At 45.4% G+C, this 143,724-nt stretch overlaps 1 protein-coding gene across 2 annotated transcripts; it reads left to right on the top strand.

The window, feature by feature from the left end:
• Positions 1–21,154: 21,154 nt before the first annotated feature.
• LOC121432517 (nucleolar protein 10) lies at positions 21,155–105,908 on the top strand. 2 transcript variants are annotated; one of them, XM_041630509.1, is made up of 21 exons: positions 21,155–21,299; positions 23,325–23,370; positions 24,936–25,034; positions 29,029–29,106; positions 30,649–30,686; positions 31,402–31,538; positions 32,502–32,567; positions 34,095–34,155; positions 36,391–36,476; positions 41,630–41,708; positions 42,942–43,091; positions 47,165–47,231; positions 51,295–51,347; positions 77,021–77,147; positions 80,210–80,289; positions 80,472–80,570; positions 82,151–82,240; positions 90,223–90,399; positions 90,938–91,185; positions 101,142–101,244; positions 105,169–105,908. In XM_041630509.1, the coding sequence occupies exons 1-21, from the start codon at positions 21,234–21,236 to the stop codon at positions 105,286–105,288; spliced, it is 2,070 nt and encodes a 689-aa protein (XP_041486443.1). In that variant the 5' UTR covers positions 21,155–21,233; the 3' UTR covers positions 105,289–105,908. The 2 variants fall into 2 exon arrangements, with proteins under 2 accessions (XP_041486443.1, XP_041486444.1); XM_041630510.1 differs by lacking the exons at positions 21,155–21,299; positions 23,325–23,370 and adding an exon at positions 23,703–23,804.
• Positions 105,909–143,724: the final 37,816 nt, after the last annotated feature.

Raw genomic sequence — 143,724 nt, forward strand, 5'->3', positions numbered from 1 at the left:
TGTCTTGGAACTCACAGAGACCCGCCTGCTTCTGCCTCACGAGGGCTGGGATTAAAGGCGTGTGCCACCATTGTCTGGCTAGTACTTGTATTTTTAAATTATTATTTTATGTTAATTGGTGTTTTGGCTGCATGTATGTCTGTGTAAGGGTGTCGTATCCCCTGGAACTGGAGTTACAGACAGGTTGAGCCACTATGTAGGTGCTGGGAATTGAACCTGGGTCCTATGAGAGAGCAGCCAGTGCTCTCAACTGCTGAGCCCCTCTCTCCAGCGCCTAGTACTTCTTTTTAAAAAGACTTTACTTATGTATATATGTACATGTCTGGGCATGGGTATATATGCATGAATGGAGATACCTGTGAAGGCCAAAAGAGGGCATCAGATGCCCCTGAAGCTGCAATATCACGTGGTTGCAAGCAAACCAACATGGGTGCTGGAAACTGAACTCAGGGCATCTGCAAGAGCAGGGCATGCTTAGTTTGTTTGCTTTGAGACAGGGTCTCTCCATAGAGCCCCAGCTGTACTTTAAGTCAATATGTAGACCAAGCCGACCTCGAACTCAGAGATCTGCCTGCTTCTTGTTTCCCAAGCGCTGGGATCAAAAACGTGTGTGCTACCACACCCCCACCTTTCCACCTTGGATCAGTATGCGATCTTTTTTTTTAAAGCTTTTTTTATATTTATTTATTTTTATGTATACAACATTCTGTCTGTGTGTATGCCTGCAGGCCAGAAGCGGGCACCACATGGTTGTGAGCCACCATGTGGTTGCTGGGAATTGAACTCAGGACCTTTGGAAAAACTGTCAATGCTCTTAACCTCTGAGCCATCTCTCCAGCTCCACTATGTGATCTTAAGCATTGTGCCATCTCTCCAGACCCTGATCTTTATTCTAACTATCAGCTTGATTGGATTTGGACGCCTAGGACACTAGTAAAGCACACTACTAGGTGTTAAATATTCTTCCTGGCCAACAAATCCCTCCGCCAATGCAAATAATACCAATCAGACCAAATTAGAAAATGCCCAGGTTTAATGGCAACATTCCTGAGTGCCCCCCACTGTCCAGCCCCCCGGGAAAACACACAAAGGGGAACAGAAAACGAAAAGATCACGGAAAACTAAGAGACCACATGTTCATTCTCTGGGATAGGGAGGCGGTTTAAATAGCCTGTGGGAGTGGTCTTGACTTTCCCTGGGGAGGGGGTCACCATTTGGTGGGCTTTCTTGGAGGTGGAGTTTGGACTGAGGTAACTCCCAGGGGAGGGAGCTTAGAATGGAGTTTTCCACCCAACATTTCAAAAATGAATGCCAGGAGGCTGGGGTGAAGCCCCCAACTAAACATTCCAGACTCTTTGTATAAAGGGGTGTTAGGGAGCTGAGGTGAAGCCCCCAAGTAAACATTCCAGACTCTTTGTATAAAGGGGTGTTAGGGAGCTGAGGTGATGCTTTTAACTGAACACTAGGTATCTATGGTGAAATGTCTAAAGACAAGTAGACCTAATGAATGGATTAATTTTGCATGGATTCACAATTCAATGGCACTGTTGGGATAAAAGTAGGAAGTGGGGCCTAGTTAGAGGATGTAGGTCCCTGCTTGGTGCTCCCTTGGGGGATATAATCCTGCTCAGGCCCCTTCCTGTCTTTCCCCTTTCTCTTAGCTGGCTGCCATGGTGTGAGCAGTTCTGTTGCTAAGCCTTCCCCATCATGATGAACTGAAGCGTCTGAAACTGTTGACCAAAGGAAAAAACAAAAACACAGAAACAGACCCCTCCTCCCTCCACATTGTTCCCAGTACTCCAGTGGCAGCCATGCAAACATAAGAAAATCAGTAGCCAGAGTCAGACGGTCGCTGTGACTAAACCTACCCATGTGGAACCGTTTGAAGTGGGGACTTGGAAATGGAGAAGTCCTGAAATACTGTAAGCATCTACATGGCTGGTATCTCAGAAGACGGACACACAGACATAAAGGGAGCTCATGAAGGTCCATATGGAAACGGTTGCTGCATTAGGAGCAGCCCAGAGCCCACTCCTGTTACATTCTAACAAAGATTTTAGCATCTGTGTCTGCAGGCTTTGTGGGGCTGAACTTTAAAGTACAGCTGCTGGGGATGTATCTCAGCCCAGCACACTGGAAACTTGGGGTTCAGTGTCTAGCACTGTATAAAACAAGGGTGTGGTGTGGTGCATGGCTATAACCTCAGCACTCAGAAGGTGGAAAACAGGGCGGTCATTAGTTGAAGGTCATCTTTGCCTATAGAGTGAGTTTGAGACTTCCGGAAGCCAGAAGAGGGCGGCGAATCACCTAGAGCTGGAGTTACAGGCAGCTGTGAGCTACTGGACATGGGTGGGTGCTTACTAAAATCTCTCTCCAGTCCAAGAACAGAAAGGTCTTTAAAACTGCAGTATGAAGCTGGCAGGATGGCTCACTGGGTGAAGGCGCTGGCTGCCAAGCCTAAAAACCTGAGCAATTCTCAGGACCCACATGATGGAAGGAGAGAACTTATTGTCACATGATGTCCTCTGAGCTCCACACATGCACAGTGAGACATTCTCACCCATACACACACACGCACATACACGCACACACACATACACACACACACATATACACACACATACACACACATGCGCGCGCACACACACATACATACACACACATACAGACACACAAACTAAATAAATATTTTTAAAAACTAGCAGTTTGACTAAAAAAAGGATGAAGTTATAGACAAGGAGGCATGGTTGTGAAAGAAACTAGGGCCTTTAAAAAAGAAATCAGTGAATTTGCATTGAGACAAAAGGAAAAACACTTTGAGGGTACCTTAAGAATTGCCACTTTAGACCCCACCTACTGCAGGTTCATGGGTATGAAACAGAAGATTCTGAGCTGGGAGATTTGGGGGTGCTGCTCACACTGAGCTGCCTTTGGGAGCTTTTCCAAGGGTTAGCCACTCAGGGCTCAGAGGAAACTCTAGTGAGGTCCACTGGAATTCTGGCAGACAATTCTATCGTCCATATAATGCTTGTTTTGCGAACATGCAAATTCATGAGTTATGAGGTCACGGAGACTTCTACCTCTATTTCAAAGGAAGGCCTGAAGGCCAGGAAGCCTGTGACATTCAGGATCCTAAGAGCAGTTCCCAAGAGGACATGTGGATGTGAAGCCTAAGCTGAAATGGAGACTTGGAAATGCTGGGAATGCCAGGGACACAGGACAACTGGCCAATAAAACCACAGGAAATGAGTTGATCCTACTCGAAGGGAAGGGCAAGACCACACGGCTGGAATCAGAAGTCACATCACGACAGCATGTGGCCTAGTAGGGCGAGACATGGAGCTATAGGAGTTAGCATTTGTTTTTCAAGTTTTGATCTTTTTTAATCAAAGCATTTCTTCCTTTGTCCCTATTCTTCTTGTTTGGGATGGGAACATTTACATTGCCCTATTGTATGTTGGGAGATTGTAAATTTTGGGTTTTGTTTTTTGTTTTTTTGTACAGGAGTTTATAGTCAATGTTGCCTTGAGTCTCAGAAGAGACATTGGACTTCATTTAGTTGGTTTTGTTGCTGCTTGTTTTTCTATTTTATTTATAAGTTTGTAGGAATGTGGGCATTAGTGTACCATGTACGTGGAGGTGAGAGGACATCAAACTCTGGTTGTCAGGCTGGGTGGTGAGTGTATCATGTGTATGGAGGTCAGAGGCTCTCCTCTCTACCACGTGGGTTCTGGGGAACCAAACTCTGGTTGCCAGGCTGTGTGGCAAGTGCCTTTCTTGGCTGAGGCAGCCCCAGACTTAAGCTTTTGAGTAATGTCAGACCTGTAAAGATTATGGGAATTCTTGGAGATGAACTGAAAATAGAGTTTGCCTTATGAGGCAGATATACAGCCTTGAGAGTGATCACAGTGGAATGCTATAAAAAGTCATGTTTGGATGGCAGGCTGACCAAAGGACGGTGATGGTTGATCTTATTGCCAACCTGAGAACCTTGAAGGGCACCCAGGAAATCAGTGAAACTGCCATGCTGTAGGTTTCTCTGCTCCATCTCTGAAACCATGAATCCAAACAAGTCCTCCCTGATTAAGTTGTCTCTGTTCGGTACATCAGTCACAGAATGCAGAGGTAACCAGTATGCTGTGCCCCGACATTTGCCCAGGGACTAAAGAAAATGAAGTGAGCAGTTCACACTCAGCGATGAATGAAGGTGAGCAATTCACACTCAGAGATGAATGAAGATGAGCAGTTCACACTCAGCGATGAATGAAAGTGAGCAGTTCACACTCAGAGATGAATGAAGGTGAGCAGTTCACACTCAGCGATGAATGAAGGTGAGCTCTTAGCACACGCTACCTTGAGGAGCTCCATCCCTCCCAGCTCCTTTGCCTTCTCTTTTTTCTCATTTGCGTCTTCCTTTCTTTCCTCTCTTCTTTTGGGGATCCTGAGTCGGCCCTGGTGTACACATAATGCATGCCTGTCATTCACCAATCAGGCCATTCACTCAGAAGGTTAACTAGACCCTGGAGGACCATAGTGAAGACAAGAGGTCCCTGGCTTCAAGGTCTGAGTTCTGAGGTAGAGGAAGCCATACTCTGTCTCAAAGGCATCAATCAACAAAAAAAAAAAATTTATAAAGAAAGAAAACCAAAGTGAGTGAAGTTAAGGACCATTTTTGTGGGCAATGGTAAGCCAGGTCGGAGCTGCTGGAGCATTCCTGTTACAGCTAAATATCACCTCTCTATATTCTCAGCAAGTAGAGCTAAGAAATTACCTATTTTCTTACCAAGGTTTATGCTAGGGTTAAGTCCACTAAACCTCTCAGGGTTTAGAAGGATCGCTATAGTAGGCAAAACTGACTAAGGATATCTCACATAAGTTCACATTAGCTCACATAAGTCTTTTTATTACGTCTCATTTATTCTTCCTGTACTCTCTCCAGTGCTTTCTTGACGTTTCCCCTTCGCTGTTGCTCGCTGTGCATGCTATGCTCCCCATCCCACACGGTTCCAGTTTATATACCCACACACAGGTAACAAGCATGCATTTCACAGAATCACAGAAACCGGGTGGACCTGGCAAGGAGGCACACTGCCTCTCAGAGGGGGTGTGGCTGTGAAGCTCCCCAATAGATATCAGGAGGATTAGTTAAGAAGCAATACAAAATTCTAAGAAGTTTTCTTGCACTGATGACATTTTTTAAGTGTTACTAGTTAAGCTATAAGTTTGTGATTAATAATTGTAAGAAAAAAAAGCAGGAGTGCTGTTGCACTTTCTGCACACTTCCGATCCCTTTCCCGTAGCTGGGAACACAGCCTTGGTAACCATAATAACTCAGTTGGGAAAGAAGGAAAGAAAGAAGGTGCTTGATTTGCATTAGCGTCTAGCTGGCTGACTTAAAAGGAATCTCTTTGGAGACTTTGCTTCCAGCTCTAGCAGGGTGTCTGCCAGCACCCAGTTGAGAAGGAATTTCTTTTTCTGGGGCTGGTTTAGTGACTCAAGCCTTTGTCCTGTATCTCTAGGGGTAAAGGCATAAAGAGTTAATTTCCTGGACTATGCTCTATGTTAAGTGAAACCAAGGTTAAAGGTAAATTCAGAATATTTAATAGCTTGTTAGGTTAGAGCAAAAGGCCAGTAGATTACACCTTCCTGAGTCTGCTGCTAGAGAATTCAGGGCCAGCCAGACATACTGTCTCTCTGCTCAGTGCTTCCTGCTTAGGGCTCCTTTCTTGTCAATGAGTCCTGTCAATAAAGATAATTGCAGAAGACTGGCTTTATGTAGATTTGACTATGAGAACAAAGGTTTGGGTAAGTGAATGCTTTCATACCAGGGCTCCACGGTGTGCGAAAAGGTATGCAGTTGACTTACAGGAAACGTCAAGTTTACAGAATGATTTATACACTGCTAGGGTATTCGGGAATGAATCCCACTACGGAAGGGAGAAATGCCATGATTTCACAAGATTTCTACAGAACTGACAGTGTTCCCGAAGCTCTGCAAGTCGGGTTCTCCACAGGGAGTACACATTCCTGTGGGTTTGTCTCCTAGATCGTCAGCTGTACACTTACTGTACAGTACTTGTGGGCTCGCAAGATTTCTATCCTGTTCCCCACTCTCCAACCCACAGCTTTGTCTTTCTTTTCTCTTCTCTGGGTGCTGTGCGTGCATGATGCATGTATGTAGTACCTGTGAGTGTTACATATTCATGCAGAAAGCGGAACAGGACATTGGCCGTCTTTCTCTGCCATTCTCCAGATTGTGGCCTTGATATGGTCTCTTACTGAACCAAAAGGTCACTGTGTCGGTGAGACTGGCTGGCCAGGGAGTTCTTGAGATCTGCCTATTTCCATTCCCCCAGGGTTACCAGCCTTGCTTGGTTTCCCACATGGGTGCTGGGGATTCAAGTTCAAGTCCTCATGTGTGCAGAGTTAAGCACCCTTACCCACTGTTGGCCTCCCTCTTCACCTTGAGGCCACCACAGGATCACTAACCATCCCAGACCAAGTAGGACCCAAGTTCACCCTTCCTTTGTAGGGCTTCCCAAGCATGTTACCCTAATTTGCTTTGTTTCATGGCTTGGCAAATAGGCAGTCTTGGGAAAATACGCCCATCTGCTTGTCTTACACTGCTATCAGGACAGCTGCCTGTGGCTTGGGGACCATAACTCTGTATTCACTCATCTCCTTTAAGGTTTGATTTGGAATTATGTCCAGTCTTTGATATAGCTCATAAATAAGTTACACAGAATTTCTCCTTACTTATTCTCACCCTCCCATACTCACCTCCACTCTTCATGTAAACTATGCCTCTTCTCCATCTCCACCTGTTTGGTTGGAAGCGTCACCTAGGCCCTGACATTCATTTTGGAATGTTTGAGTGGAAAGTTCCATTTCAAGCCCCCTCCCCTGGGAGCTGCTTTAGTCTAAACTCCACCTCAGAGAAAGCCCACCAAATGGTGACCCCTCCCCAGAGAGGGTCAAGACCACTCCCACAGGCTATTTAAATTGCCCCCCCCCCCCCCGAAAACAAATACATGGTCTCTCTGGTTCTCCTTCCCCTCTGTGTTTTCCCAGAGGTTTTCCCGGGAGTGCTGGCATCCCTTAAACCTGGGCTTTTTCTAATTCGGTTTGATTTGGTCTGATGGATTACTGCATCAGTGGAGAGACTTATATCTGGAGGTTGCACCAAGATGGTCTGTTTTTCCCACTGGCCCAGGGCTACATGTTGGAAAACGCTCTTCTGGCCCATGCTCTCCACCAGGCTAAGATTTGGCTTTGTCTGGGTGAGTTCTCCTTTTTCAAGTACATGCCCCTAGGCCCCTGGGCCCATTCATTTGTCAGGCAGTCTGTTGAAGCCCTGTCCGTGCCAGATTCCCAACCTGCTGGCAGTCCTCTCCACCGTCATGGGGTTCAGGTGGACAGAGATGTCCTTCCACAAAATTCTCACACCCCTCTACACACTGTGGTAGGCTTTGAGACCTGAGACTTGGCATAGACTTGTAAAAATGGGCACTTGCAATCAAGGCCTGATCTCCAAATGCCTTTGGGTTGCCTTTTATAAAAATCCTTTTAAATTGGGACTATCTAATACCTTAACATAAAACAAACAAGGCCCCATATGCCCATGGTTTCTGGATGCTGTGCTCCCACTCCCACTTCCCTTCCATGCTCCCCCTCCTCACTCTAGCTGTTTATTGTTTGTCTCCATTTCTGGCATTAATCTGGTCATACTGGGACGCTCTACAATAAATCCATTTTGGACCTACCAAGGAGACATTCCACCTCCAAAATTCTTTAACTTACTAAAATATTCCTTTTAATCTTCTTACATTTATTAGCATTGGTAAACTATAACTAAATGGGTAAAATACATGTCTAAATTTAACATATATGTCAACTTTATTTTTTTTTGTTTGTTTGGTTTTTTTTTTTTTTTTTTTTTTTTTTTTGGTTTTTCGAGACAGGGTTTCTCTGTGGTTTTGGAGCCTGTCCTGGAACTAGCTCTTGTAGACCAGGCTGGTCTCGAACTCACAGAGATCCGCCTGCCTCTGCCTCCCGAGTGCTGGGATTAAAGGCGTGCGCCACCACCGCCCGGCATATGTCAACTTTAAATATAACTAACAGGTAATGGTACCCAATTCTCAAGTGCCTCTACAGATCTGAGAGTATAGCATTTAACCAAAGAGCTTCTAACACAGAGGCCTGCCAGCTCCTGCAGCATCCTATAGCTCCTCCAAGAAGATACATGGCTATAAAAGACCTTCCACTTGGAGGCTTGTCTTTGGTTATAGTAAAGTCATTCACATAGCAAAAAGTGGCCTTCCACCTCATCAGCTTCCTGGACACTACACTGGGGGGGTCAATCGTCTCATCCTACCAAGACAGGTAGACTAAATCCTTCCCCCCAAAGGAAAATCTTTGGGTTTCTTGGACTCAGCTGCTAATGGCAAGCACTGCTTGTAAGGCTGGTGTTCTCCAAAGACTATAGAGAGACTTGGGATGGCCTGTGTAGCTAAAAATGCTGTCTCATTTCTGCTCATTTATCCCTCTTAGATCGAATGGCATTTGATGACTTAAGGTATTGGTAAATCATTACTTCATTTGTTAACTTTCCTGCTAAAAATACAGCCAGGTGTTCCTCTTTCACAGGCTTCAAAGTCCAGAATTAACAGGTTTCAAATGTATTTTAAAAGATCCAGAGTTCCCAATTACCTTTAACTATCTTCTAAAATATTCCTGCTACAGTTGTTTTACAGATAGATACCTGCAGGTTCCTGAAAAGTTCTATTGCTTTATCAAGAAATCTGGTCTGGGCGGGGCGATGGTGGCGCATGCCTTTAACCCCAGCACTCGGGAGGCAGAGGCAGGCAGATCTCTGTGAGTTTGAGACCAGCCTGGTCTACAGAGCGAGTTCCGGGACAGGCTCCAAAGCTACAGAGAAACCCTGTCTCGAAAAACCAAAAAAAAAAAAAAAAAAAAAAAAGAAATCTGGTCTGGTAAAAACTAAGACTCCAGAGTCTATTTTAACCTCACCCATTTTCAAGCACATTTTACTGGTCACTCCTGCTGTCTGGGCCAAGACCAACTTATAAAGGGCCCTTCAGACAATGCCAACACCGGCACTAGCTCCTGGAACTTCATCATTGGTACCAACTCTCCTGGCTCAAAAGGATACTAACCAAATAAAATCTGGTTTTAAAGGGCATATCTGCTCTCATGTTTCACTTATTCACCCGTGCCTCACCTGTAGAACCAGGGCATTTTTCTGTCCCATTCTTTCTGACAATTAATGATCTTTTCCATGGCTAGCCCCATTCATAGGACCAATAATAACAATATTTTTTTCTCCTACCAACCTTCTTTCTCATCTTCCTCAAGGAACAGATGCCTGAGGTCTCCAGGATGACAGTAAACCAGATGTCTCTCCAGCCACACCTCTCGCTGAGTGTGAGCCCACCAACTCCCAACTCTCCTCTCCCATGTCACCCCATGCCTGCAGGAAGTAGCCAGACTTGAGCCTGAACCCCCTTTATCCAAGGAGTCTGGAATGTTTGGTTGGAAGCATTACCTCAGTCCCTAACATCCTTTTCCAAAAAAGTCTGGAATGTTTGGTTGGAAGTGTCATCCCAGCCCCTGACATTCATTTTGGAATGTTTGAGTGAAAAGTTCCATTTTAAGCCCCCTCTCCCTGGGAGTTGCTTCAGTCCAAACTCCACCTCAGAGAAAGCCCACCAAATGGTGACCCCTCCCCGAGAGGGTCAAGACCACTCCCACAGGCTATTTAAACTGCCCCCAGAGAATGAACACGTGATCTCTCTGGTTCTCCTTCCCCCTCTCAGAGGTCCTCCTGGGAATGCTGGCATCCATTAAACCTGGACTTCTAAATCGATTTGATTTGGTCTGATTTGAATTATTGTGTTGGCGGAAAGGCTTATCAGGCTGAAAAAACTTTACACCGGCTGATGAGAAGCCAAGGATAATGGCACTGGGTTTTGATCCTACTGCATGTACTGGCTTTGTGGGAGCCTAGCCTGTTTGGATGCTCACCTTCCTAGACCTGGACGGAGTGGGGAGGATCTTGGACTTCCCACAGGGCAGGGAACCCTGACTGCTCTTCGGACTGAAGAGGGAGGAGGAAAGGAGTGGGGGGAGGGAGAGGGAAATTGGAGGCGGGGAGGAGGCAGAAAGAAAAACTTTACACCACCCTCATTAGAGAACTTTGTTGATTAAATCTTTGAGAAAAACTAAGTCACAGTAGACCTTCCCCAGCCTATTTCACTGTGATCACAAACTGAATTGTTAGAGTATAATAATAAAACTCTTACAATAGGTATATAAATACAAATAAATATCTATGACTCTGAATTAAGACATGGTTTCAATATAACCACAAAATTCACAAAAGGAAAGAAAAAGAACTTCATTCAGAAATTTTTGTTGGGGACTGAAGACAAGGCTTAGTGACTGTATAAACATGAGAACTTGAGCTCCAATCTCCAGTACCCATTAGAAAACCAGGTGTGGCTGCACATCTGTAACCCCAGTGCTGGGGTGTTCAGGGCTTGCTAATAGCTCCAGCTTCAGTGAGAGACCCCACCTTAAGTAAACAAGGTAGTCAGGGAGTGCAGTGGGAACTATGGGGCCACTGATCTCTGTCTTACCTAGTTAGGTCACTACCATCCATGACACAAACCTGGTAAGTGGTATGTGCTTGCTTAATGGATAAATTCTTGTCCCTATTTTGCTGAACTTTGTAATATTTAATAATTTAATAAATATATAATGAATCACTTAACAAATAAGTATTACTCATTGCCCTAATGATATATCCTTGATTTACTAATGGCTGATTGTGCTGGCTGGTTTTATGTCAACTTGACACAAGATAGAATTATTTGAAAGGAGGGAACCTCAATTGAGAAAATGCCTTTGTAAGATCTGCCCTTTGTAAGGGCATTTTTCTCAATTAGTGACCAATGGGAAAGGACCCAGCCCATTGTGGGTGATGCCATCCCTGGGCTGGTGGTCCTGGATTCTATAAGAAAGCAGGCTGAGCAAGACATGGGGAGCAAGTCAGTAAGCAGCACCCCTCCATGGCCTCTGCATCAGCTCCTGCCTCCAGGTTCCTGTCCTGCTTGAGTTCTTGTCCTTACTTCCTTCAAGGAGTGGAAGTTAAGCCAAATAAACCCTTTCCTCCCCAACTTGCTTTTGGTCATGGCGTTTCATCACAGCAACAGAAACCCTGAGACATTGACAAACATTGCTGAAAGAAAGATTCTGGAAACACACTTCAATTAATAACCACAGAGGTCAAGAATGTCAGATTCTCCAAATACTTAACCCTGTGGGTCACAACACTGTGTGGCTATCATTTCTAGAGAGCAGCTGGACATCATGAAGGTGGCTGAAATAGAGTGAAACCCAGGCAGTTTCCAGTTCCCTCCCTGCAGTCAGCTCTGATGGCCACAGCTCCTCCTAGTCCTGTTTCTGAATTGTACCTGTGCCCTGGTGTGTTGGCACAGTATCCCACATAGGGCAGGCTCTCCAGAAAGTCACAAAACTGTGGGTTGCTCCACCTGGCCTGATAGGAGACATCCACTTGGCCAAGGTCCAATGGGAGGGAATCTATGGACAGAGGCCAAGAACCATGGGTGGGGAGGAAGTGGCAGGTCCTGTCATCCTTGTCCTTCTATTCCACTGATGGGGAGGCCACACCTCCTTACCCCAGCACCTTGGGAGAACAATTTAGGCAGCTCCTTAAGGTGCTGAATATGGCACTTCTTGCAAATGTCTGTGTTCCTATGTGGCATCCGTGTGTGGACCCATTTGTGTGGAGAGCAGAGGTCAATGTCAGGTGCCCTCCTTGATTACCCTGGAGGTAGTCTCTTGAAATCTGGAGCTGGCCAAGGCAGCTAGACTGACTGACTGGCTCTGAGGCCCCAGAACCCTGTCTCTGCCTTCCCAGTGCTGGGATTACAGCCATGGGCTGCAGAGCAAGCACTTTCTGGGCAGAGCCGTCTCCCCAGCTCTCTCAGTATTTCCTTAGACCCTTTCAGAATGGCTGGAATCAGCCGCAATCATCTTCTCTCTGTTCATTCATTTAGCAGAGTGGCCATGGATGGGTGCAGTGCCATGGACCACAACATCTCTGCCTTTAGCACACCATCATTCTTCAAGAGGAGCCTGCTGCAAGAAGGGAACTGTGATAATAGGGAATTTTGGATGGAGATGTTAGAAACAAACCCACATAGGAGGCTGAGGTAGGAGAATTGTGTAGAGTTCAAGACCAGCCAGAGGTACAAAGGAAAATCTTGTTTCAAAAACAAACAAAAATCCCACAAAACAAAGAAAACAAATACCTTGAGGTTTTTTTTTTTTTTTGTGAGATATAGAGAGCTAGAGATATAGCTCGGAGGCAGAATGCTCTTACCTAGCACGCGTGAAGTTCTAGGTTTGATTACAAGTTCAAGGGGATGGATGGATGGAGGGAGGGAGGGCCACAGAACAGCAACAACTGTCTTCTTCTCTGCTGGGTGTGGGTAGGTGGCTGTTGGGAGTACACCAACAGACAAAACAGACTTCTGTGACCTCAATGAGACAGAGCAAGTTCTCCTGAGGAGTAAAAGGTGTTTGCAATCAGGCTGGGCCTGACCTGTGTCTTTATCTGCAAAGGTATGGAGGGCGTTTGGGGATGTTTTGTTCACTAGGCCTGTCTGGTTGCCTGTTTTCCAGTTATCCCTGTCTTTCCCCCACTCTGCTTCCTCACCCTCCTTCTTCCTAGGGTGCAGTACCAAGACCAGGGCTCCATGGACCAACCTCCAAAGTAGACCAACTCCACTCTGTCTTTCACCTGCCTCTGCTTCCTGGTGAGGCCCTTGCCTGAGGCCCAGTAGGGAACTGTAGAGACAGCACATTCTGGCCCCTTCTCACCTCTTAACCAGACTACCAATGATTTCATCCATGCCTGAACAGAAGCCCCTACTCCCCCCCCCCCCCCGTTCCCGCTAGGAAGGGATGAGAGAAAGCCACAACGTGTGTCTAAGAAGACAGGTGTTCAGGGAACTTACACAGAATAGTCACACAGCTGCCTGGTTCACTGGGGGCTGAAGTTAATAAACAATACATGTTTTCTGAATGAAAGATTGGTTAATGAATGAAAGGTTTTCATCCAGTCACTCGCCCTCGCCCTGCTCAGTATAGACTCAACTATCTGACACTGACCTAAGAAGAGGAGGCGGAGTGCTCCCACGGACAACACCTGGCCCCCTGCATCTAAGCTGCCTTCTCCAAGGACCTTTTCCTCCTGTCCTTTCAGCTGCCCACTCCTGTGGTCACACCCTGTGCCTTGTCATCAGCTGAAACTGCCCCACCTCTGAAATCTTGAATTCCAGTATCCCACTCTCTCGTCACAACCTGCTGCTCCTCCCCCCACCTCTGGCTTGCCTGCCTCTGCGCCTCCCCTTACTCTGCACACACACCTCTGCATTCTGTCACCTCCTGCTTGTCCCTTACAGCCAGGCCTGGGCCCTAGCTCACTCGACCACCCTGAGTACATGGATTCCAGGCACCCTTCAGCCACTGTCTCTTCAGCACAGATCCCATGCATCCACTCTTCTGCCAGTAACCCCACCTTGGTCCAGCAAGGGCCTCTTATTTAGTGCTCTCCTCCTGCATCACAGCCAAGCCAGAAAAAGCCACACTGCTGGGCCAACTGGCTCCACTCTTGGCACAGGACCTTTCCCTAGCTGTCCCTTTCCTTCGGCTACTTGGCTATTCATGCATTCAGCAAATACACAGTGCACACTTGCTTTGGGTCAGCACTGAGACTGTGGGAACAGTTATTGGCAACACAGGCCCTGGTCTTGGGACTGACTTCTTGAAGGGAGAGTCGGTGAACAGATGCATGATCAGCATCAAAGAGCAAAATTAAGGGATGCAGGGTTATCAGACACATAAGAAAAATTTAAAAGGAAAGAAGAAGGTTCACAATTTTAGAGAGGTTTAGTTTATTTAGTGCAGAAGGCAGGGTGGCATGCCTGGGTGGTAGTGGTAGTCTGGGGTGAGGAGGTCTTAATTTTTTTTTTTACAATTATTTTTATTTATTCTTTCATGAGTCTGGGGTTTTGCCTGCATTGATGTCTGTGAAGCACGTGCATGCGCAGTGCCTGAGAAGACCAGAAGAGGGTGAAGGGTCCCCTGGAACTGGAGTCACAGATGGTTGTGGGCCATCATGTGGATGCTGGAAACCAAAAGTTGGGTCCTTTGCAAGATCAACAAGTGCTCTTAATCACGGAGCCATCTCTCCAGCCTCCAAGGTTTCTTGAGTTGTTGAGGACCAGGAACTTCAAAGAGCTGATGAGAACCAGGAGAAGGTCCCACTCAGAGGCAAGTGCAACTCTTGAACCCCAGGCTGTAGAGGCCTACACCCGCCAGTCAGTCCATACCCATTAAAGGCTTCAACCAATGTCACAAACCATGAGCCTGTCAGGGGAGAACATATCTGATTTGAACATAACTATTTCTGGAACTCCTGATTTTCTAGCCTCTCATCTGCTAAGTACTGGGATTAAAGGCATGAATCATCATGCCAGGCTGAGACCCTGGGTTTGATCTTATCATGGCAACAGCAGACCTCCTGCCATTGTGTGTTGTTTCGTTAACTGGCTTGTTCTTTTTTTTATGTGTATGAGTGCTCTGCCTACATGCATACATGCAAACTGCATGCCTGGTGCCCAAGGAGGCCAAAAGAAGATTCTGGAAACCCTGGAACTGGATTTAAGAACAATTGGAAGCCTCTATGTGGGTGCTGGGAACCTAATCTGGGTCCTCTGCAAGAGCAGCAAGTGCTCTTAACCACTAAAGCCTTCTCTCTGGCCCTGTTTTGTTTGAGAGAGGGTCTCAGGTAAGCTGGGCTGGCCTTTAAAATGTTTTATGACAGATGATTTTGAATTCTTAATCTTCTTGACAGTTTCCTAAATGCTGATAATACAGACATGAATTATTATGTCAGGCCAAAGCCCTGAACTTGAACCCTAGCAATGCAATAAGCAAACAACAGAACAGTGACTTCCTGTATTCAAAAATATTTAATGTAATGATTACTGAGTGTAAGTATATGTGATGTGTGCATGTACTGTGTGCATGTAAGGTAGGGCATGCATGCCACTGTATGTGTATGTATGTGCATGTACTGTGTGCATGTAAGGTGGGGCATGCATGCCACTGTATGTGTATGTATGGGCATGTACTGTGTGCATGTAAGGTGGGGCATGCATGCCACTGTATGTGTATGTATGTGCATGTACTGTGTGCATGTAAGGTGGGGCATGCCTGCCACTGTATGTGTATGTTAGAGACACATTTTGGACTCAGTTCTCTTTCTGCTTTTATGTCAGTTCTAGGGATTGAACTCAGGTTGTCAGTCTTGACAGCAAGTACCTTTACTCACTGAGCCCTCTCACTGACCCATTTTTTTTTTATTTTAGCCAATCAGATATTTACGTACAAGTTATTGTGGGTTTTCTTCTTACTTTTCCAATGATTACTCATGTAGAAGACATTTGCCTGTTTTTATTGGCCATAAATATATTGATGTTACTTTATTAGGTTATTTTATATTTATTGAGTACCAAAAGTTCTGTTTGTTTTGATTTTATAAGTTCTATTTTTTTCTTTACAATCCTGGAGACTGAGCCCAAGATCTTATATACTAGACAAGTATTCTGCCACCAATAACATCTATTTAAATTTTTTTTCAATATTGAGGCAGTATCTCCCAAGGTTACCTAGAATGGCCTTGAACTTGAGATATATATCAGATTGGCCTCAAACTTGCAATTCTCCTGTTCCAGTCTCCTAAGTAGTTAGGGTTACAGGTCTGTGTCATCAAAGCCGGCTTTTCTATTTTTTTCATTTAAATTTTATTTATTTATTTACAGTCCCCAACAGGGTTTCTCTCTGTATACTTGACTATCCTGGAACTCACTTGGTAGACTAGGCTGGCCTTGAACTCAGAGATCTGTCTGCCTCTGCCTCCTAAGTGCTGAGATTAAATCATCACCATGTCCGGTTTAAATTTATTTTTAATTTTTGTACACATGTGTGTCTGTGTGTGGGAAATGTGTGCCTGAGATCAGTTGCCCTTGGAGGCCAGAAGAGGATGTCAGATCCCCTGGAGCTGGGGTTTCAGTTGTGAACTGTCATCTGTAGTTGCTGGGAACAGAAAAACAGCAAGAGCAAGCACTTCTTACCACTGAATCTCTCCAGCCTTCTTCCCTGGTGACCCACGTTAGCCATGGACTCGGTATCTTCCTGCCTTAGCCTTCCAAGGGCTAGGATCACAGGAGTATACTACAATGCCCAGTTAGGGCCTCTTCACAAGGCCTAAATACTAGTCCTTTGTTAGACATGCATTTTGTAAATATTTTCTTCCAGTCATGATACATCTTTTTTTCTCTTTTTATTTGTTATATGTATGGATCTGTGTGAATGTATGTGCATGTGCTTGAACAGGTGGACAGGCCTTTGAGCACACAGTGATCAGAAGACATTGGCGTCCCTGGAGTCAGATCACAGGTGTTTGCCAGATGCCTGGTTTGGTGTGCGGGTACCGGGCTTCATGAGTGTGCCGCCAGTGCTCTTAACTGCAGTGTTGTCTCTCCAGCCCCCAGTCTTGAGACACCTTTATTCATTTTTTTAAACATGCCTTTTAATGATCACTGCTATCATTGCTCTCTACAGCAGCAGTGATGGGAGAAGTGGTAACCCACATGTAGACCCCCGTTACCATCTCTGCCTGACCAGATCATCCAGGAAATGAACTGTGTTCCGTGTCTTTTGTCATGACCTGTTCACTAGGATTAGGCTTAAGTTAAGCATTCACAGCACCATGGTCCATTCACTCAGATCTGACCACCAGCGTTAAATAGTGACAGCGCACCAGGGTTATTCACATTACACTGATAAACTGCCAACCTGTTTACACTTGTTGAATGTTGATTCTGGGAGCAACGAGGCCCTTCCTTGTCTCCACCAAAACTCCCTGTTCTGGGTCAGGCTGGTCGCCTGACTCTGTCAGAGGGAAGAAGAGAAAAACATAAACACCTAAGAGAATTAAAAATATTGCATCAGGTTGGAGAGGGCTCGGTGATTAAGGGCAAAAATTGCTCTTGCAGAGGCCCTGGGATTGATTCCTACCACCCATGTCAGGCAGCTTACAACTGCATGTAGCTCCAGTCCTGCAAGACCCAACACCTAGAGCCTTCATGGGCATTCACATGCACATAGCTACACAGTCACAACCACAGCAAAAAAGAAATATTTTTAAAATATTTAAAAATAAAATACTTTTAAAGAATTTGTATGGCTGGGAACAGCTAGAAGGTAAAGTATTTCCAACAGATGTTCCTGCTGTTTATCTCATCTGCAGTGGGAAAAAGGCCCAGAGCACACCCACAGTGAGTTCAGTGGGAAACTCTAGCTGTCTCAGCCTCCCTTGATTTCTGCTGGGTGTTTGCAAGTGCACACGTGGGGACTCCCCTGATAATGTGAGCTTGTTCTCCCAATTGGGCTGCTCCAGTCTTCTCTGCCAGATGTTCTCAGCGCCCAAGTTGATGATGTTTTCTTGTTTATCTGCTGCTTCTGTCTGTTACTTGCTATTTGTTCTTTTACTTTTGTTTGCTTTATATGTGATAAACTCATTTATTCAAAGCCAAAGTATGGCTAATTACAGGCCATTTTCTGGACTGTGCAGAACAGTCCTGATCCTCTGTGGTCAGGCTCTGCAAGTTTTGAGAGTATGAACTCAATTCCATCATAAAGATGGGGGTTGGGAAAAGCACCATGTACAGCAATGCAGTAGTCAGACTATAGTCCACAAATGAAACTAATTAGCTTGTACTTGTTTTCAGTGAATATCCAACCACCTTTAGTCAAAGGATTGTTTTCAAAAACATGACAAGTCAGGTGGTGGTGACGCATGCCTTTAATCCCAGCACTTGAGAGACAGGCAGATCTCTGTGAGCTCAAGGCTAGCCTGGTCCACAGATATAGTTCCAGGACAGGCTCCAAAGCTACAGAGAAACCCTGTCTCAAAAAACCAACCAACCAAAACAAAAAACAAAAAACTTTTCAGAAAAAGGAGCGGGGAGATAGATTCGTGGGGGATCAGAGACCGATTTGCTTGAGTCAGGTTGCTCCTTCCACCTGGGGATCAAACTTTGGTTGTTAAGTTTAGCAGCGAGCACCTTTACCCTCTGAGCTATTTCCCTGGCTCTTAGTCAGAGGATTCTACATTGAAAAGCTCAAGACTGGGTGGTGGCACATGCTTTTAATCCCAGTATTCAGGAGGCAGAAAGTGGTGGACATCTGTAAGTTCAAGGCCAGCCTGGTCTGAAAGACAGACACTCTGGAACCAGTGATTCATCATAGCATACACATTAATTTTCACAACAGGAGCTGCAGCAGACACTGTTACAAGCCTTATTATTTTCAAAGGAAGAACCAAAGGCAGGGGGTTAACTCTCGTTATTCAGCAGCACATGGTAGAGCCAGCGGTGAAGTGCAAGCGTTCTAGCTCAGAAGTCTGTGCTCTTAGCCTCAGAAGGAGACATGTAACACAGCCTCCTGTCTGAGTTCACTGCTACCTGGGGACTGAGCGCCTTGTTAGACAAGATGCCGCAAGCACTGGCACAGTCATGCTCTGAATGCAGCTACTGCCTCAGCAGAAGACCAAGGAGTGAAGTAGAGCAGACTTGGTGAGTGTGCAGAGACTTTGCCCACACTCAAGCAAAGCTGTGTTCTCCTGTGTATAGCTGCTGATTCTCGGATGTGCTGTTCTTGTTGGAGAGACAGTGGATGTGTCTGAAGTAGAAAATCATCTTCATGGAGGTGTGTGGTATTAACAACAAAGGCTTGACGTGTATACAACATTGAAGGACTCTGGGTTAGGATGACTTTTTTCTCTTCCTTTTATGTGCGTGTGTCGGGGATCACACCCATAGCTTTGAGCTTGCAGGTAAGCACTCTACCACTGAACTAAATTCCCAGCAAGGAGTGCTATGTCCTGTTTGTCTCTTCCCTCAAGTTCTTGTGCTGAAATTATACCTCTCAAGATGATGGCATTAGGGGTAGGGGTCCTGAAGTGTTTCCAGCAGGCTTTCTGCAGTGCGACAAAACTCCTAGGAAAGCATCTTGAAAAGCGCACAGGTTTACACTGGTTCATCTCTCCAGTGGTGTCAGTCCACAGCTGGCAGCTCCATGGGCTTCAGGACGGTGGTGAGGCTAACCACCATGATACCAGGAATATGTAGAGGGAGGATGTGTGCCTCAAGGTGTCAGGAAGAGACAGAAAAACAGAGAAAAAGAAAGTAGAGAAAGATGAAGAGGCAGAAGCGAGAGCCCCCAAAAGTATGCCCCCAGTGACCAACTTCTCCCAAGCAGGCCCTATCTTAAAATTGAAAAAATAATCTTATAAAAATCTTTGAATTTATTTTGTGTGGGTGAACATCGTGTCTGGAGGCCAGAAAACAACTTGTAGGAATCATCTCTTTCCTTCACCACATGGGTCCTGGGGGTCAATCTTAGGTTCACCTGGCTTGGTGCAAGGGCCCCAACTCTTAAGAGCCTATCCAGCCATCTATTGATCGAGGTGGAACAGTGATGATTCAGTCACCTCTCAATTCGCCATCAGCTGGGAATCAGAGGATTCAAAACATGAACATTTTAGGGAGTGTGATAGTTCATATTCAAACATAGTGGGGGCTGACAGAGTTGAAGGTGTTCTTATAAAGTAGCTTTGGGGAAGCTCCCTGTCCCGTTTACCATGTGCCTTACTCAGGAGGTGAAGGAAGTCAGCTCCCTCCAGAGCCTGAGGGTATCTTGGTCTTGGACTTACTTCCCTTCCAAATCGTGAGAAATTTCTGTTGTTTATAAGCTACCCAGCCTGAGGGGTTTTGTTACAGCAGCCGGAGTGACCAACTGTTTCATTTGGTCACCAAGTATTTACTGAAAGGGTCCTGTAACCAACACTGGCTCAAGCAAGGGCCATTCCCAGGATAAATCAAGATTTTTAGGTTATTTTAAAATGACAGTTTTTGGAGTTGGAGAAATGCTCAGAAGTTAAGAGCATCTACTGCTCTCCCAGAGGACCCAACTTTTGGTTCCCAGCACTCTCACAACCACCTGTAACTTCAGCTCCATGGGACCCAATACCTTTGGGTAGGCACCTGTACTCTTGTGCACACATACATACACACACAATTTAAAATAAATGTGTTTCATTAACTTCAAAGGGACCACCGTCTCACAGAAACTATGGGGTCTGAAGAAAACAGCCAAGTTTAAAAAGGAAACATCGCATTACTTTTGGTCTCAATATTCTCGACCTTGGGGGGGGGGGTGTTTTAAATAACTGTGTATTTTTCTCGTAAAAATGGGCCGTCAGGGGGGAAAAAAAACCACCCAAAATCTGTTGTTAACAGTATTTATATACAACACAGGAAAGTCCTGCGGCAGATCCGCTTTGCCCAGAAAGAAAAAGCAGACGAGACTGTATAAGCCCTCTCAAAGCCAATGGGCCTAAAGACAAAGATGAAAGCAATCCACCCTTCGCCGATGTGGACCTGAGGGACCTCGGGGAGCAGCAAAGGTTCTCAGGGGGAGCCAGGAGGATTTTGTGTCGTTTCACAGGGCTTTGGAGAAAGCATTACTTAACCTTTCTCTTTCCCAGATTCCACTTTTCATAACGTAAACATTTAGAGGGAAGAGGACACGGAGGAAGCCTGGAGAGGGTTCTCGCCAGCAGTCAGCCTCTTCGGAATTAAAGCCGTTCCAAGTCCTCAGATCTGGACCACAGAGGCAGCCCGTACTGAAGGAGCAACCTACGAACTCTCTATAAACGGTAAGCGCTGTTATTACTGCCACGTATTTGTCTCATACGTTACCAGGTTCAAGCTTACTTCCTCACCTCACGCTTTCTCTTACAATTTCCCTTTTCATTTTACTTTTTTCAGCTCTCAGAGCCACTGTAAGTTTCTGCAGACCTCTTCCGTTGTGCTTCCGCACCTCAGCCCTCTGCCGGAGTCCGAATGAGCGCGCACTTCCTGCGCCCGGAAGTGCGTCATCACCCCGCGCCAGTTCCCACACGCTGCACCGGTGCGCCTGGGATTCGGATGCTGGAGTACCGAGGGGCCCGTGTTCTGTGACTGCTTGCCGGGTTCCGGGTGCTCCGCGCCGCCATGCAGGTCTCGAGCCTCAACGAGGTGAAGATTTACAGCCTCAGCTGCGGCAAGTCCCTCCCTGAGGTGAGTCTTCATCTCCTCGTCACCGTCGCTGCCCCTCTCATTGCCCTAGTGATATGTCTTTAATTTATCGACGACTGAGTGTGCTGGCTGGTTTTACGTCAGCTTGACACAAGAGTTATCTGAAAGGAGGGAACCTCAGCTGAGAAAATGCCTCCATGAGGTCCAGCTATAGAGTATTTTTTTTTAAAATTAATGAGTAACGGGAGAGGTCCCAGCTCACTGAATGGTGTCATCCCTGGGCTGGTAGTCCCGGATTCTATAAGGAGGCTGAGCAAGCCATGGGAAGCAAGCCAGTAAGCAGTACCCCTCTATAGCCTCTGCATCAGTTCCTACCTCTAGGTTTCTGCCTGTTTGAGTTTCTGTCCTGACTTCCTTCCGTGATGCACCGTGATGTGAACCGTAGCTGAAGGCCATGGTGTTTTATCATACACAGTGACCATAAGACATCACTTTTGTTCTTCTTGTGTTAGGTTCTTGTGAGAGCATGCTGACTGTTTAGAAACCATTCTCACATCCTTTATTTTTTTTATTTTTTTAAATTTTTTTTGGTTTTATTTTTGAGACAGGGTTTCTCTGTAGCTTTGGAGCCTGTCCTGGAACTAGCTCTTGTAGACCAGGCTGGCCTCGAACTCCCAGAGATCCACCTGCTTCTGCCTCCCAAGTGCTGGGATTAAAGGTGTGCACCACCACTGCCCTGCTCTCACATCCTTTAGTAGAAACATCATTGCCTGAAATACAGTCAGAGCAATATCGTCATAGAGTAGCAACTCCCTTACTGCAGAGAGAAGAAAACCTCTGGCCCATCCCCAGACATTTGAAAGTGTCATTCTGGTGTACACAATGTCTCTATTGTATACTTAAGGTCTTGAGAGGGGAGTCTGCATGAGTAGAGAGATTATTCTGCCCTATCTAGTAAGAATAGTACATTGAACTGGGCTGTGGTGGCGCACACCTTTAATCCCAACACTTGGGAGGCAGAGGTAGGTGGATCTCTGTGAGTCTGAGGTCAGCCCGGTCCACAGACTGGTTCCAGGACAGCTAGGGCTGTTGCTCAGAGAAACTCTGTCTTGGAAAACAAAAAGCAAAAACAGCAACAACAACAAAAAAGAATAGTACATTGGCTTTGCCCTTTTAGAAATGATGGATATTTTTTTTTCTCATTTCTTTGGGGCTTTTAACTTTGAATTTATTGACATTTTAAGCTGGACAATTACTTGTTGCTAGTGTTGTCTTATAGGCTGTTTGCCAGCTTCCCTAGCCCATACCCACTAGATACCAGGATTACACCTACCAGATGTGATGGCAGACTGAATCTTCAAGAATTGCCGTAAGCCCTCTGGGGAACAAAATTGCCCCAGTCGAGACCTATCCGCTCAGTGTCACTGTAGTTGACAAGTGTTTCATCATTGCTGTTCATTCAACTGCTGCCTGCAGAGCAGAATCTGTGTTCAGTGAATGTGGAATGTGTCAGTTAAAAAATATCATTTCTTATCCAGGGTTGGCTATTAGGCCAGTTGTATATCTGTTCTTATTCTTTGTAAGAAATAGACTTTAGTTAGCAAAGAGACACATTTATAATCCTAGCATGTGGGAGGCTGAGACAGGAAGAGTGTGAGTTTGTGGGGTTTAGTCTAGGGTAAAAAGCTACATAGTGTGACTATGTGTCAACACAGAGGAGCATACACACACACACACACACACACACACACACGATGGCACTCACTCCTCGTTGAAACTGAAACCCATCATTGAGAGCTTCTGCATTCTCTTAGCTTAGATGGATTAATTTTATTCTTTTTTTTTTTGCTTTGTAAAACAGCTATCCAAAATTTTTTGTTTAGTATATGTAAATGTATTTTTAAAAATCCAGAAGATATACTATCATGCAGTTAAGATTCTAGAATAGCCCCACTTTCCATTTTATTGTTTCCTGTAAGTTTGCGGTTTTTAAAATGAACTTTTATTTTTTTGCGAGCAGAAGACAATCCCGGTGTGTTTTAAAGCGCAGCATCTGTTCTCTCCTAGTGGCTTTCTGACAGGAAGAAGAGAGCGCTGCAGAAGAAAGATGTGGGTAAGTATCCACAGTGCTCCTGCTGTCAGTGTCTCATGTGACAGTGTCTTCAGCTCTGGCTTTCCAGTGTGGGGTGTAGGAAGTGAGCTTTTGTCCTGCTGATGGTGTGGATCTTGGTTTTACCTCCTTTTCAAGCTAACAAGTTAGCCTCTTCTGGCTTCATGGGTGGCATCAAGGCTCCAGGGTCAGAGACAGACTCACGGCATGGCACAGATGGTACGACCTCTGCATGTTTGTCCCAGCTGCCCTTCGAGTCCCTTGGGAGGGCTTCAGCATGGCTTGGATGAGGTGTGCACACTGGGGGTTTGTGTTTCAGGGAGGAACCCTGAGGTGGGAAGCCCATGGCTTTGCTAGCAGGCAGTAAACAGGCCTGCCCTTCAGTGACCTCGTCTGTCAAAATTCTCAGCTGCCAGGAACCCGGAAACATGGCTCAGGTACAAGTGGCCAGACCCTTGCAGGACTGCCGCACTAAGCAAGATGCATAGGAACACACGAGGCCTAAGGAGGACTGTCTTTCCCGACAGTTCCATAATTGCTTTGTGGGCCAGAATCCTTTTTTTTTTTTTAATTAGTATGCACTGTGTTTTGCCAGTGTATATTCTTTATGATGATGTCAGATTTCCTGGAACTGGAGTTACAGGCGGTTGTGAGCCGCCCTGTATGTGCTGAGAATTGAACCAGGTTCTCTGGAAGAACAGCCAGTGCTCTTGACCACTGAGCCATCTCTCCAGCCCCAGAAACTTTATCTGTTAGTTGAATCTCTCAGTTTTGCAATACAAAGACAGTAAACTTTTTTTTTTTAATGAACAAAAGAACTTCACATATAAAATGTCTGAATGTAAACAATGAGATTGAATTGTAACTTAACTGACTTTGATAAATTTATTTCCATTAAAGTTTTTCAGTTCAGGTGCTGTAGATGAGAGGAAACTTATCTTCCTTTTAACTGAGTCTTTTAAAAATTGAGCATGAGGAGCTTTCTGGCTGTGAGATTGAGATCTTTTGGCAAGCTTCTTGGGAAAATAGCTTTTATATAAAGTACCAAAGTCAGGTGGAAAATGAGATTTTTAACTCAGAAGAAATGCTGTTTGGAGCTCACAGATTCGGGTTTTATCTGATCCCCTTCCAGTGTGCTCATGTGTAACAAAATGGCTTCAGAGTATTTATGGGAAGAAACTGTTTTTGGGCCTGCTGTCCATGTGCCACTGGTTCCTGGGGCCTGTGGTGAGGCAGCATATTGTGGTGGGAGCTCATGGTGCAAGGGATGGCTAACTAAACAGGAAGCAAGAGGAGATAGAATAAATGGGTGGCCTATAGTCTCACTGGGCTCCATAGCTCATAAGTTTTACCATCTCCCAATTAAGCCATGAACCTAGGAACCAGACCCTGGTACCCTTGGGCCTTTTGGGGGGCAGTTCAGATCCAAACTGTTAAAGAGGAAGGAGCTAAGAAGAAGCTGGGTGAGCTGTGATGGGGTTGTCTCAGGCCTGGGAACCTTCGAGTTGTATACTCTCTTCTCTCCTGATGCCTGTGCTGAACTAGTTTCTTCCTCCTTCTCTCTGTAGATGTTCGTAGGAGAATTGAACTTATTCAGGATTTTGAAATGCCCACTGTGTGTACCACTATCAAGGTGTCAAAAGATGGACAGTACATCTTAGCGACGGGTAAGCATCTTTGTGGTTATGATTTGCATGTGCTCCATAACAGGAAGTGCTCTAGTAGGAAGGGTCACCCTCCATGTTTACCCCAGTGTTTACTTATAATCACTTCAGATGCACAGAAATGCTCAGGAGAGTTAGACGAGCACATATTTACCTGAGAATTAGATTCTTCCATGAACAGTTTGCTGTGTTTCTCTATCAATACATATAGTTTTTTTTAATGACTTTTCAGAATAGGTCACAAATAGCTTTTAATTTTTAGTTTCTATTTTTTGGTTTTTGGGCTTTCCATGTATCCTAGTCTGGTCTCAGACTCATATCTCCCCTCATTACCTCCACTTTCAGTTGCTGAGAAACAGACATGTGCCTCCACCCCAGGCTTTGCTCCACTCTACTTGAACGGCTTCATACATAGCAAGCCAGTCCCTTTGTGCTGTGTTAATGGCTGTCTCAGCACCCATGCTGTCCACATCGCTAAGCCCGTTTTTTTCCATTTATTATTTTTATTTTTGGTGTATGAGTGTTTTGCCTGTATGTCTTGAAGTGTATTACACATGCCTTGTGCCCTGAAAGCCAGAAGAGGGCTTTGGAACCCAGGAACTGGAGTTACACACAGTTGTGAGCCATTATGTGGGTGCTGGAAACCAAACCCTGGTTCTTTGGAAGAGTAGCCCGTTTCTTAACTGTGAGCTAATCTCTCCAGCCCTTTAGCTTCTGCTTTTATTTCGAGAAACTGGTAAGGAGGGTTAGGAAGATGTGAGCTATTTGGGCACAGGTACTGAGGACTAGAAGGGGCTTAGACCTTGAATTCAGATCCAGAGACACTAAATGGTGGTGTCCAGTGCTCCAGGGTGTAGATTAAGTAAGAGAGAGGTTTTTGTCTTGTTTTCTTTTTTTGACAGGTTCTCACTCTGTAACCCTGGTATCCTAGAACTGGCTGTGTAGACCATGCTGGCCTCAAACTCATGGAGATCCTCTAGTTTGTGCCTCCCAAGTGCTGGGATTAAAGGTGTGCACCACCACACCTGGCAGGGAGGTTTAATGCTAAATTATATTTCCTTTTATGAAATCATTCTCTACTCTGACAAGATTAATTCCTTTTTTACTTAGAATCCTTGGGTTTAGCTCGACAGTGGTGGTGCACACCTTTAATCCTAACACTTGGGAGGCAGAGGCAGGCGGATCTCAGTGAGTTCGAGGCCAGCCTGATCTACAAAGTGAGTTCCAGGACAGCTAGGACTGTTACACAGAGAAACCCTGTCTTTTTTTTTTTTTTTTTTTTTTTAATTATTTATAATGTATACAGTATTCTGTCTGCATGTATACCTGCAGGCCAGAAGAGGGCACCAAATCTCACTGCAGATGGTTGTGAGCCATCATGTGGTTGCTGGGAATTGACCTCAGGACCTCTGGAAGAGCAGACAAAGCTCTTAACCACTGAGCCATCTCTCCAGCCCCAACCCTGTCTTGAAAAACAAACAAAAACAACAACAAAAAGAATCCTTGGATTTTACTTTTTATCTTCAAAAACACCATTTTCATCAAGAATTTGTGAACATTGATAGTGATCTCAGAACCGAAGTTTTGATTTTAATTGCTTTTATTTTAAATAACTATGTACACAGCTAGTGGCTGTCATGGTTGGGTGTCAGCGTGGTTGGGTGCAGAGTCCTTAGCACCTCCTTCTTTGGCCCTTTAGACTCAGGGTGCCACTTGCTGTCTGCTTACTTCAGTAGAGCTAGCACTTTCATCTTTGATTCTGCCACTGTCTCCATCTCTGTCACTGTCCTAGAACTTGTGGCTAAAACAAGTTGGATAAAATTTGTCTTTGGAGATGTTTTAGTCTAGTTGGGGAAATCAACTTCCCCAGGAAGCCAGTCCAGGGGACGTGTGAACTGTGGACCTGTCGCAGAGCTAAGCAGCCTCTTGGTTTCTTTTGGAAACATTCAGTTTAGAATCAGGCCAGATTCAAATCTGCTCCTCTCCTTGCCAGTGCTGGGGATCAATCCCAGTGCACTAGCGACTGAGCAACGTCCAGCTGCAGAGCTATCCTTAGTGTCCTCGTGAGACTTTCCTGGGACACAGGGATGAAAATGGACGCAGAAGTGCTGATTTTATACAACTATGTGCTTTTTGCCACATTTTCTTTCTCTTGAGAGTCAAGATGATACAAATGAACCTTGTAGACAATGCAGAAATATAAAGGAAAAACAAAGCCAAGCACAATAGGAGCAAAGGCCCTGCATATATTAATAGTTTTTCCTAAGGCCCATCACATAAAAGTCATTGTCCAACAGTGGATTCAAAAAAAGTCTGCATGAAATCTCAAGGTCCAAATCAGGAGCAGAAGGAGAGAGAGCACGAGTAAGGAACTCAGGACCGCGAGGGGTGCACCCACACACTGAGACAATGGGGATGTTCTATCGGGAACTCACCAAGGCCAGCTGGCCTGGGTCTGAAAAACCAGCATGGGATAAAACCGAACTCACTGAATATAGCGGACAATGAGGACTACTGAGAACTCAAGAACAATGGCAATGGGTTTTTGATCCTACTGCACGTACTGGCTTTGGGGGGGCCTAGGCAGTTTGGATGCTCACCTTACTAGACCTGGATGGAGGTGGGTGGTCCTTGGACTTCCCACAGGTCAGGGAACCCTGATTGCTCTTCGGGCTGATGAGGGAAGGGGACTTGATCGGGGGAGGGGGAGGGAAATGGGAGGCGGTGGCGGGGAGGAGGCAGAAACCTTTAATAAACAAATAAATAAAGTCTGCATGCTTTTCTGCTCTGGGAGGGCTTATTGTTGCTTTGGGAGGCAGATGTCTTCTCTGGCCTAGAGCTTATGTGCCTTTTGCCTCAGCTTCCTAACTGCTGGGATAATAGGCATGCATCACCATGCTCTGTATATTTCAGTGTTTTCTTTTTTTAATGAAATCTTAGGTTTTATGCATGCTAGAAAAATGATCCCCTCTCCCCCCGTAATATCATGTTTTGCTTTTAAAAATAGATCCTTGTTTTTCCTTATTGCAAGCATGGGGTATTTGTCTGAAATACAAAGAGTATAGAAGGCTGTGACATAAGATGTGAGCGTCCCCAGATTGTGCTTTAGAGGTAGTTGCTGTGTCTGTGCTTCCTTGTCCTTCCTGTGCTGCAGCCTTTAGCTGTACAGAGTTCGGATCATATGCACTGTGTTGTAGCAGTCACCTCTGGGCCTGAGCGCACTTCTTTCTGTAACACATTTTAGGAGCCGCTTAGGCGGCTCAGCAGGTAAAGGTGCTTGCTGCCGAGTGTGACAACCTGAGTTTGATACTGGAACCCATGTGGTAGAAGGAGAGAACCAACTCTCCAGCAGTCTTTGGGAACCTGCTCATCTTTATGTGCTTCCTGTTTTGTGGTGTGGGTTTACCATTGATTATTGATGTATCCACTGATAGATCAATGAGTTCTTTTGCTTTTAGACTCTGGCCATGTGTGACAGAAGTTGGAGTGGACATTTTTCCCATCGCAGGTGTGCTCGTGGCTGGGTTTTTGTAGTTCTCAATTTGTGTAAGCTGACATATAGTTTTAGAGTGGTTCTCCATCACACACACACAGACCTTCCAGGTATTGGAGATTATCAGGGAAGTTGTATCAATTTGTTTATGGCTAATTTTAACTGTTTCACTGATACAAGCATTAAGATATTAAGCATCTTTTTCATCTGTTCTCATGGCAGCTGTTTGATTGTTTCTGTTACTTTTACTTTTGATAGTTTCTGTTACTCTTACTGGATTGTGCGTCTTCTTAGGCATTATACATCATTCTCTGTGACTTGCTTGCTTTCCCTTTGTCATTCACTTTGGGATGCTTGTATGGTGCTGCTGTTAAAGCCCTCCCTTTCTTCGATTTGATGATAACTGTCTTACCTCAGGATAGAAAGGACATGCAGCAGTTTCGTAGGGTGTGACTATGAAGAGTATGTTCTTGGGATTTCTATCAATTTAAATTTTTTTTATAGGAACTTATAAACCTCGGGTTCGGTGTTATGACACCTATCAGTTATCCTTGAAGTTTGAGAGGTGCTTGGATTCAGAAGGTAAGAGGCTAACTTTGAACTCATGGATAGCTTTTTGTATTTGTCAGTCATGCTGCTTTTTAGAATGGGAATGGGTTGTGTAGTGGGTTTTGGTTGCTGTGGATTAAATAGTTAAATATGTTGCTGCACTTACAGGGCCCTTGGCTCTGCATAGGGCTACCCTCAGTAGGTCGGCCAGGTGGGCTGTTGAAGGCTCATCAAGAGTCTGCTTCACCAGGTGGTAGTGGCGCACACCTTTAATCCTAGCACTTGGGAGGCAGAGGCAGGTGGATCTCTGTGAGTTCAAGGCTAGCCTGGTCTACAAGAGCTAGTTCCAGGACAGGCTCCAAAGCTACAGAGAAATCCTGACTCGAAAAACCAAACCAACCAAACAAATAAGTCTACTTCCAGACTCAGTTTATTGTGGCCGTGGGACTGGGTGGTGGGGTCTCCCTTCTCGCTGGATCTCAGCTGGGCTCCATTTCGTTTATAGAGGCTGCCAGCACTCTGCCCCAGCTGAAGACCTCTTTCACATCTTTCTTTTTAGTCTTCATTATTTTATCTCACGTGAATGGGTATTTTACCTGCATACATATCTGTGCACCATGCATGTGCCTGATACCACAGGAAGCCGGAAGAAGGCATCTGATCCTCTTTGACTGGAATTATAGATGGCTGTGAGCTGCATGTGGGTGCTGGGCCTTAGACCTGGCTTCTCTGGGAGAGCAAGTGCTCTTAACCACGAAGCCCTATCCCTGGCCCTGAGAGACCTCTTCTGTTAAGAGATCCATCTGATTAAACAAAACTTTCCATTGTCATACCATATAACATGACCCCTGGGAGCAGTGTCTCAGTAACTGCAAGGCTCCATACCTACTCTCACCAGGGGGACACAGAAAGCACACTAAAATGACACAGTTAACTTATCAGTTAGTCTAATGTTAGGATCAAGGGGAAAGAAGTTAGTGGGATGCAGTGTTGTGTAGAAGTGCCAGCATAGCATTCTAGTCCCCCCTTTGCTTCTGAAGAACGGCAGGAACTCTGTGTGCCATCCATAGCTGTTACTATTTTCCTCTGGAGGTCAACTTTGTTTAGGCAAAAGCTACTGTTGCCTCTTTTTCCTTCTTTTTATTTTGAAACAGGGTTTCTTCCTGCAGCCATAGCTGGTTGGAAACTCCTTATGTAGACCAAGCTGGCCTCAGACTCGCAAAGATCTTCCCCCTCCCGAGGCACGATCCAGCACTTGACTCCCCAGCCTGGGGCCCTTTGTAAAGCAGTGCTCTAAAGGGCGCTCTTCAGTTTCTGTTTGAAAGTCTTAAAAACCATTTAGGACGTCTCAGTAAGGCAGTAGTTAAAATTTTAAGGAGTCATAATTTGTAAATTCTCTTTAATTCTATAAAAAAAATCTAGTGGGACTTTTCTTGTTTTATGTAGAAGTAGAAATAATATTTGTGTACAGTTATTCACCAGGCAAAACCAATTAGAATCCTCACAAGAAGCCTGTGCTTTTACTAGGACACTGGTCGATAATTGTGGTTTCTTTTTTCTATTGCTACTTTTCAGTTGTCACCTTTGAGATTTTATCTGATGACTATTCAAAGGTATTTACTTTTTATTTTTATTTATATGTGTATGTGTGTTTGTGTGGATGTCCACCACATGTGTGCAGTTGTGCTTAGATACCAGAAGAGGGCATCAGATCACCAGGTGGTTGTGAGCTGCTGTGTAGGTGCTGGGATCTGAACTCAGGTCCTCTGCAAGAGCAGCAGGTGCTCATCACTGCTGAGCTGTCTCTCCAGCCCTGGAACTCATTTTTCTAATAAATATTTCTTCTATCTTCCCAGTATTAAGTTAAAAATCACTGTGTAGTAATAGATAATTTATTATTCTATTGATTTTTGGCCAGGTGCATGCATGACGTGTACTATCTTTTAAATCAGCATTGGGGGAGAGAACCTTTGCTTGACTAGTATCATTGGTTCTCAGCATTATAGGACCTCGCCTGTTTTCTAAGGAACTTGTAACAGTTGCCCTTTGCCAGGTGTCTAATGGTCTCTATCTGTAGTTCTGATCATTGATACTGGCCTAGGCTTGTTTGCCAGGTTGCCGTCATCTCTAGTATTGATTAATTTACATTTAAACACCATGCAAACTTTATACACACTTCTGTAGTCTGCTAAATGAAAGTGTGTGCACATAGGTCTGTGTATTTGCATACAGAGAGTAAGGAGGGGGAGAGATGAAAGTTTTTCTTGTTTGGTAGTTTTAGTGATGTTGAAAGTTAAGCAGACTAGACTTTGATTGTTTTCTTTCCAGATCGTCTTCTTGCATAACGACAGATATATCGAGTTTCACTCACAGTCAGGTTTTTATTACAAAACCAGAATTCCCAAGTTCGGCAGAGACTTCTCTTACCACTACCCATCCTGTGACTTGTACTTCGTTGGTGCGAGGTATCGATCAGTGTTTTTTTCCTTTTCACCTCTCACACAGCTAGCTTCACTAGATGATCTGTAGACAAATGTCCTCAATAGAGAAAGTGATGTGTTGTTAGTGTGGAAGGGACTCAATCTTAGAAAAAAGGATTAACAACAAAAATCTAGTAGTTTACCTAGTTGATACATAGTTTTTAGTGGGTGGTATTACTGTAATGTTTTATTTTATTATTTTAATTTATTTACTTATTATGTATTCAGTGTTCTGTCTGCATGCATGCCTGCAGGCCAGAAGAAGGCACCAGATCTCATTACAGATGGTTGTGAGCCTCCATGTAGTTGCTGGGAATTGAACTCAAGACCTCTGGAAAAGAGCAGTCAGTGCTTGTAGCTGTTGAGATCTCTCCAGCCCCATTATAATGTTTTAGCATCTGATATTTGCTCACTAAGATCTTTTTGAAAGACCTGACTTTAAAATATGCATGTGTCGAGTGTTTAAGCTAGAACCCACACAAGTCTCACAGAGTAGCCCTGTTGCTGAGTTTACAAGACGCTGTTGTTTAGTTTTGGTTTTGTTCCTCAAGGTTTTCTTTACCCCCTGAGCTTCTAGTTCCTGCTTTAAGCTTGTTCAGTATTTTGTCATTAATGTCATATATATTTAGGGGGGCTGGGGACATGGCTCAGTGAGTAAAGTTCTTTCTGTGCAAGTGTGGGGACCTGAGTTCAGATCCCCAGTGCTGAGCTATGAGGGAGATCCCCTGGAGTGACAGGTGGTTGTGAACGGTCTGAGGGGGTGCTGGGAACTAAACTCGGGTTCCTGCAAGAGTCTCAGCTCCTCACCTCCAAGACTTAGAATAAGTTTTTTATCAGCTTTTCAGAGTGAAGTGATGGCTTACGGGTGATAGCTTTGCATGTGCTTCTGAAGCTTATGTTTACTCACAGAAATGCTTGTCGCTTACCGGGTCTCTTTGTTACTTGCAGCTCTGAAGTGTATAGATTAAATTTAGAACAAGGGCGTTACCTGAATCCTCTCCAGACAGATGCTGCGTGAGTACCTCAGCCCTACTGCTCTATTTTGCCCAGGAGATGGAGCCAGAGGCTCGTGTTGTCATCAAGTGACCTAGTTGCGGTCCTATTTAGTAGGATATCATTAACTATGCTCTTAATCGGAACTGAAGGTGTTGTTCGGTTTCTTTTTTCCCCTAACACCATCAGTCCATCTTCTGTACTTAGTATACACAAGGCCCTTGGTTCGCCGCTAAGCAGATAAATAAATGAAGGACTCGTTTTTTTTTTTTTTGTTTTTTGTTATTGTGGTTGTTAACAAATAGATTTGCTGAGAATACCAAATGATTCCTTAAAAGTTTAAGTTCTCATACAAAAAGATTTAGAAATTAATCCCAGCACTCAGGAAGCAGAATTGGATGGATCTCTGAGTTCAGGGCCAGCCTGGTCTACATAGCAAGTTTCAGGCCAACCAGAGCTATATAGAGAGACCGTGTCTTAATATAACAACAACAAAGCTTCTGACTGACTTTTAAAAATGCAGGGTATTATTTTTACCTGTAATACTAAGTTTTCTTAAATATAAAAGTTTTTGGTACTTTTCTTTTTTGAAATTAGCTTTCAGTGAATGACATCTGGTTCTGGCAGGGCCAGTTCTATGTTCATGCACTGGGATAGGTGGCCTGCCCAGGGTCTGCAGCTGCCCTGTGATAGGTGGCCTGCCTGGGGTCTGCAGCTGCACTGGGATAGGTGGCCTGCCTGGGGTCTGCAGCTGCACTGGGATAGGTGGCCTGCCCGGGGTCTGCAGCTGCCCTGCGATAGGTGGCCTGCCCAGGGTCCTGCAGCTAGGTAGGCATGGGAGCTGGACTCCTTCCCATCTGTACTTCCAGAACTCGAACTTTGCCTTGTCTCTGTGAGGTATCTGAGAGGAGAACACAGAGTGGTAAAACTTCCAAGCTGGCAAGATGGTTTTGTTCTGCCCGGGCTTAAAATTTTTTTTTATTTTTTTTTGATTTTTCGAGACAGGATTTAAAAAATTTGAACTTCATAATACATTATTGCATAATAAAAAGTTACCTGCTCTTCAGCTGCTTGCCTTCTTGTTCATAACCTCTGTTATTTATTACGTATCCTTTATACGCTGGGCACTGTTGAACATTTTGTTCTTTAATTTAATCCTCACAATAACCCATTGAGGTAGGTCAAAATTCACTTCAGGGAGTAAGAAAATGAGGCTTTGTTTGTACTCCCAGGTCTGGAGATTGCCATAGTGATGGCCTGTGTTCCTAAGAATGCAGCATTGCCTGGGAGGAAATAGAAGGGCCTTTCTTCTCATGGTGGAATAGTATTTCAGAGGGAGAACTTCCCCTGTCTGGCATCCGGCAGGTAGTGTCACCCTGGGTATCAGGGCCTTAGGTGAGCCAAGCCCTTAACTGACCCATGCCTCTATGCATTTCATGTAGCTGAGAGCCTTGGTTGTGTCTGTCTGCAGCATCTGGTGAGCTACAGACCTCTTCCCTAACTAGATGCTCCTAACACTTCTTTCCTATGTTTGCTTTACTGTTTTAGGGAGAACAATGTTTGTGACGTAAATGCAGTGCATGGCTTGTTCGCCACAGGAACAATAGAGGTTAGCACCTGTTGACTTCGTTTTTGTAAATGTGTTTTCACTTGCTTACAGTTCCATTTTTTTTTCTTTAAAACGTTTAACATTTATTTGTGTGTGTGTGTGTGTGTGTGTGTGTGTGTGTGTATTTTGTGTGAACATGTGCACGCTTGCTGTAGTGCTTATGTAGAGATAAGAAGGCAACTTACTGGAGTTGATTTTCTTCTTCCATATGAGTCCTGGGGATTGAACTCGGGTTGTCAGGCTTGTCTGAGCCATTTTGTAAGGCCTACAGTTCTGTTTGTATTCAAAAACCATTTTCTGTGACCTGGAGCAATAGTTCAGTAATTACAAGTGTGTATGACTCTTATAGAGGACCCGAATTTGGTTTCCACTTCCCAGGTAAATCAATTCACAGCTGCCTGTGACCCAAGCTCTGGGGGAGTCTGACTCCATCTTCTGGCCGCTTTTGGCACATGCACCCACAGACTCATGCCTGTACACAGACATACATATACATGCAATTAAAAATAGACACCCGCCTAGCATTGTGAGGCCTAGGTTTGCTCCTTAACAGTGCCTAAATCAGTGAGCCAATCAATTAATCAAGCCTCAGCATTTAATTTCTTTTTTTTTTATTTTTTTTTGTTGTTGATATTTATTTATTTATTTATTATGTATACAATATTCTATCTGTGTGTTTGTCTGCAGGCCAGAAGAGGGCACCAGACCTCATTACAGATGGTTGTGAGCCACCATGTGGTTGCTGGGAATTGAACTCAGGACCTTTGGAAGAGCAGGCAATGCTCTTAACCGCTGAGCCATCTCTCCAGCCCCATTTAATTTCTTAAAAAAAAAATTATACCTTTAGAAATGTTGAAAATAGCCAGGTGGTAGTGGCTTTTGCCTTTGTCACAGCGTTCAGTAGCAGAGGCAAGCGATCTCTCTTGAGTTTGAGGCTGGCCTAGTATACATACTGAGTTCCAGGACAGCCAGGGCTAAAGAAATGTCAAGGGTTAAGAGCACTGATTGTTCTTCCAGAGGACCCGAGTTCAATTCCTACCACCCATATGGCAGCTCATACCTATCTGTGGCTTCAGTTTCAGGGGACCCGACACCCATAGCAAAAAATAAATTAAAAAAAAAAAAAAAGGAAAGAAATGTTGAAAACATAGTTCAGGGTTTGCATTCTATATTCCCACTTTCTTATAAAAATGTTATATTTAAAAAATGTTTCCTTAGCCATTTGAAAATAAGTCATGGATATTTTGACATTTTATGCCTAAATATTTAAAGTACAATTTTCTTTTTCTTTCCCCCACGAGATAGGGTTTCTCTGTAGCTTTGGAGCCTGTCCTGGAACTAGCTCTTGTAGACCAGGCTGGCCTCGAACTCACAAAGATCTACCTGCCTCTTCCTCCTAAGTGCTGGGAATAGAGGCGTGTACCACCACCGCCCAGCTTAAAGTATAATTCTTAGAAATAAGGAGGTTCCAGCACACTCATGTACATATAGGGAAAGCACCAATGCACATGGGGCTGGAGAGATGGCTCAGCAGTTAAGAACATTGCCTGTTCTTTCAAAGGTCCTGAGTTCAATTCCCAGCAACCACATTGTGGCTCACAACCATCTGTAATGAGGTCTGGTGCCCCCTTCTGGTCTGCTGGCATACATGCAGACAGAACATTGTATACATAATAAATAAATAAATATTTAAAAAAAAACCCAATGCACATAAAGTTAAATAAGTTATTAAGTCCTCATCTCAAAATATCAAAAAATAAAATGTATGGAATAATAGAGACTAAAGCAAAGACCTATCCTGAGCCTTAGCTGCTCAGGAGGCTGACACAGGAAGATCACTTGAGCCCAGGAAGTGGAGGCTAACCTGGATAACAGTAAGGTCCTTATTCAAACAGACAAAACCATGAAGACCTTTTTCATAAAACCACAATATCTTTATTATCACTAAGAAGTTTAACATTACTGTGATGATTGATATAAAATACAAATGTCTTTATTGCTCCTTTCCATGGGAACCAATCCAAGGCTCAAGTGTGTAGTTAGGACTTTTCATTGCTCGTTTCCTTAGTAATGAAGCAAATCACCTCGCGGTGAAGTATGACAGTGCCAAGATTATAGACTAAAAGAAGCTTTGATTCTCCGTGAAATTAGTGGTAATAAATCTTTATTTTTGATAAATGTTTGAAATTTTTCTAGTAGCAGCTTTTACTTAAAATTGGTTTTTCCTTTGTTCAGGGTCGAGTGGAATGCTGGGATCCAAGAGTGAGAAAAAGAGTGGGCGTGTTAGACTGCGCGTTAAGTAGCGTCACGGCGGACTCAGAGTGAGTAGTGGAGAACTGCAGTCTGTCAATGAGACTTCTGCTCTAAGTCAGCCTGGCAGCATGACATTAACTGCCAGAGGATGGAGCTCTTTGGGACTTGCCTCTGTAGTTGGTGTCTGTGAGTGCTGGGGCAAGCCAGGGAGATTGCCTCTTTCCAGCACCGCACAGAGTGGCACATTTAGTTGCTGTGGGATTTGTCAAGTCTGTTGTAGGAACTGACATTTCAGTTCTGCAGGACCGGTGGGTTGGGTGGTACTGTCCCTTCAGTTAGCAGCCTGGAAAGTGTGCTTTGAATGCTCTCTGGTGCAGGGAAGCGAGTGTGATGATGTTTTCTTTGTTCTCTTTGGTCTAATTCCTATACTTATAACTTTAGAGAGTGGTACATACTTGGAGAGAGAAGCCTGCAGCCTAAGTAGTGGGTTGCATTAAATAGAGGAAGCATCTTTGGGGGTCCCCCACTTACCAGTGTGGCCGATTTCACAGGGGGCACCACTGTCCCGGTGTTTGATGTGGATGTATGGCAGATCACCCTCAGGCAGATCCTTGCCCTGGGCTTATCTGCTGCAATCAGTTCAGAAATGCTTTTCTATGAGCTCATGGTATTCACCATCCTCTGCTTCCCCAGTACATCCTCGTGTACTTCAGAGAGAATTGGCACACCCTCTGCTGATACCCATGTGGGAGGGTGAAGTGTCTGATGGTCACAGTGCGGTGACACTAAGCACCCTTTAAATTACTGCAAAGTTTTCCCACCTTTAGGGAGGGAACTCATCATTCCTTTGAAAAATTTGTTGATATGGAACATCTTTGGTCTAAAAAAAATTATGAATGATTCAGTTAGTCGATGCAGCTCAGTGGGAGTGTGCAAGGATGTGGAGTGTGTGAGACCGTGAAGTGTGCAGTAAGGCTGCAGGTTCAGTTCTCATTACTGCAGCAACAAACAATCCAGTGGTAAACAAACCAGGAAGGGCAGAACTAGAAAGATATGTCTTTCTATAAGTCTACTCTGTGTTAATAAATAGATTTATTTGTGTGCTTGTTTTAAACTATTACATTTAAAGTGACAGTGGAAGCAGTTAAAGTGGTTATCAGCGTCATTAATCATGACGTGGTGTGGGGAATACTGAGCAGTTTTAAGCCAGGAAGTTCACTCCCACATAGCCTAGACTAATGCAAAACTGCATGTTAAGGTTTGTTGTTGTTGAGGCGTGCATGCACTAGTTCAGGTTCCTGAGGAGGCCAGAAGAGGACTCTGCACCCCCTAGAGCTTAAGTTGCAGTCATTGTGAGCTACCCAGTGGGTGCTGGGAACTGAATTCCAGTCCTTAATAGAGCAGTTTGTGCCCCCTGCCCCCATCCAGCTCTTCAGTTCCCATATTATTTTAACCCATCAGCATAAACAAAAGAACTAGAAAAATTAGTATATTAGAAAGTAAAGTCAGTTATGTTAAAGATATTTCCTCATTCTGAAGGAAGTAGAGAGGTTAATTTTCTCTCACCCATAGGCATTCGCTTGTCTTTGAATTACTGTTGAGTTGTGTGCTGTGTTCACCCTGTCGTGAGCATCACGTTCTGGGTTTGTTTTTTCTTCTTTTGTTTATCCATTTGTTTTGTTTTTGTGAGACATAGTCTTACTCTATCCCTGCCTGACCAAGAACCCTGTAGACAGGCTGGTGTCAAATCACAGAGCTCTCCTGCCTCTGCCTGCCAGTGCTGGGATCCCAGGTGTGTGTCTGATGACCTGAGTTCAGTCCTGGGACCCATGTAGGTGGAAGAGAACGCCACAGGGTTGTCCTGGGACCTCCAGCTATACTCCTGTGTGTATTCACACAACTTTTTTTTTTAATGTAAACTGATCTATAGGGATCACTGATAATATATCTTAAAGCTATTTATTTCAAATAGAAGCGCAGTAAGTCTAGGAGATGTGATTCTAGACAGTAAGGAAAATCATTTAACTTTGCTCTTGAGAAATAGGGGAGTATTTGCTTTTTTGGGTTTTTTTTTTGTTGTTGTTTGTTTGTTTTTTGGTTTTTTAAGACAAGTTTTCTCTGTAGTCCAGGCTATCCTGGAATTCACTCTGTAGACTTGGCTGGCCTTGAACTAGGAGATTTGCCTGTCTCTGCCTCCCCAAGTGCTGGAATTAAAGGCATGGGCTACCATATCTGGCTGAAATATGGAAATACCTTTTAAAAATAAAATTGACCCCAGCGTAGTCAGGGCTGTTACACAGAGAAGCCTTTTCTCAGGAAAAAAATAAATAAAATTGGCTCACATTTTGTACTGAATTCTCTTGTCTTTTAAAGTTAAGGCGTTATTCAGCTGTTGTAGTTGAGTATATTTGCTTAAAGCAGTTATTTTGAAAATAATTATATTTAGCATAGCAAACAAAAGATGCTAAGCCATTTCCGAAACTGAAAGAATAGCAGTGGCCCGCCTGCCATGCAGTAGAGTTTAGCCAACCAGTGCCCCCAGGAACATTGAGGATGTTTAGAGTTGGGTGATTATTTCCAGAACATCTAAAACTTGGATTTCTGGGTTAGCACATACATATTCCCAAGGACTTTCTTACAGAAAATCTAGTGTACATGTGAGCATCTACCAGCCTGTGGATGGGATACTGTCTCCCTGGACTCAGTTTATGCTCCGCCCTAGCAGGTGCTCAGTGCTCTTCTTCCTTCCCCATTTTATTGTATTTATTTATTGATCTGCTTTTCATGGGTGGGGTACAGCCATGCTGCTTCATGTATGTGGAGGTCAGAGGACAACTTTCTGAAGTCTTCTCTCTCTCCACCCGTGGGTCCAGTTGCCAGGCTTGGAAGCAAGTATCCATGGTTGACCCCACTGACCCATCCCTCTAGCTCACTTGTCCATAAGGGCTGTCCTCCCGGGTTTAAGGGAGTCTTCTGGCTAGTACACAGTAGACATACAACACCATACCCAGTTTATTTTTAGAAAGAGCTACTTAATTGCTACCTTGTTGCTTAGTAGATAGTGGTTTTATTTGTTTGGTTACTTTATGTTTGCCAGAGACTTTGGTGAGTTGTTTCCATACAGAAAGGGATGTTTTTGTTGAGTACTTTTATCTGATGTGTTTTGTAGAAGGCTCTCCATCCGTGGCATGTGCAGTGTTCAACTTTTGAGCATTGTGTCTCAGAGGCGTGTTCACTTAGGGAAGGGCACATAAAACACCTGCAGATACTCCTTCCTACAGTTGTCAGGGAGGTTTGTTACATCTTTGTGACCTTTTTGTAGAAAGAACAATGATCTCGTGTGTGTACAGTCATGGGAAAACATCCAGATATGGTATACCAAAATGTTAAAAATGGTTTGGTTTTTTTTCTGCTGATTAAGTTTCAAATGATCTTATTGTATTTTATCATTCTTATAAAGATTTATTCTTAAGTGTGTGTGTGTGTGTGTGTGTGTGTGTGTGTACCTGCATATGAAGACCAGAAGAGGGTGTTGGATCCTCTGAAACTGGAGTTATAGAACCTATTGTCTGGGTTCTGGGAAACTGAACCTTGGTCCTCTAGAAGAACAGCCAGTGTTCTTAACCGCTGAGCCATCTCTCTAACCCCTGTGTTTTATTTTTTATGTTTTTTTGGTTTTTCGAGACAGAGTTTCTCTGTACCTTTGGAGCCTGTCCTGGAACTAGCTTGTGTAGACCAGGATGGCCTCGAACTCACAAAGATCCGCCTGCCTCTGCCTCTGCTGGGATTAAAGGCGTGCGCCACCACTGCCCAGCTTATTTTTTATGATTAGCTTTATGTTTATCCTACAAGCCTTATAGCCTGTCTCCTGTTATTTAATAAACTCTAGAAGGTGAAGAAGCTTTAAACACTGGACAGAGGGGTGGCTATCTTTCTTTTCCATGAGTGATTGATATCTCTCTGCCTGAGGAAGACAGACTCACCTGAAAACCAGGAAGAGCTAATATGACAGTTCCATAAGTTGGTTAGGAAGTAAATGTCCATAAGCCATTGATTTTGTTATTTATTAGCAATGCTCCAGTAGGAGGAGGCAGTAGACCAAAGTTCTCATAACATTAACTGTGCAGCTACTCAAGGATTCACTCACTTGAAGAAAGTGATAAAATTGCACTATAAAATGAATCTTGGTGAAATAGGAAAATACTTCCCTATGAAAAATTATTCTAAAGTTCATTTTGAAGATGATGGAATATTTGTGGACCAGAGGCTTCCTTCTTTACTGCTGTTCAGAGCAGCTCCAGGCTGGGGCTTTAGGTGGCAGGAGAGGATTGATGATGCTGTGGGTGTCAACCTGGGTTGGAATTGTGGCTAGCAACATGTGGCCCATGAGGACTGAAAGCAGAGCTGTTGTGATTTCACTGTGTAGCCCTACATGAGTGCTGGGGTTACAGGCGTGTGTCACCACAGCAAGCTGGTGTCTACGTCTGACCTATTGTCTCTCGTTTTTCCCACCTCGATCTTTTGGTGCTAGTTTTCATTGCTGGTGTGTGAGAATCATGGTCTATAATTGTAGCCATAACCTTTGTTCTAGCTTCAGTACTTTGGAGATCCTAGGATCTTCATTTAGGTATTAACCTTTTATTTTAGATGAATGAAATTGATCTATTTCATGTTTTAAATATTCTTTAATTATGTGTATATGTGTATGTGCCCATGAGTGTAGGTGCCTGAAAAGAGCAAAGGTATCAGATCTGCTGGATCTAAAGTTATATAGGTGGTTGTGACATGGTGCTGGGACTTGTACTTGGGTCCTCTGTAAGAGCAGTACATGTTCTAAACCACTAAGCCATCGCTTGCCTCAGTGAAAGTTGTTTTTACATGAGAAGTAAGCATACCCATGCCCCAAGATAAGTTGTTTCCCTGAGTAAATATGGAATGTTTGGGGGCTGCGGGTTTGGCTCATTCAATGAAGTGCTTGTTTGCTGTACAAGATATGACTTAGTTCAGATCCCAGCATCCTTATAAACCAGTCACAGAAGACTGTAGACTAGGCTGGCCTCGAACTCACAGAGATCCACCTGTCTCTGCTGGAATTAAAGGCATTCCCCCCCCCCCCCGCCCCGAAATGCTTGTCATATTTGAAGTGAAGATAAATGATGAGCCTATTATTTAGTAAAAGATTTGGTCACATAGTCACAGAGAACAAATATTTGCCTTTCAGGATAAACAGCTTGCCCACCATCTCTGCTTTGAAGTTTAATGGCGCCTTGACCATGGCAGTTGGAACCTCCACAGGACAGGTAAATATGTTCAAGGTGGAAATTTCACATGTAAGATAGTATTTTGGATATGTATTAGGAGACACATACTTGGGACAAGAAGTGAGGTTGTTCTCTTTGGCCAGAGTGAAGTGTTCCAGAATGCCAGAGCCTTCTAGTACCTGGGGATTGGTCTAGGTTCTTTGGAACTGGAGTTGAAGTGGAGTAGTCCTCAGGTGTGTGTGTGTGTGTGTGTGTGTGTGTGTGTGTGTGAGAGAGTGTGATTTTTCCAAGCTGTTTGTCTGTGTAACAAGCCCTGATTGTCCTGGAACCTGCTTTGTAGACCAGGCTAGCCTTGAACTCACAGATATTCACCTGCCTCTGCCTCCCCCATGCTGATATTAAAGGCATGCAACACCTGCAAACTTAAGGTATCTTTTTCCCACATAGTACTTAAACATCATCCTACAGTGTCCACAGAACTTGCCTTTGTCTTTCCAGTCTGTTTTACGCCTTTCCTTCGTAGTGAACCCTTGTAAGTTGTCTGACCTCAAAGAGATGGAAACTCTAATAGATTTACTGCCTCTCTTCCAGGGTGATGGGAGACCTGTCACCTGAGATTGTGAAACCCAGCTTTCTGGGCTCCCCTGCCTCTAACGATGGAAGTCAGGAGAATCTCCTGTCTTGGACCTGCCAGCCCTTTCTTACTGAGGAGTGCACTGGCTCCATTCTCTGTCACGTCGCTTGTGGCAGCAGCACCTGCTGTGGCGTAGGCCATCATACAGATTTGCTAATTAACAAGTGATACACTTAGTGTAGATCCGTAATTATTACATCAGTGTGCCTAAAAACTACTGGGATTGATGTCATAAAAATGTGTTCTACAGGCTGACTTTCCTGTTAGGCTTTGAGTGAATTTGTTTGTTGTGTTCATAGGTTATGAAATACAGGACAGTCATTATTTCAAGTTTTATTTATTTATTTATTTATTTTTGAGACTGTCTTCCACAGCCCAGGTTGGCTTCAAACTCCATGCGAAGACAAGGATGACCTTGAGTGCCTGATTCCTTTCCTCTCCCTGTCCTAGGTGCTGAGGTTGCCGGCGCGTGCCACCGTGCCTGGTTTTTGCCGTGCTGGGGAGTGAACTGCAGGCTTCGTGCTTGTTAGGCCAGCGCTCTCTTAGCTGAACCACCTCCCCGGCTCCCAGGTGCCTACTTTCAAATGTGTTGTTTTGGACATCGCTCCTTTGACTAAAATAACTGTTTTCTCTTTGAGGTATTGCTGTATGACCTTCGCTCGGACAAGCCATTGCTGGTCAAGGATCACCAGTATGGACTGCCCATTAAGTCAGTCCATTTCCAGGATTCGTTAGATTTGGTCTTGTCTGCGGACTCCAGAATTGTCAAGATGTGGAACAAGAACTCCGTACGTACTTTTTGTTGAAATTGTCCTCTGTTTTCCTTGCCTCTTCCCAGTGCTTCTTTTGTTTCCTTTGTGTTTGGAAGCTTGTGTGAGTCCTTGAGAAAGGGGTGCTGAGTGGTCATCTGGGAACCAACAGGTCCATCACTGTAGGGCAGGGCACACTGTGTTTGAGTATAGCTGGCATGAGCTTGTCCCCAGTTAAGGAACATCCTGATTGGCCAGCCCTGGCTGGTGTGCTTTTCATTTATTTAAGTACATTTGTGCTGCCGTGTGCGTAAGCCAGCCAGAGGACAATTTGAGGGACTGAACTCAGATCATCAGGCTTGGCCGCAAAAGTCTCCAGCCCCTCAGCCATCCTGCTGCCCCCAGCATACATCTTTGAGGGATGTTAGAGGGAGAAAATTCACTGTGAAGGAGACTTCACCCTGAAGATCCCCGTCTTTATTTAACTGTCGCCTGTGAGGGTGTGTGTGTGCTGCAGCGCATGTGGGGATCACAGGACAGCTGGGTGACAGCAAATACGTGATCTGCTGAGCCATCTCGCCAGCTCACTCACCACCCCAGCAGAATCCTCAGGGCCGACATTGCCTTTCCATGCCAGTGTCACTCCATGACCCAGGTTCACACCACCTCAGACAAGTAGAGTTAGAGATGGAACCTGTACAGTAATTTCATGTCAGTCAGTCTATCTGTCTTTGGTGGTGGTACCGGGACTGAGCCCAGGTTGTGTGTTGCTTGGCAAGCGCAGTACCACTGAGTTACATCCTCAGTGTTCTTTTTACTTTTTATTTCAAGAGAGGGTTTTGGTGAGTGAATAGTGTTTCCTTAATATTTGGATACTGGGCGGTGGTGGTGCCACACCTTTAATTCCAGCATTAGGGAGGCAGAGGCAGGTGGATCTCTGAGTTGAGGCCAGCCTGGTCTACAGAGTGAGTTCCAGGGCAGTCAGGGCTACACAGAGAAACTCTGTCTCAAAAAAAAAAAAAAAAGAAAAAAAGAAAAAAAGAAAGGAAAAGAAAGAAAAAAATTGGTGTTTCCCTTCAACTCCAAGTGTTAAAAAGTAACAACAATTTGCATTGCTGATTTTAATCTACCTTCTTTTTTTTTTAAACTATTTAAAAGTTTTTTTTGTTGTTTTAAGTCTTATTAGCTCAAGATAGCATCAAATTTGCTGTGGGTGACCTTTAACTATTGATCTGCTGCTGAGCCTTCAGAGTACATGATTGTAGGAGCCTCCCACCATGCCTAGGCTTGTTATTTTGTTTTTTAAAACCTAAGTATTAGCGGAGTGTGATGGCTCATGCCTGTCCTCTCAGTGCTTAGGAGGTAAGGTAGGAAAATCAAAGCCAGTCTGGGCTAGAGTGAGACTGTCTTAAAACCTGAGAGGACTGAAGGTAATTCCATTCCATCAATAAAACAAATCAGATACAGCAATTGTTTCCCTGTTGCAGTCTCTCTCTCGTTCTGTTTTTTGAGACAGGGTTTCTCTGTAGCTTTGGAGCCTGTCTTAGAACTTGCTCTGTAGACCAGACTGGCCTCAAACTCACAGAGATTCGCCTGTCTCTGCCTCCCAAGTGCTAGGATTAAATGCATGTGGCACCGCCTCCTGGCTCTTTCTAAAAATTAAAACAATATATTAAAGTTTTATACTTGTGTCTGCATGTATATCTGTGTTTCTGTCATGTTCAGATGCCCCTTTGGAGCAAGAATTACAGGTGTTTGTGAGCTGTCTGACCAGGGTTGTGGTCAGAACTCAGGGCTTTGGAAGAGCGGAAAGTACTCAACTGCTGAGCTCTCTCCAGCCCTTGGTTTTTTTTTTTGTTTTTTTTTTTTTTTTTTGTCTATACACTAATTCTATAGGCTTAAAAGTGTTCATTTAAAAACACTCCTGAGATGGCACTGGGCAGGAGGCCCATGCCCTCCGCATTCACTGCTTAGAGCACCTGCTGTGCTTGGGCAGAGGGCTACAGGCAGCTCAGTCACAGGCCCGTCACCTATCACTCTGGCTTTTGTAGGCATTACTTTACTTTTTTTTTTTTTGTTTGTTTGTTTTTTGTTTTTTAAATTTTGCATTTTGTAGCTAGAGAAATGGCTCAGCTGTTAAAAGCACCAGCTGCTCTTCCGGAGGACCCAGGTTCAGTTCCCAGCACCTACAAGTCAGCTCCCAGCTGTTTATGACTCGAGTCCCAGAGGCTCCAGTGGCCTCTTCTGGACTTCCCAGAAGTCCCACATTCAGGCCAACACACATAAAATGAAACTAAGTTCTCAAGATCTTATTTTAAGTTTTGCATTTTTGACTCCAGAAATGTGGTGACCTTAATTTCTGTATTCTTCTGACTCTGTCTTGGTGTTCACAGCCATTCTTGAGATAATCCATTCCTGTGACTGTAACTTAAGAGAGGAGAACCGGCTTATGGCATTTCTGAATTATTGGAAATATTACCCTGATGCTTTCAGGGGTATTGACTATGTTTTCTGCTTTGTAGACTTTGAGTTTGGAGGGTTCGAGGACTCTTGGGGGACTTGGTATATCTTAGACAAATAATTTTTCTGACAGTCCTAACTAATGAAAAACTTTAACTGGGTGGGGTGTGTTCGCATATAATCTCAATACTTAAGAGGCTGACTGAGTCCAGTTTGAGGCTGAGTTGCAGTATGCAGTGAGACCCTGGACCAAATAATAATAATAATAATGATAATAATAATAATAATATTTAAACTCTTGTTGGTTACATTTAATTGCATAAGTGCATATATTTTTATTTAGATATATTCTCACTATGTAGATAAGGCTTGCCTGGGACTCACTGGGTAGCTCCTACCTCCACTTTCCGAATGCAGAGATTATAGTTGGGAGCCGCCACGGCTGCCTCTTTTGTCTGAAAACTCCCAAGATACTGTAAAGAAGGCATTCCCTTGACCTGGCTCCCATCCCGCCTAAGCTAGTGACCCATTCAGTTTGGATATGTCCTTCCAGACCCCTTACTGCTGCATTCCTGTGCCCCAGGGTCCTGTGACCCATGGATCCCTTTGTCTCTGGTTCTGTGCCCCATGTGTCTGCTGCGCCACACCATCAAGTTCTGTTCTCTTCCTCCTTTCCTTGCCCTCTCCTTCTCGCTTCAGTGCGAGATAGCTGGGCAAGCACTTGGCCACTGTTTTTCATGAACCATGAAATCACCATCCTGCCTGGGCTTCAGCTCCACCTACTTCTGCCCTGGCAGTACCACATCCTGCTGTCGGTCTTCTGGTTATGACTTATGGCTGCAAGAGCTGGCAGAACTTGTCAGCATCCCCACTTGAAGACATCACATTGTAATTATGGCAATCGATTTTTTTTTTTTTTTTGGCATTTTGTTTCTTAAGACTAAACACTTCCTCTTGACTAACAGATTACCCAGCTCTGCATGACCTGCTTTCCTTGTTTATCCTTCTCGTCTTTCTCCACGCCTACCTCTTTCTGGGCCTTTTTTCTTCTATCAGTTTTTAATAGTATAGAAGACTGCCCCCCACCTTTAAAGTAGGATGTGTCAGCCTTCACAGTGTAGTGACTGATACTTTGTATTCACGGGGCTCCCTGTGGTTTTTCATTGCCTTTTGGGCTTTGGTGATGCTGCTGCACACTTGAGTTTCAACTCTGCCTTCTGCTGTGCACCCGCATCTCCAGTACTGGGATTCTTCTGTTCTGTTTGAACAGATCAACTTTCTGCCACAGCTTCATTTCTAAGATGAGAGTATTTGATATGTTGATAAGACAAGTAAGATTAGGGCGGGGGGAGGGGGTTTGAGCACGGTTTCTCTGTGTTATAGCCCAACAGCCCTAGCTGTCCTGGAACTAACTCTTGTAGACCAGGCTGACCTTGAATTCACAGAGATCCGCCTGCCTCTGCCTTCCGAGAGGCGTGTACCACCAGTGCCTGGCTGACAAAAACGATTTTAAAGTATAAATTCTTTCAATTAGGTTATTTCCTTTATGTAGCACTAGGAGGATTGTGGTCTCCATTTTATTTTCTTTATGTGCCATTGCTAAAAAGCTGTCTTTGATGATCTTAGTAATCCAGATTTGCTTACTGTTTTAGGGAAAAATATTTACTTCACTGGAGCCAGAACATGACCTTAATGACGTTTGCCTCTATCCCAACTCAGGTAGGCGCTCACGTTCCTGTGCTGGAGTTTCAAACTGCATTTACTTCATAAAATAACATTTGGCCTGGTCAGAACAGTGCCTGGATTTTTCAGGCACTTGGAAGAAGGAAGAGCAGGAAGCAGTGTGGGTGACTCAGGAAAGGGCACTCTCATGACTCAGTGCTCAGCCCGCCCAGCTATTAGTAGAAACTAGCAACAGACTGCATGCAGGCGGCAGGTGAAGTGCTATTTTGGTGTATTCTTTATGGGATTAGTAATACATGTGGAAATTGAGGTTAGGGATATAGAGGAGGCTGCAGTCACCAGGTAATACAGATGGTTATAGAGTTTTTGAGATATACTGCATCATGTACTGTTCAGCAAATTATATGATAGGTTTCAAAATTCAGCAACATATTCAGGGCAGATCCTGATGGGGATCTGAGAGAATTAGAACCCTCCCCATCTCAAGCCATGTCCCCTAAGGACAGGCACACACAATTCTGCTGACGAGACAGACAACAAAGCCTGAAGTGCCTCATCATGCACATGGAGATGGTCCCGTGCCAGTGTGTTAGAAGGAGTCATGAGCCAGAGCTGCCGAAGGTGGGCAGAGGAGGCTTGCAGGGCATGTGTGGAGGGCAGTCATTGAGTGGGATTAAAGGGGCTCTGTTGTTGAGGTGATTGACTGAGAAGACAACGTCAGAGGAGTAACAGGGAGGGTTGTGGGAAGGCTGAAGTGAACGGACAGTGGGCTGCAGGTGGTGGCAGCACAGGAGTGACCTGAGAACCCGGGCTCCGTCTGTCTCCAGATGGCCCACAGAGATGAAGGTGGGCTAGCTTGGAACTGCAGTACCTAGGAAAGTAGTGTTCTGCGTTGAGGCAGTGAGTATATGTGTGCTTCTGACGTCTAAGTACTAAGCAGTGACATGAGAGGCATAGTGTCTGTACAGGCCAGCACCCCGAACCTCCTGTGCACCATAGCGTAACTGATGTAGCAGGCCCTGCACTAACCACAAGTCAGCACCCGAGCCTTCTGTGATCACCAGGTAGGCAGGTGTGCTAAGAGAATGTTCATAGGTAAATGTAGGTTGATGATTGAAGAAGTGGAAGTAAAGTTGGCCTCCAGACGTAGTTCTAGGATAGCATGGCTACAGAGAATCCTGTCTTCTGGAAAACCAAAGCAGGTTCTGCGCATCAGCCCTCATTCCAGCAGGTCATCCATACGAGGTGATAGCGTTGGTTCTGTGTGTTCGGGAATCTCCTTTGCCATGTGTGGTTTGGATGAAGAATGGCTTTTTCTGTCAGATGACTTACAAGAGGCAGTTAGGTATACAACAGCCAGGCCAGTAATTGTTTCACAAAACCACGGTACAGTTGTGTGCTGGCCTCTGCCCACTGGCATGGGCTCCTCACTGTGCTCAGAGACTGTTCTGCACTGGCTTTACCATACTTGCTATTCCCTTCCCCTCTGAGCTGTGGTCATCATCACTAGGTACTTACTCTTAGTTTAGACAAGCTAAACCCCTTTTAGTATGTTCACATACTCACTTTTGGAGTGATTAGAGCCTAACCATGACACTGTTTAGTAATGTTTTTCTATTTGCAAGGCAGCTTGGAATATTGAGAAATGACTTCGCCTCCCTGGCTCATTTTCTGGCCCGTATCTGGCTACTCAGGCAGCCCTTTGCACAGCTCCCATGCATTGACCAGCCCTTCTGCACAGGTCAGGGCACTGTCAGACAGCACAACTCTGGGACCCAGTGTGTATAGCTTGCTGACGAAGAAAGCATGTAAAGATGATGCATGTCTGAGACCCACCCCAGCCTGTAAATGCATGATTAGAGGTGCAGAGCCATTGGTAGAAAGAGATAGTGGGCTTTGGACTTGAGAAAGACCTGCCTCAGGCTTTGCTATGCCCATCACGCCCCTCAGCTTTCTTACCTGCCATACAAAGCTGCAGGAAACCTCCTGGACTGTGGAAAATGCCAGGTTGCTCTGCATCTCCCTCAGCATCCTCCAACAGAACATGACATGGCAAACAGCCATGGGGTGTTTGCACATGTAATCTCACAGTGAACTTACTGCTCCCTGTGTCAGTGAGAAGCTGATGGGGCAGATGTGTTCCTGCTGCTCTTCTTCCCAGATTGTCTGCCCTAAACCGTTCAGAGTGGGACTAAAGCTATGTGTTTCAGTGCAGAGCTTTTCAAATGTGGTTGACCAGCTGGCTAGTCAGGCTGCCTGCCTGCCCTTCCTTTTTTCTGTGCTTTTAACCTTCGGACCCCTTGCAGATTGGTACTTTTGTACAGTACAATACAAATAATTACTAGCAAAATGGTCACACACGGGGATAACACTGCCCCGCGATTTTGTTTTGTCCTTTTTCCACACTACCGTTAAGCTGCCTCCAGGCTTTTAGGTTCCTTTTATTTTCTGTACTTTTATCTCCAGCCTGGTAGCAGGTTGCAGATGGCCCAGGGAACTTACCTTGAATAGCACTGCTGTAGAGCTCTGTCTCTAGATTTGTGTCTTGGACCTTGGTGAGCCTTTTCCCTGAACTACAGATGATTTCTGACTTGTGCGTGTGCTCAGGGTGGGGGGTGGGGGTGTGCATACGCACACTGTATCAGATCTCTGAGAGTGTCTTAGACTGCAGATGCTGTTGTCTTTTCTCCCTCTGAACAGTTTCATTTCTTTTGGGAATGATAAACAGCAGCATTTTGAGAAACTAAGTGGAAACATTGTCCCTAATTCCAGTATCCTCAGAACTGTTACTGCTCCTTAGCGAAAGTGGCTGCATTAGTCCAGTGTCCTGTTTGAAGAGGTCCTCCTTCTGCCCTTGGAGTCACTGCTGCCGTCTAGTTTGACATTGTGCTAGAAACAGAAAGTGGGCTGAGGAAGGAGAGTCGGTAGCCACATGTGTATGCCAGGATTTTCATTTTCTTGATGGTATTTAGACTATTTAATGGTTTATTTGATAATGTAAGAAGTCTTTTCATTTTGTCTGTTTTGAGTGGAGTTTTCATGTTCCACTTTACATGGGCTGGTGATGTTTATTTTAAAGAGTACCATGCTCACTGAGATCATATGTGAGCTTATCCAGAAACATACATTATTATCTTGTAGAGGTTTGGGTAGATGCTGTCTGAATTCATGTGTAGACACGAGAGGTGTGGCTGTAGTACATCTTGTCACCTTGGAGGTGCTGCAGAAAACCTGAGGGTACTTGCTGGGAACTGAGACATTTCATATCTGACGTGAAGTAGCCAAATACCTACAAATGTTGGATCTCTGATTTCTTGGGGTTATAGGGAATAACAGGGCTGCCCTCCAGCCTGGTTTTGCTTTCTCACAATGGGGATGCCATGGAGACTAAATTAACTTCTCTAGTGGTTCATTTTTTAAAAAATTCCCTGAGACGATTATAACACTCTGACATATGGGTCTTAAGAAAATATTTTCTGTGTGTTTTGCCTGAATGTATGTATGTATACCACATGTGTGCTTGGTGCCTAGAGTGGTCAGAAGAGGGCATCAGATCCTCTGGAACTGCAGTTACAGATAGAACCATCGTGTGGGTGCTGGGAACTGAGCTGGCTCTCTGCAAGAGCAACAAGTGCTTTTAGCCACTGAGGCATCTCTCCCGTCTTGACACGTCTTTTGGGACGTGGGTCTTTTGGGGGTAGTTCTACACAATGCTCCCTTAGTCATTTTGATCTGTAGTTGGCTTTGAAATTTAATGCAGAAATTCTGATGCTGAGATCTTTTGCTTCCTTGAGTCCTGACTCCAGGAAGGGAGTCTTTTTCTCCATTATTATTCTCTGGGCATCTTATGCATGAAGCTGGAAATGCTCTGGATCTTGTGTAGAGCTGAGTGCCTCTCTGGAGCCTGGTCATGGCCTTTGCTCATGAAATTCACAGACAGGGAGTTCACAAGTAGGAAGTCGGCTGTCCCACCACTGAGGTCCCTTGCCCTGAAAGGCAGCTTGCAAGTACTGGCAATACAAACCTTTCAAAATGTAAAACACGTAGAAAAGGGTACTTCCTGTCATGTGTTTAACTTTCTCATTGTGTTTATTTTTAGGAATGCTTCTTACTGCCAATGAGTCCCCCAAGATGGGCATCTACTACATTCCGGTAAGAGCCAGCAGGAGCAGGCACAGAGTTTGTGTGTGAACTGGTTGTGTTGACAGCCTTTGGGCTCTGTGTGGCTGTGCTGTACTGCGGACTCACTGTAGATGAGTAAATGTCTCAGCATGCTGCAGTGTGGATTGTTTTGTGCTGCCTTAGCGCAGGCTGGAAAAAACTAGTAATCTCAGCTTTGTTGTTTGTTTGGCTGTGAAGTGTTTCATAATCTAGGACATTGATTCATCTGTTGACTAATTGGAGGTCTAAATCAAAACTAAGAGTCTAGTTCTCTTCTTGTTACCTTGCTTTTACAAATAAGTTGCCCGTGAGAGAGGCCATCTTAGATGATCAGGATTATCAGTGATGACATATAAGTTTAAAATCTGTTATTATATTGTCATCCTGAAAGCATTGTTCTTCTGTACCAGGAGTTTCCATATTTTACCTTTTAGTCTATAGAAGGAGAGAGCTGGAATATGTCTTTAGGAAGGCAGTCTTCGTGTAGAGCTGACATTAGCTAGTCTGGGATGTGGGGGAGCAGTGGGCGGGTCTTGCAGATGGGAGGACTTGAGAGCAGTGGGCCGCCAGTCATGGGAAGTCTCCCTTGGAGTAGCTTGGCTGTGTGTGGGTATGTTTTCCCAGTCCGCTTGCTGCTGAGCAGCTGTCTTGGGAAACTGATGCCGCAGCAGTCCGTAGTGTTTGTTCTGAGTGATAGTAAAGTGAGGCTGTTCAAGCAGGAAGCTGCTGCTCTTCCTGCCTTGTCATCTGCTCCTCTCCCCCAGCCTCACAGCCTCCCATGTTTCCGTTGTCTAATGGGTAGTCATTGGCTGCATCAGCCGCGTGTCAGGCACCATGCTGGATGCTGGCAGCATCACAGTACACAGTCTATCAGCATGGCTCCATCCTCAGAGTTAAAACAGGAAGAAAGGGGGTTTCAGGTCTGGCCATGAGCTATAGGAGCAAGACTCTGAGAGTGCTCGGGAAGAGAGACCTTTCCCCCAGTGTGGGCTAGGTGCCTGAGGGAAACTCAGAGAACTACCCAGAGTGACTTCAGGGAGCCTGGAGGTTGATTCTGTGGACTGGATGGAGCTAACTGCGTGGGAGTAGCGTTCAGCAGCAGAAGATGCCTGTGGAGAGCTCAGGAGAGAGACTCATGGGGCAGAACAAGCCCCAGACTAGGAAGGGTCTGTAAGTGTGAGCGCGAGAGGCACAGGGAGCCTGGCACACCTGGAGCAGCAAAGTGGCAGAGCCAAGGCTGACCTTTGGAAAGGTTTTGGTTACAACAAAGAGTTTAAGGTGGAAGCAGCTAGAACAGACTGGCAGTCCCCACGAGGGAAGGCAGGGCTGGGCTGTCATTTTCAGCATTGGGACTTCGATGGGTCCTGGGACAATTTGAGAAAGAAGCAACTCTGGCTTGGAATCCATGTCCACCTGTGGAGGTGTGGGTGGACCATAAGAAACTCTGCCCGTTGGTTCTACCTTCCCAGGCCTTTGGGTAACACTGCGTGGTGAGGAGAGTAACTCAGCTTGTTCCCACCTGCATGTTAGGGGCTTGTCTTCCTCCTCTAAGGAGTGCTTCCTGGTGTTGCAGTGAGTGGGACAGGACAAGAGCCTGAGTGCCATGTGGTATAGAGAAGGCAGTTGTGGATTGGAAGACAGACTTGTATAAGTTTAGATGTGGGATGTGAGGGAGAAGAAAGAAATAAGTGTGGCCCAGGCTCTGCCAGGGCCAATGCACAACACTGCCGTCATTACCATCTCGGAAGAGGGGCGGGGCTGTTAAACACGTCCCCTTTGATGCTTATACATTGGGAAGTGGCCTTTTACAGAAATGGCACAAATGTTTTAATTTCACAAATAATGTATCCATCGTCTTTGTTTGTTTGTTTGAGACAAGGTTTCTCTGTGTAGCCCTGACTATCCTGGAACTTGCTTTGTAGACCAGGCTGGCCTCGAACTCAGAGAGATCTGCCTGCCTCTGCGATTAAAGGTGTGCACCACCAGCACCGGCCCTTTATCCATGTTCTTATTCTCAGTGTTGTGCAAAGTATGAGGAAAGAAAAATGTATTCTGCCCCTGTAGAATCATAGTTGCCATTAATATTTGGAAACATTGTCTTTTCTGTTATGTTGACAAATATTTTTTTTTTCCTTTTTAGTTTCGCTTATTTTTCATGACTGGGTCTCATAAAGCCTGGGTTGACCAGGAATCTGCTATGTAGTCAAGGATGACCTAGAGCTCTCCTGATCTTGGTTTTGCTGCCTTTAGGTTATGAGATAACATGTGTGCTCTACCATGAGTGGTGATACGGCATTTTATAGGTAAATTATATCCGATTTTATAGCATTAATCCTATATCATCTAAAGCTAGCTTTCACAGGCAATGGGTTCAATACCTAACACTGGAGAAAAAGAAATCCCCTAAAGCAGACAAGGGACAGTGGGCACACCTGTGACTTTAGAGTTCAGGATCAGAGGCAGGAGGATAGCCTGGGCTACATAGCAGTCATTTCCACTGTATTTCTTCTCTTTTCTTTTTGAGATGGGATTTCACAGTGTTGTACAGGCTGGCACAGAATTTGAGCTTTGTAGCCTAGGCAGCCTCAAGCTCTTGGTCCTCCTGCCTTCTTTGTATCCAGGATTACAATGTGTGCTGCTTGGTTTGGCCTCTGTGTTGTATTTTGTTGCCTGGTGTGGGGGGCTGTTTTAGAATTGAGGAGCCACCTTCCCTACTCACATGCAGTTCTTTGGTTCTGTTTTGTGGTAGCTTGCTCCCTTCCTGTCCTTTCCTGCACTGGGCATCACACCAGGGCCTTGCACATCATGTTGCCCAAGCACCCCCCCCCCCCTCCAAAGCTTAACCCCAGCTGACAATGGGGATTGCTCTTTTGTTTCAAGTCATGGGGACTTTTGAGTGCAAGAGCAAGAGGGGCTGATGGTAACTGAACAATGAGAAGCTGCTGTCTTGACTCGCAGGCCTGTATCACAAGGCCCCATCTCAGCTTGGTAGCTGAGATTTGACAGGCAGCTGTGAACTGGGTCCAAAGCTCAGGTGCCTGTACATGTGAGACCAGTGTGCACAGAGGTCTTGCTAGGCCGAGCACTGAGCTGCAGCTTGTCCTCCGCTCTCCTTCCTGAACCCCTGTCTGCCCTGCCACTCTTGTACCAAGTCGAATTCCTCAGCACCATTTGTCTTTGCTTGGCACATGCTTTTTTTTCCTGCTCCTTCAAAGCAAAGGGTGAGCCCCAGGCCTGAAAGCTTGCCATTTACTGGAAGATTAATATCAAACTTAAGAGCTGCATTTGGCTTGAAGGCTCATTTGAAGCCTATAGAACCAGAGAAGTGTATGTTCAGCCCGCAGCTGGGTGCCAAGTGTAGGAGGTCTGACCTGTGATTTGTAGGAACATCCTATAAATCACTACATCCGTCCCCACATCCCTGCAGGCTGCTGCAGAGGAGGAGCCTGGTGTTCTCTCTGCATGTTTGCTTCTGCCCTTCTAGCTGATACCATCTTTCCTGAATTCTTGGACTCTCTGGAGATTAACACAGTTCCTGACTTTAACTCCCCGCACCCTGACCTGTGCTGATCCTTGAAGACCAAATGGGTTTCCCGTCATCTTCTCCCTTTCCCAGTCCTTTCCGTTGTTCTCCCTCAGGAGTTCTGCTGTGCTTGTTTCCTCCTCAGCAGTGCGGCTCAGGTTAGTTTCGCATAGTGAACGCCTTTGGCCAGCTCCTAAGTGTTCTGTGACGCACACCTCAGCTCAGCCCTGAGGTTAGCACTGCAGTGGGATGTTCCTGACTTCCAAGGCTCTGTGTGCAGCAGACTCCAGTAGTTGCTGACTTGGCAGTCTCTGGGCAACCAGAAGTCCCTGGGTCCTGGGTTGCCTGCATGTTCCATTATGGATGTGCATGCATAGCAGAGGAAAATGTATTACTTGTTTTGAAAGCTATTTGATTTAGGAAAAAAAATATAGCCGGGCGGCGGTTGTGCACACATTTAATCCCAGCACTCTGTGAGTGCCAGGCCAGCCTGGTCCACAGAGTGAGTTTGAGGACAGGCTCCAAAGCTACAGAGAAATCCTGTCAACAAAAGAAAAAAAGAAAAAGAAAGAAAGAAAGAAAGAACAAAAATAACTCAGTTCAGTAAAATTACATGTTTCTAGTTTTGTTTGAAACATAAATTTAAGCTGCTATAAAGATTATATGAATGCCTAACCTACCTTTCAATCCTGGCAGTTATTTTATTTCAAAAAAATTTATAAGAAAAATCCTGTATTTTTGATTGCTTATCAAATCAGCAAATTATACTGACTAAATATTTTAACATTATTTAATTTAAAAATTGGAAGGTATTTTTTAAAATGCCTAGTCCCTACACATAGGGCAGAGTTAAAGCATGGCAGAAGGGGTAGGTGTACTAGGGAGATGGCTCCATGGGCAAATGCTTGCTGTGCAAGTATGGGGACCAAACTTAGGACCTTTAGCATCCATATAAGTATCAGGTGCAGTGTTGTGCACCTGTAATCTTAGTGTTGAGGTGCGGAGACAGGCGACTTCCAAAGGCTTGCTGGCCAGCCGGTCCAGCCAGAAACCTACACTCCAGATTCAGTGAGAGTCTCTAAAAAAGCAATAGACAAGTGTGAGAGACAAGTGTGTACCTGGCATTGCCCTCTGTCCTTTATATGCCTGTGCACTTACATGCACATACGCACGCACACGTGTGCTTATACATACAATCACTAATAGTAGTATATAACTCATTTAAAAACAAAACTAAACCAGAGACTATTGTCTAACCTGCACTAGTGCTTCTGTTTTAAGGGCTGAGGTTTGATCTTCTCTATGATCACAGCACAAACCTGGGTTGATACTGTAAATGCCATGGCTTTGGTCCACAGTGCCCGTATACAACAGCAGTGGGTGAGGGTGGCCAGCAGACTAGGCTCTGCTCTTCCTGGACAGCCAGGTGTACAGATAGTCAAGTTCCCTTTCTCTCTGACGTGTGTGTGACACGCACATCAGTCTTTCTTCATGGTGACATGTCTCCATGTAGCTTTATATAGTATGTGGAACATGATATTCCCGTGGGGCCACGTCGTTCTTTGTTGATGTATCCCAGTGCCTGGGCCTTGGCTCTCTTCTCTCCCTCTCAAGGCTAGGGACACTTGGCTCAGAGCCTGCCTTTCTGTCTGTATTCGTTCCTGGCAACCCAGCGCCCTGGGTCTTTATGACCAGCCACCAGACTCCTCTCCAGCCTTCTCTATGTCTGACATGTTATCCCGTCTCCTGAGTGCTTCCACCTGGATGTCTCCACTGTGTACCGCGTGTCCATGCAGAGCCTCAGCAGCAGCCCTTCGCCTGTGTTTGGCTCCCACAAACTTTCCTGGAGTATTCATCTTGGCCTCTTAACCCGTGTCCCACGTTCATCCGGTCTCACTGTGTCGTCTAGGCTGGCTGCTAACTTTGAGTTGTCCTTACCTCAGCCTCCAGTATTCTAGGATTACGTGTGTACACTCCCATAGCTGGCTTTGCAAGCTGTTTTCCATGCAACAACTAGATTGACTTTAGCAGTAAAAATACAAGTGAAACAAGTATAAATCAGTCCTGCACTCTGCTTTAAACTGGTCCAGTAGGCGATCCGTTTGCTCAGAATAATGTTCATAATGCCTCACGTAGTTTACAGTGTTCTGTATGACAAACAGAAAAGGCTAGAGACAGATTCTCTGTCTCATCTCCCTGTGCTCAGAGTAGATCTTGGTAAAACCATTTCTACTTACAGGAATCACCAAATGGTCAGACCAGATTGCCAGCCAAGCCAGCCATATATAAACCAAAATCCAAACATGAAGTTGTTAGAGTGGAAATTGTTTTCTGGGCGGGCGGCTTCTGGTGAGCTGGTTAGGTTTTGTGGGCTTGACTTGAGCTGGAGTGACCCAGAAAGAGGGAATCTTGATTGAGGAATTCATTGCCTTTATCAGGTCAGCCCGTAGGCAAGGCTATGGACATTTTCTTAATTAATTACTGGTGTGGGAGAGTCCAACCCACTGTGGGCAGTGTTCTCCTTGGGGAGGTGCTCCTGGGTGGTATAAGAAAGCAGGCATGGAAGCACATACCTTTAATCCTAGCACTTGGGAAGCAGAAGCAGGCAGATGGGTTTCTATGAATTCAAAGCCAATCTTGTTTCCATAGTGAGTTCTAAGCTAGCCAGTGCTGCAGAGTGAGACCCTGTCTCAGAAAGAAAGGAAGAGAGGGAAAGATGGGGGGAGGTAGCTGAGCAAGCCACATTTCTCCATGGTTCCTGCCCCTGCTTCCTGATTTCCCTCAGTGTTGAACTGTGGTTAAGACATGTAAGGCAAATAAACCGTTTTCTCCCTGAGTTGCTTTAAGTCATGGCGTTCATCACAGAAGTACAAGGCAAACTGGGACACCTGCACACAAGGCCTTGTACGTGCTGGGTAAGCATTCTACTGTCACATCCCCAGCAGTCTGAACAGAAAAATGAAATTTGGAACAAGGAACTTAGTACTGCTGCTTCCTTGGAGTCACCTGTGGGAGCCAAGGCGCACGGAACCAGGACTAGCTAGCCTGAGTGAGGTGCATTTTAGGAGACGTTTGCCCACGTCTGTCTGTAGAGCGTCTCCAAGAGACCTTCAGAATTGTTCAGGCATAACTTTTCAAAAGTCTGTGAGGCTGACCCTTGCGCAGACAGAACCAAAAAAGTACCTGGAAATTTTAACAACCCACTAATTAAGCTAAGGAACAGGTATGTTTCACAACCAGATCGTAGGAGAAGTCTGGGAAGGTAGGAGTTCACATGGATCAGGTTACACTGAGTGAAAATGTGCAGGCACGGAAGAAGCACAGTTGTGGAGGGCTGACTGGCCACCAGACAGGCTGCCTGTGTCCTAACACACCAGAATCAAGTCTTCTTGATTGCTGTACTCTAGACCAGGGATCTAGTGAGCACCAGCTATCCGAAGCTTTTGAAAACAAGGCTGTTTTACAAAGCAGTGTGCCCAGCATTCTCACCGAACACAGCTGAGTGGCTGTGGCATGGACCATGTGGCCTGCGAGCCCTCACATGTCCCGCTATGCCTACTTTACCTATTTCTCTGTGTTTCCTTCCCCCACCACATAAAACATAAGTTGAAGGGAAGTTGTTTCTTTTCCCCAGCACCCAAAGCAATTTTGTCTCACTGCGAATCTTCTGTGTTTAAAATCCATGAGCAAATACCTGTGAGAAGTCTGACCAGATGTTGGGAACTCTAGACAGTGGCTGCATATTTTGACAAGGAAGATTTGCAGTACTTTAGCTGTCTTTAGAGTAGATTGACATTTTGCATTAGTTTTCTTCTGCTATTGTTACCGAAGTACAGAAGCTGACCCTAGCCGGGTGGTGGTGGCACACGCCTTTAATCCCAACACTCAGAAGGCAGAGGCAAGTGGATCTCTGAGTTTGAGGCCAGCCTGGTCTACAAGAGCTAGTTCCAGCTAGGAATGTTACACATAGAAACCCTACCTCAAAAAAACCAAAAGATAGGTAGATGATAGATAGATAGATAGATAGATAGATCAAAAGATAGATAGATGATAGATATAGATAGATCAAAAAGATAGATAGATAGATAGATAGATAGATAGATAGATAGATAGACAGAGACAGACAGACAACTGATAAAGATTCTTAAAGGAATCACAAACCTCACCTTTTATACATGAAAATCAATCAGCTCTTCTTTAAATCTCTAGGGTGCGACCCACTCATCAGTAGTTTCTTATCTCAGGAGTTTGAGGGCAGGAATGGGTATAAGGGTATAAGGAATTAATCATCACCTTTGGTCATCTACCATTCCTGGCAAGAAAGGCATTTCAGCTAATGATAACTGGACTGCGTTGTTCTTGTTCCCTGACCTCACTGAACTCTGTGCCTTTCTAAAACTTCAGATTTTCTTCTTGGGTTTCTCACCTCAAAGCTATTTAACAAAAACATCTTAATCTAAGTTATTTTCAAAGCTTTGTTTCAACTATGATGCTCTCTGAAACCTGTGAACACCTCTCCCAACATTAAGGTTAAAAGAATTTAAGCTAGCTGGGATACTGGAACTTAATTGTTTTTCTTAGTCATTAACCTAAGTCACAGTCTATGTGGCTTCTCAATAGAAACTCATGTGTTCTAGCTATGTGACACTTGTTTTATTTTTAAATCAAAAACTGACATTTTTATGTACTAGATAGTACAGCTTATGAAGAAATCATTTTCATAATAATCCACAGGTAAAAGTACCTCCAATAGAGCAGGCTATTTGCATGAGGTAAACACACTACATTACAGGCAGTGGGGATCTCTGCACATCCAGTCACACCATGGCAGATACCAGAGAAGGATGGCAGCAGCAAACACGTGAAGGCACAGCAGAACCGAAAGACAGTCTGGGGTCTGTGCTCTCGGGGCCTTTCCTATCTGAGATTCACCTGACAGAGATTTGCCTCATTGTGGGATGAAACCTGATCTTCAATTGCTACCTGCTGATCCTCTGACATAGCCACCAGCACTTTTCCAAGGAAACTGAAAGCCAAGGCTATGCAACTTCTGCTGTCTGTAAGGATATGCAGCTTTTGCTGTCTATGAGGATATGTATAGCATTTGCTGTTTTTTATTGAAGTTTCTGCAAAAGTTGCTCTGTATGCAGGTAACAGTTGCCATTATGATTCATGTGTGAAGACTCAACATAGTCTTTGCTTTTTTTGTGTGTGTGGATCTGTGCTATTTCCTGGAGTGGCTAAACGTGTTGTTCAGTCTCCTTCCTAAGCTCTGGGGTCCAGTCTGCATGATGGGCCCTGTAGATTCAAATCAGCTCACTGCCAGCAACACTGGCTTATTGTGAGTACTAACTTGCTATTCTAGAGAGCTCCCCAGGTGAGCTATCTATTGGCACATCAGTATGTACCATATTAGTGTGCATGTAAATTGTGGCAGTGATTGATGGTATATTCCTATAAAAGGCTCATTGAACCAGAGGACCGTTGGACATGGTGACTGAAGTAATTTTGTTAGAAATTGCTATTTTATAGGACTAGTAGCAATATAGTCCCTTGGTTTGGGGAAGTAGTGCCATAGGCAAAAACACTATCCCCCAGGGACTCTGCCAGCAAGCAGAGGATGTACAAGACAGAACACAAGTAGACAAGTAGCTGCTGTGATGCCCTCCCCACTCACTACAGGTGGTCGAGTGTGCTTTGAAGGGAGGAGGAAGCTTTTGAAGCCCAGAACAGAGAGCAGGAAGAAATCTTTGAGGTTGCCCAAGCCAGCTTCTTGATTTATAGCTGAGGCACCGGGTTGTTTGTTCAAGGTCAGAAAGTGTTTGTTAGCAGTGCTGGACTAGGGGTGCTTTCCTAACTCTGTATCACTCTTATTTTAGAGTTAGGTAGAGCTGAGTGAGTGCTGGCCGAGCCAGAGTCACTTTCCTTTCTAAGCCATGTCTGGTCAGGGTGAGAGTGGGGAGCCAGGGCATGGAATGCATCTTTTGAGCTCTTTCAGTTAGGGGTTGTCCTTTGCCGCTCCCTGGGCACCTGTCTTCCACTAACCTTGAACTGGGAGAGCATTTTTTTTTTTTTGGTTTTTTTTTTTCGAGACAGGGTTTCTCTGTAGCTTTGGTGCCTGTCCCGGAACTAGCTCTTGTAGACCAGGCTGGTCTCGAACTCCCAGAGATTGCCTGCCTCTGCCTCCCTAGTGCTGGGATTAAAGGCGTGCGCCACCACCGCCCGGGAGAGCATTTTTTTTAGTGGTGAGTACTCATGTGATCCCCCATTCCTTTCCCTCCTGCATCCAGGATAGTGCTAGAGACCATCATTGTTGGGAGCGTGGAGAAAACAGACGTGCCGTTATTTCTGTTGTGTTCTGTGGTTGAGATGAACACAGCACAAGGTGACGTCACAATGGAGTGCCCCTGGTCACTTCAGATAATGGGATTTTGGACATGACTCATTGCTGGACACAAGTCATCTGCTTATACAGTGCTGCTCCAAGAGGGAATGCTCCAGAAGGCTTTTAAAGTTGCTTGTGAAAAAAAAAATAAAGTTGCTTGTGTTGTGTGTAGTATTGGGGATGGAACCTAGGCTCTTACACACGCTAAGAAGCCTGTTACTGCTAAGCCGCAGCACCAGCCCTTTTTTTGTGTTTTATTTTGAGATATGTTCCTGTTAAGTGTCCAGGCTAACTATGAATTTTATCTATAGTCCAGGCTGAGCTTAATCTCAAGATCCCCCTGCCTCAGTCAGCCAAGTGGCTGGCACCGTAGGTCTGTGCTTCCAGGACCAGCTTGTTCTCTATGAGGCGGGGTCTTCCCTTGCTGGCCAGCTCTAAATCCTGCTGCCACCTTCCACATATTATGGCTGCATGTGCCATCACATTACCCGTGACATTTTGTTCCCCACTGTCTGTGTTAGAGCTTACATTCTTTTAAGATTTATTTTTGTGTGTGTACATTTGGGATTTGCCTGTGTGTATGTCTGTGCAGGTGTCAGATCCCTGGAGCTGGAATTACAGACAGTGTGAACTGCTGTGAGGGTGCTGGGAATTGGACCCAGGTCCTTTGGAAGAGCAGCTCTTAACCGTTGAGCCATCTTTCCCGCTCCTAAGTTTAAACCAATGAAATTAAAGCTAAGAAATATTAAATATAATGGCTGGACTAAACGGGGGGTTGGGGAGATTTAAAGATCCAGTGGGAAAGTTCAGAACGGGCAAGGCAGACCTGAGCAACCACATGTGCAGAACAGCAAAGGGCTTTGGTCAGCTGTTGAAGTCCAAGAGCCTTAGAGACTCCCTGTGTGCGCAGGATGTATGACAAGGTGGGGCAATGATGGGTTCTCCTGAGTTCCCTGGTATTCACTGAGATGTGTTTCTGTTAGTTGTGGTGTGGGGCAGACTCAGAAGGAAGTTTAGGAGTACAACCCATCTCATAAAGCATGTTTTCAAAATGTAAGGAGAGTGAGTTCTTAAAGGCAGTGTGAGTGAGGTGAGGAGGACACCAGTGTACTGGACTGGGGAAATCTTCCGTCACTGACTGTGCTTGAAGAGCTCAGACCATGAGAGGGACACGTCTGAGCCACCAGAGCAAAGAGAAGGCAAGTTTGAATGAAAAGACATGGTTCCCTTCATTTGAGTTAGAGTTTGTCTGGAGAGATGGGTAGTTTTCAGAAGTCTTACTGTATAGTAAATAAGGGGACACCTGCTGGATTTTAGCCTCCAAGGAAGGCAGAAAGGTGGAGCCAGGTCCAGGGGAAGGTTTGGAACAATGAGGGATCTCCTGGGCACTCACTTGGGAGGTACTGCTAAGCAGCTCTTCTAGGCTAGGGAGAGTTGGAGTCTAAGTGCTAAACGCTTCCATTAACTTTTCCAACTAGCAAAAGCAGGGGAGTGTTCTTTTGCTTTTCCTAACTCCCCGAAGTCCATAGCTTTCCCTCATAAGTGAACTTGATCTGTGTGTGAGCTTGCAGTCCAAGGCTGTGCTCTTGTTGGGTGCTGTCGTCCATTTATGTGTATAGCTGAAGTGAGGGGTAGCACTCGGTGTAGGTGGCAGTGTGTGCTCTGTCTTCAACTTTACATAGAGGAAACGGGAGCTTCCTGTTCTAATCTAAACACTCAGGCAGTGACAGTTTCTGTGACATTTTTCTTAGCAGAGGAAACCCTCTCCACTTCCCATCACAATTATTGGGCCACAAAGATAGCAGACATTCCTAAGGCATTAATGTGTGAAGATCAGGAAGTAATTTTCTGAGCATCCTGCCACATTTTCAAACATTCACTTCAGTTCTGATTGGGTTAAAAATATTGGGTTAAAAAATTTACAAGTGGAAATATTTGATACACTTACGGCATATATTAATGCATCAGGTGATTCTTGTTTTTGCTTAAGTGGGCACATGTCAGGCCGTTCATTCTTCCATGAATGACCTCCTGTCTGACTGCGGTTTGAATCTGACACCCAAGGCCTTGCCTACAAGCTCCGTTCTTCCTTCCATCTTGGGGCTTTCCTGGCTGATATCCCTGCTGTCCTTTGGCAGTAAACCTTGTGTACCAGTTTCCTGTGAGTGAGTTTCCTGTGCCACTTCGATGGCAGAGATGGAGTTCAGCGTTTGCACAGGGATTGGCTTCACCTTCTGAGAATGTTGGACTGAATGTGTGTGTGTTGTCTTCCGTTAATGTGCCCAGTAGCTGTGTTTTCTTTTCTTAAAAATAGAAGACAGAGGGCTAGTGACACAGCTGAATGATAGAGAAATTTGGGCATACACGAGACAAAGTAAGGGAACTGTGAGAGTGGTACTGTCTGTCCTCCCGTCAGTGGCCTAGTCCCAGCAAATCTTCTAACATTCATCTCCATGAGAGAGCAGCTTTGTGTGGCTTTGCTTTTTTTCTTATGTATGTATGTATGTATGTATGTATGTATGTATGTATTTATTTATTTATTTATTTATTTATTATTTAAGACAGGGTCTTGCTGTGTAGGCTGGCTGACCTTGAATTCCTTGTCCACTTGCTTTGTTTTGAGATAGTCTCAGTTGTGTTTCCTAGGCTGACTTCCAACTCCATTTCTGAAGCAATCCTCCTGTCTCGGCTAAATATTACCCTCTTACAGAACTAAGGTGCACACACCTTTATACTCAGCTTGATATAGTGCTGCCCTCTTATTGAACTGAATGGTATTCTTGACGGAAAGGTCAGCATGTCTGTCCTTATTTCTTGTATATCTGTCCATGAGCATATGTCCTCATTCATCTGGTCATCACTAGATTTGGACCAGTTTCTAGCTCACAGAACCCTGAGAATGACATCATCCTCTTATCTGCCTTCCTATCAGTATTCTGTATCTGTACATCTCTCTCACTTGCTGAAGCCGCCCTTGACTCCATCATCAGCCTGTGTCCATAACTTGCATTAGTTGGTTACCCGAGGTAGATTTTCACAAATGGATGGTGTCATTGGTTACCATGAACGATGATGTCCTATGAAAAACCCGTGTACTCCTTCTGTTCCTCCCTCTCTCAGTCTTGCTGGCCCCCCAGGAGCCAATGACCTCTTAATTGTATTCATAATGTTGCCCCTTTTTTCTGGAATATACAGCAGCCATCTACCACATAGTTGTTCCACATTGTCTTTTCCCATAGTGACTTCATAGCTTCTCAGCTTATTTCTGTTCACTATGACAAACCTGTGTGGATATGAACAGTCCATTACACCTGCTAATTAGGGAGTAATTTGCCTGTTGCTGTGACAAAAAGGCTAGTCACATTGTGTCCATAGTGAAAGGACAGGGAGGGAACTGCTGGTGCTCAGCTCTCTCTCCTCAGCCTCACTGTGGGATGCACTACCAGTGTTCAAGTGGATCTTTCTCAGTACATGTGCGTGCACATGCACATGTGTGTGCATACACACACACACACACACACACACACACAAATGTTCAGGTGGATCTTTCTCTGTATACACAAAAAAGCACACATGTGCACATACATTGTGTCTGTGCTGATGAAGCCTCCCCCTCCTTCCCTTTCTCCTTCCCCAGTGCCCTCTCCCATTCTCCTTTCTCATCCTTCTTCCATTTCCTCTCCTATTCTGAGTGTAAGATTTCATTGTGAGATTATCATGTTGTTGGTTGATTGGTTGGTTGGTTGCCATTTCACCCTGGCTTTATTTGGAGAACATGGAAACCTTTTGCTGGGTTTTAAATGTCTTCTTCAGGCTTTCCTGGTCACTGTGCATGTCCCCCTGGAGATAATGAGTCACCATTAAGGGGACAAAAGATTGACCTTCCCAGTATAACACTGTGAGAAAGTGTTGTAGAATTTTTAATAGTTTTATTCATAGCTTTGTCTTCTAAGGCTTCCTTCCCTGGATGTTTTTGTATATTATATCTCGTACCCTTGGTTTACAGACTTCAGGATTGATTTAGAAAGCACAGAGAATGTGCCAAAAACTTATTAGCATATCCTTTGTTGGCAAGGAACTCAGGTAGAACGGAAGCACTGGAGTGCTGACAGCCAAGGACGGCGTACTAAACCATCTGTGATTCTTGGCAGAATAAAACGACAAGCCAAGATCTTGGGGGAGAGCTCACTTCCAGGTGCATGATCAAAGAGATAACTCCATTTTCCAATGAGAAAGTTGGCCTAGTGCCTCTCATGTCCATGGGGTGTGTGAGGTTAGTCTGAGCAGTTAGGAAGGAAAGTGTAAGAGGAAAAGGCTGTGAGGAGGGGGACGTCGTTCCTGTCTTGTTACTGGAGGCTCTGGGTGTGAACTCTAGGAAGCTCTGGAATTCAAATGCAATATGATATAAAAATCTGTTGTGGTTTGCAGCCAAGGTGCAAGGCCAGGCTCCTCAAGAAAAAGTGGGTGGGGGAACCTTTAACTATCTGTCCTTCTCATTCAACTAACAATGGACTTTGAAGAATGAGGCTGTGTTAACATTGCCCTCTTGCTCCTTGTTTGGTTTTTCAGTCAATATTGAAGGAAAATGGAAGCCGAGGAGTTCTTCATGCTATTTAGTATGCTATTTATGGGGCTGGAAACATGGCTCACAATTAAACACCATACTGCTCTTGCAGTGGACCCACATTTGGTTCCCAGCACCATGTAGGGCAGCTCACAGCCACCTGTAACTCCAGCTTCAGGGGCTCTGATGCTTCTTTCTAGCCTCCACAATACTGCACTCATGTGTGTGAACCCATTCATAGACACATACACACACATAATTAATTTTTTAAAGCTGTATGCCATTTATTTTTTTAATGCAAAGCAGAAAGAGATGTAATACTTTTCATTTTTACTTCATGAGCTATGTTTGAATCTCTCTCTCTTATTTTTGAGACAAAGTTTCTCTTTAGCCCTTGGTGTTCTAGAACTCCAGGCTGGACCAGGCTGGCCTCAGGCTCACAGAGTTCTTCTTACCTTGGCCTCCAAGGCTATGCCTGGCTCTAAATATGTCTAATTTTAAATATCTGAGACAGATGATTTGATGAAGGCATTTTATATTTTTTAATAGGATATTTATTCACATAAACTAAGGGATTGGCTCGAGTGTCATTATGTTTCCCTATTTTCTAGTTTAGCAAGAGCGTCTTTAACAGCTTCCTTGACAGAAGTCTGAGCCTTTGAGCAATGTTAAATTTTAAAATGCAAAGGGGTGGGCTGATTCTGTGTCTTTCTGGTGAGCTAGGAAGCAGTGTTTCTCTAGGCAGTCTTCTTAGAGATGGCGTGGGGACCTTGAACATACTTGGGTCTTTCTGGCCTCTCTGTGGCTCAGCTTTGCCAGGAAGGACTGCTAGAAAATGACCCTAGAAGCAACCCATTGTCTCCCACCCAATTTAGTCCCAAAACTTGAAAATATAGGAAAAGACTTAAAGATTGATAAAACTGTTAAGTCCTACGAAGCCAAACACAGGGCAGAAGGTGTTTCAGTACTCTTGGCACATGCTCCCTGGGATTCCTGCCAGAAATTTTTAACTGGGTCTAACTACAAGGGGCAGTCAGCGTAATCTAATTATGAGGAACATTCTTAAGAATGGGGACCTGGATAGGCCTGTAGATGGAGACTGGTGTTCATTTCCCAGCCACCCAGACCTGAATAATCACACAGAAACTATATTAATTACAACACTGTTTGGCCAATCGCTGCCTGGACAGTCACCCAAAGTTCTTTTGTAACACTGGGGCATCCATCTTCAGCCTGTAGGCCTGTAATATCTGGCAGACTTTTCAATAAAGCATGAAATTTGAAGATCTGTTCTGCCTTGTATTGGCAAAGTTTGTTACTTGGCTTTATTCTGTGTCCTGCAGAATGTCTGGCAGTTTCTTCTGTGAATCAGGAACCCTGAAGGACCATCCTATCTTTTGGAATGTTCAGCAGTCCCTTTTCTGAACTTCTGTGGGTCCTGCATGCCCAGTTTATATAGCATACTGTCAAGCAGTCCAGGCAAGAACAGTTTTTTGCCCAAATGGCTAGCCTTGTCACATTGAAGGCAAATTCCATAATGAATTTCTTCAATGGCCATCAACCTCTCTGAAGTAATTGCTGCTACAAGAAGTAGACGTGTCTCACTGTTGAGAAAAGTCTAAGTTCTTAAAACATTTTAAATGCCATATTCCACAGGTCTTTGAAAGGTTTGAAGAATACCTATTCATCTGAAATACATCTCTGTACATCTGAAAACCTAACTAGCATAAAAGTTTGCTTATTACAGATGACTATTAATCTGCATTTCTTAACTATACATTACATTTTCAAATGAGGTGTATAAACAATACTTTAAACAAGAGTTTTGGGAATCCCAAAACAATCATTTTGGGAATTTGGGCATTGTTTTCTCCAAACTGCTTTCTGCTGTTTGTTGGGCAAAGTATTTTTACGGTTCACAGAGACCTTTGGGGGCAGGGGTCTTGTTCCATCAAACTACATTAGCCTGAAAGGAATCCACAGGTTCTCATCTTCTGTGGAAACAAAAGCAGAACCTCTTTTCCAAAGTAATGTATCCTTAGACTCAAATTTTGAAGTCAAGATACCTTTAAAATATATATGTTGATTTATCTTAGCAGTTCCCAGAATCAAATGTCTCTCTGCAGTCAAAAAGTTCAAAGAAAACACAGTAATTGTATAATCCAGACTGTGTATTTTCATCTTTACATGGCTTTTTTCTCTATTTTTTATATTTATTATCTTTACTCTTTTAACCTATGACTGTCTATACTTGTTCTTCTTTCTCTCCTAAGCCCATGTACATGTATCTAACACTGTGCCCATTCAGAGGTCTTTTTCATCTAAATCTGTCTTACTGTGTTATTGTGTATCTGTAATCATTTTTCTGACCGGGAGAGCTTTTTTTTTTTTTTTAATTTCAACACTGTTTCGTCAGTAGCTTAGGTGTATTGTTAATTAGCTCTTACATCTTAATTTCTATTAATCTGTGTATCACCACGAGGCTGTGGCTTACTGGTAAGGTTCCCACACCTTTCTCCTTCTGCAGCTATGTGACGTCTGCTTTCTTTCTCCCTCTATCTCTGCTTAGATTTCCTTCTTTGCTCTATTCTGCCCTGCCATAGGCCAAAGCAGCTTCTTTATTAACCAGTGGTAATAAAACATATTCACAGCATAAGCAGGCCCTCTGGCCGAAGCCCTAGAGATGTCCCCATCTGAAAGGCAGGAATGGCAGAGGAGAACCCTCTAGTTAAGTGCACCATACAACCCTTCATTAGATTTTTAAAAACAAGAACTCTAGTGTTTGCTTTTTAAAGGGGATAATCTAGTGGCTTCTGTATATTCAGAATACTGAGTTGTCACCACCATCTAACTTGAGAGTATTTCACACCAAAAGGAAGCCTCCCTCTCTGTCTCTCTTCTCTCCCTCTTCTGCAGTCTCCTTCTGTCACTAGAGAGCCGTTTCTGAACATTTCATGTAAATGGTTAGTTTGGTTTTTACCTGTTTTCAGGGCCCATCTATGCTGTGGTGTGTTACTTCCTGCCAAGTGATAGATTTAGTTCGTTCTGTGTGTATAATGCTACTCTCCCCCATTTGTTAGTCGCTGAGTATCTTTATGACTTCACGCAGGAAGCTTTTTCTATTCTCCCATCTCTGGCACATGGTGTGTCCCCTCAGCCTCCCCTCAGACCCATGTCTTGTCATTTGTTGTTGTTGAAAACTAGAAACTTTAAAGAGTATGTGGAGATTGTGGACCTTCGCTCACCCCACCGAGTTTGTTGTTGCTTGTTAGGTAAGGCTCCTGGGCTAACTATAAAGTCTGCTTTCCTTGTTATATGGAGCTCCAGAAGTCTCTGTTTGCCTTGCTTAATTGTCAGTTAATGATTGAACAGAGATTTCTTTAAATGCCTGGAACCAGCAAGTCTCCCAGCCTCTATCAGAGCGATCTTGTAAATGCAAGTCAGATCATGTCAGTCCTGTGCCAAGGCCTCTGATGGCTTCTGTCTTGCTCAGTAAAGAAAAAGTAAGGCTTGCAGTGACCTGCAAGATGACCCCTTTTGGCTGTACCTGGCACGTCTTTTTGCTGACCTCACATAGGACAGGGAGTTGCCAGATGTGCTCTGCAATCTCTCTGTTTGGGTCTCTGTTCAGTCACTTCAGTTAGGGATGGCCTGCCCACCTCCGCTTCATTACATGTCTCCGCCCATTTTCCCCTCAGTGCCTGTTCACAGTGTAACAATTTCCTCATCTACAGTTCTCTTAATGGAGTTTAGGCTGCGGTGGGGTGGGGGTGGGGTTCTGCTTAGCTTTACTCTCTTTCTCTATGTTGTTGGAAGTGGTTTTCTTTTCTTTCTTTTTTTCGAGACAGGGATTCTCTGTAGCTTTGGAGGCTGTCCTGGAACTAGCTCTGTAGACCAGGCTGGTCTCGAACTCACAGAGATCCTCCTGCCTCTGCCTCCGGAGTGCTGGGATTAAAGACGTGAACTACTGCCACTCGGCAGAAGTTGTTTTCACTTGATGGTCTTGGCCATCTTTAGCAATCCATTCTTGTGTAAGAATGAGGCAGTGGAGTGTTGCCTATAGATCCCGTGTGAGAACGAGGCCAGCTGTGGCTGCACCTGGGGATCCCGTGTGAGAACGAGGCCAGCTGTGGCTGCACCTGGGGATCCCGTGTGAGAACGAGGCCAGCTGTGACTACACCTGGGGATCCCGTGTGAGAACGAGGCCAGCTGTGGCTGCACCTGGGGATCCTGTGTGAGCATGAGGCCAGCTGTGGCTGCACCTGAGGATCCTCTGAGAGTGAGGCTGTGACTGCACTTGGGGTTCCTGTGTGAGCGTGAGGCAGTGGGATGCTGCCTGTGGAAGCCCCATGTGACCTGTCTTTTTCCCCTGGAAGTTTTCCTCTTGACTTTTTGAACCAATTTCCAGATACCAAGACCTAGGACCTTCTGGGCCCTTTGGCTTTCTCCAGAGAATACCTCCTAGGTTCTTCCTGAAGTAGAAGCACAATCGTGCATGCTTGGCCTCTGGCATTCAAGGGAGTAGGAAGGGCCCTGACATCTAGACCAGCTGTCATTTCAGCTCCACGGCTTGAGTCACTTGCCCTTTGTTCCATACAGCCCCGTAGCCATGTGCTGCAGCTCGGGGTTCTCTTCCAGAGTTATGTCCTCTGGTGTCCTTAGAGGTGTTTTACTAGCCCCTGCACCTACTTCCTTGTGTCCCAGATGCACCGAGGGACTGTATCTGCCCCTTTCTCACTGCCGCCCGCCTCTGCATGCCCTTGCCGACCACTTGTATTCTCCAACACAACAAGGCTTGGGGTTGGAGCAGAGCAGCCTTACTCACTGAAAGCTCCTTGTGGTTCTTATATTGATGTTAATTTTGTATTTAACTGTTTGCCAGGGATGTCGTCTCCCCTGGCTCTTGAATGCAAGCATGCTGCTCATGCTCATTTGTACTTTCAGAGCCTTGCATAGACTAGCTCTCCCTTGACTATCGGACACGGAGAAAGCACCCTGTTTACAGGGTCTGTTTGTTTCACTTGGCCTTATTTTTCTTATTAATTTCAGTGTCTAAACTACATTTCTAAACCAAATCAAGATTAAATTACAGATCATTTTTCTCTTTTCCCAAAGTAAGCCTTGCAGTGAGGTAGTCCAGGTCTGTGATTCTAGCACCTGAGGGGCAAAGGTAGGATGATTATTAGTTCAAAGTCATCTTCTTGTACACTATGCGTTGAGGCCAGCCTAGGCTAAACTTGTTCCCAAGAAATAAAATAAGTCTTAAGCCCTGAAGTTAAATCATAGTGATGTTAACCTGAGTCTTAGGAACAGGGGAAAAAGTCTTAGGAAAGGCTATAGCAGAGCAGTGTACCTTTGAGTGACTAACAGTTGCTCAGGCTAATGCATGTAAACTTGGATGTTCAGTTAGGCAGCTCATTATGCTGCAAACACAATTACATGCTCAAAGACTCACCCTTTGGCTCACCCAGTCTGTGATGCTCATTAAGCCTCAGCTGTCAGAATTGAAAACACATACAGGGACAGTGGATCATGTAGCTAACATGGAGTAAGCTGTAGGAGGAAATTTTCTTCTGAGTTTGTCTTAGAGTTGAACATCATAATTTACAAAAATCTATTCTCTCCCTAAAGAATCATGCTGTAAAGCATAAAAATTATCATGAATAAAAATAGTCCATAATATTTGTATTATAGCTTAACTAAATTTAGTATATATTTACTACATGGACCTGTATTTAGTATGTATATTTTTATTGTAGTACAGTGTCTTCATCTCTTTCTTACCTGTAATTTTTATATTAAAAAAAAGCCTTTCTTTTTTATAACTGACCTGACTCCTTAGAGCGCAAGCTTGACCTAGATTGACAATGATGAGATTCTTTATTTTATCTTTATTTTGTCCCAAATAAGTAGTATGAATATATGTGACTCTTCTGTAGACATTCTCAATGGGTTTAAGAATGGGCCACTAACTCAGAATCCACTGAGATTTCACATAACCTATGGTATATTTACTGTATTATTATTTTTTAAGATGCCAGAAATTCTGGGCTGTAATTCTGGCTCCAGTTGTTTGCGATAAAGATGCACGTCTTCACAGTGAGAATAGCAGCTTCCTATCTGGACCTAAGTTTAAGCCCCACTGGGTCTGACTTTACCCCTTAAAGTCACCAGTGCTGGTGGTGATCGTAGCTCTAATCTCAGAATTTGTATTTCTGTCTGTTTTTAGAATATCCTGAAAACAGTTAAAATAACTGAGTAGTTAACTCATATGACTGCGGAGTGATAAACTTATTCTGTAGTCCAACTTGGTCTTGCTGGGAGTCAGCATCGTTTTTTATTTTTATTTACTTTGTCCATATTTATGTTTGTGGTTACTCAGATCTGGAGGTCAGAGGACAACTTTTTCCACCATGTGGGTACCAAGGATGGAACTCAGGCGTCAGGCAGCCTTTGCCCACCAAGCATCTCATCCCTCAGCATCTAGAATGTGTTAAGTGCATTCTCTGCCACTGAACTGCAGCTCCTAGCTCAGAAAACATGACATGATTGATGGAATGATAATGTCCATTGTTTGTTTTTTTTTTAAGTAAGTTTTCCTCACGTTGTAAAACCAAAACTTTGTAAATCAATATATCTCTAAGTCGACATGTAATGTTATGCCTTGGAAGACAGCAGGGGACTTTGATGTGTTAATATGCAGTCATTGTAAGCACAGCAGAGACGCGACCATGGTTTTTGCAACTTAATGGTAGACCTATAAAAAAGTGCTGGCTTGGATAAGCATGCAGTTACCTTGTGTAAGCTCCTCTTCCTACAGTGACTCTGAGGTTTTCTCTGAAAAGGAAGTGGGACATGTGCTTAATAAAGTCACCACTAGGTTAATTTTGGTTTTCGTGGGAATATTTTCTCCTTATAGAATGTAATGTCCACAAGTCTGATTGTAGAGATTGTTTATCATAAGTAGACCTGTTTCCTGAGAGACAGATTAATACAGCTCCATGAAAATCCAGGTATTTAATCAAAAGGAAGGTCACAGACATGACAAAGGGTCTATAAGAAGGCTCAGTAAGTAAAGGGTGCCTGTCACTAAGCCTCACAACCTAACCTTGATCCCTGGAACACTCATGTTGATAAAAAGGGCCATTTTCTGCTGATTGTCCTCTGCCCTCATATGACACCTTGCTCCCCCCCCCACTAATTAAATAAATGTAATGATAATTTTTTTAAAAAGAAGAGTGGAAAACTAAATTTAGAGCTGGTCTGACATTGGTCACCCCTTCCACCGTCCCGAAGAGAAGTCGGAGCTTGAAATCCATTCTTTCCGTGGTCCGTCAGGTCCGACTCTATAACTGTAGTTTTGTCACCTGCAGTCAGCGAGCTACAGATTGGAAATACTTGCAAAAACATGGTCTCCATCTTGAGTATATACAGACATGGTGCTGTGTGACAAAACTTTTCCTGGGGATACACAACACACACGTCTACCTACCCCAGATCAATGTCCGGCTTACAGGACCATGAGTTTTACTGGGGTCATTTACAGGAATACGGGTGAGGGGTTATTTACAGGAGCAGAAGAAATTCCTCAGAAGACAACTGCATCACCAAAGCCTACCCTAGCACAGGTGACAGCTCAGTAAGCTGGGAACCCAGAGCACTGCAGAGGCCGCCAGCAGCTCACCAGGTTGGAGAGTGTCCTTTTCTGCTGCTTCCTTGTATGAGAGAGACTCTCAGCTTCTGTTGTTTACTCTGACAGGAAGGAGCTTAGTGAATCCAGGCAGTTTCAGGGACTTTCCTGGAGCGATTTTGAGTTGTAGTGCTTCTCTTCAGAATGGACTGTTTCAGTCTTGGAGGAGATTGTTATATAACATTTGGGTTGGTCTCTTTGTTTAATTTGGGAGCTTTGAGGGTCACTTTGCCCTAAGGAATTTACTATAATAATTATTTACATAGCCTTTATTATGTGTTTGCTTTTTTGGTTTTTCAAGATAGGGTTTTCTGTGTAATCCTGGCTATCCTGAAACTTGCTTTGTAGACCAGGCTGGCCTCAAACTCAAAGAGATCCACCTGCCTCTGCCTCCCAAGCATTGGGATTAAAGGTGTACATCACCACTGCACTTATATCATATTAACTTTTAAAGTGAGGATTTTTTTTATGTGTATGTGTGTGTTCCTGCATGAGTTTATGTGTACCACATCTGTGTAGGAACCTGAGAAGACTAGAAGGGGAGGGGGCAATAGGTTCTCTGGAACTGGAGTTACAGGCATTGTGAGCCATCTGATGGAACTCAACCCAGATCCTCTGCAGTAGCGATAAACATTCTTCAGCCCCACCCTAAACCAAAATTTAAAAAAATAAAATAAAATATTACACTGGGCATGGTGGCACATGCCTTTAATCCCAACACTTGTGAGGCAGAAGGACGCGAACCTCTTGAGTTCAAGACCAGCCTGGTCTACAGGGTGAATTCTAGGACAGCCAAGGCTACACAGAGATACCCTATCTTGAAAAACAAAAAAACAATTTAAAGTATTACTTTCATAAATAATCTACAGATGGACTTTCACAGTGATGGGGACTGAGCACATCTGCTCAGCAGACCTTTACTGTGATTTAAAACATATTGGAGGACACTTCCAGTTTACAGGCATAAGCAGGCTGCTTCATCAGCACCTGCATGGTTTGATGTAGGCAGGAGACTTGGAACTGGTCTCCTGATGGCACCAGGAGTCTCTTGCACCACAGTCAAAATAGATCTGACGTTCACCGAAAAATGATCTTATATCTGACAGTTTTATAAGACACATAAATGTTTTCATCTGAATAAGAAAAAGAGACCATTTGGAAATAGTTTTGCCAGACATTTTCAATTGTAAAGCCTGCATGTGTACAACCCGTACGCACTTTGTCCCATACTTGCCAAGCACCTGCAGCTTGGGAGACTGGCCTAGGTACTAAAGAATTCAGCATTAAGAAAACCAATGAGGGGCTCACGTCTCTGTGGTTTGGGCCTCGGGACCTTATGTTATAGAATAGCGACAGTGGAGCCCTTCTCTCCTGTCCAAAAGAAGAAAGGCCTGCTGGGAACACTTTGCTCCTTCGGATTCACTGCTGCTGGACGAGCCCTGTGCTTGAGAGGGTAGAAGCTCTTATGAGCTCTGCCAGGACCTGTGAGAAGCTAACTCGTCACTGGGTTTATTTCAGCTGAGATTCCTGCAGATACCTTTGGACTTGGTTCATTGCTGTATGTGCCTAGGGTGTGTGCACACGTGTGCTGGGGGAGGAGGGTGGTGTGTGTACTTACGTGTACACTTTCTATATACAGAGTGCTTGCTTTTTGGCCATGATCCTTCTAAAGTTTAAACTTCAGAAGGATCATGGCCAAAAAGCAAGCACTCTGTATGTTGTAATGTTGAGTATAGGTGTCATTGATTTCAAGCTCTTTGTGTGTTGTAATGTTGAGTATAGGTGTTTATTGATTTCAAGCACTCTGTATGTTGTAATGTTGAGTATAGGTGTCTATTGATTTCAAGCTCTCTGTGTGTTGTAATGTTGAGTATAGGTGTCTATTGATCTCAAGCACTCTGTGTGTTGTAATGTTGAGTATAGTTGTCTATTGATTTCAAGCACTCTGTGTGTTGTAATGTTGAGTATAGGTGTCTATTGATCTCAAGCTCCTTTGTGAATTTTCAAATGTGTTGCATTTCTTGAAGGTTTATATGTGTTTGGAATCAAACTATTTCACTTATCATTTAAAATAGTATAAATTTGTAGTAGTGGGAAACTGGTCTGTAAGGTTCCTCTATGCTCCTTAAACTTGGTTTTCATGTTCTTTGCCCCATAGTCTCTATGATAGTGTATTGGGCCCCCCCCTCCACGTGCCGCCTTTAATTGAAAAGGGTGTTAATAAGAGCTGTTCTCCTTTGTTTTGCCTCTTCCTCCTACCATCCCCAAAAGTTAAAACCTGATTTCATAGCTTCCATTATGGTTCTGGTTTTTCCCCTGTATAATTACTGCTGAAGTAAATAGGTGTCAGGGAAGTTCCACAGTGCTGACCCTGGGTTCTGGGTTCACTTGTCTGTAGTATCCCCAGGGAATGAGCACATTTCCCGTGAACTAAGTACTGATCTCAATGGGTGTAGCCTGGTGCAGGGAGAGATACTGTCAGCACTAAAACACTACCCAGCAATCACAGTGTTGTAGGGAGGAGTGGGATCATGTTGTATTAGCTTGCCGTAAGCTCTGCCCGGGCTCCTAGCCTTTCCCTGGGCTGCCTAATGGTTATTTACTTTAGGTCAGGCCTGACGGAGTCTGGGTATGAAAATAAAAGTGTAGGTACTAACTATATACAGTATTTTTGGTGTACTAAGGTTTATTTTAGACTGGCTAGGACCATGCTTGTTTTTTTAATGAGAACATTTAAAATCTCTTACACTCTCAACCGTTGTTGAAAATATAATACATTGATTGGTATAGTCTAGAATTCAATTTTGTATGTGTTTATGTGTGGGGAGGGTTGAATACTCACTTGTGTGCATATGTGTAAAGGTCAGAGGTCAATCTCAGATATAAATCTTAAAGCGCCATCTTTTTTTTTTTTTTTTTTTTTTTGGACTATTAGGCTTCACTAGTGAGCCCCAGGGGTCTGTCTTTCTCCATTTCCCCAGTGCAGGGCTTGCAAGCACGTGCTACGTGCCTGAGTTTTGGGGTTTGTTTTTGATCATGGGTTCTGAGGATCAAACTGAGATCCTCATTGTTCGGTTGGCTAAGTACTTTAATGATATTTAAATAGGCCACATAAAATTAGGGTAGAATTATCAAGTAGTGAAAAATCTTGAAAGTGGGTAATGCTTACTTTAGACTTTTGTTTGTTGTGGTCGACAAGCTTTTGTAAAATCCTGGTGCTAAATCTGTGTTATAGAGGTCTAGCTCTCTTCAGTGAGTCACATGATGGGTAAAGGAAGAAACTATCTGAATTGCTTGTCTGTATTTTTATAGTTTAATGTAACAGTGTAATCTTTCCAGCCTAAATTCTCCTACTTTGTTTACTCTTTTCCCACTATATTCTCTGCCATGTTTACATATATTGTAGCTATCTTTATTCTGAAGGAAACAAACACAGCTATGATTAAAGAACCCTGGCTCTAAGGTGTTGTGATTGACAGTGACCTTCAATAACTCCCCCCAGGTTCTGGGTCCTGCACCCAGGTGGTGTTCATTCCTGGACAACTTGACAGAAGAGTTAGAAGAGAATCCAGAGAGCACAGTGTATGATGACTACAAATTCGTCACCAAGAAAGACCTTGAAAATTTAGGTAAAATGTGCTAAAAATTATTTTTGAAATTGTCTTGTTTCCACTTTTAGGAGTTTTAAACATTAGAATTGATTGAGCCATTTTTATCTGATTTTCCAAATGTCCCATTTCTGCCAAATTAGATATCAAAAATGTTCTAAATGATCAAATTTATAATCTCTACTCAGAAAAAGGCTTAGGAAAGTCCAGCTGGCCGACACTCCCTGTGCCGTCACTGGGAGCGGCTTTCTTTCAGCACACTGATGACCTGTCCAGAGAGTGGGTGCTCCCCAGGTCTCCGTGAGTGGAACGTGGCCTCGAGAATGTGATAAATGGAAGCACAGTAACTCTGAGGTCTCGCAGACTGTACACAGGTGGTTCTTGGGTCTTTTTTAAATCTATTCATGAAGAACCTAATCCAAGGCTTAGGGTTCAAGCCTTCCAATAGAAGAGACTCTTCATGCAGACTGAACATTCCAACCGAAATCTGAAGTGCTCCAGAGGTCAGAACTTTCTGAGCACTGACTTGACACTCCAATGTTTTAGGCTTTTGAGTCTAGATTTTTAAATTAGGAACTCAAAGCTTTCCGTGACTATAGTGACGAGTTTACTTAATCAGTTTGCAAAGAGATCTATTTTGGATCAAGATAAGTTTAGATTTTGCAGTCTGACTGGGCACATTCACTGGGTAGAGCCATAGTAAGATCAGTTGCTAAAGAGCAAGATTCCTAATTCCCCAAAGGCCTTCCACACGATATCATTAGCAAATATATCTATACTTGGGTAATTAATCAGACCACATACTATGAGGAAAATACATAAGTTGTGTGTTTTTACATGTCATTACGGATCTCTTTTAAGGCTCTAATGCAAAAATCCATCCTTATAATTTCATTAATATATTGACCTCTAGGAAGTATTTTCTGATTAACTCTTACAGTTACAATAAAAGAGCACCCTATTTAATTTTGCCTTTTGTCATCGTTGTTCCAAAATGCATACTACTTTAAACTGCTACATGGTTTTTCCCAGTCTGATTTTCAGGTCGAATTATGGAAATCAGAGTCACGTGTTGTTTAGAACGATAGTGATAGCAAATGCCTGTAGTCTCCTGGAGAGACGGGAGCAGGAAGATTTCAAGTTCCAACCCTGCCAGGGATACTCAGTGAGACCTTATCTCAGAATAAAAATAAAAAGCTCCCTAGAGTTGTGTCTCAGCAGTACAGAGCTTGCCTAGCATGCACAGGGCCCCTCTTGGTTCAGTCTTTAGCACCACCAAAGCAGAAAAGAAAGGAAGTCACTTGATAGTCTACCAAGCTGTATTTCATGCATCACACATGGTTTCTTTTGAAGATAAACCATGTCATAACATCCATGGTTTTGTTTTTTGTGTGTTCTCTCTGTCTCTCTCTCTCACACACACACATACACATACCTAGAATTTGTACCTAAATAATTTCTAGGGAATGAAGAAATGGCTCAGCAGTTATGAACACATACTGCTCTTGCAGAGGACCTGAGTTGGGTTCCCATACTCACATCAGGCAGCTTATACCCGCATGTCACTCAAGCTCCAGAGGATCCAACATCCTCTTCTGGATTATACAAGCACCTGCGCTCACACATGTACAGACACATATAAACATAACTAAAGATGTTTTGAACAGAACTAATTTCTTTGACAGCAGAGTTTCTATGTGTTTCCTTAATGTGTTCCTGTTCTAAATTTCTTATTGTTTTATTACTACACTTTTGCGTTCACACATGGTGTGTTTCTGCAGCATGCATGTTGGAGGACAGAGGACAGCTGTATAGAGTTGGTTTTGTCCTACCTTTATGTGGGTTCCAGGGATCGAACTCAGGTCATCAAGTTTTCATGGCAGTTGCTTTACTTGATCCTCTCTCTATTCCTATCCTAAGTGTAATCTACGTAAGAGAAGGTTCCCGAACACCAACTGATAGTGAACTCCTTAGTCTATGCTGAAACTTTGTGTGAATAATGTAGACCTTTGAACAGAGTCTATCTGTAGCCTCGACTGGCCTCAAAGCCTTCCCCTTCCTGTGGTTGCCTCCCCAGTGCTGAGATTGTATTGTAGTCCTGTACTCTGTAGTCCATGCCTAGTGGTGCTAGAGATGTTTGTGATTGAACTCAGAGTCTTGTGCATGCTAGACACATGCTCCTCCAGACGTATACTCCCAGCCCAGTAACATGGGTCTTAATGTCATACATATGTGAGTTAAGTTTGTCAGCTGTTTGTGTTTGGGAAGACCAGGCCTTGACAGTGCCCTTTGTTTCTGGAAATATTGACAATACTGCTTCAGGTCTGCTTTCCTTTTCCTACTTAACAGTATGTGTATGTGTATATATATGTGGCAGCCTACTGTAGATTCCCAACATACTGCTTTAATATCAAGCTGGTTTAGCCCTGCAGGTGGCACCTGCCTCTAGTCCTAGCACTCAGGAGGAAGAGGCAGGTAGAACTCTGAGTTGGAGGCCATTCAGGTCTACATAGAGAGTTACGGTATAGCCAGTTTTACATAGAGAGACCCTGTTTCAGTAAATAAATGAACAAATTATTTCAAAACCCAAGAAGCACTATTATAAGGAACTTTCTTTACCATAGTCGTAGTTCATCAAGCCTTTCCCATTAGTTTTACACTTAAGACATTTAAGACAATGAGAATGGCATTAGTACAGTTTTTTAATACAGTTTTAGTCCTTAAATATTTTACTCTAAAGGGAAACTGTATTATAATTAAATTGTGTTTAAGGAAAACTTAAAGTTTAATGACTCAGTAGTTAAGAGCACACTGACTGCTCTTCCAGGTTCAAGTCTCAGCACCCACACGACTGCTCACAACTTTCTGTAACTCCAGTCTCAGGGGATCCAACACCCACCTCTGGTCTCTGTGGGTACTGCATCCACATGGTGCACAGACATACACTCGTCCGTACACATAAAATAAATGGTGTTTTGCACCCATACACATAAAATAAAAAGAAAGATTATAAAGAAAGGAAGAAAAGCTTACATTTTACTGACAGCTTCATAAAGTTCTTCCCTCTTCTGGTGAACTTGCAGGGCTCACACATCTCATCGGATCCCCTTTCCTCCGGGCTTATATGCATGGATTTTTCATGGATATCAGACTCTACCACAAGGTAAATAAGGGCTCTAGGTATTTCAGGTGATGTTAAACCATCTATAGCTGCTTCTGCCTTATTTAAGCCTTCATAAAGCATATTTCTGCTCTGTGAGGGATCCATTTTCTTGGTACAGTAGTCGTGGGACATAAATGCTACTCTATTAATTCTCTTTAATGTCATTCTTTTGTTCTGAAAAGGTAAAATTGATGGTAAATCCATTTGCTTATGAAGAATATAGGAAAGATAAAATTCGGCAGAAGATAGAAGAAACACGCGCACAGAGAGTCCAATTAAAGGTAAAAATTCTGCTCAGCATTGAGCTTGCCAGAGGAAAATCGTTAAGAAGTCTGCCATCATGTCCATGGTTCTCCATCTGTTAGTTCACATCTTTTTTTTTTAAAGATTTATTTATTTTTATTATTTATATAGTGTTCTGTCTGCCCACATGCCAGAAGAGGACACCAGATGTCATTACAGATGGCTGTGAGCCACCATGTGGTTGCTGGGAATTGAACTCAGGACCTCTGGAAGAGCAGCCAGTGCTCTTAACCTCTGAGCCATCTTCTTTTGCTTTCTTGGTGTACTTTGTTATGTGGGAAGGTGGTCAGATGTTTGGGGAATAACATGTACATGATCTTAACCAAAGGCTAAGACACTGGGCAGTTATCTACAGCAACTGTTCTCAATGCACTAAGAACACCTGCTTGGTTCTCAGGTTCTCTGTATCCTGGCATGTCCAATACAGAGTCAGGAAACCAGCAGCATCTATTGTATTGATGGGGAGGATTTAGAATATACATAACTTTGTCCACCAGACATTAGAGCCCCAGAAAGGCAGAAACACTGAGGTTGGGGTAAGAGAGGTGCTAACTGCGGGAAGCACCTACCACTTTAGGTCCAGGCATTAAGAAAGATGTGGTCTAGTGAGGAGGACCCAGACTCCTAAGAAGGGGCTTCAGGGTGGTTTCTACCTCTGCTGCTGGGGCTACCTGTTGTTCTCATGGCAAAGAACTGCTATTGGGTGCTTCCAGCCAGACCATGTGCAGACAGGGAGGAGCTTCCAGTCTGCCTGTTCCTGCTTTCCTGGCTCTTTGGCATCCTGTCCATTGACTCAAATCACTGAGCGATAAAATACTTACAACTGAACATTGGTTTAAAATATTCATACACTCACTCTCAGTAACAAAATACTTGTTCTATTATCCACAGTTGTTCAGAATTTATAATAGCAGAGAGAGATTACAAGTGTGTGTATGTTTTAGCAGAGGAGGTGTGTACCTGCCAGAGTTGTATTTTACTTAGTACATTAAATGGAACATGATGTGGAAGGGGACAGTGGGTAGCTCATCGCTTATCTGAGAGTCCTCAAGATCCCATCTAGAATTTTCATTAAGAATTCAACCTTTACAGCACTCAGGAGGCAGAGGCAGGCTCTGTGAGTTCGAGGCCAGCCTGGTCTACAAGCGCTGGTTCCAGGATAGGCTTCAAAGCTACAGAAAAACCCTGTCTCGAAAAAACTAAACAAAAACAAAAAAAGAGAATTCAACCTTTAGGGAGCAAGGAGCAATGCAGTGAACTTTTCAGAGGTTCCCACAACTACGACAGAGGGCAGGGCAGGTGTCTGCAATTCCAACGGATCCAGACTCCATGGCTAGCTTCCCAATGAGCTGGAGAGAGCATGCTCCCAGTAGCAGGCCGCTCACGGTTCTGTACCATTTGGCCCACCTGCTGCTATTCTTCTGTCATTCTTTCCTACTGTGGGATGATAAAGTAAGAAATAAGAGTGCACCATCATTGTTCGCTCACATGCTCACAGAACTGCTAGTATTTAGTGTTGCATGTGTTTATCTCAGTGCATCTGTTCCCTCTTTACCAGAAACTGCCCAAAGTTAATAAAGAACTGGCGCTTAAATTAATTGAAGAGGAGGAGGAGAAACAGAAGTCTACACTGAAAAAGAAAGTAAAGGTAAGATGTCCTAAGGCAGAGAAAACATGAGTAAGTTGCTTTGTATTTAATGGGTAATAATGTATATCTTTTTATTGTTGGGGTTCCCCTACCCTTGCTTTTGAGAGAAAATGTGCTTAGCGTGGACAGTTTGGAAAATGGGGGTGGCGGATGTCAAGTTGAAAGCTGCACCCTGTGATCTTTGTACATGGAAAACCTTAGTATTGGGCAGATTTCCTCAGTCTTTTTAAAGTGGCATGCCTTATTATCAGGAGTACCATGTATGCTGAAATCTTACCCTGGTTCTAGAAGATAGCAATGCTAGTTTCCCACTTTGTTGAAAGTTCTCTGTATTTTAAATGGCTACATATTCTGTGTTCTAATTTACTTAATCTTTTGTTTCTAAATAGCTGTTGCTTGTTTCTATTCTGACTGGGGTTTTGTTGTTGTCTCAAGGCCCTCAGTGGGGAGGGTCTCTGACCCAAAGTGTGGGCAGTGATGGACACCCCAGCAGAAGTGCTGTGTCAGCATTGCTCTCTGAACCCAGCACTCTAGGGAGCTTCAACCCTGTGTCCATGCACATTGTAGCCAGGGCGCCCCTCACTGCTCCGCTATCATGTTGGGGAGCAGGTACACGTGACTTCTTTAAGGTGACATATTTCGGAAGTGCACCCCATGATGGCCTAGGCAGTTTCGCAGGGGCTCTAAAATGAGGATGCAAATTTGAACCTCATGATCTACATGGTTTTGTAGAATTTTCTGGGTCAAAAGTTTTTTAATTCTAGACAAAAGTGCTTTTTTTGTTTTTGACTTGGCATTATAGGAAGTCATGTGCTGCTACCTGCCTGCCTTTTCTGGGGTGATAGTAGACAGGGACCAGCCAGAAAAATCATAAAAGTAAGCACAGCCTTAATGTTGTGCCAAGGTGGGGAGGTGTGCCTCTTTTTCCAAATTTCTAAGACTCTGGGGTCCTAGTTCCTCTCCTGTCCCACTCCCGCCCCAGAGAGGGCATGCAGGACCTGGATGGTGGAGTAAAGGACCTGACCTTGTGGCTGTGGGCAGAGCTTTGGGGCTTCCGGGGGGCTTCCTGTCTGGTTACTTATTCTTTGTCTCTGCTCTCCAACCAGGCAGCTGAATGTAAGCTACAGGTGCATGAGCCCTGCTGTGCTCTCTGGTTTTTCTGCCTTCCTCAGAACCCAGGCTCTTCTTCGTAATTGTCTTGTGCACTGGTTGTGACTTAGATGTCCCTTCATCTTCACTGTTACCTGTACCGTGTAAGGACAGGTAGGGACATCTCAGTGCTGTGGTTCTGTGGGAGTTCACTCGCGCTGTACCATCTGCCGCCTTCTCTCCCTCAGCCTCTCCCAGCAGCCTTTCCTGGCCTAGTACATCTTTAGGTAAATTATTTAAATCTTAGGGAGCTCTTTTAAGGTAAAATACATAGATGGTTTCATGTTTCTGTTTCCATTACATGAATAATCAACCAATACTGAACAATGACTTAAGCTTACTCAAATTTACATTTGTGCTGTAGCTATACACCTCCCTAATGTACACCAGTGTGTGTGACCATGCGTGTAACAGGGTGGAAATGTGTGGCGTCCTGCTCTGCTGGTGTTCTGTCCCTGAGTGTCACATTGATCTTGTTGGCCGAGCCTGAGGACAATTAGCCTATGACCTTTTCAGCTCCACAATGTCATTTACAAGCCACGTGGAGTGGTCATTGTACTTTCCTGACCTGAAGCTCCTAGAAGAGAGTGGAACTAATTTAGATTGTAGATTGAGATATACTTTGTGCTCAGAGCCCTCGTCACAATGGTGTTATGGGGTACTTGGACTAAATTCAGTTTTGCTATTTTAAACATCATGGTATACAGCAGAGCCTGTGATGATAAAAATGCAGAAGTCTGCTCATCCCCCTGGGAGACAGTGTAGGGACAGGGTCTTTGTGTGTGTGTGTTAATGCACTGAACCTTCGTGCATTCCTCAGGCGCAGTCCACACTGTTTTTTAGACAATGTCTCGCTGGTGCCTGGGGCTCGTTGATTAGACTTTCCTCAGTTGCATCTAAATTCCTAGCCAGTGGCAGTGTCCCTTTTCCTCTCCCAGCTCTGCTTGGTACCTCCCCTCTGTCTGCTACATCTTCATCTTTTCCTCCCTGTTAATTAGCGACTCTGTGAAGTGAGTTTAGCCTTGGGATGTAAGCGGGAGTGACCACACCGTATGCTCCTGGGCTGTGTAAACTGGTGACCATGAGGCCCATCTCTGAAAGGATTGACAGAAGCACATGATGGCCCCTGGTCTTGAGCCTGGCTCATATTCACATAGGAGTGGGAGTTTGTGGAAGTTCACACTTCATGCTACCACAGTGGAGTAATTTGAGAGGTCACTGAAATTTGAATCCTGTTGTTGGGGGCCCAGTGTTGTTTAACTTAATCTGCAGGCTCCCTATGAGTAGATGTTCTAGAAGTCACTTCCAAGTCAGTCTTTTCCATGTGTTCCCTCAGCGTTGACTCTTGCTCACACCTCTCCTATGCTTTACAGCCAGGACAGCATGCGTGCTCTTCAGACGCTATCTTAGGGTCTCATATTGGGCTTGTACTATTTGTGCTGATTCAGAGAGGGTGAAGCTTAGGAAAAGGTGATCTTCTTCTGTCACCTGCACTGTCTCCTCCTGGCTCCTTATAGCTGGTTCTGTCTTTAAAGCTACGTCACTGACCACCAAATTCTGCTAGGAAGGAAGCTCTGCTAGTAAAATGGGCCCAAATTTACTTTTTATTGACTTAAATCAGACTCCATGATCAGTGTTCAGTCTTATTATTGAAATGCAGGCATAACATATGGTCTAAAAATCTTTTCTTAGACACAAATATTTAATTTGTCATCTAATGGTTTGAGATTCAAACCAGATTGCTCACAAATTAAGAGAAGAATTCCTACCACCACCACCCCCCCCCCCCAGCCCGTCAGTAGAGAATGCTTGGAAGAGTTACAGGTTACTGAGCACCATCAGTCTCCTGTGAGTGGGACTCTCCAGCGCCTTCAGAGCACCGCTGCCTCCTGACAGAAAGTGACCTCTGTCCTGGCTGCTCCCAGTTCCTGCTCCCACTGATAATGTAATCGGGTCTAGTAGGCTGTTTACCCTATAGTCAGTTGATGCTGAGCGGGAAGCGAGTGACCTACCGTGTAGTGTCAGCAAGTATGAGCTGGATGCCGCTGGAACTTAGAACTTGCTGGTGTAATTATGATTCCCTTTCAACAAACACACATTGAGCTCCCCAAATGCGCAAGCAGCTTGGAGACGTATAGGCCCGTGCCCATTTGACTTTTAAGGGTCCAAGTGAGTAGGGCCATTTTTCCCACAGCATCATCTTCTACATACCAACCTCCCTCTGCGGCTGCAGTGTGTGTGAGCGCATTGTTCCTGGGTTCTGTGTTTGAGAGAGGCTGTGTGCGGGGCTAGAACACCACAGGAGGGGTGTCTTAGCCTCAGGACTCAGTAAGCACCCTTAAGGCTTTATATTAAAGTGATAATTCATTGCTTTTGGGACAAAATATAATTATGTGCAAACATACTGGGTTATATCAGATAGTTTTAACATTAGAATTTTATCACTTAAAGTTTGTTTAGTTGTCAATTACAATGTTTGTGTTTCTCTTAAATTACAGTAATATGAACACTTAAAGCTAGATGTTGCTGTAGGGCCTGTGGGAGGGTTGTCTATCAGACCTCGTCTTCTCCTCCTGCCTTGTTTGTGTGTCTCTGGGGCTCCCACAGTAATACTTCTGCCTTTGTAGCTCATTATTTTAGTACAAAATTCTGCTGTTGCCTTTCATGCTGGCTCTTGACTTTTTCTTTCCCACTGAAGCTGGCAGTAACTTCGGTTAAGTCAGAATTGGGCATTCAGAGTGTTGAAACTATGTAAGTGCTGTTTGTAGCCGAGTCACTTCGCATGACTTTGATTTCCCCAGGAGTTAGGAATCATTCTGTGTAGCACAAGTCTGGACCTTGTGGCAAGAGTCTCTGTGGATCAGATGTGTCTGTGCGTTCCTGAAACACTTGCTTCTAAGACTTTTGGGCATGTGACCTTCAAATCTTGGGGTTCCTGTGCTGTTTCATGTCCTCTTCTATGCTGGACAAAGAATTGGAAGAACCCTGGGTTTCTGAAGGAATGCAATTTCCACCTAAATGCTTCCCGGTCTCCAGATGAGTGCCCAGTAAGGAGTCATGAGCGTAAATACAAAATGCAGGTTCTTGTGCTCTCCCAGCCATTGCCTAGAGGGGTTACCCCTGAGACAGGAGGGGCCATATCCTAGCAATGCGCTCATGGCCAACATGCCTCACTGGGATGCACTTCCAGCTTGTAGTCTGGCCCAGATAGATTGCTGACTGCTTGCTGAGCCACTCAGCCTAGAAACCTAGGTCTTTAGTGTTGGGGAAATTCTCTTGGTGGGGGAGGGAGGAATTGTTATTTTCTGCCATGGTCTTGGTTATATGTTCATAGTTGGGGTGGGGAACTAGAGAGCTGCAGGAAAATACAGAGGTGGGGACAAGCTGAGGTGTTTGGTAGAGACCCACATCAGCAGCTCTGCTGCTGCTGCTGGAAGGGAAAGGAGGCCCTGGTGTCACCTGCAGCCTGGGAGAGCACCTCCACCTGGCATGCTGCCTCATTTCCTCTCCTGTTCCCACACTCTTCCCTCTCTCACAATGCTGCCCATCTCACTAGACCCCGCCCCTCTTCTCTCGGCTAGAGGTGGGGCTAAAGAGCCAGTGTTCTAAGTATGTTTCTATATTGGGACAAGGTAATAGCAAGTGTCTGCTCAGATCCACAAATGTGATTCTCTGAACTAAACACCGCTTTCATATGGTTTCCACCAAATACTAACGCAAGTGTTGAGTGTGAGTGCGTGTGTGTGTGTGTGTGTGTGTGTGCGCGCGCACGCGCGCCTGTGTGAGGTGTGTAAGCGCACGTTTCTGTCGTATTTTTTTTCTTTTAAGTCAGATGTGAAAACAAGCATTTAGACAAGCAAAAATACCCGAGGGAAATACAGCTGGGCAAAGGAGTTTTTATTTTATAATCATTCATCTAAAGTACATTTGTCTTTAGGCAGAATAATTTATTTGTTGTAAATTAAGGGGGAAAATCTTTAAAATACCAGCAACATGTACTATTTAACAGTCTGTTATTTTATTTTATTTTATTTTTAGTTTTTCGAGACAGGGTTTCTCTGTAGCTTTGGAGCCTGTCCTGGCACTAGCTCTTGTAGACCAGGCTGGCCTCGACCTCACAGAGATCCACCTGCCTCTGCCTCCCGAGTGCTGGGATTAAAGGCGTGCACCACCACCGCCCTGCCAGTCTGTTATTTTAAATATAATAACTAGTAAATACAGCAAGGTATTAAATTTTTTCCTTTTTTTTTTGACCTAAAGTTGGGCACATAGCTATTGACCTGAAATATTGGTAAATCACCAGTACCATCTTTCCCATATTTACAGGTGACTCTAAAATTTACCTGGTGTCCCCTCCTATCTCCTGTGTCCTTTTGTGAGTTATTGCTCCCAAGATACCTAATGGTATATTCGGAATGTGGATGATAGCTGTGCCATACTCAGTCTTTTTTTTTTTTTTTTTTTTTTTTTTTTAAAGATTTATTTATTTATTATGTATACAACATTCCTTCCATGTATGTTTGTATGCCAGAAGAGGGCACCAGATCTCATTATAGATGGTTGTGAGCCACCATGTGGTTGCTGGGAATTGAACTCAGGACCTCTGGAAGAGCAATCAGTGCTCTTAACCTCTGAGCCATCTCTCCAGCCCCCATACTCAGTCTTTAATGAACATATTTCTTGCACTTTGTGCTGGTCCACACCATTTATCCTGATGCCCTAATGATGGCTCCAAACTCGTTCTTCCCAGTGGTCTGCCCACTCAGGCTTGACAGCTAAGAGCTGTTTCCAGCCCCTTGTTTAATTCTTAATTCATCTCCTCCAACTACCTTTCAGTTCTGTAGAAATATATCTCACATCCTTCATACATCTGTACATCCTTCATGCATCTCCACGTCCTTCATACATCTCCACGTCCTTCATACATCTCCACGTCCTTCATACATCTCCACGTCCTTCATACATCTCCACGTCCTTCATACATCTCCACGTCCTTCATACATCTCCACGTCCTTCATACATCTCCACGTCCTTCATACATCTCCACGTCCTTCATACATCTGTACATCCTTCATACATCTCCACGTCCTTCATACATCTGTACATCCTTCATACATCTGTACATCTTTCATACATCTCCACGTCCTTCATACATCTGTACATCCTTCATACATCTCCACGTCCTTCATACATCTCCACGTCCTTCATACATCTGTACATCCTTCATACATCTGTACATCTTTCATACATCTCCACGTCCTTCATACATCTCCACGTCCTTCATACATCTGTACATCCTTCATACATCTGTACATCCTTCATACATCTCCACGTCCTTCATACATCTCCACGTCCTTCATACATCTCCACGTCCTTCATACATCTGTACATCCTTCATACATCTCCACGTCCTTCATACATCTCCACGTCCTTCATACATCTCCACGTCCTTCATACATCTCCACGTCCTTCATACATCTCCACGTCCTTCATACATCTGTACATCCTTCTTACATCTCCTTGTCCTTCATACATCTCCACGTCCTTCATACATCTGTACATCCTTCTTACATCTTTATATCCTTCATAACCTCTGAGCATCCTTCATACATCCGCATGCTTTTTCTATGGTGCCTTGTAGCAAACACATTGTGGTTTTTTTTCTCCCCTTTGAAGTTGGGTTCAGGAACTGGAGCTTTTCTTTCCTTGATCTATTTTAGAAATGATGTTTACTCAAGGAAGACTTTTGAACTTAGTGTCTCTTGGAATTTTAGTTAATAGCTTATCAATTCAGAGTTTCGTATAAGTAATAAATGGTCCATACTCCCCCATGTCTTGTGATTTGCCATGTTTTTATGTGGCTCTGCCACACAAATGCAGCATTCAGAACTTAGTTCAGAGGTGGAGCATTAGCCGGTAAAATAAAGTCTGTTCTGTCAAGCGAGAGCCATCACAGGAAGCTGGCCTGTCTCAGCTCTGTTCTAGGCTGTCACTCTGATGATGTATAATCGTCCCTGGGTGACTGTTCCCCTCCAGCTTCCAGGCCATGAGTGTGAGAATACCATCATATGTGACATGAGCACAGCCTATCATCTGTGTCATATATTTATTGTACATGTTAGGAAGCTTGCTATTTAAAATGCTACAAATAAAAAGGAATTTAATGTCAGCTCTGAGCTATGCAAATGAACCTAAACAGGCAAAGCTTTATTATGTAGTGATAGTTCTGTGTCCTGTAAGACTAAGTCATGGTCCAAGGAGGGAAACTAATGAACTTTTCCTTAGACTGCATGGAAGTGTCCCAGCTTCCAGGTAACTTAGGCGAAGTCAGTAAACTGCTATGCCAGCTCTTCCTGCACATCCACACCGAGAACTCAAACTCCTTCTGTTGTGGAACGTGAGGTTGGGAAGCTTCCTTATTTTAGTTTAATATGGTAGCTGTGCTTTAAAAACCATATCATTGTGTATTTCCTTGAGAAATGTTGGGTTGTTTGTGTTTGCTTTGCACTAGAAATATCAACTGAAGAATCTTCTTCCCTCTATAGTAAGCATAAAATTAGCTGAAAAGATTCATCCTTTGATCACTCTGTGTGATGCCCAGGAATTACCAATCAAGTGCTAAGTATATCAATAGAATTTGTTTCGTTGGTGGGAAGTAAAACCTAGAATCAATTAGGAAGTTCTGAAAACCAGTTCTAAAGAAAATTTGGACATTTGATAATGTTAGTAGTCTCATGTGGCTGGTTGGTTTATAATGGAGAAGTGTTGTACAGCCGCTTTCTGATGAGAGCTCACTCAGGCACCCACTTAAACTGGTCCTGTCTCTCCTGCAGAGCCTCCCGAATATCCTCACAGACGATCGATTCAAAGTTATGTTTGAGAACCCCGACTTCCAGGTGGATGAAGAGAGTGAGGAGTTCCGGCTTCTCAACCCACTTGTCTCGAGGATCAGTGAGAAGAGGAAGAAGCAGCTGCGGATGTCGGAGCAGCAAGAGCTTCAAGCTGAGAACGTAAAGCACGCCCATCACTTAGCTGGGGTGGCTTCTTGCTGTCTGCCTGTCTTAGAGACCGTTAGTTCCACCCTGTACATGCTGCTGTGTCACACAGGACACCTGGGCTGCAAGTCTACATCGACTACAAGACTACAATCCCCCATACCTCCGCCTTCTCTTCCTGACCCCCTTCCCCTGTTAGTCCCTTTGTTCCACTAGACAGGTGCACTTCTACTCTCATGTCATATGTACTTACATGATTCGGTGTTTACACAAAATCTAAGAACCTCACATGACATTTCACAAAGACAGATATTGTATGTTAACTGTTTCTATGACCTGCAGTTTTCTGTGAATTACAAAGCCTTTGATTGTACATAAGAGGTAATTAGTTGCTTGCTAATTGCTTGACATTCACCCTGGAGTCTGTCTTATTAATTAAAGGCATTTCTTCTAATGTGCTGTGGAGCAGCTGCCATGGACTCTAATGGGCCGCTGCCTCTGATGAGCCGTGTTTGGCTGGGGGAAGAGCTCTTCATGCTGTTTTTAATTTCAGGAAGAGGAGGAAGAACCGGAAGGAAGGCCGAGCGATGCAGAAAGTTCGGAGAGTTCAGATGATGAAAAGGCCTGGGTAGAGGAAGTCAGGAAGCAGCGCAGACTCCTGCAGCAGGAGGAGAGAGTGAAGCGGCAGGAGCAGCTGAGGGAGGACCAGCAGACAGTCCTGAAGCCCCAGTTCTATGAGATCAAAGCGGGAGAGGAGTTCAGAAGCTTCAGGGAGTCTGCCACCAAGCAGAAGCTGATGAAGTGAGTACTGCCGTGGAGTACCAGCCGTGTTCCCCTCCTTGTGCACCACCCCAGAGATGGCACCTGTCCTCTCTAGGGGGTGGGTACCAGAGGACAGTGTGGGGAGCCCGCACCCTAACCCTGGCAAGAAACTCACTGGTAAAGCCCACTGGGCCCTATCTGCCTCTTAAACCACTTTTTGGAGTTTTCATATATTACATATGTAAGAACACTTTTAACCTTCAAATACCACACTCTTAATCCCTGTGTTTTCCACTGGGCTCCCCAACCTATAGTCAATTGCCTTGTTCCATGCCCTGGAGGTCAGACAGTAGTAGCAGAGGCTACTTAACAAAAGTAATGTTTTATTAGTTTGCTTTGAGACAGTTTTGTAATGAAGCCCAGGATGGCCTCAAACTTGCCATTCTCCTGTCTCCACTTGCTTTTGGGTCCTGGAATGATAGGCTAACAGAAATTTGTTTTGTTGTTTGTTTTGTTTTGTTTTGTTTTTGACAATTCCTCTGTGTAGCATTGGCTGTCCTGGAACTCTCTGTAAACCAAGCTGGCCTCAAATCCACAGATCCAGCTGCCTCCCAAGTGCTGGGATTAAAGGCATGCACCACCACCATCCGGCCAGAAATTATTTTTAGCACCTTGATCAAGGGCTGGGGGATTCTCATTGGTAAAGTATTCACTGTTCCAATGTGAGGGTCTGAATTTGATTCCCAGTTCCCACGCAAAAGAATGCCTGGGAACAGACTGATCCCTGGGGCTTGGCCAGTCAGTCTACCTGTATCTGCACACCCAAATTCAGTAAGAGATCATGTCTCATAAAGATAAAGTGGAAGCCAGGTATAATGGTGTACACCTTTAATTCCTGTTGGGATTAAAGGAGGCAGAGGCAGGAGGGTTACAAATTCAAGGCTAACCTGGGCTCATAGTAAGTTCCAGGATAGCCAAGTCTATATGGAGAGACCTTGTCTCGAATAATTTATTAATTAATTAATCTTAAAAAGTAAAGTGGAGAGTGATTGAAGGTACTCACCTTTAGCTACCAGTCTCTGCATAACATGTGCGTACATGTATGTGTGCATTTACATACACACATAGGCAAATATACCTAACACATGTGAGGGTCTTGGTCATTTTACCCTATCGCAGTTACCTGATTATTGGAAATTTACTCAGAAATTTGCTAGAACTTTAAGCCCTTTGCAACTGAATAGAAAGATGCAGAGACAGAGAGGTGACTGCCAGGGCTTGTGAGAGAGGATGGGAGTTTGTGTTCAGTGGGTTCAGAGTTTCAGTGTGGGAAGATGCTGTTGCTTGTCAAGGCTGTACAACAATGGGAAGATGCTTGATGCTCCCAGGCTGTCCACCTTACACAGCTTAGATAGTTTTATGTCATAAATATTGACCATAATGGAAAAATATCAACCCTCAGAAAGTTGTATTGTTTTGGACTATTTTCAGTTGTCAAGTAGCAAGTGATGATTCTTCTGTTTGAGGCTCTGTAAGCAAAGCATTGTAGCTTGAATATAAAACCCAGAGACAGATATTGGGGTTCAAGCTGTAAGACCAGAGAAGCAAAGCAGCCAAGCCGCTAGAGAACTCTTCTCTTTCTGAAATCTTCAGACTGAAAAGAGAGCGAGTTCCTGTCTCATCCTGCTTTATATTCCTCTCTGTTACTGGGATTAAAGGCGTGCACCACCACCACCCAGCCCCTATGGCTAACTCGTGTGGCTGCTGGGATTGCAGGTGTGTGCCACCACTGCCTGGCTGTATGACTGACTAGTGTGACTAGCTTTCCACTCTGATCTTCAGGCAAGCTTTATTTATTAAAACACAAAACATCACTGTAGAGCATTGAGATAACGGTTAGGCACTCTAAGTGGTCCTTGAGGTGTCCTGAGGAAAGAGCTGGGATACCCTTGGGAGCAGCTATGAGGCCAAAGAGGAGCCAGGGTAGTCAGGTAGAGCCAGCACCATGTCCTATCCCTTGAGGTTCCCCAGCACCCAGTGCTGCTTCTGGGGTTCTGGCATGCCTTTCTCATTTTCGTGCATCAACCACTCATCTAACACACGCCTGGAACTGCAAATGGTGAGTGGCTCCTACCACTTAGAATCTAGAAGCACATATGTCTTGTTCTAATTAGTCAAAGGTGTGTTATGGAATAAAGAAGCTAGTGATACTACGCATGCCTGTGCAAGTAAGTGTGCGTGCACATGTTCGCACACACATACATCATAGAGTTTTGTTTTGAGCGACTGCTGTTTGTTTGGTTTGGTGTTTTAGAGACAGAGTCTCACTCTACAGAGAGCCCAAGCTGGCTTGGGTTCTCCTCCATAGCCCAGGCTAGACTACATTTTTGGTTACTTATAAGTGGAATTGCAGTCATATTGCTGTTCTCTGCTTAGCCTTTGAGAAGTGCTGAGCCACTTTGCAGGGCCGGTGCATCCTATCTTGCTTTGTCCAGATGTCACTCTTAGGCCTTGTGTTGGGACAGACTGCATGGAAGCTTCTGCAGGCTGCATGTGCATGTCTTTGTTAGATTTTCCAATGTGTTTGTCTTCTTCACGTGCTCTCACCTGGTACTTGGACCAGAACAGGCCCAGGGCTGACTGTCAGTTACCCCTTCAGAGAATACTCAAAAAAAACTCATTTCCCTGGTAACCACTGTTAGGAAACTGGAGTGGTTGTTTTCAGGGAAACCATTGGAATTAGGCCACACTTGGGGGTAAGGGTGTGACTAAGCTCACTGACATTTCTTCCTGTGGGCTGGAACTGGATATTAATGTAAAAAACAAACAGGATAAAAATTTATATTTAGGGGCTGAAGAGATGGCTCAGAGCAACATGTTGTTTTTGCAATAGATGGGGCCCAGTTCCCAGCACCAGCATGGTAGTTCAGAACCGTCTGAAATGCCAGTTCCAGGGATCTGATGTTATCTTCTGACCACTACAGAACCAGGTCTGCACGTGGCAATGTATGTGAAACAATCAAACACATAAAATGCATTTATTTAATTTTTAAAGGATTTTTTAAGTTCTTATTTAGTGGAGCTGGAGAAATGGCTCTGTGATTGAGAGCGCTTGCTTCTTTTAGAGGACCTGAGTTCATTTCCAGCACTGACATCAGAGGCTCACAACCACTTGTAACTCCAGCTCTGGGAAATCTGAGTCCCTCTTCTGGCCCCTCTGGATATCCCCACACAGAGCACACTCATGAAGATTACACACATCATTTTTTTTTTTTTAAATTTAAGAATGGGGCTGGAGAGATGGCTCAGAGGTTAAGAGCACTGATTGTTCTTCCAGAGGTCCTGAGTTCAATTCTAAGCAACCACATGGTGGCTCACAACCACCTATAACAAGATTTGGTGCCCTCTTCTGATGTGTGGGCTTACATGCCAGAACACTGTCTACATAATAAATAAATTAATCTTAAAAAAAAAAAAGAATAAACAGTAGATCTGGCGAGGTGGTTCTGTGGTAAAGAACTTGCTGATGACATGAATTCGATTCCACATCTCACATAGTGGAACGAAGAAACTGGCTACTCTAAGGTGTTTGGCTGCCACATATGCTCCCTCTCTGCACACAAAATAAATGAAGTATAGTGAGCTAATTTTTTTTTTTTTTTGGTTTTTTCGAGACAGGGTTTCTCTGTAGCTTTGGTGTCTGCCCAGAACTAGCTCTTGTAGACCAGACTGGCCTCGAACTCCCAGAGATCCGCCTGCCTCTGCCTCCCGAGTGCTGGGATTAAAGGCGTGTGCCACTACCGCCTGGCGTGAACTAATTTTTTTAAGATAAATAAGCAATAGCTGAATGAACCCTCTGTAGTAAAACACTTTTAGTGAGTTAAACATTCACTTTGAAAAGAACTGGGGAAGTTACCTTGCTTCCATAAGCCTGAAAAGTCCTGCTACTTAAGGAACTAATCCACTAGAGTGTGCTAGCATTGGCAAAAGCAGCTTATTGAATGCTAGTCTTGACTGGATTATTGTAGCAAATCCTGACTTTGCAGATCTTAATATTATTTAAGCATTGAGCCATTATCCTTCAGAGAGCTGAAGTGACTCCTTATGTTTGCTGCGTGAGTCACCGCAAGGCAGTCAGCATGGGATGTGTCCTGTTTAACTATTCACTTGGACTCACCCAGCTTGAAAATCATTGTGAAAGAAAGTAAATGCAGTCAGTAGTAAGCAGGGTTTAGATAAATGCATGTGTCTATCAACACAGATTTTCATGCCTTGCATGTTGCTAAATGTATTTGTGAGTTGTTCACCCACTTATCAAGTTCCCCACCCACCATCCATTCATCAAACATCCAGGAGTGCCTGGTGTGAGCTAAGACCCTCCTAGACCCTGAGGACAGGAAGGAAGGACACATGCCTGTGTTGCTCTTATCCTAGCAGATATCCTCTGAGTCAGAGAGGTGTGGGAGAGGGACAGAAGAAAGAGAGGGCTTAATTAGGGAAAATTCAAGAAAGTCTTTGTGAGAGTCATGTTGGAACTGGTCTTTTGAAAGCTGAGCACTCAGTGGGGTAGGGACAGGTCCCGCCAGGTCCATGGAAAGCCATAGAGCACTGTCCAGCTGAGATTAATAGCAAATCTATCACAGTCTCTCCCTCAATAACATGAACACTTGCATAATAACAATACTGCACCTTTGTGGTAGAGTCAAATCATAGACGTGTAGGAGTCCCTATCTAGAAACCCACAGCACAATACCTCAGCTCTAGAACAGTGGTGTGGGAGAGTCTGGACTCCAGAGGAACCACTCAGTCAGTCAGATCTCAGGAGAAATTGAGCCTAAGCTGCAAGGCAAGAGGAGCTGACCGGCTCAGAGCCAGGTTATTACCTAAAAGACCATTGACAGTGGGCGAGATGGACACCAACTACAGCACTGGCAACTGACTTGACTCCAAATGCAGAACGAAACAGTCGAGGGTAGCATTGAAGTGGCCAGCATGCTGCATGTTCCCTGTGAAGTGGTGCAGATGTAACACTACAAGTGTGGAGCTGGGTTCTCAGCATATGAACTCTACAGAGTCTGTCCTCTTGGTGGCGTTCAGTGGGCAGATGGAGACTTTCTGGGTCTGGATGGACTGAGGAATGCTGAGCAGGTCAGAAACGTATTTTAAACAGGCTAGTTGATCCAAGACTTCTGGCAGTGAAAGGTGTCACAGTCAGTAGCTTGATGGGGACAGTCTTTTAGGCTTGAGAGGGTGTATGTTACAGGCAGGGAAACTCAACCTCAGGAAGTGGGTAATAGCAGTGAAAGAAGGTAGTTGATTGACAGTGGGTTTAGTAAGGAAGCAGGTAGCGGTGGGGCAGGGCCAAGTCAAGATACTAGCTCACAAGGGCAGGTGTGCATGCCTCCTCGGAGCTGAGAGAGTAGAAAGATGTGAACCATGCTTGCTGGCCTCAGTGGGGTATAGGAACATAGGCTCTCTTGGGTGTGTGGGGCAGTGGAGACCTGCAGGACATGACGGGGAGGAACAGAAGCCAAATGGAGTCCTTAGGTAAATGCTGGGTGTACCGTACTCTTCTGGTCCACCATGTAAAAGTGTTTGTCTTTGAATTGGTACTCTTGGGTAGGTTCTGGAAATTCACAGATTTCCAAAGTAGTTCCTGCCTTTGAGGACCTCGTCGGCAATAGGTAGTTCAGTAGATCTTAGTGATCTTGTCGTGGTGGCCTCACTGTCCCTCTGTGGCCAGCTTCCCCCACTGACAGTGAAGGAGAGCTGACCACAAATGGAACATTTAGAGTATCAAATTCTTTTCTTTTTCTCAGAAAAAGAAATTCCTGTGTGCTGGAATTCTTCCAGACATGTTCTACAAGGTCCAGCTTTAGAAATCTAATTTTAACATTAGTTCCATACTTTAAGGACAGTGTGAAAGCACATGTCATACATGAGCATGAACTGTAACTCCAAAGAGTGCACCTACCAGGTGGCACACAGCCTACTTCCTTGTTCTTATGAGTAGCAGCTTCCTCCTTCAGCATGCACAGGTCACGTCAGTCATATTGCTTAGCTGGTTCTTTTAACAGTTAATCTTGGAGATTTTGCTTGTATCATAAGTCTACCTTGCGGCTGCATAGCAATCTTTAGGATGGGTGTGTGGCTGTTTCTGTAGTCTTTCCTCTTGGTGTGTATCTTTAGGTTGTCCGCACCTTTCCGGTTTTCATGGCTATGAATATACTCATGCACAGGCATTTCTTCAGAATGTCTCAGTGGCACATGCTGGATCAAAAGCTGTTTGTGATACAGACACTGTCAGGCTGTCCTCAGCAGAGTGGCTGCTTCCCCATATCTGCAGCAACCGTTGCGTGTGCTGAGAGGTGAGGCGTCACATTTTTAGCTGCTCGAATTGATTCCCTCCTTGGAGTCTTCGAAGCGCCGTTTGCAAGCTAGAAATATTGAGAGTTTATAGCCTTTTTGGAAAGGCAGAGATTTTTCAGTTATTTAATAGATTGACTTTTTATTGTGCATGTTTGTGTGTTTGTGTGAATTTATGTGCAGATAACTGTGGGAGCTACAAGGTCCCCTGGAACTAGAGTTTTAGGTAGCTGTGAGCTGCCAATGTGGGTGGTGCTGGGAATCAGACCCGGTCCTCTGCAAGAACAGAAAATGCTCTTAACCTCTGAGCCCCCAAAGTTAGTTATTTAGGAATACCTAAAATTAAAATTTTAAAATACTAAAGTGCTCTATATGTTTGGCTTCCATTTGCCGTGTAACTGCATTCTGTGCGGAGGAACACTCCTCTCCATTCTGTGCGTGTGCGGAGGAACACTCCTCTCCATTGCCTTCTGTTCTTTGGCTTGCCAGCCCTGCAGAGGGACTTTTAAAAACCTGGTCGAGGAGTGATTTTTAATTAAATGTTGTAATTAAAGAAATTATAAAGTATATGTGTGTATTTAAACCTCAGAGAAGTAAGTCATTCTCCTTTCCTGGGGCAGCTAATAAATACTCTCATTTGATTTTTCCCTTGTAGTTTATGCCCATTTTTCTTTTTTAATATTAAGGTATCCTTACTAATCATTTAGGCTCTTCCCTGAGAGGCCTCTGTGTGCTACCCTGGGTAGCTGGGTAGTTCGGCTTCAGTCATCGTGGTTTTTCTTAACTTGTCCTGCTTACATTTTTTTCTGAAATACACAGTTGTACCAAATAGCAAGTGTTGTGTATCATCACCACCACCACCCCCACACACACCCCAGACCTGAAACCCGGGGTGGGGAGAGACAAGGAGGGCCTGAGGTCAAAAAGGAAGTCAGTCCCTCCCCTACCTGTGTGTTTCTCTACATCCTGTCCCAGGTGTTCTGCAGCTGTGTCTGTCCTTCATAGTCTGTGACCCGTCACACTCCAGCAGCAGACACTGACCTGCTGGGTGGCAGCCATGCTCAGCAAGCTGACGTTCAAAGGGAGGGAAGTCAAGCTTGCTTTAATGTAGAAGTCTACAACCATCCTCAGCTGTCTCTGATCTTCTGCCATGGCTCGTCCTAAAACCCAGCTTGCCTCTCCAAGCAGCCTAGACAGAACAAGTTTTTACAGGCACAGGAGAGAACATTGGGAGAAAAGCAGTTATGTGCCCTAGCGTGGAGGAAGTTGGGGCATTCTTAAAAGAGTAGTAATTTCCCACAATTGACTTGAAGAGTCTTTTTACTTCCCAAATTAAGGTGTTCTGTGGCCCACTTTGTCTCTGTGGCTCCACAGTTGTTGGGAGTTCCTGGTGGCTTTGAAGCTCACCATGCGGAGCTGTTAAGAGAGCAGCTGTGAGCGGGTCGAGGAGCCTGCCCAGGTGGACAGCATGCCACACTGCAGGCAGCTTGCACCTCACTTGAGTTACTTAAAAAATTGAAACTAGATTTTCATTTCTTCAAGTCTGTCCTGGGGAAGCGTGTCACTGAGAACACTTGATGGACATGTCTCCTGCAGAGGTGTGTGTGTAAGTGTGGTCAGACACACACCTGAAACGCAGAACCCTCCCCTGGAACCCCAGCTTTAGACTGGATCCACATATGGCCCGGGGCAAGTCATTTAGCATCTGCCTCCCTTTTGCCATCTATAAAGGATAAACACTTGTGTCTCAGGATTGTTGAAAGGATTAATTAGTTAGTCTGTGAAGAGCTTTGAAGATGAAGAGTGCTTTAAAAGTGCTTCTGAATAGCACTATCGCCTAGGAAAGAGCGCCATTCTCTGCTAACCACTCAGGTTTCAGACGGTAACGCCAGCGCGCTTAGCCCCTTACCCCGGTTATAAAGTGAGAGCAGTTTCTCATGGCGTGGACATCAAACGCCAGCTTCAAAGTCTCACAGGAACATCACCGTGTAGCAGCTCCCTCAGGAGCAGGGTTCCCACCCGAAATCAGCCACAGAGCTCATCCAGGGTGGAGAGGGCGGCTCACAGTCAGTCGCCTTCTCTTTTTGTCGAGATTTCAGTATCAGCTCTAACTTAGAGGTCCGTGCGTGGGGGTCCTCGAGCAGGGAAGGTTTTGTCTTGTGCCCTAGCTTGTTTTGAGGAGGAGGAAATAGAATACAAAGGAAACTGTTTTCTTCCCTTCTGGTTCCCTCTTCTGTGCTGTGCTCTCCTGCTCTCCTCAGAGGGGTGAGTGTGTACTGAAGCGGTCAGTGAACTGCATGACTTGTGTCTGGGTTTTCTCTCTCTAAAACAAGTTTGGGGGTTTATGATAGACCATTCCAGTAGTTTGCAGGTAAGTTTTACATGTCATTGCTGCTGCAGAATTTGAGTGTAATATTGGTCCTGGAGAGTGGGGCATGGTGGTGCATGCCTGTAACCCCAAAACTAGAGAGACTGAGGCCAGATTGCTTAGTTTTCAAAGCTAGCTTGGACTGTCAAATAAAAGTCTCAATATGGGTGCACGCGCGCGCACACACACACACACACTCACTCACTCACACCAGCACTGGAGATCACATGAAGGATTTTTAGAAGAAGATTTAGAAGAAATTTAATTACAGATCAGCCAATGGTTATAGAGATTCCCATTGTAAAAAGAGACTAGAACAGTTTAGAAAACCCAATCAAGAAGTGAATTGAGATTTAACTCTGGAATAAAATGTATCAAAACCTTAAGATCCTGCTGGGCGGTGGTGGCGCACGCCTTTAATCCCAGCACTCGGGAGGCAGAGGCAGGCGGATCTCTGTGAGTTCGAGACCAGCCTGGTCTACAGAGCTAGTTCCAGGACAGGCTCCAAAGCCACAGAGAAACCCTGTCTCGAAAAAAAACAAAACAAACAAACAAACAAAAAAACAAAAAACCTTAAACCTTAAGATCCTAGCTGACATTCTCAGTGAAAAGAAATCAGGTAGACTTTATCCCAAGTATTTCAAGACAGCCAGGGCTGTTAAATGGAGAAACCCTGTCTCGAAAAACCAAAAAAAGGAATTTCCCCGAAGTGCCAATTGTTTCTGTTCCTAGACAGTATGAACAGGTGGATTTGTGTTCAAGTTGTCCATGTGAAAGATGGGGACTGCTTGAAGCTGAGGGAAGAGCAGCAGACGTGTTACAGCAACCCTCTGTGACTGAGAACTGTTTGTAGGCAGTGTTTTGTAGACAGTGACCAAGGGCCATATGTCCAGCCACCCCGCTGGTTTACAGTGATTTAGAATCACCGTCCCTGCAGACCATCGCAGGACACCATGCGCCAGAAACATCGCTCCTATGCTTTAGTTTCAGAAATATAATCCAGTAAAATACGTGCAGCCGTGGAGCTCTAGCCCTTGAGTAGCAGATTAGCGGGTGTTTCTGCCGTTTCTTGCTTTAGTGTGTGCTTATGGAGGGTGACAGTCTGAGGACGGCCCACTCCTCTGGGCTCTGCCGGGCAGTGTTCCTGTTTACCGTGTGCACAGACGACTTTTCTTCACTCCTTCAGTCCTGATTCAACCTTGTTCCAAGTAATAAATCAAAGCATGTTAGTTAACGTGCCATTCTTTTCACTCTCCTACAGCAAAACTCTTGAAGATCGTTTGAAACTCGAAGCAAAACATGGGACGTTGAATGTATCTGACACCACTGTTGGCAGCAAGCAGCTGACGTTTACACTCAAGAGGGTACGTTGTTTCCTGATGTTATTTTTTAATTCACACAGGAAAGCCGTGGGTATGTGTCTGGCTTCGGGAACACATTCCCAAGCTTCTCCCACTGAGGAAGACCTGTTCCCTACCCCAGTGATTTCCTGTAGCCGAGGAAGAGTGGCTGGGAGTTTTAGTGCTACGGGCAAAGGTGGGCCTCATGCTGGAGGGTCCTGCTGTGACCTGCTGTTCTCTGGGTCTTTGTGGCCCCCCCGGCTGAGGAAGGGGATGAACACACCCAGTACTTACCTGGAAAGGACTAGGAAATGACCAGCTGTGATGCCTCAGGTGATCCCTTCGGGCTTGCTGAAATACAGCCATTTCCCAGGGGGCTTTCTCAGCCAGTGGCAGTGTGTTACCAGTTGTCTTGAAGATGCGGTTCTTAAACGAGGTGTCGTGATAATGCCTCTTGCACATTGTGGGAGGGCTAAGTCTCTTCAGTATCTACCATCAGCTAATTTCTCGACTAAGTCATTGTCTCATTCCCAGTCAGTCCCCTCAACAAAGTTGCCCAGTAGAAAGAGTGACTGCAAGGGTGACCACAGCACCACCCATGGCTCCTTTGCTGACCCGGCGTGCCACTCACATTCCGTAAAATTACATGCCCTGTTTTTTTGTTAAGTGTGCACTTGTTTAACTTTTAGCACTGTCAAAGGAGAAGCTGCTTCACAGGAGCACGCTCTAGCAGTGCGTTTTTGCAGCTTCCTGAAACTGTCAGTCTGTAGTTTACCAGACTGTTAAAGCTAAAACTACTTGATATGTTAGTTTTTTTCTAAAACCAAATGAGCAGTTTGACTTGTGTTAACAAGGCTTATTGCTAGCTTATCATCTCTACTCTGTACATGTTAACAAGGCTTATTGTAGCTTATCATCTGTTCTATAAGCGGCAACTGTGTCTCCCCTCTGCCAGCAGGATCTGCTCTAGACACAGACCTGCAGTTTCTCTTTGTGGGGCTCTATGCTGCTGATTGCAGGGCAGCGCTGCCCTTGTTCCTTCCCCATAGCGATGCGTAGCCCTGAGCCAGGGGGAGACAAGAAGCACCCCTGAGCCCACGAGCGGGGTTATCTGGTTAATTCTTTGAGTGAAGTTGGAAAACACAGACAGAAAAGGGCATGCACAGTCATGCTATTCCCTCACTGTCTTTTCTTTCCATTTTCATGTTTTGGTGCTTAGTGTTGGTCCTCCAGGTCCATGCACATGCTAGACCACACTACAGCAGAACCGCATCCCCAGTGCTTTCTAGGATGTTCGCTAAGTCTGTAACCTGGCATCTCAGAGTGGGGGAAGATAGCATAGTGGAAGAATGCTGGTCCAGAGGCCCTGGCCATAGGCAGTGAGAGGATGCAGTATTTCCCACACCACACCACCCAACACCACACCACACTGAACTTTTAAGTCAGTAGATACCATGTTGAATATCACTTCATAAATTTGCAGTAAAATGAAAAGATGAAAAGATACCCTAAAAATTGCTTGAAGTGACCTCAGAATCAAATGGATGCTTTGAAACTATTTGGGAGAATATACTACATCAACTAGTGTTTGATTTGTGTGTTTTATTACTTGATTGGCATGCTCTTAATTATTAAGTATATCAGTGTTATATAGAGAATCTGTATTTGTTTATAGAAGTTTCTTTCTATTCTGTTTATTATATGTGGTACACTAAAACAAAATCATGGAGTTGTCCGGTACATCTAGACCCTTTCTGCAATGTCAGTAGAATTCACAAGGAGGCTGTGTGCACTAGCGCTCTGCGTGTGTTCTCACCCCTTCTCCGTGAGGCTCTGGGCTACAACAGGTAGTCAGGGCAGGAACTAGGAGACAGGAAAAGCTGACTTGGAAAAGAGCTAATTGCTCCATAAAGCCTGATGAGTGGGTGACACAGTGGCATGGTCTCTGGCGCAGCCTTGGGGAAGGAGGCTAATGATAGACCTCTGTGTGCGGGAAGCTTTGTCTGCAGACAATAGCGGCCTCTGCCCAGCTCCTCCTGCTGAGCTGTAACAGCAGGCTAACACTTCCAGAGAGACTCCAGAGGGCCCTCCCCTCACAGCTCCCAGCATCCTGCCCTTCTGGACTCTGCGTATCATTTTCCAACAGTATCTAAAGAAATGAATTTTATAAGCCAGGCATGGTAGTGCATGTCTGTAACCCTAGTCCAGGCACCTGGGGCCTGAGGCAAGAAGATGAGTCTGAGGCTAGTGCAGGCTCCGTAGACACTGTCTCGGTGCTGGGAACGCTTTTTAGGGAGACTTGTTAATACATAACTGCAAAATGTTTTCCCCCTCTTCTGCCCCCGCCTCCAAATTCTCACCAGAACAAACCCAGAACCTTGTTCGTCATAATCAAATAGCTGTGTCAACTCTGCTAGGGTCTCAATGTTGCAGTTTGGTCTGCAGGGCAAGTGCAGCCCCCAGGTTCTAAAGTCTCCCTGCAGTTCTTTCTGCCAAGGATATGGGCAGGGTAAATGAAACACTTACAGAATTAGCCCAAAGTAAGTGCTCCAGGAGGAGGGAGAGGTGTCTGTGCACCTGTGGCAAGGCATCTAATCCGTGTTTCAGGAAGCAGAGGCCCATGCTGACATACACTTTTTATATATTTGTGTGTGTCTGTGTGCGCGTGTGCACACACCATGTCATGCATGTTGAGGTCAGAGAGCAACATGTATAATCAGTTCTCTCATCCCCCACGTGGGTCAAGGGGATCGAACTCAGGTCTTCAGGCTTGGTGGCGAGCACCTTTACCTACTGAACCACCTCAGCCACCTGACGTACTGTTTTTATTTTTAAAAAATGCATGCCAGCCATGACCAGAGGAGTGAACCAGGAGGATGTGGTTGCCTCACCATTCCCCACTCCCATTCAGTGAGGAAGGGAGCCTCAGGTAGAGCACTGGGCTGCTTCCCTGCTAAACTGGAGAGAATGCGGGTATGGCTTACTCTGAGAATGCACAGGAGATACTGATTTTCAAAAACAGTCCTGGCGTGATGTTCAGAGACCCAGACAGAGAGCTCCGAAGATGTGGAAATGGCTCTCTCTGGTATCATCAGTTGCTTCCCTTCCCTCACCTTCCCACACCCACTGTTTAAACTCAAGAGGGAGACACTGATTATGAAAGTTCCCAGTGCAGCAGGCGCTGGGGTCTGTGAGGCCAGGCCTTGCCCTGTGCAGCCACCCAGCAGACTCCCTCCACCACTCCCTCTAGCACGGATCCGCTCCTCTGTCCAGCTGACCTGCTGCTGGGAGTAGGGGTGCTGCTGGGGAGCAAGTGTGCCTGGGAGCAATCCTGCCTCTCAAGTAGGCAGATGAAGGTAGAGAACTCACGTGCAAACCATCCCCTCCATGGGCCTGGTGCTTCCCGGAGCTGTGAACCTGGAGCCATCTGCCAAGTCTGGCAAGGATTAAGAAGAGCAAGTCTGTTCTTTGCAGGGAGGCTGGATTAATCTGTGCTCCCTCCTCAGCACTCACCCAAAAGCTTTGGAGCTAGTCCTAAGAAGTAAATTAGTCAGTTTTGTGTCATAACACATTTTGATAAAATTTTTCTATTTGATTTTAAGTCTGTGTGAATGAAGTCACAGTTCTGCTGTGCAAGCTGAATGAGCTTGGGTTCGCTGGCATCATAGAGCATCCAGCGGTCTCCTACTGTGTGCTTGGGCTGGTATATGGGTGTTTCTCCTCTTGCCCATGGATTCAGAATGTCTCCTTTCGACAGTGGAAATTGGGCTTTGTCCGTCCACTACCCCCAGCAGCCAGCACTTGGTGCTGAGCTGCACGGCATTGGTCCCAGGGCTCCATGCAGCCCTTTGCTGCATCCCAAAGGTTTCCAGGTGACCCCTGGCCTTTTCTCTTTTCTTTTTTTGTTCTTTTCTTTTCTTTTCTTCTACTCACCCCACTTTCTTTTAGTCCGAACAGCAAAAGAAGCAACAGGAGGCAGAGAAACTGCATCGCCAGGAGAGGAAAAAGCTGCGGAGGTCTGCTGGTCACCTGCACTCCAGACCCAGAAGAGGCCGGCCCTTTCACTGACCAGGGAAGTCTGCCTGTGTGTGACTAGGACATCACACACAGGCGAGCGAACGCGGTAGTTAAACCTCCATGTAGATGAACGTGCATGGTGATGATGGTCTGACCTGGCCTGAGCAGTTCCAGATGCTGGGTGCTTTTTCTAAAGCAGGCATCATTTCTAATATTGGAAAGGTCTACATGAAATGAAAAGTTTCTCTGATAAAAACAAGAGGTTATTATTTTTATCATTACAATTATCTTGTAGGAAAGTCTTTTTTGTTTGGGTTTGGTTTGGTTTTTCAAGACAGGGTTTTTCTCTATAGCTCTAGCTGTTCTGGAACTTGTTCTGTAGACCAGGCTGGCCTCAAACTCACAGAGATCCGCCTGCTGGTGCATCCTGAGTGCGCCACCACTGCCCAGCTAGAATGTCCTTGTCCACAGTGTCTTCCCCGCCCCCCAGGACCGAGTCACACGGAACTCCCACTCCTATTTACGTGGTGTCGTCTGGTTGACCCTGTTTATGTCCATGAGTTTATGTTGGCAGATTTACTTGCTGGCTTTTGTATTCCTCTGGTATACTTTTAAAGCTATTTTTATATCAAGAGTATAAATTAATGATAGTAAATAATACATCGATGTTACTGTCTGTTTGTTTTAACTTGTCACCAAATCCCGTAGTCATTTCCTAACGAGGTACTGCTTGAGACAAGCAGATGCTTTTAAGAGGAGATGCTTTCATTTGGACGACTTCCTTGAGGACTGGGGGAAATTTAAAAATTCACTTCAGCTTCCATAGTTTGGAGTTTCTTGTGTGTACAAGTTAACTGGGAACTATACCTGTGTCAGGTCTACACGGTGGGACACATTAGTTAGCATAGTCTGATGGTGTGGTGGAAAGGTCTTGGCCTCAAAACACCCCACCCTGTTGTAAGGAGGCCACTTGTTTGTTTCCTGGTCGCCCAGACCCCAGAAATAATCACACAGAAACTATATTATTTGCAATACTGTTTGGCCAATAGCTTAAGCATATTTCTGACTAACTCTTACATCTTAATTTAACCCATCTCCATTAATCTGTGCATCACCACGAGGTCATGCCCTACCAGCAAAGTTTTGGCATGTCTGTCTCTAGCAAAGGCTCCATGGCTTCTCATGACTCCACCTTTTTCCTCCCAGCATTCAGTTTGGTTTTCCCCACCTATCTCTATTCTACCCTATCAGGCCAAGCCAGTTTTCTTTATTAATTAATGGTAATCACAGCATACAACCACCCCATCAGTGTTGTGGACATGATCACATTGTCTCCCTCTTTCAGTGTGGCCCCTTGTCTCTTCAGCCTGTGATGTCTACTGGAGAATTTACTGACTGGTGGTGCATGAATCCACCCTGCCCCCCACCACACCCCTTCCTGCCTTCCTGTTCACTCCTTAAGCAGACCCCTCCCTCCCTGCCTTGAAGTTTGTTGGGCATGCTGTGCACCCCACTCTGCCATTTTCTGTGTTTGTAGTTGCTTTGATACAGCATCGCCAAAGTACTCAGTGTGGACAGCTTAGAGGATGGTTCATCTTTGCTCTTGCTTTCTGGGGGTGGTGGTGTGTGTGGAGGCTGTGCACAGCACTGCAGGCCAGGAAATGGACTCCGGGCCAGGCCGTGGCCTTAAAGGTCTTGCCTAAGAACCTGGGACTGTTCTGCCAGCTAGTCCCCACCTCCAAAAGCACCCATTCTCCAAGATAGCACTGCTGTCTGGAGGGTCAGGGGCCTTGAGGAGGACATTTCAGATTTCAAACCCCAACCTACTTGTTGGTTACAGCCAAAGGACACGGCTTTGACCCTCCCAGCCTTGCCAGCACTTGTTTCCCTGAGCGCTTAGGAGCAGGTGTGAGAAGTGCAGCTCCAAAGCCGGGCTCCAGGGCATGGGGACAGTTCCTCTACTGCTCCAGATCCCAGTCACAGCTCTGATACACGTAGTCTTTGGAGAGAAGGAGGCATGCTCAGGGCTGCGTGACCAGGAGGCCATACTGACATGGCAGCTTGCAGAGAGTGCAGGTCCAGGCCCAGAGACTAAGAAGGGCATCTAGAAAGGCTAGTTCAGATCATCCTGCCCTTCTCAGAGTCCCCAGGGCTCACTTCTCATTCCTAACAAGCTGAGTCCCTGAAGGACCCTTGTTTGCGGCCCCCACACTGACCTTCCTCCTTCTAAGGTGTTCCAGGCATTCTCTCAGCCTCACATTCCGTTCCCTCAGCTCAGAAGCCTGGCCAGACCTCTCGGGTTACTTTCTCCCTGGCTGTTTAATTCTTCCCTGTTTAAATTGTCACCCCCCAAAGCCAAGATGACAAATGATACTCCATATACAATACATTTTTAAAACTTTCCTGTGGGGCCACAGAGGCGCCCAGTGGGTAGAGGCACCAGCCAGATTCCTCTGCGCATGCGTGCATGAACACACACACACACACACACACTAATAAATAACCAATTAAAACCTTACTATGGAAAATGTCAAGTACATACATGAATGTCCTAGCTGGTGACTTCCACTGCCTTTCTGCTTTGAGGCAACAGATAACAGCAGCATGCATCTGCTCACCATGAACGTTCTAGGAGGTTTACTTGTCCAATGTTGGCTCCTGTTCCAACATTGGAAAATGTTTTTATCAGTATGCTTTAGGCTGTATATCTAACCTCTCAAACAATGTTAAGATGTTATGGGGTACCCACCAGAGAAGACCACTCCGATATAGTCTGTAGCCGATTGAAAGTCTTTATTCCAGCCATACACAGGTATTCGGGACCCAAGGATAACACTTTAGGGTAAGGATTTGTTTTTTGTTTGTTTGTTTTTGTTTTTTAAAGGCAAAACCACATCCTGGTGTCTTGCTTGGCAGCTGCAGAGGAAAACTTTATACAAACAAGCAGTTTAGCAGCAGAAGTTACTATGAGCACCCAGAGAGGGAGGTCTGCCCGGTAGGCAGTGTGACAGAGGTTAAGACAACTTAGCTGGGCATCTTGACCTTGGGTTCTCAGAACAGAACTGGGTTATTTCCCATGGGATTATCCCTCAAGGAGATCACATTCTAGTTAAACCTGGAGTGGCTACAGCAAGAATACCAGATGGGGGACCCCTGCACTTCCATGCCCTGTTATGAATGACTGCGTTGAATGAGAACGGAAGATTAAACAGCATATGTAATGTCAGAAGTTACACTCTGTGCCTGAGGAACTTCCCGCCTGAGCTGTCTCAGAGGGGGTAGGATGCTAAAAAGATGAGAGGAAGAAGGGGGAAAGGAAACTTGTCAGTAACCCCTGGGAGAGCTGGAATAAAAAGGAACAGAAAAGGCATTTTCTTTCAGGTGAGAGTGTGGCAGTGGGGGGCTGGAGAGATGGCTCAGAGCTTAAGAGCCCTGGCTGCTCTTCCAAAGGTCCTGAGTTCAATTCCCAGCAACCACATGGTGGCTCACAACCATCTGCAATGAGATGTGGCGCCCTCTTCTGGCCTGAGGGCACACATGCAGAGAGTGGGGCAGTGGGTTGGTGCCCCTGGCCGGTGAGACACCACAGGAGACCAAGGTGCTTACTCGCAAGCCTGGCAACTTAGAGTTCAGTCTCTGAAACACACGTGATAGGAGAGAGTTGACTCACACAAGATGTCCACCGTACATGTGTGCACACACACCCAAATAAATAAATGTTATAATAAAAAAGATCTTGAAAGGAGAAAGCATGACATTAGAGAAATCGGTTCACGGTGGCTATAAAGAGATGGCGTGCTGGCCAGTTTCGTGTCAGCTAGCCACAAACTAGAGTCATCTTCGAAGCAGGAACCTCAGTTGAGAAGGTGCCACCAGCACAGTTAGTGGGGGGCTTCCGAGAGGCATGGTAGCCTCAAGTGGGAGTAGCAGGAAGGCAGAGGCCTGCTGTGCTCCTGGGCTCACACACACACACACACACACACACACACACACACACACGTACAGAAGAGGAAGTTACTATTCTCTGACAGTCCTTGCTCCCAGCCCAACCCCAACTTCACAGCCGTCAGATGGGAATGAGTCCAGCCATATTCTTCAAGTAGCCTTGCACTTCTCTTAGGTAGAGGACAGAGATGAATCCCAGGCTCGGGGTTAGAGGGGTTTTCAAGTCCAGCTGATCAGAACCCCTACTCAGTTGGATTTCCCTGTCTGCACCTCTTCCCCCTCCTCCCATGCTCGCACCCGGTTTCTGCTCACACTGGCTGACCCCAGGCCCACAGCCTTCTCTTCCCCTAGCCCCTCCTGAGTTCTGCAGCGTGAGTGTAACCTTGGAAGCTCTCCTCCCCAGACCCCACTCCTGCCTCTGTACCTTCACCCGTGGCCACCATCCCTCTATTGGAGCCCCATCGTGTCCCTCCGGTCTTGCCAAGTATTGCCAGATCAATGGTTGCCTCTTTCTGAGAATTTTCCTTCTAGTCTGGCTGGGCCTGCCCACCCCCTGCAGTTCCCTTTCACAAGGCAGACAGGCTCTATGCTTCATTCCTCTCCTTATATGGTGTCTGTCATATTTTCTTAATGTTCTAGAGCCATCTACCAGACATGGTGGCTTCTGGTCCCTCAAGTTCATAGTACTCAAAGTAAAGCGCAGTGTCCCACAGTGCCGTTCCTCTTTCCTCTTTGCCATTGGCCCAGGGACAGAGAAGACATGGTTTGCCGTGTTGATTCCTTGGCTGTCCTCACAAGTGACTAAACAGGCCCTGCTCTTACGCAGCTTCTGTTGTCATGGGATGAGAGAAGAGTTGCAAGGATACAGGCAAAGTACTCTGGAGTAAGGCTGAGTGACATCCAAGTAGGCCCTAGAGCTTATACTCCCTGTGGAGTGGTGTGGGGCTGACCTGGGGACCCCAGAGCCACAGCAGAGACTTAAAAGTGAGCCCTGCCATGGTGCTCAAGGAGGATGGAGCGGAGTGTTTGCCACTGTGACTAGCACAGCAGAGGGGATCCAAGCTAGGATGGATGTCAGCTTTGTGTCCCCTGGGACATCAGGATGAGAGATGCTTTGTATTCTTAGGTCATGTCACCCCTGCAAATCTTCCCATTCTCCTATGGCCACTGCCCCTGCTCCCCCTTTTCCCTGTGCACCCCACTGTTTGATTGAAGGTGAGCCCCCAGCCCTCTAACACCCCTATATTCAAAGAGTTTGGAATGTAATATTGAGTTGGAAGTGTCACCCCAGCCCCTCCCCCTGGGAGTTGCCTTGGGCCGGACTCCACCTCCCAGAAAGCCCACCAAATGCTGACCCCTCCCCAGGGAGGGTCAGGACCACTCCCACAGGCTATTTAGGCTCGCACCGGAAAAGGAACACGTGTTTTCGGGTTTTGCGGGTGCTTCCTCACTGTCTTCCCCCTACCATGCTCCCGCATTTATTAAACGCGGACATTTTTAATTTGGTCTAATCTGGTTTAATTGGAGTTGTTTTGCGTCAGCGGAGAGGCTCTTCTTTTAAGACTTTTCCTAACACCCATCAGTGTTTGTACACAGAAGGCAGAGTCAGGGATCCTCAGACCAGGCTGTGAGAAACTGTAATCCTTTAATGATGGAGGCTTTCCAATGCCAGCATGGAGTCTGTTAGTGAAGACAACAGAGGAAACAAGGGGAGACTCCAGTCTGGTCCGGACTTGCTCACAGCTGAGCTGCCAGTTAGTGGCACAGCCACTTAACCTGCTGTTCCTTGGTGAGTGCGTCTGTAAAATGGGTTTAATAGTATCTGTCCCCTGAAGACTTCAGAGACTTTGTGGAGCTTAATGAGTGAGGGCCATTAAAGCCCTCAGAAGAAAGGTGGAGCTAAATACAAAGCACTATTGTAATTACCCTGTAGGTCCTCCAGCCAGGTTGGATCTTGTTTTAAGAGGGTTACCATGACGATGGATTTGTTTTAAAATCTTGAGTTTCAAAGGCAGAGCTGTAAATCCCCAATAAGGAGTGAAATTTATCTTGCTGAGTTTTGTCATAGGGGGACGGGGCTTCACAGCCACTTACCAGCTGCCATGTGATGATGCCCACTGTTGCTGTTGAGGGTGACCTCTGTGCTCTGTGCGGCAAGGACCACAGTACCCCTCCTAGCACCTAGTGAGTCTCTTTTTGAGATAGGGTTTCTCTGTGTTGCTGTCTGACTGCCCTGGAACTCGCTCTCTAGACCAGGATGGCATCGAAACCCAGAGAACTGCCTGCCCCTGCCTCTCAAGTGCTGGGATTAAAGGCGTGCACCACCATCTGGCCTGGTGAGTCTTAATGAACACTGTTCAATTAGTAAGGTCACAGCACCGAGCTCTTAACAGGCTCAGGGTGGTTGCTGGCTGCATGGAAGAGACACTAGAAACAGAATTTGCTGGAAAGTCGTTCTGTGCCGGGCGGTGGTGACGCATGCCTTTAATCCAAGCACTCGGGAGGCAGAGGCAGGCGGATCTCTGTGAGTTCGAGGCCAGCCTGGTCTACAAGAGCTAGTTCCAGGATAAGAACCAAAAGCTACGGAGAAACCCTGTCTCGAAAATAAAAAAAAAAAAAAAAGTCGTTCCGTGAAATTCTTTTATTATTATTTATTTATTTATTAAACATTTCTGTCTCTTCCCCACCACTGCCTCCCATATCCCTCCCCCTCCCCCAATCAACTCCCCCTCTCTCATCAGCCCTAAGAGCAGACCTGGTTCCCTGCCCTGTGGGGAGTCCAAAGACCTCCCACCTCTTTCCAGGTCTAGTAAGGTGAACATCCAAACAGCCTAGGCTCCTACAAAGCCAGTATGTGCAGTAGGATCAAAACCCAGTGCCATTGTTCTTGACTTCTCAGCAGTCCTCATTGTCCACTATGTTCAGTGAGTCCGGTTTTATCCCATGCTTTTTCAGACCCAGTCCAGCTAGCCTTGGTGAGTTCCCGAAAGAACATCCCCATTGTCTCAGTGTGTGGGTGCACCCCTCATGGCCCTGAGTTCCTTGCTCGTGTTCTCTCTCCTTCTGCTCCTGATTTGGACCTTGGGGTTGTAGTCTGGTGCTCCAATGTGGGTCTCTGTCTCCTTTCATCGCCCGATGAAGGTTAATATCCAGGAGGATGCCTATATGCTTTTCTTTGGGTTCACCTTCTTATTTAGCTTCTCTAGGATCATGAATTATAGGCTCAATGTCCTTTATTTATGGCTAGAAACCAAATATGAGTGAGTACATCCCATGTTCCTCTTTTTGGGTCTGGCTTACCTCACTCAGGATAATGTTTTCTATTTCCGTCCATTTGCATGCAAAATTTAAGAAGTCCTTGTTTTTTACTGCTGAGTAGTACTCTAATATGTATATATTTCATACTTTCTTCATCCATTCTTCCATTGAAGGGCATCTAGGTTGTTTCCAGGTTCTAGCTATTACAAACAATGCTGCTATGAACATAGTTGAGCATATACTTTTGTTATATGATAGGGCATCTCTTGGGTATATTCCCAAGAGTGGTATTGCTGGGTCCAGGGGTAGGTTGATCCTGAATTTCCTGAGAAACTGCCATACTGATTTCCAAAGTGGTTGCACAAGTTTGTATTCCCACCAGCAATGGATGAGTGTACCCCTTTCTCCACAACCTCTCCAGCAAAGGCTATCATTGGTGTTTCTGATTTTAGCCATTCTGACAGGTGTAAGATGGTATCTTAAAGTTGTCTTGATTTGCATTTCCCTGATTGCTAAGGAAGTTGAGCGTGACCTTAAGTGTCTTTTGGCCATTTGAACTTGTTCTGTTGAGAATTCTCTGTTCAGCTCATTGCCCCATTTTATAATTGGGTTGATTAGCCTTTTACAGTCTACTTTCTTGAGTTCTTTATATATTTTGGAGATCAGACCTTTGTCAGTTGCGGGGTTGGTGAAGATCTTCTCCCAGTCAGTGGGTTGCCTTTTTGTCTTAGTGACAGTATCTTTTGCTTTACAGAAGCTTCTCAGTCTCAGGAGATCCCATTTATTCAATGATGCCCTTAGTGTCTGTGCTGCTGGGGTTATACGTAGAAAGTGGTCTCCTGTGCCCATGTGTTGTAGAGTACTTCCCACTTTCTCTTCTATCAGGTTCAGTGTGTTCGGACTGATATTGAGGTCTTTAATCCATTTGGACTTGAATTTTGTGCATGGTGATAGATATGGATCTATTTTCATTCTTCTAGAGATTGACATCCAGTTTTGCCAGCACAATTTGTTGAAGATGCTCTCTTTTTTCCATTGTATACTTTTAGTTCCTTTATCGAAAATCAGGTGTTCATAGGTTTGTGGGTTAAAGTCCGGGTCTTCTATTTGATTCCATTGGTCGACTTCTCTGTTTTTATGCCAATACCAAGCTGTTTTCAATAGTGTAGCTCTGTAATAGAGTTTGAAGTCAGGGATGGTAATGCCTCCATACGATCCTTTATTGTATAAGATTGTTTTGACTATCCTGGGTTTTTTTTTTGTTTTTGTTTTTCCATATAAAGTTGATTATTATCTTCTCGAGGTCTGTGAAGAATTTTGATGGGATTTTGATGGGGATTGCATTGAATCTATAGATTGCTTTTGGTAGAATTGCCATTTTTACTATGTTGATCCTCCCAATCCAAGAGCAAGGGAGGTCCTTCCATTTTCTGGTTTCCTCTTCAATTTCTTTCTTCAAAGACTTAAAGTTCTTGTCAAATAGATCTTTCACTTCCTTGGTCAGAGTTACCCCCAAGATATTTTATGCTATTTGTGGCTATCATGAAAGGAGATGCTTCTCTGATTTCCCTCTCTGCTTCCTTATTCTTAGTGTATAGGAAGGCAACTGATTTCTTGGAGTTGATCTTGTATCCTGCCACATTACTAAAGGTGTTTATCAGGTGTAGGAGTTCTTTGGTAGAGTTTTTGGGGTCGCTTATGTATACTATCATATCATCTGCAAATAACGAAAGCTTAACTTCTTCCTTTCCAATACGAATCCCCTTGATTCCCTTATGTTGTCTTATTGCTATTGCTAGAACTTCAAGCACTATATTGAAGAAGTATGGAGAGAGTGGACATCCTTGTCGTGTTCCTGATTTTAGTGGGATGGCTTTGAGTTTTTCTCCGTTTAATTTAATGTTAGCTGTCAGCTTGCTGTAAATAGCTTTTATTATATTTAGGTATGACCCTTGTATCCCTAGTCTCTCCAAGATCTTTATCATAAAGGGGTGTTGGATTTTTGTCAAATGCTTTTTCAGCATCTAATGAAATGATCATATGATTTTTTTTCTTTCAGTTTATTTATATGATGGATTACATTGATAGATTTGCGTATGTTGAACCAGACCTGCATCTCTGGGATGAAGCCTACTTGATCATAATGGATAATTTTTCTAATGTGTTCTTGGATTCGGTTTGCCAGTATTTTATTGAGAATTTTTGCGTCGATGTTCATGAGTGAGATTGGCCTGTAATTCTCTTTCTTGGTTAAGTCTTTATGAGGTTTTGGTATCAGGGTGACTGTAGCTTCATAAAAGGAATTTGGCAATGACTCTTCTGTTTCTATATTGTGAAATACCTTAAGGAGTATAGGTATTAGGTCTTCTTGGAAGTTCTGGTAGAATTCTGCATTGAAACCATCTGGTCCTGGACTTTTTTTGGAAGGGAGGTTTTTGATAACAGCTTCTAAACGACTAACAGGTCTATTTAGATTGTTCACCTGGTCTTGGTTTAACTTTGGTATATGGTACTTATCTAAAAAAAAAAAAAAGTCCATTTCTTTTGCATTTTCCAGTTTTGTGGCATGCAGGCTTTTGTAGTAAGATCTAATGATTCTCTGAATTTCCTCTGTGTCTGTGGTTATATCCCCCTTTTCATTTCTGATCTTATTTATTTGCGTGTTCTCTCTCTGTCATTTAATTAGTTTGGATAGGGGTTTGTCGATCTTGTTGATTTTTCTCCAAGAACCAACTTTTTGCTTCATTGATTCTTTGGATTGTTTTCTGTGTTTCCATTTTGTTGATTTCAGCCCTGAGTTTGATTATTTCCAGTCTTCTACTCCTCCTAGGCGTGTCTGCTTCTTTTTTTTTTCTAGAGCTTTCAGGTGTGCTGTTAAGTCTCCAATGTATGCTTTCTCTGTTTTCTTTAAGTGGGCACTTAATGCTATGAACTTTCCTCTTAGCACTCCTTTCAATGTGTCCCATAGGTTTGAGTATATTGTCTCTTTATTTTCATTAATTTCAAGGAAGACTTTAATTTCTTTCTTAATTTCTTCCTTGACCCAGGTGTGGTTCAGTAGTTGACTGTTCAGTTTCCATGAGTTTGTCGGCTTTCTGGGGGTAGCGTTGTTGTTGCCTTCTAACTTTAATCCACGGTGATCTGATAAGACACAGGTGGACACTGATTTTTTTTTTTTGTATCTGTGGAGGTTTCCTTTGTTACCAAGTATGTGGTCAATTTTCGAGAAGGTTCCATGAGCTGCAGAGAAGAAGGTATATTCTTTCCTATTTGGGTGAAGTGTTCTATAGATGTCTGTTAAGTCCATTTGATTCATTACCTCCAATAATTCTCTTAGTTCTCTATTAGGTTTCTGTCTGATTGACCTGTCCATTGGTGAGAGAGGTGTGTTGAAGTCTCCTACTACTAGTGTGTGTGGTTTGATGTCTGCCTTGAGTTTTAGTAATATTTCTTTTACATAAGTGGGTGCTTTTATATTAGGGGCATAGATATTCAGGATTGAGACTTCATCCTGATGAATTGTTCCTGTTATGAGTATAAAATGTCCATCTCGATATCTTCTGATTGAATTTAGTTTGAAGTCAGTTTTGTTAGAAATTAGTATGGCCACTCCTGCTTGTTTCTTAGGCCCGTTTGCTTGAAAAACCTTTTCCCAAACCTTTACTCTGTGTAGATGCCTGTCTTTGTGGTTGAGACGTGTTTCTTGTAAGCAGCAGAATGTTGGATCCTGTTTTCGTATCCAATCTCTTAGCCTGTGCCTTTTTATAGGTGAATTGAGTCCATTAATATTAAGTGATATTAATGACCAATAGTTGTTTACTCTGGTTATTCTTATTGTTTTTGGTAGTAGATTTTGTGTGTCTCCCTTCATTGAGTTGTGCTGGTGAAGGGTCACTAGATGCCTGAGTTATTGTAGGCAGTGTTGGCAATGTTGGATTCCTTGGGTTGTGATTTTCCTTCTATTTCTTTCTGTAAGGCTGGATTTGTGGCTACGTATTGTTTGAATTTGTTCTTATCCTGGAATGTTTTGTTTTCTCCATTGATAGTGAACAATGATAGCTTGGCTGGGTATAGTAGTAGCTTGGGCTTGCATCCATGGTCTCTTAGTTTCTGTAGTACCTCTATCCAGGACCTTCTGGCTTTCATGGTTTCCATAGAGAAGTCAGGTGTAAGTCTGATTGATTTACCTTTATAAGTTACTTGGCCTTTTTCCTTTGCAGCTCTTAATATTCTTTCTTTAATCTGTATGTTTTGTGTTTTAATTATTAAATGGTGAGGGGATTTTTTTTTGATCCATTCTATTTGGTGTTCTGTATGCTTCTTGAATATTCAAAGGAATATCTTTCTTTATGTTGGGAAAGTTTTCTTCCATAATTTTGTTAAAAATATTTTCTGGGCCTTTGAGCTGTGACTCTTCTCCTTCTTCTATTCCTATTATTCTTAGGTTTGGTCTTTTTATTGTGTCCCATATTTCCTGAATGTTTTGTGATGAGAATTTGTTGGCTTTGCTGTTTTCTTTGATCAGTTTGTTTATTTTCTCTATGGTGTCCTCAGAATCTGAGATTCTTTCTTCTATCTCTTGTATTCTATTGATTATGCTTGTTTCTGTAGTCTCCGCTCGTTGACCTAGATTTTCCATATCCAGCCGGTCCTCAATTTGTGTTTTCTTCCTTGCTTCCATTTCAGTTTTCAATTCTTGAACTGTTTTCTTTACCTGTTTGATTGTTTTTTCTTGGTTTCCCAGGATATCATTTACGTATTTACTCATTTCTTCAAACTTTTTGTTATACTTCTCATCCATTTCTATAAGGGCATTTTTTACATATCGTTTGAGGGACTCTATTGCTTTCATAAAGTCAATTTTTTTCCACTTCTTCTGTGCTAGGGTATTCAAGTCCTTCTGTTGTAAGATCATTGGGTTCTGGTGTTTTCATGTTGTTTTTCAGATTGTTGGGTGAATTCTTGCCTTGGTGCCTGCCCATCTCCTCCTACCAATGCTATCTAGTGGGTCTTCTAAAACAGGATCAGGTTTCCCTGCTGGCCAGGGCCCCGTTTACAAAATGCCCCCGCTCCGTTTCCTGGGTCCCGCCATGGGCCAAGATCCTTTACACCACTCAGGAGGGTCTACAGGAACAGGACCAGGCTCCCCGTTCACCAGGGACCCCGTCAACAAAAGGTCTACCACTCTGTAGGCCAGCCACCAAAACAAAGACACTCCCGCTGCCCTCTGCCCCGAGCACCCGACCCAGCGCCCAAACAGGCTGAACTGGGTGATCCTATGACCCCACGGAAGGGAGGGAGAAGGAAGGAGGCCTCTGGGGGCAAGCTGGGATGGACCAGGGAGAGAGAGGTCGCAGCAGAGGAGAAGCAGCCCTAGCAGGCTGACCAGGGAGTCAAAGGGGTCGGGGAATGCCCCCGCTCCGTTTCCTGGGTCCCGCCGTGGGTCAAGAACACTCTCACCACTTAGGAGGGTCTTCAGGGACAGGTCCAGGCTCCCCATTCACCAGGGACCTCGCCAACAAAGGACCTCCCACTTTGCAGGCCAGCCACCAAAACACCTACTTGAATTAGTTGTAGTGGGACGATCTGCTCTCAGTGTGGGCTTCACTGTTTCAAGCTTGAACCATCAGAAAATATAAATTCACGTCTGCTGCGCCTCTGCCCGCGTCTGCGCCTGTCTGCCTGCGCCGGTCTGCCTGCCCATTCCGTGAAATTCTGAGAGTCTGAGAGCCTCAAGGTCTGCAGATTGCAAGCCAGGATTCAGGGCAGCTAGCAATGGAAGTCCACTGGTCACACCTGTGAAGAGCTGGGGTTTCAGACTGCTCTGCCTGCAGAAAAGGCAGAGCTGGAGGGCTCTCAGCCACACCCTGCCGTCCCACTCGGGCCTTCTATGGGTTGGGTGAGGTCAGCACTCCTGGTCACTGTATGGACAGGGCCCAGTCACGCTCACAGAGACTTCCTGTCACCCTGACACGTGCCATGCTCTGGTAATGTCAGGCCTGGAACTGAATGGTTTACACACTCATCCAGTGTTGGTCAGGTAGGAAGTGAGGTCATTTACCTGCTTATTGGCCAGAGGCAAAGTTCTTTCCTGCCTGGACCTTCATCTCCCCCAAAGGATGGGGTTAGTAACAGAACCCACCTCACGAGTCCTGTTCAGCAACAGAGTGATCCCTCAAGGCATCAACAGCAGGCCAGCCTGCATCCCACAGGAGGTTCAGAGCCTTGTAAGGCCCATTTCTCCTCCACAAACCAAGATCCACAGGAACCTTGATGGCTCTTATAGAGTCATCTCTGCATTTAGTCACTCTGCCACCCTGGGTCACCCGAGACCAGATGTGTTCTCCTGCCTTCTCCAATACTGCAGCAGCATCCCGCCTGTCCCCCTCTGTCACCACCGTGGTACTGTGGTGACAGAGAGGGGGGTGGAGGGAGGCTGAACTGAGGTGTTTGGCCCGCAGACTCCACTGTTAGAATTAATGCAATGTATTAGTATGCAAGGCAGAGGCTAAGGTGTGGCTCAGCCCTGATGTCACATAATACGGAAGATGTCATTGAAAAAAACCCACACAGCGACAGTGCTTACATGGGGAACCCTTCAGCTACCAAGGGAGGCAGGTAAGAGTCCTCCCAACTCACCCACACCAGTTTTAGAAGACTAAGTCTGAAAATAGCTCCAAAAATCTCAGAGTCATTTATATTCTCTGAGCATCAGCTCCCTCAAACCAAACACAAAACGCCTAGTGGTGGTGGCTCACACCTTTAATCCCAGCACTTGGGAGGCAGAGGCAGGCAGATCTCTGTGAATTCGAGGCCAGCCTGGACTACAGAGCAAGTTCCAGGACAGGCTCCAAAACTACAGAGAAACCCTGTCTCGAAAAAAAAAAAATAGTTTTAAAAAAATCAAACACAAAGTGACAGTCCCTGGTGTGGGAGGTTCTTCTGTCTATGTGTTGCTTTCATTGGTTAATAAATAAAACTTCCTTAGCCTGATATGGTAGAACTTAGGTAGGCGGGAAAAGACTAAACTGAATGCTGGGATAAAGAAGGGCAGAGTCAGAGAGACACCATGGATTCGCCAGAGTCAGACATGCCGAATCTTTGCTGGTAAGCCACTGCCATGTGGCGATACACAGATTAATAGAAATGGGTTAAATTAAGATGTAAGAGTTAGCCAATAAGAAGCTAGAGCTAATGGGCTAAGCAATGACTTAAATAATATGGTTTCTGTGTGATTATTTCGGTTCTGGGCAGCCGGGACGAACAAGCAGCTCCTTGCAACAAGTCCCCACAGCACAGAACACCTGGCCTGTTGCCTGCCTGTCCTGGGCAGCCTTTCCCCAGGCCCTGTGCTGAGCCAGGCGGGAGCTTCAAACAGTGAGTCCTCCCTCTTCTGAAGTTCATTGTACTCACAGGCATGTAGACCTAGTGGAGCCCAGCCACCGGCTTCCACAGTGTCTGGATACATCAGTGAAGAAGGCATGAGGACCAACTCTGTGACTCAGAGATCAATACTGATTTTTAAAAGGTTAAGAAGGATGACAGGATCTCCCTCTTAATTAGTGAAGTCAGGGTCAGAGATAAACAAGGGCCAGTGTTCATTCCCACTCGGGGCTTTCTTAACCTTGTAGCTACAAAATGTGCTCAGTGTACAAGAACTTAATAGGGTAGTACAGATCCCTCCCAAACATCAAAAGCCAGAACTGTGATCACAAGCCAACCTGGAGCACTGACCACAAACAGCACTTTCTACAGAGTACTCTCCACAGGCAGAGCACTCATTATAAGCAGAGCACTCCACAAGCAAAGCATTCCACAGGCGGAGCACTCACTATAAGCAGAGCATTTCATAGGCAGAGCATGCCACAGGTGGAGCACTCTCTATAGGCAGAGCACATCACAGGCACAGCACTCTATAAGCAGAGTACTCCACAGGCAGAGCACTCACCACAAGCAGAGCACTCTCTACAGGTGGAGCACTCACTATAAGCAGAGCATGTCACAGGCAGAGCACTCACCACAAGCAGAGCACTCTCTACAGGTGGAGCACTCACTATAAGCAGAGCACTCACTATAAGCAGAGCACTCACTATAAGCAGAGCACTTCATAGGCAGAGCACGCCACAGGTGGAGCACTCTCTATAGGCAGAGCACATCACAGGCAGAGTACTCTATAAGCAGAGCACTCCACAGGCAGAGCACTCTCTACAGGTGGAGCACTCACTATAAGCAGAGCACTCACTATAAGCAGAGCATGTCACAGGCAGAGCACTCACCACAAGCAGAGCATTCTCTACAGGTGGAGCACTCACTCTAAGCAGAGCACGTCACAGGCAGAGCACTCTAAGCAGAGCACGCACCATAGGCAGGTATGGTGCTCTGCCATCAAGAAGGACCCGGAGGCTGCTCGCCCTTGGCTATGGAGCTGTGCAGACCACAGTGGAGCTTAGAGCCTCATACATGTGGAACTTGGTCTTATCTCATTGGAAGCAGGGAGGGGGCCCCAGTGTGCCTGTGCCTACAATACTCCTAGGGACACAGGTCTTCCCAGTGCACCTTGGGAAGGTGTTAGATGTCACAAATTGTCATAGACCCAGAAACTCAGTAAAATAGACAATGGAGTAGATCAAACTGGGGCCTGGTTGACTAAGTGGTGGGCTTGATGCTGCCTGGCAGTCTATGAGGTGACTGTGCCAAAAAAAAAAAAAAAAAAAAAAAAAAAAAGTAAGGAAGGAAGGGAAAGAAAGAGAAAGGGAAAAAGAAAAAGAAAAAACACGAAAGAAAAACCTCGAATTCCAATGGGAAACTAAGAAGTAACTGGCTGATAAGTGTCAGAACCAGGATTTGAAAGTAAGGAGGCTAGTTGGCAAGTCCTCAGGGACTGGACAGAACATGACAGTAAAGTCCCTTGTGTGGCTAGAGCCCGCCTGGAAGGTGTGCTTCATAGAGAAGTGACTGAGCACAGAACCCTGGGGTTCCCTAACAGAGCATCTGTGGAAGAGAAGAAGCAGAGGCTAAGGCAGGAGCCTGAGAAGGGCATGGGGTGGGCTTTCAATGGGGAGCTCACAGAGCAAGACACTCTTCGAAGACTCACTGAAGATATTGCTGCTGAAAAAGAATGCTTTTCCCCTCAGGGGCTGGCCTTGCAAGTGGGGTGGTTGCCTTTAGTGTAGCCAAGCAGAGCTCCATGTGAAGAGAGGTCAGGAAAGGAGCCAGGGCTCTGTGCAGAGACCACTATGGTTACCCCATCTCCCCCACCACGCACAGGCTGGGAGTTCTCAGGGCCATGTTCAAATCCTAGGAGACCCACCCAGAGTGGCCCATCTCCCTCTTTAGCTCCTCTCTTAGCAGGCCTGGCTCTTGACTGAACCCTCACTTAGCCGCTGCCAGCCCTGGCAGCTTCCAGAAAGGACACTCTGTGTACTTGGCTCCTGGCCAAGTGATAGGTATTAGGTGCCCGCGGTGATAATGGGCGAGGCCAGGAGCCGAACAGTCTCCTCCCTGGGGAGCTAAGGGTCCTGAAAAGACTAATGGAAATAGCCATCAGCCCGCCTGAGGGAGGTGAGTGTTCCCAACTGTGTTAACAAGGTTTCCGTTTCCGGTCCCAGTAGCCATCGTGATCCCATTGACAACCTTGCCACTGCCCAACCTGTGCCCTCAGCCGCATAGCGCCTAGGACCGTGAGGAGCAGGGTTGATGCTTGGGTTCGCATTTAACTGAAGGGAGCCGAGGTACCCACTGCGTGTGTCAGCGGATAGTGAGACGCCCATCTGGATATCGGCCTCATCCCTTCCGGTTGGGCCCTGATGGTGGTGGTGGTGGTGATGGTGGTGGCAAGGCGTGGGTGGGTGTGACATCTGCAGCCTCGGAAATGCTGAAAGAGCAAGGAGGCAAAATGGTGCCTTGAGAAGACCCTGCAGTGGCTAGAGCAGAGGCTGAGCCTGTTGCTCATGTGGTAGGCCTCCTGTGCTGCAGGGTACTAGTGGGGGGATGGGGGGGTATGGGGAGACGACCCATGGGAGCGGATCTGTGAGTTTCTGGGCACCTGGGAGCCTGGGAGAAGAAGAGCCAAGGCTGAAGCTCAAGCCAGCACATTAGGATCCCCTGGGGGTCTCAGTTTCATTGGGAGCAGGTGGAGTGAGCACCCTATGGAGACTGGGTGGCCCTCTCCATTCTGGTGCTTTTTTTTTTTTAGCTCAGGTCAACTCCAGAAAGCATTCTAGGAGACCCCAGGCTTCCTGCCAGCTGCAGCCTTTTCCTGTGGAAGCCCGGGAGGCCCTGGGCCCCAGAGCTGGAGCGTGGCCGGCTCCTCCCGGATATGTTTGCAGAAGTGCTCAGAAGTGCTCGCCAGCACGCCCCGGTTGGAAACGTCTTAAGATAGGAAACACAGTTGTCCCTGATGCGCGTCTAGGTGTCAGGAGGCTGCGAAGCAAAATCATTTCCTCCGAGGCTGCCAAGTTTGGGGGTCCTGCCCTGCCTGTGTACATCCGGCAATAATGACTCAACTTGATTTCCCTCCCGACTCTTCAGTGGTTTTCCTGCAGGAGGCCAGTGCCTGAAGGAGCCCCGTCTGCAAGCATGGCCAGCCTCCTGCTATTCCACCGCCATAGCTTCTGAGCCTAGTCAGCAGGCCCAGCTCAGCGGCTTCACCCCGCTAACTGTGACGAATCCCTGGCTGAAGCACCTTGAGAGAGGAAGGGTTGGTTCAGACTCACAGTTCGGGGCTGTAGTCCACCACGGTGGAAAAGGCATGGCTGCAGAGGCCTGGGGCCCCTGGGCACGTTGCATTTGCATTCAGACTGTCCTCCTCCAGAGCTTTGTCATCTGCCTGGATGACACCCTGGACCCTTTGACTGCTAGTCCTCAACTTGCTGACTGTGAAGTTGCCTCATCTCATGGGATCTTCCAGTTTTGACCTTTTGTGTCTCGCTCATTCCCCTAACCGTGTCGTGTTCAGGGTTGATCCTTGTGGTAGCATGGTGGCATGTCACTCCTTCCTGTGGCTGAGTAATAGCCCTGTTGGATGCATGCACACCGCCTTCTGCCCATCTGTTCCTCAGTTACTGGGGACACTTGGCTCACTCCCTCCTGGTTAGCATGCATTGTGCAGCTGTGAACACTGTTCAACCTTGGGAGGAGATACGAAGGTTTTTTTCCCATCATTATAAAGAAAGAGTTATTTAGTGTGTATGTCTGTATGTGTGTCAGAAGAAACCTTGCTGGAGTTGATTCTCTCTCTGTCTCTCTCTCTCTGTCTGTCTCGTATGGGTCCTGAGGAGCAAAGTCAAGTTTTCAGACTTGACTGCAGGCACCTGCTATATTTGTTTGTGTTGTGGAATATTCCTTTAACTATGTAAAGATGTGTTACATTTGTGTTGTGGAATATTCCTTTAACTATGTAAAGATGTGTTACATTTGTGTTGTGGAATATTCCTTTAACTATGTAAAGATGTGTTACATTTGTGTTGTGGAATATTCCTTTAACTATGTAAAGATGTGTTACATTTGTTTATGCTGCATTTGTTTAACCATTAAAGATGTGTTGCTTTGCCTGCCTACGGCATCTGACTGGTCTAATAAAAAGCTGAACAGCCAATAGCTAGGCAGTAGAGGGAAGGGTGGGACTGGTAGGAGGAGGAATCTAGGCTCAAGAGGAGAGAACCAGGGAGAACGAATGCCTGGGGCCAGCCATCCAGACACAGAATAGGCAGGAGAAGTAAGACGTACAGAGTGAAAGAAAGGTAAAAAGCCCTAATGCAAAATGGAGATGAGGAGAAATAGGTTGATTTGTTACAAGAGCTAGTGGGACAAGCATAAATGAGGCCAAACATTCATAACTAATAAGTCTCTGTCATGATTTTGGGTCTGAAGGTCCAAAAAGGCCTGCTACGTCACCCACTTAGCCATCTCATAGGCCCCTCCCTGTGGCTTTGATTTGGGTTTCCCTGTGGCCTTTCAGCATCTTTCCCAGTGCCTAATTCCCACCAGAAGAAGAAACCACCATCCAAGTCCTTTGCCCGTTTTTAATTGGGTCATAATTGTATTATTGTTGCCTTATGGAAGTTATTCACATACTCCGGACACTGTCCCCTGCTCTGGTATTTTATTTGTACCTGTAAATGCATTGATAGCTGCAACAGGAAGTCAGGTTTGTGGAGAATGGACTTGAAGGCCTCCTAGCCACTTCCTGCTTCCAGGGTTACTAGAGGGAGTCTCCAGGGTATCCACGATCAGTGTCCAGGTTCTTTGTATTTCAAGCAAACAGTCTAACTAGAACAGAGTGGAAAGTGTGCACTTATTAGAAGTGAGCACAGAAGCATAGAATTCAGCCCACAGAATGGAAATTTACTCAAACGAACACACGACTTGGGAGCCCCAGTGTAGCACAAGAGAGACCTTAGTGGGTCCCATGGTAGGTGAGGAACATGGGTGGGAAACGGAATACACCACGCAGAGAGCTTGGGTATGGAGTAATTGGGAGGGTAAGGGGGAAGAGAGAAAGACAGTGACAGAAAGGGGGGAGAAAAAGACAGACACCTGCCTCCTCAGAAGAATGGCAGGAAGAGAGAGACCGGGAGTGGGCAGAGCTTCTCTTAAAGGGGCCTTTGCACCTGCATAAGCAACCATAGGCCCCTGGGCTGGCTAAGATACTGTCTGGGTTCATCCTGCCAGGTGACAGGGACAGCCAGCATAATCCTAACACAGAGGATCTTATTACACAGGAAAGAGAGGTAGTCCCTAAAAGGTAGAGCCTTCTTTGCCTGTTGTAGGCGATGATTTTATTTGCTGGAGAGGGGTGTATAATCACTGGGGTGGGCTAGGGCAGTCTGAATGATAGGCGGTTTGCAGGGAGTCTGGGAGTTAACATTTTGTTTTGTATTGTATTTCGAGACAGGGTTTCTCTGTGTAGCTCTGACTGTCCTTGAACTTGCTCTGTAGACCAGACTGGCCTCAAATTCAGAGATCCATCCACCTGCCTCTGCCTCCCCAAGTGCTGGTGGTCCTGGGTTCTGTAAGAAAACAGGCTGAGCAGCACCCTCCAGGGCCTCTGCATGAGTTCTGCCTCCAGGTTCCTGCCCTGCTTGAGTTTTCTATCCTGACTTCCTTTGATGATGAACAGTGATGTGGAAGTGTAAGCTGAATAAACCCTTCCCTCTTCACGTTGCTTTGGTCAAGGTGTTTCATCACCACAATGGTAACCTAAATGAAATGGTACCTTTGGAGACAGATGGACTGGAGCCTGCTTCTTCCCAGCTCCTATATGGACTCAGAAGTATGTCCAAAGGTGATAGCATGTCCCCCAAGGCCAGAAGGTCCTTGAGCAATCTAACCCAGGCGCCCCTGACATCACCCAAGAGGGTTGCTAGCAGGATTTCTCTGGTAATCCCAGCTAGACTTGGCTCCTAGAAAAGGGTCACTAGGAATGCAACGTTCTTTCTTTCAGCTTGGCCTCTGGCTGGCTCCCTCTCGGCACAGCAGGCTGCCCCTGACCTATTCCCACAGACAAATACAGAGACTACCAGGCCTTTCAGATTTCAGGGTCAAAACTTCAGAGATAAGCACGGTGAGGCTCTCCCAGTGAGGAGACTTGTACTGGGAGTGGGCGCCAATCTGGCATCGGGAAGTAGCTGTCTCTCGTGGAAGAGACAGGATGCTGTATTGAGTCAAATGTAAATTCTGCGACTGGAGGCCTCCGCTCTGGCCTCCTAAACCAATGTGATGAATGAATGTCTGTGAGGGGACAGCCTGTTGTCTCAGGAGACCTGCTTCAGGTTGGCAGAGGACACATCCATCCTGTACCCATGTGTGTGTATATTAACGTGTACCCAGTAAACCTTCACTGGTCTGGACTAACCGGCCATTTTCGAGGTTGTGGAAATAATAACAGATTGTTAAATTCTGACACAGTGGTATGTCCAGAATATTCCAGGCACATATGGGACCCCTCCAGTAGTCCCTGAGGCGGAAGCAGACAGCTACTCGATTCCGCATGGGTGGGAGTCCACGCTACTTGTCCAGGATGGCAGCAGTTAGGTCGGAAGAGGGCTGGGGACATGGCCAAGGGTGGGGACCACTCACATTTGACTCTGCCCGATGCTGTCAGGTGTGGTGTAACATCTAACTGTCTGGAACTTCTCTCATCCCACAGAAGGAATAGCTGGGCAAAGAAATGGAGCTGGGCATGGATGTGGCAGAGTCCACGTGCTTAGGTAGAAGAGTGATGGCTTATCCATTCTCCCTCTTTCTCTTCTGAGATCTGCACCAAAAGTGAGCCGGCCTAGTTTGAGCTGTGAAGACAAGAGCATTTCTGTAGAACAGTGGTTCTCAACCTGTGGGTCATGACTCATTTGGAGTCAAACAACCCTTGCCAGGGGCTGCCTAAGACCATCAGATACTTCTATTAATTACAGATATTTTGCCTAAGAAAACAGATTGTCCTTCTGTCTATGTGTTGCTTTTATCAGTTAATGAATAAAGAAACTGTCTTGGCCTGTGATAGGGCAAAAGAACAGAGCTAGGTGGGGAAATGTAGCGAGCTGCGTGGAGCCACATCTGATTATCAACTCCTGAGATGGCTAAGGCCTGACTTGTGCTATGATAACGCAATGATTATCAGCTGCTTGCATATGCGTGGACCTATGGGCAATGCCCACCTGGCAATCCGGGATTGGCAGCCCATGTCTACTTAAGGGCTGGGAGAGGTTTGCCCGAGGAGAGAGAGAAAGTGAATAAAGTCCTGGAATAAACTGCAGTGAGAAGAGCTCTGGTGTGTCGCGTGTCATCCTTGCGGGTCGAGGGTGGCCGTGACAGTTGGTGGCTCGTACGGGGACAAGCATATGGGGAACCTCCAAACCTCTCTCCGTGGAGCCCAGAACTTGCTGCAGTCAGGGGATGCACAGGATAATCCTCATGGTAAAGATTGGGGATCCGCGACAAAAAGCAGGTTTTCCGCTCTTGCCGGTAGAAGAAGGGAGAGTGGGGGTAATAGGGCCGCGACTATAGCGGACGGATCAAAGTGAGAGCCACGACCAAAGTGGATGGTTTAAAATGAAAATAAAAGGAAGAATAGGATTTTAGAATGGGTGCTTCAACATCACACCTGATTTTTCTGGCTCTTAACGAGCTGTTATGGAGCGCATTGGAGAGGTTTTTGACTGTGACACAATTGCTCTTTGGTTTGCCGTCTCTGGCAATCTTAATGTGTCATCCTGGGATAAGCCTGGTAGAGATCTGAATTTTGCTACTGAACAAGGTATGCTAAGGAAGGGAGTTATATTCATGTGGCTTGAATTACCGAGACCACCTGAGTGAAGTGTGAGCAGCTGCGGCTCCAGGCGGCTCCAAGGCCAAGCATTGCTGAGGGTCTGCAAACACCCAGGACCTGCCTCAGGGCGTAGAAGTTTAGCACAACCGTGATAAGATTCGTTGGCCTGAACCTCTGTCCCAGCCAGGGGCAACCGGCTGGCCGAACGGGGTGGCCACTCAGCCCCACCACGCCTCCACCTTACAGCTCGGTGGGGAAGTGGAGCCTCCACCTCTCCCCCGTTGCTGTGAGTCCAAGTGCGACTGGAAAATGACAGTAAGAATGCAGCGTCCAGCTCAGCAGGAAGTAGCCAGAGAGACTGACAACGCCCAAATTCCCTATAAGATAATTTAAGCAGGGGTCCCTTCAGAGCAGCAAGCCTGCTTACTCCTGAATTCTGCTCCACCCTTCAGTGGTTGCAGAGCAGCCTGCTTTCCTGAGTTCCACTCCACTCCATGCACCAGTTTGGACCCAGAGCGAATGCAGTGAGGCTGGAAAGGCAGCTGGAGCAGAGCTTTGCTAGGTGGCTGTGGTGGAAGGCACATTGCCTCAGCCCAGTCTGTGCCTAGCCTGGCGGATGCCACAGCAGTGCCAAGAGTATCAGCAAACGCAACAACAAGTGCTGGAGCTGAGACCCGACAGGGCTGTCCTAGAACGCAGCATAGCCAAGGGGCAAGGGAAAGACAATGGCAGTTTCGGGCTTTGCACGCCAACCCATGAGAATGCAGTATATGGTTACTTAGCAGAAGCAGGATCAGCTGAGCTGCTAGGGAAGCCAAAGAGGTGCGCGAGGGAGAAGGTGTCTTTCATGCACTCAGCTGACAAGAATGAATGTGCCACGGGGTATGGCAGCTAGGGTATGTTATTAGAGGCAAGTCTATACCCTAGTCTGTCAGACATTTCTATCCATCCGGGGCTGTGTGTGACCAGCATTCAATATGACTCATGCAACTAATTTGTTTAAAGAATTGTCTAGATACCTTTTAGGTAATTGGTCTGGTGAATTCGAACAGCAACTGGAAAAGCTGCGAGTGATGATTGTGACTGCAGATTCCACATGCATGGATACCAGCCTGGCAGAAGAACTATCTTCCTGGATCACTCCATGGATCATCTGAAGGAGTGGGCGGGAATAAGAGCCCTAGCAAGCTTAATGGTGCTTGCCTCCCTGGTATGCCTGTGGTGCATTTGTCACATAAGGGTTTCACAGCATCGCAATGCAGTTATGATCATTCAGGTCTTCACGGTCATTGAAGCAGGACAGTCCCCTCAAGCTTGGTTATCTATATTTGAGCACAGGATGCGAGGCTTGCGCACTGCACTTGAGGTAAGCATACATCAACCTCAAGAAGAGCAAGTCTGATTGCATGTGGGTTGGTGTCTAACTCCCACCTCTGTAAAAAGGCACCAGACAGGTTTAGTGTTCTCTGAGTGGATGACACCTGGACAAACACTAGTACATGTTCCATTTTTAACAGAGATCAGACCTCTACTCTTACCTGTTGCTTTACAAAACAAAAGGGGGAACTGTAGCGAGCTGCATGGAGCCACATCTGATTATCAACTCCTGAGACGGCTAAGGCCTGACTTATGCTATGATAACGCAATGATTATCAGCTGCTTGCATATGCGTGGACCTATGGACAATGCCCACCTGGCAATCCGGGATTGGCAGCCCATGTCTACTTAAGGGCTGGGAGAGGTTTGCCCGAGGAGAGAGAGAAAGTGAATAAAGTTCTGGAATAAACTGCAGTGAGAAGAGCTCTGGTGTGTCGCGCATCTTCCTTGTGGGTCGAGGGTGGCCATGACAGAGAAAACTAAAGTGAATGCTGGGAGAGAGGAAGCAGGGTCAGAGAGACACCATGTAGCCCTGCCAAAGACAGACACCAGAACTTTAGCCAGTAAGCCACAGCCACGTGGCCATACACAAATTAATAGAAATGGGTTGAATTAATATGTAAGTGTTAGCCAATAAGAACCTAGAGCTAATGGGTCAAGCAGTGATTTAATTAATACAGTTTCGGTATGATTATTTTGGGGCCAGGAATCAACAAGCAGCCCCCATCTTCCAACACATTACAATTCATAACAATAGCAAAATTACAATTATGAAGTAGCAATGAAATAATTTTATGGTCACCATAACATGAGGACCTGTATTAAAGGGTCACGACATTTGGAAGGTTAAGAAACACAGCTCTTGCCCGGTGGTGGTGGTGCACGCCTTTAATCCCAGCACTTGGGAGGCAGAGGCAGGAGGATCTCTGTGAGTTCAAGGCCAGCCTGGTCTACAAGAGCTAGTTCCAGGACAGGAACCAAAAGCTACAGAGAAACCCTGTCTCGAAAAATCCAAAAGAAAAAAGAAAAAAAGAAACACAGCTGTAGGATGTAGCAGAACCCAGAGATGAAAGGAATCTGGGTCTTCAAGTACCTTTCTAGAGGAGGGCTTCCTAAACTTTCCCCATCCGTGATATCTCTCCCCCCTTCCCCTTCCTCCTCTCTCTTCCAGTAAATTTAATTTAATTAATAAGATAGGAGGAGTGAAGCCGAGCCAGTGGTGGTAGCAGCGGCGGTGCTAGCTCAGGAAAAGCAGAGGACCGCTAGTACTCCAAAGGCCAAGGGAGTTCCAGGACAGCCAGGGCGACACAGAGAAACCTTGGCTCAAAAGAAGAAAAAAGAAAAGGAGGAGAGGGATACCGTGATGAGACCGTGTGTCTTAGGTAAGGTTTCTATTGCTGTGAAAAGACACCATGACCATGGCAACTCTTACAAAGAAATCATTTAATCAGGGTATCATGCTTACAGTTTTAGAGGTTCAGTCCATTATCATTGAGATGGGCAGCATGACCCCCTACAGACAGACGTGGTGCTGAAGCTGAGAGTACTACATCTTAACCAGAAGGCAATGGGAAGTCGACTGGTTGTCACACTGAGGGAAACTTGAGCAAAAGAGACCTCAGAACCTGACACATATTCTCCAACAAGGCCACACCTCCTAATAGTGCCACTCCTTTTGGGGGCCATTTTCTTTCAAACTACCCCAGCCTGTCTTTAAAAAAAAGAAAAACAGGAGCTGGAGAGAGATGGCTCAGAAGTTTAGAGCACTTGCTGCTCTTCTAAATGCCCTGGATTCAGTTCCCAGTGCCCAGATGGCAACTCAGAACCACCTGTAGTCTCAGTTCCGGGAGGTCCGACGCCCTCTTTGTACCCCCACAGGCACCAGGCACGCATGCGGTGCATGTACATACATGGAGGCAAAACACTCACCAAAAAAGTCTTCAAAACAACAAGAACATCAATGCACAAAAATAGGGTAGCTGTCCTGGTGCCCTGCTCTCCGTCTTTGTCCTGATTGTTCGAGAACAAGTGAAAGTTTTCATTTTAAACTTCTTTTCAAACTGCCGAGTGGTGATGTCATCTGACTTCACATCAGGGAACACCTTTCACAGTCCCCTGTGTCACTGTTCCTAAGCTTTCCTTGTCACGACACGGTCGTAAATAATCAGCCCAGGAGTCTGTTTTCAACATGATCAGCAAAAAATACCTTTGCTGAAGAATTAACAAGTTCCTTCAACCGGGATCCTCCTTACGGTTTGTGACTCCAGCAGGCTTCCAGCGGCACAATGGAAGCTTTCCGAGGGCTCACTCGGTGTTTGCCCAAGTTAAGATCTTAGTAGGTAGGCAAGTTTCTTGTTTGAGTCAAGAACAGTGTTGGCAGAATCGCTGTCTATAAACTCTGGTCCAGGCACATTGGCAGATTCCACCTCATCATCTTCAAAGATCTCAGTGCAGCCTTGGTCTGGTGGTGACCGGCTGGGGCATCTGCAGGAGGCTCTGTACAGAGGTGTCATCTTTGAGGTGACGCACCTCCCGGAATGACACTTGCAAGTATGTCCAGCTTGCAGGCTCCAACACCAGGCTCCTCTTTGTCCAGCCGGGTCTGGGTGTCTTAGTCCTCTATGACAGCATGGGAAAGGACGATGCGCACCTCCGCGGTGCCCCATGACAGCACGGTAAGGGACGGTGCCCCAAGACAGCGTGGGAAGGGACGGTGCGCACCTCCGTGGTGCCCCATGACAGCACGGGAAGGGACGGTGCGCACCTCCGCGGTGCCCCAAGACAGCACGGGAAGGGTAGATGGCACCTCCGCCGTGTTCTTGGACTCGTGCTTCTGGCCTCCTCCTGGGCCAGAGCCGAGTGGAATGTCTCCTCAGCACAGTGTGCCTGGGGCTCGAGGCTCAGGCTGCCAGCTTCCAACTGCAAATGTAGCCCAGTCAGCCAGGTCCTGGGGCAAGACTTGGCTGCAGAAGATGAGGCCAAGACTCGGCCTGCTGAGACTCGTGGACCTTGAGTAAATAAGTATAGAAACTGATGCATACAAATCAAATGTTTACTGACAATAAATCATAACGTTATTGAAAAACAACCCAGAATACATGCAGTTTTGCTATGTATTAGCAAGGAATGTACATTCACATACGAATGATGGATGTGCTTGTATGCTTTTGCATAAAGAATTAAATCTTGCCTGGACTCTGTGGGATATATTCATTATTTTTCAGAATTGATCCGCGTTTGTATTTTAGAATCATCAATGCTGATAATGCTGCTTTGCTAAATATTAGTGTAAAATGGAAAAAGTATATCCAGGGCTATCCCAGAAGCTGTTAGAAATTCTGACCTTATCTGAAGCCAGAGTCATTTAAGGCAGTAGTTCTCAACCTTTGGGTCCCAACCTTGGGGATCGCCTATCATAGATGCTGCATATCAGATATTTATATTATGACTCATAACAGTAGTAAAATTACAGTTATGAATTAGCAACAAAATAATGTTATGATTGAGGTCACCACAACCTGAGAACTGTATTAATGGGTCACAGCATTAGGAAGGTTGAGAACCACCGATTTAAGGTTGTTTTTTTTTAAAATGAAACTCAAATCCACAGCTCAAACAGGAACTCTGAAAGTGTAGCCTTCTAGCACCACACGTTCTGATTGGTAGCCTGATTTGCCTGATTTGATACTCGCATGCTCAGGAGTGATGGTGGAAAAATATTTCAGGTCTTTGCTTTTCATAATTGAACTGTTGTTTCTGGCAGAGCGAGAGAGTCTGTGATGGTAAAAATACTGCAAATCCTAGCACGGAAGAGCCTCGAAGCTGAACGGAGTGTCTCAGGCAGCACAGGCTGGTGTCGTGTTGTATGACGTCATACACCACACGAACTGCATGCTGGGTGTTCTCAACCAAGACTGCAGTGAGGTCACATGGTACAACGCAGAAGAGCTGGTAGAAATGTGTCGGGTTTGCTACACATTTGAGTTCGGTTTTGGGGATTGCACATCCAGAGACCCTTTATCATTGCCAAACTTTTCACAACGCTCCCTTTTCGCTTTCATGACCCCATGAGACGCCTCACAGCGAAGTTGGGTCCTGGCTCAGAGCCATTCCACATCTCTGTTTTCTTCCTGGCTGTTTTGTGAGAGGAACTGGCTCTTCAGGCAATTGGGACTGCCGGTTCCTCCTGCTGCTCAGCTTCCCAACTCAACATGATGTGAAGCCAACCTCGGAGTGTGGTCCCTAGGCTCCTCTCCGTGCCCCTCTGCGGGATATCGGAGGGTAACTTCCCACTACAGCCAGCTGGTGGTAGGCCTAGAGGAAGCTCGCCTTTCCTCATGCCGGCATGACTGGAAATTGGAAAGCTCTGGTTGTGGTGAGTCCTACATGGGGATGGCCTGGTGACCTGGCTCTTGCTCTGACCATGGTGTCATTTGTCACTTTAAGTGGACACAGAGGACAACTGCCCCACCTCTATGCTGAGAACCCCTCTCCTACATACCCAGAAGATTAGGGGGACTTCTAGTCTCCCCACAAATTTGGCTCATCAGGGGATCCCCAGAGGGCCACATGCACAGGAACTGGTGGCACAAAGTTCTTCCCTAAGGTTCCAGTGCAGAATGTCCCTAAGAGCTGGGGCGCTGAGGTACTTCTGCAGGTCGCTACCGTGACATGAGATCATACATGTTTTCCTGAGAACAGGGCACACAGGCAGGCCCTTATGATGTGGGTGAAGTTGCTTGCCACCAAGCCTGGCAACCTGAGTTAACACTACATCCCAATTACTTTATGGGATCCCCACATATGAACTAGGTGCTGAATTGTGTCCCATCTCCCTGCTCCCTGAAAAATCAGGTCTCCTGGGATCTCCAAATATAACCTTACATAGAAATCGGATCTTTATAGGAACACTCGGGTCAAGATTCTGTGTTTAAAGTGAGCTACTCATATGACTGCTGTCCCAAAGGAAGTAAAATTTGGGGACACACACACGGGAGGATACTGTAGATATGGTAGCAGAAACAGAACAAGAAACGCATATGCTGAGTGGCCATGTCAAGCACACCAGCAAAGCACCGATGTTGAGAGAGACCTGGGGCAGACCTTTGCTCCCGGCCTGAGAAGGTGACAGCCCAGTCATTCCAGGTCCACTAGTCTGTAGCACCATAAGCATGTATCCAAGCCATCTGTTGATTCACTACAGCAGTAACAATGAGCCAACCTTCTGGAGACCTTAGTCACAGCACTTGGCCTCACTCAAAGGGACCATGGGTCCCAGAAGGGAAGTTTCTACACTGCCCACACCCGTACAGGTTCCAGTGACATTTACTTTCCTCTTCAATCCCTCGAGGGCAGTAAAAGGACAAAGTCTGTGAAGCTGATGTTCTGCCCTGTAAATCAGGCTGAAAAAGAATGTTCTAGAGAAAGGAAATCCAGATCCCCCTCCTACCTCCTGACCAGCAAAGAAGGGAGGCTGTGGGTGTTCAGATGGCGTCTGAGGAACTTGTTTACCAGTGCTTGAAGAGGGCTATCCCAGGGGACTCAGGCCTCCTGATTTGCAGACGTGCCCTGCTCCTCTCTCAGGGCCTAGAGGATGCGCTGCCTTCAGCATTCAGGCAAGCGACGTGGGATTATTGCTTCCTTGATGGCGAGGGTTAGGTTTCCTTCCTGTGACCAGCATCCCTGACCTAGCAGCTCCCTCCCTGGAAAAAAAAAAAAGCTGCAGACACGTGTATCCTGGCCATCTGGGGCTGAGAGTATTTCCTCTTGATTGTTTAAAAGATAGTTCATGGGTAAATATGGAAAAAGCCAGCAGAGCCCGGGCAGGTCACCTGAAGGTGTAGCCCACCAGAGTCCAACTGCCCTTCCATTGCCGGCCCCAGACCCCATGCCTGGGGGCCACCTCATAGCAGCAATATTAGGATTCCCCCTCCTACCTTTGCAGCAGTAGAGCCCCAAGAGCTATGGGGTCTAGTAAGACAAAGAGGGGATTGACATTCAGTGTTTGCTTTTGTGAGTGCCTAGGGCTTTGATTGAGGGATGCAGAACGGACAGGGTCAGAGTGAGAAAACTGCAGATGGGGCTCCCTGTGGAGAAACCCCATGACTCCCAGTGTTTAAAAGCAGTGACCAGTCCCTTAGTCCTTAGTTGCTCTTCTTGGTGGCACCAGCCGGCCTTCCTGCTGCCCCACTCCAGCACACACACACCCCCTCCACCCTCCCCTTCTGTAAGGGTTCCTGCCCCTCACCATGCAGAAGGAGCTATGTTTCAAGGCCTCACAACTGCACACATCTTAGGGACGGCAAGGACTCATTTGTCACTGGTCACCATCTCTTCGCTACTGGACTTAGGGTGAGGTGACACTGGAAAGAGAACTCCCTCCTCGGTCCCCTGCTTCCTCCCTGTCTGACACAAAGCGGACTGTGTCTCCTTACCAGGAGATGAGTGCTAAAAGCTTGCTGGAGCTCAAGCTGAAGACCTAAGAAGGCCAGGGCCTGCAGGTGACCAGCGCCTATATACAGGTGTGGGGACAACGGCCTGCGAGGGTCACTCCACGGACTGCTCCCAAGTACAGTCAGCTTCTGCCAGCTGCCTGCCGTGCACAGTGTTCCCGTGTGTCCTGGAGTGTGCATGTACCACTTCACAAAGCTTCCTCCCCATCTTCTTCCCCTTCTAGCACATCCTGAGCAAGGAAATACTGCCTCCACCTCTCTGTTGTGTGCAAAGAGACCCGAGCCAAAGTGAGGCATGTCGTATCTGGAAGCTCACGTTCCTTACGAAGTGGACATCCAGCTGGGTTTCCTGCACGCTAGACAAGCACTCTCCCAACTGAGCTAGAGCCCTCGACCCCAGTCCTAATGTGTGTGTGTGTGTGTGTGTGTGTGTGTGTGTGTGTGTGTGTGTGTTTTGAGACAGGCTTTCTCTGTGTAGCCCTGGCTGTCCTGGAACTCACTCTGTTTTGTTTGTTTGTTTGTTTGTTTTAAAACAGGATTTCTCTGTTGCTTTGAAGCCTGTCCTGGAACTAGATCTTATAGACCAGACTGGCCTCGAATTTAGAGATCCGCCTGCCTCTGCCTCCCAACTGCAGGGATTAAAAGTGTGTGCCACCACTGCCTTTGGAACTCACTCTGTAGACCAGGCTGGCCTCAAACCTGGAGATCCGTCTGTCTCTGCTAAGCTGGATTAAAGGCATGTGCCACCACTGCCCAGCCAGTCCTAATCTCTTGAATGTGAAATGTCATTACTCGGAAATTTTCTGCCTGGAGCCTGGCAGACCCAACCCACTGGTGTATAGGTAGTGTCTGCTCTCCACGACTGGTTTTCCTTGGAGACACAAAGCCTTGCATTTTCTTCCTTTCACTCCTTGTAGCTTACAGCATACCGTAAGCGCTTTGGTTTGATTGGATGTGTGCTTTTTAAAACCCACAGGATGGCACAGCTTGCATGACTTCTTGCCATCTCCAACCATCCTTCCTTTTTCCTTCTGAAAATTGCTGTGTAATGGTTCCTGACAGGCTCCCTTTGAGGGACGCAGAGCTCATTTTGACCTAGCACCTGCGCTCACACTAAAGCCCAAATGACCTCGCTTCTTAGATCTAATCTCCGGGATGGGAAGCCCCGGGGGCTGCTGTATGGAGTGCTAGCTAAGCGGCAAAAGATGGCAAAGATCTTGAGGGAGGCCACATGTCAGACTGGAGAGGGAGAAAGAAAGGCTTCCTGGAAGGAAGGGCTAAGATCAGACAGAAGCACGGCCTACAGCAGTGTGGACCTCCACATATGGGATGGCCACAACGTACGGTCCTGCTACCCACTGAAAGCAGAGGGATGCCTGGGGTAGCATGACACTGACCCTTGTCCTTACAACAACAGGAATAAACAGGATACTGTCTATGGGGGCCATAGGGTCACTTTTCTTTGGGTCTAGAGGTGAGATAACTGGAGGCTGTTTTTCTCCTCCAGCTAGAATCTCATCCTGGCTGGGGCTCCTTCTTCCGATTCTGGCTCAAGGTGGGGGAAGTTGGGGTGCTTTAGATTTTTCTATGTACACATCAGCATTGTTCATATTTTTTAAAAGTTTATTTGCAGCAGGTGATGGTGGCACATACCTTTGATTCCAGCACTCAGAGGCAAAGGCAGGCAGATTTCTGTGGGTTTGAGGCCAGCCTGGTCTACAATGTGAATTCCAGAGCAGCCAGGACTGTTAAACAGAGAACCCTGTCTCGAAAAACCAAAACAAACAAAAAGCGTATTTGCTTATTCTTTATTCTTGCCTGTTAAAAAGCATCATTTGAAGTAGACTTTAGAGTAACAAGTAAGATACAACTACTGGACCATCCATCCACCATCTCCTGGACCATCTGCTGTCTCCTGGACCCCATGCAGCCCCTGGACCATCCACTGTCTTCCCTGAGAATAGGACCTGGCAACTATGTAGCTCCTCAGATAAAATGAACCTCTTCAAAGACATTTAAGCAACAATATTAGTCAGCTCTCTGAATCTCACTCAGTTCAGCTCAGTTCGGTCAAGTTGACACATAGAATTAGCCGTTATCCTAACCCAAGATGATCTAACAACTAAATATTGTATATGATTCTTCCAACTTGGTCTCTATCAACTGCCCAAATGGCCACTGAATGGCCCAGAAGGACTTTGAATTCATGCCCATTAGTTCCCCAATCTGAACCATCTGTAATAGCCCTGGATGGCTGAATGGGCTGGCAGGCACCGTGCGTGCCTCAAAACTGATGAGGGTGTTAAAACAAAGGTCATTCCTATTCCGACACTGCACGTTTCCTTATCAGCCACTTGCTGTGTGCAAGGCCTCTTGGTGAGCTCAACAGAGGTCTGAAAACAGTGACACCAAGGTTTTCTCCCAGAAGCTGACACGTGGCTAGGAAGCAGAGGCTTGGAAGCACGTGGCATGGACGTCATATGGAGACCCCAGGAGACAGACAAAGCCCCTCCAGGGACACAGTTATCACAGGGGGAATACTTCCTGCAAGAAACTTGGGTTGAGCTGAGCTGTGACCCATAAGTAGGTCATGCTTGAGAAGGTGAAGAACCTTCCAGAAGGGAGAAATGGAATAAACAAAATAAACAGGCATATTGAGGAAAGGGGGGAAGACTACAATGGAGCAGCCTGGCCAGAGTAGCCACAGATATAGCAGGGCCTGGAGGGAGATATTTGGGACACAAAAAGAAATAGAATTTAGCCTTTTAAAAGATGGAGATTCAAACACGCACCAGGGCTTCCTTCTGTGGTATATTAGGCAAGGCACAATAGGAGACACAAAAGGACAAACAGGTGTCTGAGGTCCCTAGAGTGGCCAGATACTTAGAGCCAGGATGCTAAGTAGCAGCCGTCAGTGGCTGGTAGTAGGGGGAATGAGGAGTTGGTATTGAGTAAGTGTAGAGTGTGAGATCAGGATAAGAAAGTTCTGGAAACAGATGTTGACCCTGGCTGCACAACAACACGAATATATGTAGTACTTGTGAACCGCGCACTCATACACAGTGTGGGGCTTGGTGATATTGGCAGTGATCTTAGCACTCAGGAGGTTGGGACAGAGGGGCCATGAGTTTGAGGTCAGCCTAGGCTACATAGCTACTGTTTCATCTGCCACAGCTCTGAGGGCAGGGCTCAACAGAAAACGTCCTTGGTGCCATGTCGTCCTGGGGTTTCTGTTGCTGTGAAGAGACACCATGAGCAAGGCAACTCTTCTAAAGGAAAACATCTAATTGTGGTGGCTTACACTGGGGGTTGTCAGTCTAGGGAGACACCTGCTTTGGTTAAGGAGCTAAATGTCTGCTTCTAAGTGACTGACTTATTTCAGATTTGGTTTGGATGCTCTTCATAACTGAGAAACACCCAGCCAAGATACAGACCCGTGAAGGAGGAAGGACTCAGTTGTCCGCCAGTTTGGACTTTGGCTTAAGTTCACCAGTTGTTTCCTTTAAAAACTTGACTAATCAACTTCCCAGCATCCCCATTATCAGTCTTTTGCTTTTGCAAATTAACCAGAGGGATTTGCACACACTTCCCCCTCTCTTTCTCTCTCACCCCCCGCCTACTTTTCTTAGACAAGGTTTCACTACGTAGAACAGACTGGCTTTGAACTCACAGAAGTCCACCTGCCTCTGCCTTCCCTGCCCCCCAAGTACTGAGATTTAGGGTGTGACCAGTGCTCCCCACTGCCCCGCTGTGTGTTTTGAGATAGAGTCTCCCTATATACCCTGACTGACCTGGAACTCACTCTGTAGACCATGCTGGCCTCGAATTCACAGAGATTTGCCTGGCCCTACTTCACAAATACCGGTATAAAGGCATGCACCACCACGGTCAGCTTCAGTTTTTATATTTTTAATAATTGTGTTGAAAACCCACCTGCTCTCTTCATTGGAAGCTTCTAAGTTAGAGAATTATGCTTCCCAGCTTGTCGTTGTTAAGTGGAAAGATGTGATCTCTCTCTCTCTCTTTCTCTCTCTCTCTCTCTCCTTTTTTTTTTTTTTTTTTTTTTTTTTTTTTTTTTTTTTTTTTTTTTTTTCCTGAGACAGGGTTGCTCTGTATAACAGCCCTGGCTGTTCTGGAACTCACTTTGTAGACCAAGCTAGACTCGAATTGATTTTTTTTTTCTTACTGGACACGGATTTGTTAATTTCTTACACAGCATTGTAATGTTTCAAACTGCTCAATTGTACAAAGGCAGCATTGCTTTCCTCTGCTTTTGAACTTTATGGTGCTAGAGATTGAACCCAGGGCTGAGCTGTATCCTTAGCCCACTGATTGCTTTCTTAAGATGAACCACCAGTTTTCCCTGAAGGTTTCCCTGTGTGCCTATGAGGGTTTGCGTGTGTGTGCCCGTGTGTATGCATGCCCGTGTGTGTGCATGTGTGGTGTACATGTGTATGTCTGCATGCCCATGTGTGTACATGTGTGTGTATGTTTGCGTGAGTGTATGCCTGTGTGTACATGTGTATATATGTGTGTGCATGCCCATGTATATATGTGTGAGCAAGTGTGTGTATGAGTATGTATATGCATGAGTGTTTTTAACATCTAGAGTACTACCCACCACCCACAGCAACTGACATCAGAGGACAGGTCAGTGAGTCCACAGGTTAACCTTTGATTTGCTTGTTCTAAGCTCACTGAATCTTTTTAATGTTCTGTCCCCTGATCATCTCTGAATTTTTGGAACAAAATATTTTATTCCCTCTTTCCCTCATTTCAAAGCGTTGGAAAAATCCATGTCTGCATAAATTCCTGTGTTTATCATGGGAGAGCCCCATGGAATATGTGCCCTCCCTTCCCCCTGCCAGGGACAGGCCGTGAATTCCTGTCCTATCTCTGTAACTGGATTCTGACTTTTTTTTTCTTTTTAAATTCCAGGTTAAATGCCACTTCAACGGCTCTGAGTATTTCAATAACATGCTGTTTTTCCCTGGAGAGGTCAGTTACAGTTGAGAAAATACTTCCTTTCCCTGTCCATCCTCGGTGGCTAGAAACAAAAGCAAATCTTGTCAGCCCCAATTGCAGTGCCCAGAGTGTTATTCCAGCACACGGCATGTTCCCACTGAATAACCCGATCCTGTGATTGTTACCTTTGCAATGGTGGGCTGCTCTTGCTTCTTTTCAAAGACAGGATCTCATGTAGCCCAGACTGACAACAAAACTTGCTATATAGACAGGGATGACCTTGAACTTATGATCCTCTTATCTCCTGAGTTTTGAGATTATAAGTATATGCTCCCATGACCAGGTTTATGTGGTACTAGGACCAAACTCAGGGTTTTGTGCATACTAGGCAAGTATTCTACCAACTGAAGTACGTCTCTAGCCCTCAATAGTAGTTTGTTAATTTTTTAATTAATTAAATTTGAATGTATCTCATGTGTGTGTGTTCATTCGTGCATGCATGGTTCTATAAAAAAGCAGGCTGAGTAAGCCATAGGGAGTAAGCCAATAAGCAACACGCTCCATCGCCTCTGCATCAGCTCCTGCCTCCAGGTTCCTGCCCTGACTTCCTTTCCTGACTTCCTGCAATGATAGACTACAACGTGTAGGTGTAAGTCAAATAAAATCTTCTCACTCCAGCTTGCTTCTGGGCCATGGTGTTTCATTGCAGCAATAGTTACCGTAGCCTTAGCTGCTGGACCGTCTCCCCAGCCTCGGTTCTGTTCTGTGAGCATGCCCAGCAGCGTTTGAACTTTCTTACAACCTGTTACTTAGTCCATATTCAATATTTGCCTGATGTTATTACCTCCTAGACATCTCCTACTAAAGCAAAACAAAGCTGAAAACAACCCAAATGCATTTCTCAAGAACGTTTGCTCAGTCTTCAAGACTTTGCAAAGAGCTGGGCTGCACGGTACTTCAAGCAGGAGCAGCTGTGCTAAGGTTCCTCTTGAGTTCGGGATGTCCCATCCTCAACCGTGCAGCTAACGGAAGCGGCTCCACAGGCAGGGAGCTGGCATCCAGGGCATGGCCACCTCTTTAGCGGGGCAGGAGGCTCTTCAGCACGGTCAGCAGCTAAGAAGCCACGTTTGACGTAGTGACTGACATCTGGTTCACTCTGCAGTTTCTGTGACTCACGGCCCAGTCCACCTGTTTGGCTGAGTGGACTTTGCTCTCCCCAACAGTCAATCTCAACACCACCTTGATGTCAGGCAACTTAATTCAGTCTTGACACTACCTGCCTGGACTTCAAAATGTAAAGGCCTCACACCCACGAAGACTGTGCTCTCAGGTCACTTGCCAGCCACACATGGGGTCACCAGAGCACAACTCTCCTGCTGGGTGTAGAGGCTGCAGTCCCCACCCCTAGGCTGCGGTAGATCACTCACTGGAGCTCTTAGCTGTCAGGAAGCTCTCTGCCTTCTGTCACCATCTGTCACAGAGGATGCCAGAGGACCACCATATGAGGAGACTCATCAGCAAGATCAGAGCAGTCCCCAGAGGTGGGAGGGACATCTTCCCTGGCACATGAATGTGTTAGGTAACTTGAAAGCACCCCAAACTCTTCTTTTAAATTTTTTAAATCGAGGTTTAATTACATAAGCATGGCTGATTAAAACCGTGGCCGTTAAGAATTAACCTAGCTGGGCAGTGGTGTGGCACACCTTTAATCCCAGCACTCAACACCCAGAGAGGCAGAGGAAGGTGGAACTCTGTGAGTTCTAAGCCAGCCTGATCTACAAAGTGAGTTCCAGGACAGCCAAAGCTACATAGAGAGAAAGTCAATTGCTAATCTCACTCACTGACTGGGGTGGGACTGAGGTTCCAGCACTTTCTGATGACCAGTATCACTCTGAAGTGGTCTTGGTGCCCCTATACACCCTGATTCATATGATGGGGGGACACTCTTGTCACTAGGAGATTCTAAATGTCTTAGAAACCATATCTCAGAAACTGGGGATGAAAATATTTTAAAAAGTTAGTTTTATATAATGTGTCTTATATAATTTGTCTGCATGTATATCTGTGCACTGCATGTATGTCTGTGCACTGCATGCATGCATGCCTGGTGCCAAAGGAGGCCAGAGAAAGTGTCAGATATCTGGAACCAGAGTTACAGATAGTTGTGAGCTACCGTGTGCCTGTTGGTCACTGAACCTGGGACCTGTGGAAGAGCAGCAGGTGCCCTTAACTGCTGAGTCAAGTCTCCAGCCTACCACGAACCCCACCACAACACCTCCACCACCTCCACCACTATCACCTCCACCACCATCACCTCCACCCCCCCACCACCACCACTCAAATATTTCTTAAACTGCACCTATTGCTCACTTGAGCTCAGATACTGGGATTAATCTCTACTGGGGACCACCCCAATAGTTTGGCTTCCCATTTAATCATTCTTAGTAGCCACTAAGCCACATGCCCAGATTAGGTTTGTTTTCATATTTGTGGGGGGCACTCATGCCACAAAGCACAAGTGGAGGATGCTAAGCTTTTGGTGCCAACATTTTACCCCCTGAGTCATCTCACTGGAACCTGTTAAACTGTTTTAAAGTCACTTTTCTATTTTAAAAGCGTTTTACATGGTGTGTGTGTGTGTGTGTGTGTGTGTGTGTGTGTGTAGATGCCCATGTGCACCAGGACCCATGCTATGGCACCCTCGTGGAGGACAGAAGACAACTTGTAGGGAGTTGGTTCTTTCCTTTGGCCAAGTGGGTCCTGAGGACTGAACTCAGGTCATCAAGCTTGGCAATGGGCACCTTTACCCAGTGAACCAACTCTATGACCAGGTCCAACCATTTCTCTATTTTTAGTTACTTTAATTAAAATTAGGTAATCTGATCTCCATAGTGAATCCTATTCATAGGATACGTATGATGAAATATGTCACATGATGATACAAAGGGACAGGTGTGGGTGGGCGTCTGAGTCTTCTTCGTGCAGTGTTAGCTTAACCTATGGCCAAGAGGTTACTGGTGATAATCCATTTGATAAACGTTTGTAAATCTTACTCTATTTAGAAACTGAATCATGGAGGATCCTTGAGGGTTGGTGACTCATGGGTCTACCCACCCCATGAACGTGGTCTAGATGAAATCACAAGGTTGGATGACAGCATCCTTGCCCTTGAGAAGGCCACAGTTCAGTCACCAAGGGGCAAACCCAAAATTCCATCACAGGATA

This window comes from Microtus oregoni, unplaced genomic scaffold (genome assembly GCF_018167655.1).
Source record: "Microtus oregoni isolate MIOR12 unplaced genomic scaffold, Mior012 000034F_ref0000314, whole genome shotgun sequence".
NCBI classification, from domain to species: domain Eukaryota; kingdom Metazoa; phylum Chordata; class Mammalia; order Rodentia; family Cricetidae; genus Microtus; species Microtus oregoni.

What these genes read in the sequence shown, in the direction of transcription:
- LOC121432517 (XM_041630509.1), top strand. Translation starts at nt 21,234, where the DNA reads ATGCAGGTCTCGAGCCTCAACGAGGTGAAGATTTACAGCCTCAGCTGC. An exon ending in TATCTGATGACTATTCAAAG is followed by an intron (nt 30,687 to 31,401) that starts GTATTTACTTTT and finishes TTTTCTTTCCAG; the next exon opens with ATCGTCTTCTTGCATAACGA. An exon ending in AGATGTGGAACAAGAACTCC is followed by an intron (nt 43,092 to 47,164) that starts GTACGTACTTTT and finishes TTACTGTTTTAG; the next exon opens with GGAAAAATATTTACTTCACT.